This window comes from Lygodium microphyllum, chromosome 24 (assembly GCF_053477565.2).
Source record: "Lygodium microphyllum isolate KBCC chromosome 24, Lygodium_microphyllum_v1.1.10, whole genome shotgun sequence".
Lineage (NCBI taxonomy): Eukaryota > Viridiplantae > Streptophyta > Polypodiopsida > Schizaeales > Lygodiaceae > Lygodium > Lygodium microphyllum.
This window is the reverse complement of record NC_141158.1, coordinates 91,678,616-91,822,794: the sequence shown is the minus strand read 5'-3', so window position 1 is coordinate 91,822,794 and position 144,179 is coordinate 91,678,616. Positions and strand designations below refer to the sequence as shown.

At 40.6% G+C, this 144,179-nt stretch overlaps 1 pseudogene; it reads left to right on the top strand.

Moving 5' to 3' along the window:
• The first annotated feature begins 25,430 nt into the window (after positions 1-25,430).
• Positions 25,431-102,474, top strand: LOC148015361 (uncharacterized; annotated as a pseudogene).
• The last annotated feature ends 41,705 nt before the right edge of the window (positions 102,475-144,179 follow it).

The window sequence follows — 144,179 nt, the reverse complement described above, 5'->3', positions numbered from 1 at the left end:
TAGCTATTATTCATGGGTGGTGTACCAACTGCATCTGCAACTGACACGTTGGTGACATAAATGCACAACGGCCACCCTGGCATATCACGAGTAGAGCTCGATATCTCAACACACTCTTTGGGAGATGAGGATGCACTCTTTGAATGTTTCACGACCATAGCCTACCTGGATGAACTGAAATTGTAGAGCTTATTACACCAGGAGGTAGCTAAACACCGGATGAAGCAGTTGCACGACCTTAAAGAAAAGAAGTATAGCTTTAAAAAAGAGCAATTAGTTCTGTACTACGATGTGCATAGGGAGTTGTTTCCACGGAAGCTGGATCCTAGATGGGATGGCCCCTACAAGATTGTCAAGATAGGAAAAAATAGGTCTATGGCTCTGGAGTAGAATTTAAAAATAAGGTTAATATTAATAAGATTAAATCTTATATTTCTAAGTATGCTTACATGGAGAAATGCATTGCAGGTCCATGTTGGGGCTGATTTGAGACCTGTAAAAGAGCTTAAAGCTGGTTGATGGGGCGGTTAATTCCTTATTTGGAGCACCCATATCTGGAGCAAAGATACCATCAGGGAAAACTTATCTGGTGGAGCAAAGGATACAAAGTGATTGAGCAAGAAGACGGAACCTTTGTGTGGGAGATCAAAGTCTTCTGCTATCAGTGCTTACGAATGTTGGTAAGTATCCCTATTGAGTTTAATGAAGAAGGTGGGATGGAGCCGTCAGTTCATCCTCTAAACATGCTAAATTTTGACTATCATAATTACAAATAGCAGAGTTCGTGATGGCAAGCTGTGTAAACCCATCGTGGACGTACACATTATATTTTGACGGAGCGTTCAGGGGCCCTAATAAAAAAGGGAGTGTTGGAGTAGTAATCCGAGATCCTCGACGTAGAGTTACGATAAAGTTAGCTGCTTATCTCGGGGTAGGATTCACTAATAACATGGCGGAGTATAAAGCCTTGATTATGGGACTGTATATTGCCAAGGGTGGTATTCGGCAGTTGTTAGTAAAAGGGGATTCCTATTTGATCTTGAATCAGCTAGATGGGACATACACAGTGCGGAATTCCATCCTTTGTATGTATCATCGAACTGCCATGACCCTACTTGAGGAGTTTGAGAGAGTGTCTCTTCAGCTGATTCCACGTTACTGGAATCAGTTTGCGGATTCACTGGCAAACCTTGCTTATGAAGAAGACCTTTTCTTCAACTGTAGTCCTAGTTTGGATATTGCTATCAATAATGAGACAGGACCCGATCGCTTGTGGGGAATGTTATCAGAGTATGCAATATATGGCAGGCAATGGTTGATATGGGTGATACAAAGAGTATCTGAGACCCATCTACCATTGTTATCCTGGACCCATAGGTTGATTAGAAAACATGTTATGCGTACACCTCTTGCTATATATGCAAGAGGGATGGGTCATAATCTTATGCATTTAGCTCAGGGCTGCGAGCCCTATTTTTCCTCAATTGGAAAGGAGCATATTACTGTATATCTGTACTATTTTGGGGAGGGATGTGTAGGTGCTATTCTGTTTGATCTCATTAGGCCAAGAGGGCCAGTTTTGCGAGGTTTTAAATGTTTTATTTCATTAGGCCAAGAGGGCCGATCAATTTTTGTAGTGAAATGTTTTATTTCATTAGGCCAAGAGGGCCAGTCTCTGTTTAGTACGGGTGCGGTTAATGGTTTCTTGTTTTAGTCCTATACTAGATAGGTTCAAAGAAGAGCTTGGAAAAGGAGCCTTTGTCGCGTGGAAGCTTCTCGTGGCCCTATTCAGGTGATATCTCTCCTTTACAAGTACCGTGTTTTTTATGCTATATGTGTCTGTGTACTTGTAGGGGATTTTCTTTTCTTGTTGGGGACCGGCGTCCAAGGCATGAAGTCCTAGGTTTAGGTTAGGTATGTCTAAGGGAGGTATGAGTAGTTGTTGCCCCCTATAAAGACATTGCTAGGTATTGAAAGACCTGTTTTAGAAAGCAGTCCTAGTGACCCTGTTCTGCTAGCCTACTAGGCAGTCGTTCTAGGAGTTCTTGCTTAGTTGTGAGGCAGTTAGAGAAGCCTGCCGAAGGAAAATGATGATGATAGAGAGAAAAAAAAAACCATGAATATCTCAATGAAAAAAATATATACAAAGGTGTGTAAAAAGGGGTTCTAACCCCTATAAATTAGAAAAGAAAAGAAAGGAAAATTTATAAGCAGTTTCTCATCGCCTTGCAAAGGCCTGGTAGGTTCCTAGGGACGAGTTAGACCCGGGGTGGATGCCTTGTCTTCCTAGGGGTAGCATCTTGCTGGAAAAGAAGAAAGTAAGAAAGGTTGGAGCGAAAATAAAAGTGAGCGTTCGAAAAGTATCAAGTGTCGCCTCGCAAGGGCTTGGTAGGTTCTTGGATACCGAGACAGGACCCAAGGCCAATGCCATGTTCTCCTTGGGTCACTACGCTCATCTCCCTCCTTTTTACATGCCCGAGTATGGATTAATAAAAACCTAAAAGAAAAAATGTGCTAAAAGAAAATACTTCTTGACCAGGCTATAGGAGTCCTCACCTAGTAGGAGCTTTTGGGGTGTATTGTCCTTAGTTAGGTAGGTAGTTCAAACCACCACTTAGGGGGACTTCTTTGATAGTTCTTTTTAGTTTGGCCGTGTTGGAGCAGTCGGTTAGTGACTAGCTTCGGACCTTCTATCAGATTATGATAGGCCTGCTCCTTGTGGATTTCATGTCTTGGTTTTGTCAGGGGGTAGGGTGAGCATTGTGCTGTGTTTTAGTATGTATCTATTTTGTATCAGCTTGATGCTTCCTTTGGTTGTTTTGTGCAGATCTGTTGTGGAATTCGACGAGCTGAGTCGCCCTATCCCGTGGTCACCAATGAGAGCGGAGTTTTAAGCCTGGAATGTGCCTAAAATTTACCAAAAAATCTAAAATTTAGGGAAAAAATCTTCGACATCGAAGGCGGTGGCTGCAGCTAGGACGATTTTAAGCACCAAGTGAAAGATGGCTTTTAAAAGGTGCCCGAGCGACACTTGTGGATTTTTGATAATTTTTTTCGATTGCCGTGCGGGATGCCAGGAGTGTCTAGTCAATGCGGGACGCCGAGATGGACGCACAGGATTTTTCAGAGATCAAATCGGAGTCCGAACGCAAAAGTTGCCAGAAATTGGCCAAGAATGAAAAGGTGGACAAAAAGTAAGACCAAAAGGGGGTGCCCTTTGGGAGGCCCCTCCCCTCCCCTCCATTTTTTTCGTGGTATGGCGGCAGCATGGCGATGCCATCAACAGGCACGAAAAAATCACCCCCCCCCCCCCCCCCCCCCACAAATCGATTATGGAGCTTTCAAGCAATCTCTGCAATAGATCATAGCCGACAAATCCTCCTTTGATGCCAAGAGGCATATCTCACAGTGGATTCCGTGCCACGGTGGATTCCGTGAGGTTTTACGGTGGATTTCGTAAACTTTGTTGACCGGGGCTCATACACAAAGTGGATTCTTTGTGCAAGAAGTTGATGGGGATGCCTATCCTTTTCGGGCGTTTCATTAATTTAGTGTGTACATGGGTGATTCCATAGCGGGTGATTCCGCAAAATACATATTAAATTAATAAACATTTATGCGTTTAGAGTGCACACTCGTAATAAATTAAGGTTAGTATTGATTTCTAACCAGTTGATTTATTTATGTAGCTGAAGACTACTAGGTATTCACTTTTGTTGGTTTAATTGTATTATTTTACTAACGATTGTGAATGCTTCAGTTGATGTGTAGAGATAGCAGTAGTGGCGGAGGAAAGCATTGGAGGATAGCGAGTATTCGAGTTATCACTTATATTTTGATGGGCGCATACCTTAGGCATGGCGCCTATATTTTGTCGCTCCTATTTATTGAGGCATTGGATATTTATTTATTATTTTGTATGCGCATGGGCGCACGATTATGATATTTGTATTTGGACATTGTATTGGGTATGCCTGACTCTTTGGGTGCCCGCCCATTAGCTTTATTTCTATTTTGTGCTAAAGCAAACTCAAAAGCCAAAAGCATGCTATTTTGTAATTTGGGCTATTATTTGAGCTTGAAGATGATTAATACATAAAATACATGCTTTGTGGAGCGCTCACACAAGGCACGGGGGGTGATTGCACCCAATTGGTCTCTTGTTCATGTCGTGCATGCTTTTTACCTTGAGTTTTGTGCAAAAAGTAGAGTTCTTTTGTTCTTGGGAACCTTCCGGCATTCACTACGCGAGCATACAGCATCCGATCTACGCACCAGTGGTATCAGAGCGAAGCTGAGATCGAGAGCTTCCAATCGCTACCCATCTTGTGCGAAGGCGGAGCTCCTGGAACGATCGAGCTCTACGGTCAATCTCATCGCGAATGGGCGATACGGGTGGATTCCTGGCGGTCAAGAACCTCTGCTTCCAGCCTCTGATCGTGAAGGACCGGCCTACAACGGCGGAGGACCACTTCTACATCCTCTTCTACAAGTCATGGATACATAGAGATAAGCCATATCTTTCCTTAAGCTTCAAAGCTTAAGTCTTTAAGTTATAAAGCTTAGCTTAGCTTGAAGCTTTAAAAAAAAGCTTCAAATAAACAAAACGTTGATCAACGGTGGCAGGGCGGAATATTTGTGAAAAATCCGGCGTCAAAAAGAGCCCCCCCCACGATTCGACGTTTTTCTGATTACTAAAGCTTAGTAATATAAGTCCTAAATCACATAAAGCTTTACAAGCTCTACAAGTACAGCAAGTTTCATAAGATCTGCAACTTCCGAAGTCAGTCAAGTAATCTGAAGTCAAAACTGACTTGTATTCAAAACTCCTAGAAGGACTGTTCCTGCGCAGAAATACCGAACTGCAAAGTTGTTCCCTAGAAGGTACTATTCGCATACGGAAACTTGCTAAACTAGTTTCAGCACACGCAGAAAGTCAAAACAAAGATTTTTCAAAGATTACAAATTCTGCAATAGCCAAAGACGAAGATTGTGAAAGCCACACACAAAAATATATAAGCCTTATACACCCGATCTTGAGCTACGCTCATCCCACTAATTGGATTTTGAGAGTGTGAGGTCTTTTGAAGTTTTGCAGGATGACGGAACCACATATGGATGATTTAATGGCTGAAGGCGATCTTCCTGAACCTACGATGGAGCAAAAGCTGGATTTAATTATGATGCAGTTGGATGAAGAACGACGAGCTCGGCAAGCATTGCAAGTTCAATTGGCTAATTTACAAAGATCGACTACTGACAAAGGGGAACCACAATCTGAAGATCTTATCTGACGTACCATCGATGCAACTCTTGAAGCTCAATCCATCCGCAAAGAAACACAGATAAGTAAAAGAAATTTCAAATTCCGTACTTTCAATGGTACTTGAGAGGGAAAAACTATTATTGCATTCATCAGTCAATTTGATGATTACTTTCATGAGGAAACATACGTTGAAAAAGATAAAATCAAGTGTGGCACTAATCATTTAGTGGATAGAGCATCTCTTTGGTGGACCGTGGTTCGTAAGAGCATAGACTGTCCCACTACCTGGGAGACCTTCAAGAAGAAGTTTATGCAGAATTTCCTTCCTCCACAAGTCCATGAAAAAGCCATAAAGCAATGGGACCTTCTTCAGCAAAGAGATTGTGAGCCTATTCCTCAGTACACCGAACGCTTTTGGAATGCATTACTCCAGTTACGCATGCTTGAAGACGTACCTAAAGCGACTCACAAGTGCAAGTATATGTCTGGATTACTTGGGAATTACTATGCTGAAGTCAATATGTTCAAGCTTGCAACTCTTGAAGACGCAACTTCTTTAGCTCATGACACTGAAGACAAACTTCGAGGAAGAGACAAGCGTCCACAACAATTTCAAAACACAATATTAGTGAGTTTGGGAATCTCCTAATTCCCATTTTTTGAATACTAAAAAGGTGGCACACGGATAAGATGCCCATAAGTTTCTCAAAACCATATGATGCGACCTATCATTGGAAAGCGCTTGAAAAATGGAATCTATTGAGCTATAGAGCGCTCAATTTGGAGTTATAGTGTTCAAGTTATGACAAAGCCAAATATTTGACCACGTGTCCCAAACTTATGAGAAATTCCCATATTCCCCAATATGGTGTTTCAAGCCAATGGTAACTATGGATCTAAGCAATTCAATTCAAATTTTAGAAGATTTAATCAAGGTCGATTTCCTTCATCATCTTTCCGTAAGACTTGGGCAAAACCACCTGCTTTACCATCCAATACCAATCAAAATCCCAAGCCAACTTCACAGCCAAATCCTAATATTCCTAGACTTCCTGCCATTGCCAATAATGTATCTAAAGCCAAATCTATAGTGTGTTACAAATGCCACCAACCTGGACATCTAGCAGCCAATTGCCAATCGAAGAAGCCACCTGTCCATATCAACTATCTTGGAGCAATGGAAGATGAAGAACATGAAGAAATGCCTGACTTTACCGAAGATGAAGACGACATTGCTACTCCTTCGGATACTTTACCAGGTATGCCAACTCCACATTCTTTATTGACAATGAAATGTTTAGTGCATGGAAAAGAAAAGATTATTTTGCATGATGATGGTAGTAATCATGATTTTATTTCTGCAAAGTTAGTGAAAGAATTGAAATTACAAACTGTTCCTACGCATTATCGCATTAAAGCAGCATTCTTAGGCACAAGGTATAATGGAACACAAGAGGTGCATGATTTAGAAATTCAAATTGGTGAATACATTGAAAGAAGGAATTTTCTAGTTGTACCATTACAGTCCAGTGATATTATTTTAGGTATGCCTTGGTGTCATCAGCATAACCCTGATATAGATTATTCCACACATTCAATTAATATTCAATTTCAAGGAAAACATATTACATTGTATGGTATGCATGCATCTAATGCTTTTCCACTACTTTCTCATACTCAAGCTAAACGTACATTACGCAAAAGAAGTAAATATTATCTAATTTGGGTGAATGAACTGCAAGTTAAAGAAAAGCATATGCACCCTAGGCATAAAGAATTTCTTGCACAATTTAAAGACTGTTTTGCAGAAGATCTACCACCTGGTTTACCTCCTTCACGTCCTGAAGACCACAAAATAGATTTGATTCCCGGTACACAACCACCTTGTAAAACACCATATAGGCATAACCAGATAGAGCAAAAAGAAATTCAAAATCAAGTTGAGGAATTACTAAATAGAGGACTGATTAGACCTAGTAGTTCTCCATTTGGTGCACTTGTTTTGTTGGTAAAGAAGAAGAAGAATACTTATCATATGTGCATTGACTATCGTGCTTTAAATAAGATCACTGTAAAGAATAGATATCCAATTCCTAGAGTCGATGACCTTATGGATAAACTGCAAGGTTTTACCATATTTAGTAAAATAGATCTTAAATCTGGTTATCATCAGGTGAGATTAGATAAGTTTGACATATTCAAGACTGCATTTAGAACACAATTTGGTCATTATGAATTTTTAGTGTTACCTTTTGGATTGACTAATGCACCTGCTACATTTAGTAGAATGATGAATCATATATTTTTGAAATATCAGCATTGTATTTTTGTATTCTTTGATGATATCTTGGTGTTTAGTCAAAATGAGAAAGATCATTATGAACATCTGTCCTTGGTTTTCAAGTTGTTGAAAGATAATCAACTGTATGCTAATCCGGAAAAGAGTGAGTTCTTTCAAACAGAAATTGAATATTTAGGTCATATTGTGTCATCAAATGGTATTAAAGTTGACCCTAAGAAGATAGAAGCAACATTGAACTGGCCTATACCTAAAAATGTGCATGAGTTACGATCTTTTCTAGGTCTTGCTAGTTTTTACCAGAAATTTGTGCGAATTTTTTCATTACTTGCTTTGCCTTTGACTAAACTTTTAAAGAAAGGTATTGTTTATCATTGGTCTGCTAATCAACAGAAATCCTTTGACTTATTGAAATATGCATTAACCCATGCTCCTGTATTACAACTACCTGATTTTAATAGACCATTCTTTTTAGTAGTTACTGATGCTAGCGGATCTAGAATAGGAGCCGTACTTATGCAAGATAATCATCCCATAGCCTATTCTAGTTGTAAACTGAAACCCTCCGAACTTAAATATTCCACATATGATAAAGAATTATTAGTTGTGGTACAAGCTTTAAGACAATGGAAACATTACTTAATGGTTCTAAGTTTATGATTAAGATTGATCAACAAAGTATTAGACATTTACTTAGCCAACCCCAAATATCTGACCGACATATCAAATGGGCAGCCTTTATTCAAAGTTTTCATCCGATTATCCAATATCAACCAGGTAAAGAAAATGTAGTGGCCGATGCATTAAGTAGAAGACCCACCATTCATAATATTTCTGTTATATCATTTGATTCTCTAACTCCTATGAAAGATACGTATCATCAAGACATTACTTTTCATGCTGATTGGAATAAATTAGTTAAAAATAATTGGATTCCTATTGATTCACTGTCTTATAATGATAGATTCATGTTTTATGAAAAGAGATTATGTGTTACAGTTCCATTTAGATCTTTTATTTTAAATGAGATTCATTGTCCTCAATACCAAGGTCATAGAGGTATCATATCTAGTTTACATACATTAACTGAAGATTTTTATTGGCCACATATGGACACTGATGTATCTAACTTTGTTTCTAAATGTTTGATTTGTCAAAGAGTTAAGAGACATCATGGTAAACAGTATGGATTACTTATGCCTTTATCTATTCCATCAAGACCATGGGAACAAATTTCTATGGATTTTATTACTGGTTTACCTAATACTAAAGCTAACCATGACATGATTTGGACTGTAGTAGACATGTTTAGTAAACAAGCATATTTCATTCCATGTAAGAAAACTTTAACAGCATCTCAGGCAGCAAAATTGTTTTTGAAAATTGTTTTCACTAATCATGGATTACCAAAAGTTATTATTTCTGATCGTGATTCTAGATTTTGCAACAACTTTTGGATTACTTTGTTTGCTAACCTAGGAACAAAAATTGATTTTTCATCTATATTTCATCCTGAAACTAATGGACAAACAGAAGCCACTAACAGTACTATTCTAGATCTTTTACGTGCTTACACTATTTCTAAACCACAGACATGGGACACACATTTGCATTTACTACAGTTTGCATATAACAATAAACCACACATATCTACAAAGAAAGCACCGTTTGAAGTGATTTATGGTTATAGATTGTCTACACCTGTTGCATCTTTATCAAATAGAATTCAGAGTGCTAATGATATTACTACTATGCACGCTACTATTTTTGATGAGGTTAAAGACATGATTGCCAAAGCCCAGCAGTCATATACCAAACAAGCCAATAACAAAAGACAAGCAATGAATTTCAAAGTTGATGACTATGTTTGGTTGAGAATAGAAAAACGTAGATTACAAAGTGTAGATAAACATCGAGTTGTGAAATTAGCACCTAGATTTTATGGACCATTTAAGATTATTCACAAAATTAATGACAATGCATTCAAGTTAGAATTACCACCTCACTGGAAAATTCACAACACATTTCACATTAGTTTATTACGACACTTTAGAGGCCAATTACCTGTACACCCTGTTTATGAAAACCCACCTTTATTAGATGAAGAGACTGAAATACTTGAACCTGAAGCTATCATAGATACTGACTTTATGACCACTAGAACTGGCCGAAGATATTATAGATATTTAGTCAAATTTAAAAACCATCCTGTAGAAGAAGCCCAATGGATGCACGCTAGAGACTTAAATGCTTTCCCCACTCTGTTAGCTCCACATTGAGCTAATAGCAATTGAGGTCAATTGCTATCCCACCCCGGGGGTATGATGCCAGGAGGCATATCTCACGGTGGATTCCATGCCACGGTGGATTCCGTGAGGTTTTACGGTGGATTCCATAAACTTCGTTGACCGAGGCTCATACACAAAGTGGATTCTTTGTGCGAGAAGTTGATGGGGATGCCTATCCTTTTCGGGCGTTTCATTAATTTAGTGTGTACATGGGTGATTCCATAGCAGGTGATTCCGCAAAATACATATTAAATTAATAAATATTTATGAGTTTAGAGTGCGCACTCGTAATAAATTAAGGTTAGGATTGATTTCTAACCAGCTGATTTATTTATGTTGCTGAAGACGACTAGGTATTCACTTTTGTTGGTTTAATTGTATTATTTTACTAACAATTGTGAATGCTTTAGTTGATGTGTACAGATAGCAGTAGTGGCGGAGGAAAGCATTGGAGGATAGCGAGTATTCGAGTTATCACTTATATTTTGATGGGCGCATACCTTAGGCATGGCGCCTATATTTTGTCGCGCCTATTTATTGAGACGTTGGATATTTATTTATTATTTTGTATACGCATGGGCGCACGATTATGATATTTGAATTTGGACATTGTATTGGGTATGCCTGACTCTTTGGGTGCCCGCCCATTAGCTTTATTTCTATTTTGTGCTAAAGCAAACTCAAAAGCCAAAAGCGTACTATTTTGTAATTTGGGCTATTATTTGAGCTTGAAGATGATTAATACATAAAATACATGCTTTGTGGAGCGCTTACACAAGGCATGGGGGGAGATTGCACCCAATTGGTCTCTTGTTCATGTCGTGCATGCTTTTTACCTTGAGTTTTGTGCAAAAAGTAGAGTTCTTTTGTTCTTGGGGACCTTCCGGCATTCACTACGCGAGCATACGGCATCCGATCTGCGCACCATCCTTCTTCCCAGATCCTGTCGCCGCCCTTCGCGCGAGATATGACTGATTGAATGGAGAGATTAGAATCTAGTATTTCTCTCTCCTCCCTCTCTCTCCTCTCTATGGGCTGTTCATGCGCACTATCTTGAAGGAGGAATCGGAAAGGAGATTGAAGAAAACGGTGATGGAGATTGATGGAGATGTTGAAGATTGATGTGCAGCATTGGAGGCTCCGTCCGCTGGTCATGTAGTCATTTAATGCATCTCGGGTTTCGTAAAAACACGGTATGACCATTTTTATGAAGAAAATGAAGGGTTTTTGGTATTTTATGATGGTAATGATGTACTTATTGATGAAAATTTGTTTGAGTGTTGGTTGCATAATGATTAATTACTATTTATCAAAAAATTTTGATTTTGCAATGATTTACATGCACTATTTAATTCCTGTAAAATCCGAAATGCGGTTTTTAAGCGATAAAATGATAGTTTTGTCGTTTCGGGTGAGTGAAATGTATTCCTATGGGGGGAAAATGGAAAATAAATTAAGTGTTACTATGCTGAAGTGATTGGAATAAGAAAATTCAGAAAATAGCATATTTTATTGACAAATAAATCAAGAAAATAGAAAAATAAGGAGAAAAATAGAAATACGCTTCACAAAAATAAGAAAAAATATAATGATTGTTTGTGAATGTATGGTAGTGGCAAAGCATGAGGTTTAGCCTCAGTTTTTCCTATCTCCTTGTCAAAGTTTGTGATTTATCAAATTTCATACATTAAAACATGAAAAAATGAACCTCTACACCTATGCAATGAAAGCAATACCTAAACGTAGGGGGTGGGATGTTTGAATAGTGCGATTTGCGTGCTAATTATTGCTGATTTTCTGATGCATATCATGACATAGAGTTTGTTGTATTTTAATTAAGAGGATAGTAGCACGAGTGTTGTCTCGGTGCTATCCTTACATCGCCGCAATGAGTTAGTGAATGAGCATTGGAAAGCCTGGTTGTGCACTACATGTTTCTGATTGAAAATTATGTTTGAGAACTTTAGGATCATCCAATTTTGCATGTGCATGTCAACCATGGTATCAGAATACAAAGGACTGAATGCATAGCACCTGTTTTCGATGACAATGACCCACACTTGAGTGTGGAAAGACAACCTAAGCCGTAGGATAGACATTCGTTTCTTGGGAGATCATTTGGTAAGGAAACATGGTATCTCCTGGAATACTTTCAAAATGAAAGAGTGGATTTTGTTCGTTTGTTCTATATGTTGAGCAACACATCAAGGGGCCAATCCCTACGATGTAGAAGAGCTGCAATGGGGCCGCGGTGATTCCACCGAGAGGTTGCCTCCCATGTATGTGATTATCATGGCATTTATTGCCAATGTGTATTCTCCCTTTGTGGAGTTTATAGAAAGGGAAACGCTGGACTACAAAACTAAAAACGCATAGATTAGGCTTTAGGACAGTTCATCCTTTAGCAGCAGATAGACGCTCCTGGCCCGCGAGGCCGTGGTGGTGTGTTTGTCTGTTATGAGCATGAGGTCCGGCTAGTGCCATAGCCAGTCCCGGCCCATTTGAGGTCCCTTCATCCCTCCCACACACCCATTGTATGAGCCCCCAATGCCAACAACCCCTGTCCACATACAAGTAGCCACAATCATTGAAATGGACAGCGAGGATGAGGAAGTAGTAGAATGAGCTTACCTAAGCATCATGGTTACTCCTAAGCACACATGCACCATCCACGCATTGCTCAATGAGGGATTTGATTTTAATATCTTGACCCATTAGCATTGGACCCAAATGGGCAAGCCGCAATTGTAGCCCACTAATGCTAAGCTCAGCCCTTATGGAGGCCAACCCTATGCACTTTTAAGAAAGTGTAAGCTTGCAGTTTCTATCGAGTCTGAAAGCATGCTCATAATCTTCTATGTGTTGCCCAACACTAAAGATGCATGCACAAAGTCACTATTAGGATGAACCTTTAAGAAGCAAGCTTGTTGCAATGTCGAACGCATCCACCTAGCCGTGGGTAATGTCCTCGTAGTTACAATATTCAGCAAGAGTGATGTACCTCCTTCCAATTCTGTCTAGTAGAGAAACCCACCGTCAAGACTAAGGAGGGGGGTCGTGACTTGTCACAAATTGCCAAGCCTCCATGCCAGCAACCCGCCAAACCCAATGCAGAAGCCCATGACCCTCAATTCAAATGGTGGGTACCTAAGCAGAAAGCACCATCATCGAGGAATAGAAACCCACGTCCTGGCAAGACTAATGGCCCACACTCGAAACGTAGGAGGCCAAGAAGAACCTATAAAAAAAGATGCACAGTCAAGTCACGATGGATTCCCAAAATAGTTTTGCAAGTGCAAGGCTACTATGAGGGTAATCCCTGGATTTTGGCTACCTAAAGCCAAATCAATCCAAAATCTTGCTCAAACGCTACCCTCAAGCTTGACCACACAAAACAATAGGCTAGAGACACTCAAACCACAAGAGAATCAGGCAGCTAAGTCCATAAAACCTCCAAAACCTAGCTCAACAAGGCCTGAACCAATCTATTTCCCAAAAACACAGCCCGCCACTGAACAATTGCCCGAATCTAGCACCATTGGTGCCCCTCAAACCTCACACGCATCTAGTAGCACATCAACCACAACTCCAACTCAACCTGTTGAGCATGAAGCCAAGCTACAACCTACAGAGTAGACCATGCTACAATCATTAGCTCTATTAAACTCTCTAGTTTGGTCAACCCCAACCACCCACCAGGCTTAGGCACTCTTATGAGCAGCAATCAACCTTGGCTAAACTCTCTAGTTTGGTCAACCCCAACCACCCACCGTGCTTAGGCCCTCTTATGAGCGGCGATCAATTCTAACCTTGGCTGCAGATTTAGCTGAGAATATTGGAGACGACTTGGTTGCTTACCTCGGACGCTTGGATGCTACTTTCATGAAATTGACTAAAAGCTACGATCGACTAGACGAGACTCTAGGAAGAACCTATAGCAATGAAAGTATGAACACTCCCTTACTTTGGGAGGAGTCAGAATTCATATTCGTTAAAGCTTCTGAAGCAACTGCGGAGTTAATTGCAATCGAGATATCCAAGGAACAAAACTCCATATTCGGGATTTTGGGAATTTCCCATCAATATGGGAAAACCCAATCAAAATGGATTTCGTGAATTTTGGGAATTTCATTAATTTGGAACTTGGTGCAATGGAACATATTACTGCTTATGGTTGTTTCCAAGAGATTGAAAAAAACTCAAAAAGGTGGTGTTAATAAACACCTTAGTTTTAATATCCTTGAAAATATTCAAGGAAAATATTCAGTTGATGGATTCTTGTAGACTTTCTTTGGCCTTCAATACAACCTTTGGGGGAATTTTAAAAATTTTGGGAGATTTTGTACCTTTCTTCATCCAAGAGAAGACAATGCTATCTATTGTTTCCCATCCTTCAGGATCTTTTTTTTTGCACATCCAATATTTATCCCAACAATTAAAATACACCTCTACATCTATAGGATTTTGACGACTACAAATTGGTGCCCAATATTGTATATGTGCCTTCTTGTTGTAGTTTTTGGAATTTCTATTTATATCGACCTCACTTTGTGCAACACCAAGCCATATTGGATATTGGTGCACAGATCGGATGTTGTATACTCGCGTAGTGAGTGCCGGAAGGTCCCCAAGAACAAAAGAACTCTACTTTTTGCACAAAACTCAAGGTAGAAAGCATGCACGACATGAACAAGAAACCAATTGGGTGCAATATCCCCCCATGCCTTGTGTGAGCGCTCCACAAAGCATGTATTTTATGTATTAATCATCTTCAAGCTCAAATAATAGCCCAAATTACAAAATAGCACGCTTTTGTCTTTTGAGTTTGCTTTAGCACAAAATAGAAATAAAGCTAATGTGCGGGCACCCAAAGAGTCAGGCATACCCAATACAATGTCCAAATACAACTATCATAATCATGCGCCCATGCACATATAAAATAATAAATAAATATCCAATGCCTTAATAAATAGGCGCGACAAAATATAGGCGCCATGCCTAAGGTATGCGCCTGTCAAAATATAAGTGATAACTCGAATACATGCTATCCTCCAATGCTTTTCTCCGCAACTGCTGCTATCGCTACACATCAACTAAAGCATTCACAATCGTTAGTAAAATAATACAATTAAACCAACAAAAGTGAATACCTAGCAGTCTTCAGCTACATAAATAAGTCAACTGGTTAGAAATCAATCCTAACCTTAATTTATCATGAGTGCACACTCTAAACTCATAAACTTTATTAATTTAATATGTATTTTGCGGAATCACCTGCTATGGAATCACCCATGTACACACTAAATTAATGAAACGCCCGAAAAGGATAGGCATCCCCATCAACTTCTCGCACAAAGAATCCACTTTGTGTATGAGCCCCGATCAACAAAGTTTATGGAATCCACCTTAAAACCTCACAAAATCCACCATGGCACGGAATCCACCGTGAAATATGCCTCCTGGCATCATACCCCTGGGGTGGGATAGCAATTGTCCTCAATTGCTATTAGCTCAATGTGGAGCTAACAGAGTGGGGAAAGCATTTAAGTCTCTAGCGTGCATCCATTGGGCCTCTTCAACAAGATGGTTTTTAAACTTGACCAAATATCTAGAATATCTACAATCAGTTCTAGTGGTCATAAAGTTAGTATCTATGATAGCTTCAGGCTCAAGGATTTCAGTCTCTTCATCTAGTAAAGGTGGGTTTTCATAAACAGGGTGTACAGGTAATTGGCCTCTAAAGGGTCGTAATAAACTAATGTGAAAGGTGTCGTGAATTTTCCAATGTGGTGGTAGTTCTAACTTAAATGCATTTTCATTGATTTTGTGAATGATCTTAAATGGTCCATAGAATCTAGGTGCTAATTTCACAACTGGGTGTTTATCTACACTTTGTAATCTACGGTTTTCTATTCTTAACCAAACATAGTCATCAACTTTGAAATTCATGGCCTGTCTCTTCTTATGGGCTTGTTTTGTATATGATTGCTGGGCTTTGGCAATCATATCTTTAACCTCATAAAAAATAGTAGCGTGCATGTTAGCAATATCATCAGCACTCTGAATTCTATTTGATAAAGATACAACAGGTATAGACAATCTATAACCATAAATCACTTCAAACGGTGCTTTCTTTGTGGCTATGTGTGGTGTATTATTATATGCAAACTGCAGTAAATGTAAATGTGTATCCCATGTTTGTGGTTTAGAAATAGTGTAAGCACGTAAAAGATCTAAAATAGTATTGTTAGTGGCTTCTGTTTGTCCATTAGTTTCAGGATGAAATGCAGATGAGAAATCAATCTTTGTTCCTAGGTTAGCAAACAAAGTAATCCAAAAGTTATTACAAAATCTAGAATCACGGTCAGAAATAATAACTTTTGGTAATCCATGATTAGTGAAAACAGTTTTCAAAAAAAATTGTGCTGCCTAAGATGCTGTTAAAGTTTTCTTGAATGGAATGAAATATGCTTGTTTACTAAACCTGTCTACAACAGTCCAAATCATATCATGGTTAGCTTTAATATTAGGTAAACCAATAATAAAGTCCATAGAAATCTGTTCCCATGGTCTTGATGGAATAGATAAAGGCATAAGTAAACCATACTGTTTACCATGATGTCTCTTAACTCTTTGACAAACCAAACATTCAAAAACAAAGTTAGATACATCAGTGTCCATATGTGGCCAATAAAAATCTTCAGTCAATGTACGCAAAGTAGATATGATACCTCTATGACCTTGATATGGAGGGCAATGAATTTCATTAAAAACAAAAGATCTAAATGGAACTGTAACACATAATCTCTTTTCATAAAACATGAATCCATCATTGTAAGACAGTGAATCAATAGGAATCCAGTTATTTCCAACTAATTTATTTCAATCAGCATGAAAAGTAATGTCCTGATGATAAGTATCTTTCATAAGAGTTAGAGAATCAAATGATATAACAGATATATTATGAATAGTCGGTCTTCTACTTAAAGCATCGGCTACTACATTTTCTTTACCTGGTTGATATTGAATAAGGGGATGAAAACTCTGAATAAAAGCTGCCCATTTGATATGTCGGTCAGATATTTGGGGTTGACTAAGGAGATGTCTAATGCTTTGTTGGTCAGTCTGAATCATAAACTCAGAACCCATTAAGTAATGTTTCCATTGTCTTAAAGCTTGTACAACAGCTAACAATTCTTTATCATATGTGGAATATTTAAGTTCAGATGGTTTCAGTTTACAGCTAGAATAGGCTATGGGATGATTATCTTGCATAAGTACAGCTCCTATTCTAGATCCGCTAGCATCAGTAACTACTAAAAAGAATGGTCTATTAAAATCAGGTAGTTATAATACAGGAGCATGGGTTAATGCATGTTTCAATAAATCAAAAGATTTCTGTTGATTATCAGACCAATGATAAACAATACCTTTCTTTAAAAGTTTAGTCAAAGGCAAAGCAAGTAATGAAAAATTTTGCACAAACTTCCTGTAAAAACTAGCAAGGCCTAGAAAAGAACGTGACTCATGCACATTTTTAGGTATAGGCCAGTTCAATATTGCTTCTATCTTCTTAGGGTCAACCTTAATACCTTTTGATGATACAATATGACCTAAATATTCAATTTCTATTTGAAAGAACTCACTCTTTTTCGGATCAGTATACAATTGATTATCTTTCAACAACTTGAAAACCAAAGACAGATGTTCATAATGTTCTTTCTCATTTTTACTGAATACCAAGATATCATCAAAGAATACTATAACACAATGCTGATATTTCAAAAATATGCGATTCATCATTCTACTAAATGTAGTAGGTGCATTAGTCAATCCAAAAGGCATCACTAAAAATTCATAATGACCAAATTGTGTTCTAAATGCAGTTTTAAATATACCAGATTTATCTAATCTCACTTTATGATAACCATATTTAAGATCTATTTTACTAAATATGGCAGAACCTTGTAGTTTATCCATAAGATCATCTACCCTAGGAATTGGATATCTATTCTTTACAATAATATTATTTAGGGCACGATAATCAATGCACATGTGATAGGTATTATTCTTCTTCTTTACCAACAAAACATGTGTGCCAAATGGAGAACTACTAGGTCTAATTAATCCTCTGTTTAATAATTCCTCAACTTGATTTTGAATTTCTTTCTGTTCAATCTGGTTATGCCTATATGGTGCTTTACAGGGTGGTTGTGTACCAGGAATTAAATCTATTTTGTGGTCTTCAGGATGTGAAGGAGGTCGTCTAGGTGGTAAATCTTCAGCAAAACAATCTTTAAATTGTGCAAGGAATTCTTTATGCTTAGAGTGCATATGTTTTTCTTTAGCTTGAAGTTCATTCACCCAAATTAGATAAGATTTACTACTTTTGTGTAATGCACGTTTAGCTTGAGTATGAGTAAGCAGTGGAAAATTATTGGATGCGTGCATACCATACAATGTAATGTGTTTTCCTTGAAAATGAATTTTAATTGAATGGTGGAATAATCTATGTCAGGATTATGTTGATGACGCCAAGGCATACCTAAGATAATATCACTGGACTGTAATGGTACAACTAGAAAATTCCTTCTTTCAACGTATTCACCAATTTGAATTTCTAAATCATGCACCTCTTGTGTTCCATTATACCTTGTGCCTAAGAATGCTGCTTTAATTCGATAATGCGTAGGAACAGTTTGTAATTTCAATTCTTTCACTAACTTTGCAGAAATAAAATCATGTGTACTACCATCATCATGCAAAATAATCTTTTCTTTTCCATGCACTAAACATTTCATTGTCAAGAAAGAATGTGGAGTTGGCATACCTGGTAAAGTATCCGAAGGAGTAGTAATGTCATCCTCATCTTCCGTAAAGTCAGGCATTTCCTCATGTTCTTCATCTTCCATTGCTCCAAGATAGTTGATATGGACAGGTGGTGGAGCCCCAAGAGGAACAACAAGGAAAAGGGAATTCTCTTGCAAGAAAATCTATCTTGTAACATCAACAAGCTTGTTTATCATATTTCATATGATCACAATGAAGAAAAGAACACCAGGCACAACAAATCTTCATGCAGCATCATGTAGATCTCCCACGAATTTAATAGAATCAACCATATTCTTCAACATCTTCACAAAATCCATCAATAGAACAAAGGAAGCAAAGGAATACACCATCTTGGAATGGAAATACATCACATAGTATTCATCTTCAATATCTTCATAGTCTTCTCTCTCAATCTCTCATATACAATCACTCTGTTTGAGTAGAATTGGCTATCTCTGACTCTCTCTCTCTCTCTCCATCAATAATACATCATGTCCTCACTACAATCTCTCAAAAATACTCTCAATAATCCTTCTTAGGTCGTGGATACCCCTCCCAAGAGGTATGTCTGATATGAAGAGTCACCAGAGCCTCTACAGTGTCCTTTCATAGCTCACTACTGTCACTTCACTCTAGTATTTACTTGAGTCTTCAACAGCTACTTCTTCCACTTCTTCCAGCTCTTTTGCACTTGTATTCACCTCTTTCCAAGGCTAGAAAACTTTCCCAAAGTCACACATACATTCCACAGAACACATACAGAAGCATACAGAACAGTACCAGAATAGCTACAGTACAGAATAGAACAGAGACAGAAGCTCTACAGAAGACCTACAGAAGGTTACAGAAGGTCATCAAAACCACATAACTCACTCTCAAACCATTCCAAACTTTCACAAACCATTCAATAAGCTTTCACAATATCTCAATCTTCATCAATCAATACTCCATCCCTCCTTACAGAAGACAATCAGAACAAAACAGACCAAAATAGAGCAAAACAGAACAAAACAGAAGATATACAGAACCTATCAGAACCTATCAGAACATCACAGAACCACCAACAAACATCATGAACTTCCAAAACTCAATCATTATCATCCAAAACACTCTCAAACCACTTCCAAATCAATCAATCATCTCATAAAATCAACCATTCAGCTCTCAAAAACAACAAAAATTAGCCAAAAAACAAGTCATTTCAACACTCAACATATCCCCACACTTAATAAGGAAGCGTCCTCGCGACCCAGGAAAAAGGGAATACAAGTTCAGGGAAAAGCTCAACTTTGATCGTCAATATCTCCTCAAAAAGAATCCATCCACCACGACCCCAACTTATAACCTGCTTCTAAGATAAACATACAAAGAAAGGAAAACCCTTTATACATTAACACCTCTTATCAATACTAAAAATCACAACAAATTTGTAAAGGATATAAAAGTTTTCTTCTTCTGCATCAGCATCAACTTCAATTCTGCATCCACGAACCCAGCACCACAAATCTCCAAAATGTAGCTCGTACACGAAATCCAATAGGAAACCACCACGTTCGTATGACATAAATGAACTCACAACACAAACACTAATACACAACACAACCATCTGAATGACTCCTCCAAAAAGAGAGATTTTCATTAAAAAGCTTTCACCATACATTGGAAAGGTATCAATAAAGATGATCCCTCTTGAAAGATTGATGTTGTCGGAAACGATCCATAGATAAGGATTCATCTACAAAGTTTTTGGGAGGATTTTGAAAAAATTGGAGACAGCACATCCTTTCCAACAGGACCAGGTATCTGCTAGGCAAACAAAGGGCATGAAAATACAATATGTCCAGCTGTTGGGAATCAATGCTTACATTGACATTCATGCACAACTTTGGAATAGGCTTGGAATCATTATGAGAGTGCCTATGCATATATGCCAGGTACCAAGCAAAGTGAGCAGTTAATCTCACTGAGGGATCTGCAGACTGTGAATACTGCTGGGCAAAATGAACATAGTTCTGATAAGCTTGACTGGAAGCTGTCCATTCTCCTGGAATGACTGGCCAATTAATCTGCGGTCCTGTAAGGCAATCATCCGAACTCCATCCCCGTCTTCTGAAAATCTGATTATCAAACCCGTCACAGTCACTAACCAACTGAGGTGGATGAGATATGGAAGTGTTAGGAGAGGGTAATGGAATAAGGAAAAGTGGATGAAGGGAGGGATAGGAAAAATCATAAAAAGAAGAAAAGGTTAAAGAAGGAGTGGCAGAAATTTGTAGGGAATCACTAAGGAACGGTGTTAACTGATAAATAGGAAATGTGGAGGGTACATTAATGGGTGGAGAAGGACAGGGTGGAGAAGGGGAAAATACCCTATCCTCAATAAAGGAACAATATGTAAAAATGGGAGTTTGAGGGAAAGATGAAGGTTGGAAAAGAAGGGGTAAAATAATTGTGGAATTAGATTGACAAAGGGAAAGATATATAGCATAGCGGTGAGCCATTTGTTGGTAATAGAGGAGGGTAGGAACAGAAGGTCCTAAGAGAGATCGTCGATGATAGGCATCAAAGAAGGTAGCATCAAATGGATTATGCTTTGAAAGATAGGCTAAGAGATCCATCCTCAGTTGATTAGTACTCTGGGCAGAGGTAGGAGCTGTGTTTTGTCTTTGATTTAGGACCACAGAATCAATCATGGGATGCCACGAATTATCATGACAATCAGCCACTTTGGAGGAATAACTCTGGAACATGTCAGCTATGCGCAACTCCAAATGATTGACATACAAAACAGCCTGTAAGACCACATCCCCCACATACCATGCCATATCCACCTCATCTGGAATTAACAAGTCTCCTCGTAGATACATGTATGACATCAACATGGTATCTGTCGTGATATAATCTTCAAAGACCATCCTGACTACCTCTGTCAACAACTCAGTAGACCAAGCCCCACTCCAGCCATCCTCTGGAAGAGGTAAATCCATCGTGGAAAGCTTCATATAGAAGACCAACTTCTGTAAGTGGTAGTGGACAAAGAAAGAATGGTCTGCTGAGACATATTCCTGAAACTGCTCAAAGGTAGACCATAACAAGTCCATTCTGGACTGCAATCTTTCCACTTTATCTTGGAATAGAGGGCACAAAGTAGCCTGTCTCACTGAAGAGCAGCCAAGTCCTGCGGTGAAAGAGAAGGAATCAAGGGAACATTAGGGCTTGGAGGAATAGAGCGGGACTTTGCAAGTTGATCTTGCAACTGCTGAATTTGGGAGGCTTGGTTTGCCACTGTGTCATTAGCAGTCTGTAAAGCTGAAAGTTTGTCATCTACGATAACTTGGAATTCCTTCGCTTCTCTGGACATCCTCTCCTTCTCTGCTGAAAGGCTAGTAACCTGGGAGTGAGCCTCTAGTAACTGGGTCTGCAAAAAAGAAATCTCATCGCTTTGGGTGGCAACCAGTTGGGTTAGTTGTTCCATTTGCTTAAATAAATCTGCTAGGGTATCCTTAGCAGAAGCTAACTCAGATGTTGCCTTATGCAACTGGTCCTTAGACTGCATGAGCTCCTCATAAAAAGACGCGTACAGCTGTTGAACACAGGCTGTCACTGACAACTCAATGGAGCTCTGAATATCTTTACAGAGGAAAGGAATTGCATCTCCTGAAACTAGACTGTTCAGGGAGGGAACTGATATCTCCAATGATCCTTCGCGATGTGCTCGGAACATGTTATTACAAGTGAGATACTTAGGGAGTTCACTGCCAGAGGTAGCAGGGATAGGTACTGAAGGAAGTATGGAAGGAGCTTTATCCGCTACCCTCTTTAAGCATTTGTGCTGTATGACCAGGGGAGGCGGAGAATCATCATCCTCTATGTCAATGGGTTCGGACTCTTCTGAAGGTGGAGGAGGAGGTATGGGATCTGATGGAGGAGGTGGAGGCACAGTCTTCTGTAAACCTGAATAGGTCAAGAAGGCAGACAAATAGGATCCATATGTGACATTGGTAACATTACCCCTGGTGACTTTAACGAAATGTTGATCCATTTTAGTGAGGAGGTAAGTGCTCCAATCAATAGCAACTCCTTTCAACACCATCCTGGAAGCTGTGAAAAGCTCTTTGGACAAATACTGGGATGGCGTTTTGGCAGGCATAAACCTGTCCTGAAGGAACTGACAGATCGTCTTCCATACGGGATCAGTAATCATAGAAAAGGAAACTCCTGAAGAGTTTATCACCTTCTTAACATCGAGGATTTCCCTTGTCTGCTTTTGCAACAGCTTTAGAATCTCTTCATTAGAGAAGAGCTGACGAGTGGTCACAAAAGATTCACCTTTGAAGGGTAGAGACAGAGCCTTCCCTAAGCCTCGAGGTGTCAAAGTCATAGAAATGCCCTGGACGAGGCCTGTCTTCTTGCTGTAAGAGGCCAGAAACTCATCACATAACGACGGATCCTCTGGAAGCAATGGAAAAGGAGTGGCCACAAAAGCAGCAAGTCCCGCCTTCGTGAGAGGCTCAAAAGTAAGTAGGGAAGAGTAATCCCTACTAACGAAGGGGACGTACTGGATAGGGGGAGGAGCATGAGAAGGCGCCATTCAGATGGTTACACACATACCACAAACACAGACAATCAAGGAGAATGCCTGCAAAGCAACAGACAAAAAAAACCAAGGATAAGAGAACAACCAATAAAACGTGACACGACCAACTAACCCCAAGCAAACCACATCCTAGAAAAAATTCGACATGACCTTGAGACAAATGCGATCGAAAGCTTCATGCGATGCATCAGACAAATACCCTGAACCCTGTAGCAGGCAATAAAAGAAAAAAACTGCATACCGTACCCGTAACCGTAACAAAGATAGTAAACCAAAACAATACCACATCCGACACATATCAATACTACATCGGTGATAAACCAAGACTGGACCATGGAAAATAACGCTAATGACTGCGCATACCCATCCCACGAAACGGTTCATTAAAAAGGGGAATTAAGTGCAGTGAGGGGGAATTAATTTAATGAAGGGTTGATTTTAATAAATTATTAAAAATGGATGAATTTTTATTAGGTGATAAACCTTAGCAAGAAAACGGCGGTTCCTTATTATAAATTAAATTACCAATTATTAGGTGAAGCGGTGCATTAATTCGATTCCCGGACTTCGATACCCGACTGGGTCTCTAAATGCAAGTTCATTAATTACAAATTAAGGTGATGTGGAGCGCTTTTTTGCCAGCGCGTGCTCATGTGATGGCTGGTTCATTTTAATTAAAAATTAAAGTGCCTCTTTAGCGCACGTAGCGCGTGCTAAGTGAACGGCTGGTTTGAGTTTAATTAAAAAGTATGTGTGTGTTGAGCGCGAATGCGCGTGGAACTGTGGGTGAATAAAGAGTTCATTTGAACAATTAATTGGTGAGTAAGGGGGAAATGAAAATAAATAAAACACATAAAAATAAATACCTGGAAGGGGTGTGTATGTAATGCAGAAATGCGCACGGAAGAGTCTCCCAAAAGAAGTGAATCCAGTAAAGGAAAAGTAAAGAGCACTAATGAAACAACAACAACAACACCTTAGCGGATGTGTGGATTTGGTTTGTGTTGGTTTTTATATATATATATATATATATATATATATATATACATATGTGTATATATATATATATACACACATATGTATATATGTATATATATATGTATATATATATAACATATGTATATATGTATATATATATAACATATGTATATATATACATATGTATATATGTATATATATATATATATATTGGTGTTAAGTTGTGATTATTTATGGTTGAATAAATGGAAAATGAGCAAGGGAGGTGAGGGGAATTTTTTAGAATTTTTGAGAATTTTTTTAAGAATTTTTTACTATTTTAAATGAATTTTCTACATTTATTGGCAATTTAGGGGTAAAATTAGGAAATATTTAATTTTCAGAAATTGTAGGGTAGGTAATTTCCAGCGGACAAACTCCCAAAAATTGGCAAAAAGCAAAGGGAATTTTTAGAAATTTTTTCTGAATTATTTTGATGGAAAATTAATTTAGAAATTAATTAAATCATATAAATCATGTTAATCAGAGAAGTCAGTTAGAAATAAGTCAGTTAAGTCTGGTTAGTATGGGTAAGTCATGGTAGTCTGCCCAAGTCAAGTCAAGTTAGGTTAGTCAGGTTGGATAAGTCAGATAAGTCCAGTTAGTAGAAACTAACCTAAAGGGGTTAGGTAACCTAAGGTGGGTTAGGGTTAGGGTTAGGGTTAGGGTTAGGTTTAGTGGGATCCTAGTTAGGGTTAGGGTTAGGGGTAGTAGTCCTAGTTAGGGTTAGGGTTAGTGGGATCCTAGTTAGGGTTAGGGTTCCTAGTTAGGGTTAGGGTTAGGGGTAGTAGTCCTAGTTAGGGTTAGGGTTCCTAGTTAGGGTTAGGGTTAGCTAGCTAGGGTTAGTAACCAACTAACTAGGGTTAGTTAGTTATTAACTGGAGTTAAGTTAGAGGTTAACTAATGTTAAGTTAATTGTGATTACTAAGGTTAGTGATTAACTAAGCTTAGGTTAGTAACTAACCAAGGTTAGTGGCTAACCTGAGTATGGTTAATGGAGGAGGAGGTGGTTGTAGGTGGAGGTGGTGGAGATAGGTGGTGGGGGAGGAGGAGAGGGCGGAGGAGGGTGGTGGCAGCTTCCGGCGGCGAGTGGGCGGCTGCCGGCGGACTGGCGGGCGAGAGGCGGCCGACATGTGGCGCGTCTGGCAGACGTCGAGGAGAGCGAGGGGCAGGCGGCGACTGGAGGCAGGGCAAGCTCTGACGGCGGCGCGGTCCACACGGCGACGTCGGCGGTCCACACGGCGTGGCGGCGGCGCTGTGCAGGCGGCGAGTACCACAGGCGCGGGGCGCGGGCTGAACACCCGGCGGGCGCAGGCAGGGGCCTTGGGATCTGCGAGGGCACGACGGCGAGGGGCCAGGCTATCGATGCTGGAGCCGAGGCGGGGCATGCGTCGTCAGGCGCTACAGAGGAGGGCCGAGGAGCGGCGCTGGCTGCACGGCGAAGCGGTGGAGGGGCTGGCGCGGGCGACTGGCGTCGATGAGGAGGATGCGACAGTGGCGGCAGCGGGGCAGAGGAATGAGGAAGGGGGGAGGAGGAAGGAAGAAGGGGAGGAGAATGCAGGCGGGAGGAAGGGAAGGAGGAAGGGGAGGGAGAAGAGGAGGGACGCAAGGAGAGGGAGGCGGTTGGGGGAAGGGGTCGGGCGGTTGGGGGGAAGGGGTGGGCAGGGTGGGTGGGCAAGGGCCCAAGGGGGGTAGGGGGGAAAGGGTGGATGGGCAGGGGCCCAAGGGGAGTGGGGGGTGCCCAAGGAAAGGGTAGGGGTGGGAGAGGGTAGGGTAGGGTAAGGGGTGCCCAAAGAAAGGGACGCGTACCCCCGTCCCGCGCACGTGCGCGGGGCGGGGTAAAAAAATTTACGGTGACGGGATTGAAATGACGCTGGGATGACGGTACGGGTCATGCGGACACGACCGGGGCGCGTGGAGACGCGTAAAATCGAAAAAGGGCGCGTTCACGCGCAAAACAGGCACGCAAATACACGTAAAAATAAAGAAAAATTAATAACTCCCAATCCGGATATCAAAACGAAATAGCGTAAAAACAAAAAGTGGGCAGGGCGACAGGCGAAAGACAGGGAAAATAGACGACGGAGGGTTGGGGAAGGGTAAAGGGTGGTCACGTGCAAAAAACACAAAAAACGAACCAAAAAACGCAATTAAAAATTAATGTCGAAAAATCCGTGCATCGGAATGAGGTGGAGAAAAAAGGAAAACTGTGAAAAAAGATGTGCCCGACAATCCTATCTCATCAAAACATAATTCCGACTGAGATAAGACGCGTTCACGTGGGAAAAACCCAAAAAACAAACCCAAAAATGGGATCGGAAATTAATATCGGACAAACCGTGTGCCGGAATGATGCGGAGGAAAAAGGAAGAATGTCAACAGGAAGGAGTGGCACAGGGTTATTATGTTAAACCGCAGTTCCGGTGGAAATAGGAGGGGTTCACATGCAAAAAACACCTAAAATACTCCCGAAAACACATTTAAAAATTAATAATAAAAAATCCAGAAGTCGAAAGAGGGTGGAGAAAAAAGGAAAAAGGTGGGGGAAGGCACAGGGGACACGGCTGTCAAATCAAATTGGAATTTTGATGCAAATAGGGCAGGTTCACATGGAAAAATGTCAAAAAGACGCATGAAAAAGTCGTAAAAAACCGGAAAATTAATAATGGACAAACTGTGTACCGGAATGATGCGGAATAAAAAGGAAAAATGTCAGGGGAAAAGTAGTGGTCAGGGCTATGACAGCAGATCAGGGTGCCGAAGCAAGAAAAGCGCGTTCACATGGAAAAAGGGCTAAATTACGCAAAATGCTTCAAAAATTAATAACTCAAAAACCGTGCACCGGAACAGGGGTAGGTAAAAAGGAAAAATGGTCCGTTCAAAGGGAGGAACAGGGCTATAAGGTTGGATTGGGACTTTGGTGAACATAGGATGCATTCACATGGCAAGACCAAAAAATCAAGGAATGAAGGAAAACTGCAAGGGAACAGCCCCAAGGATGGGTGGAACATAACCGGGTGGATGGGAAGGGACCCCATTAGGGTAAAAGCAAGTCATGGCCTACATGCATGAACAGGGTAAGGCATATGCAAAGGGGTATGCATTGTAGACGCGTAGGGACACGTCCCCACACTTAAGACCTTAGCGGATAGGGTTAACCGAGCAACAGGGACCTAGGACCACGCCACGGACCATCCACTAACGTCCCCACACTTAAAACATGACCGTCACTGAGAAACCAAAGTGGGAGGGTTAGAAAAACTTGGCCCATTTTGCCAAGAAGCAAGGGTGAGTGTCGATGGCACGTCTAGTGTTGTTGTCGACTGTAGGAGGTACCAAGGCATCTTTACAGCACACGTCCTTCATGGCAGGGACCACGCGGCAGCACCCAGGGAGGTAGCTGATGGAAGGAATCACAGGAAATGCGTCGATGATGAGGGATATTTCACTCAACTCGCAGTCACTCAAATGAAATGAAAGAACAGTCACTTGCCCCATGACTAATATCACTCGAGGAATAATGATGGAAACCCATATCTCATACCCGGTTGAGGAATCAACAAGGAGGAATGGTGCAAAGGGAGTATGCCAGGGTGCACAGTTGATGGTGCATTAGTGCGTCCAACCCGTTTGGCATAAGTGCAAGGAGGAAGGCAAGGGAGCCTTACAGTGCAATGTACAGAACAGGGTGATGTGTCTTGTGATGACGGTAGAGACCCATCCCATGGGTGCATAGGGAAACGGGAACATACCTGACTCCAAGTGTCGTAACGTCCCTCAATCTCACCTCTCGGTAATTGATTGAAGAAACTCCAGTCACACTCAGCCCACCCTCTGTCTCACGCTCTGTTGATAAATACAGAAGGGCAGCCTTTTCCTGAAACCCATTGATGTAATCCTCACAGTCACTTGTGTAAAGGTTGTATGCCTTGTGCGCATTTGATGGTGCAACAGTGCATCCCGCCTTGTGCCGGCATACGGTGCGAGAAGGAAGGCCAGGGAGCCTTATAGTGCAGTGCACAGAAACAAATTGTGCTTTGTGCATTGAGGGGCCCATCCCGTGCGTGCAACACTTCATTCACACTTCTCACCTCTCATTTGATTTGAAGGGAAAAGACAGGTCTCTCGACCCACCCTCTGTCTCACTCTCTGTTGATAGATACAGAGGGCAACCTTACTCACTTCCCCATCCGGTTAGGATGAAAGCTCACATCACTCGATTGTTTGTCGATGAAGATCGCGTTGTCAGTTGTTGAAGAGGCTTACCCAGGGAGGTAGCCATCAAATCGAACGTTGTGTTGAATAGGACATGTCATCTGCTAGAGGACAGGTAGTCACTTTGCAAAGAGACCCAGGACACAGCGTACCAAGGGAGGCAGCTTCGGAATTGGATCCTGAAAATATCAATTAATGAATCCACTTTCTGGACTGCTGGGTGTTACCACCTTTTCCACAGCCAGCTTCTCGCCCAAGGGTGTTTATCACCTTTTCGTGGAATGAGGCCTGCTATGACAGGGAATTTCTTCCTTTTCTCTCATAACAGATATATATATATATATATATTTTTTTGCTTGTTTTCCCCTATTCCCGAGGGTGTTTCCACCTTTTCTCGAAGAATAGGTCGGCATGACAGGGACCTAAGTCATTTTCTCCCATAACCGATATGTTTTGTTTTTTTTTTTCAAATTGAGCAAGGGAATGGTAGAAAGACCATGTATCAAGACCAACCTCGCCACTGTCGCTGGTGGAAAATAGAGGATAAGAGATCAAGGCTAGAAGGGGGGTTTGAGGAGACAGAGGGTTGCATCCACTTCATCAGGAGTGATTGAAGAACGGCTATCAGAAGTATCATCATAAGAAGTACAGTACCGCGCCAACGAGGGAAAGGATCAAGTGCCCGTAATTGTCAAGATCCCCAAGGAGGGAAGTACTTCTTCAGGCGATATCCATTGATCAGAAAGGGATCATCAGAGGCATCAATGGTCTGCACTTGGACAGAACCATTAGGGTTGACGGCAAGTACCTTATAGGGGCCCATCCACCGCTGCTGGAGCTTTCCAGGAAACTTGCCAAATCGTGAATCATAGGCTAGGACCAAATCACCTTCTTTGAACTCCTTGTGCTTGATAAAGCTATCATGGTAAGCCTTACGTCGAGCTTGCGTGGCTTCCATGCACTGTAGAGCCATCCTACGAATTTCGTCCAAACATTCCAAGTGCAGGAGATGGCGTTGCAGTGAATTATCATCCCCCAAACGCTCTTTGATGGCCACTCTCAAAGAGGGTAGTTCCAATTCAACAGGAAAAACAGCTTCTGTACCATACACCAGCTGGAAGGGTGTCTGTCCTGTTGCTGCTTTATGGGAGGTTCTGTACGCCCAGAGGGCCTCTGTAAGTCGATCGTCCCAATCACGACGATGTGCGGCAATTGTTCTTGTCAGAATCGAGCAGAGGATGCGATTCGTGACTTCGACTTGGCCGTTGGCTCTGGGGTAATAAGGAGTGGACTTGCGATGGCGGATCTTATACAACTCTGTCAACTCTTCCATGACTTTATTAAGGAAATGAGTGCCTCTATCACTTACCAGCTCTAAGGGACTGCCAAAACGGGTGATGATATTCTCATACATGAACAGGGCCACGCTGTTACCATCGTCCCGCTTTAGGGCTTTAGCTTCACACCACTTTGTGACATAATCCGTACATACGAGGATGTATCTGTTCTGTTTCCTTCTGGTGGGAGGATCGATCGGACCTACGAAGTCGATGCCCTACTTCTCAAACGGCTTCAAAGGAAGGATAGGTTGCAGTGGCATGGCATTTGTCTTGGTGGGTTTCCCCATTCTCTGACAAGCATCACATCTTTTACAGTAATCATAGGCATCCTTGTGAATGGTAGGCCACCAGTAACCTGCTAGCAGAGCCTTCCTGGCTGTAGCTTCTCCTGCAAAGTGACCTCCACATGGTTTGTCATGGCAAGCCTTCAGCACAATCCCAATCTCATCTCCTGCAACACATCTTCTGAGCACTTCATCTTTGCCTTTCTTGTACAGTGCACCGCCTAGCAAGGTATAGGGGGCTGATTCTAGCATGAGCTTCTTCCTTTCCCGACTAGAGATACCAGGAGGGTACTGTTGGGTTGCCAGCAGATTGGCAATGTCTGCATACCAGGGAGTTACAGTTTCTACCAAGAATAGGGAAGCATCAAGGAGGTCTGGATCATCTTGCTCCTCGTCTGCAGTTTGTGGGATACGCGACAGATGATCAGCCAAAACATGGGAACGACCAGGCTTAGTAATCACCTCAAAGTCGAACTCTTGGAATAAAAGGAGCCATCTCATCATTCGTCCTTTCACATCTGCTTTGTTCATCAAGAAGGACAGGGCCTCATGATTCACATAAAATTTAAAGTGGGTGGATAGGAGGTAATGGCGGAACTTCTCTAGGGCAAACACCATTGCCAAGCACTCCAGCTCTGTCACTGTATAGTTCCGTTCCCTATCAGTGACTTTTCGGCTTGCGTAATAGATTGATTGATCCAACTTTGAGGAGCCCTTTTGGCATAGGACTGCGCCTAAGCCTTCAATAGATGCATCAGTGTGTACATGGAACTCTTTCATCCAATCAGGAGGTTGCAGAATGGGTGCCTCAATCAGACACTGCTTCAGAGTGTAGAAAGCTTTGTCACATTCTTCCGTCCAAGTAAACTCTGCATCTTTCCTCAGGAGCTTGTGCAAGGAGGTTGCCTTTGTTGCAAAATGAGCTATGAACCTTCTGTAGTAACCCACATGGCCTAGGAATCCCCTCAACTGTCAGAGCTGCAATCTTTTCAATCTTTGCAGGGTCTGTTGATATCCCTTGTGCAGAGACAATGTGGCCCAACAGAACTCCGGAAGAGACCCCAAAGATGCATTTGTCGGGGTTGAGGGAAATCCCATACTCCCGGCATCGGTCAAAGCATTGTTCCAGGTGTTCCCAGTGTTCACAGATCAAACTATAGACACAGAAGTCATCCAAATATACTTCAATGAAGTCGTGCAGATGATTTTGAAATGCAGCCATCATGACTCGTTGGAAAGTAGCAGGAGCATTGCAGAGCCCAAATGGCATCACTCGGTAAGCGTAGGTCCCCCATTCTATGGTGAAGGTTGTTTTGGATTGGTCTTCTTCTGCGATTTGGACTTGGTTATATCCACTGAATCCATCCAGAAGGGAATAAAGCTCATGTCCTGCCACTGTGTCCAACAGTTGGTCTGTGAAAGGGATAGGAAAGTGACCCTTCTTCGTCTTGGAATTGAGCTTTCGGAAATCCACACATATTCGCAATTTGCCATTCTTCTTGGGTACAACCACGATGGATGAAACCCATTCACTATTTGCCATTGGATAGATGAACTCGGCTTCTAGAAGCTTCAGCAGCTCCGCTTTCACCAATGTGGAATAATTCGGGTTCATTCGCCTCTGTCGTTGCCGTACTGGCTTAGCATCAGGCTCCAAGTCAATATGATGTTGACATATTGTGGGATCAATCCCCTTTAGGTCTTTGTAAGACCACGCAAACACGTCCAAATTCTCTTTCAACAAGTTGTACAAGGTTAACAACTCCTCTTCTGGGAGACTGTTACCCACCTTCAAGTGGCGTTCAGTGCCTTCTGCATCCACAAAGGTTAACTGCCTTTCACCTTCTACTTCACGGATGAAGGTCCCACGGACTGCTTCTGGATACAGATCCGACTCCTTCAAGGGAGTGGTGTCCTCTTCTGATGTCCCATTAGAACCAACTTCTTCTTTTGGTGGAGACCTAGGTTGCTCTTTAAGATGTTGGAATGGGATTAGAGCTGTTTCGGGTTTGGTTTCAAAACTAATTACCTCTTGGCTTGAAGACTCCTCTTCTGATGATACATCCAGAAACGTCACATAACAGGGACCCTCTGATGCCTGTTGGGTTAGTTGGACTGGTGCTTGTTGGCACGGTGCATCATTATCATCTTTCTTTGGCAAAGATGAGTTAAGACGGCATGAGCCACTGCTGAAAGATGGTTTGTTCTTCTTAATCCATTTCTTATAAAGGTTTTGCATATGAGAAGATCCATTTACCAGACCAAATGGTACCATCACCATGCTGTCCCATAGCATGAGCTCGTCGGCTTCTGATGCTTCTGGAACTTCTCCCTCAAATCTATCCTCTTCAAGTGGGATAGACTCTTCCATTTCACTTTCATAATCTTCTTCGTTCATATCATATTCATCCTCTTCTGTCTCTGTCTCTGCTTCTACCTCTGCTTCTGCTTCTGCTTCTGTTTCTGTAGGAGCTCTGTAACAGAAGAACAGATTCTCTGTTTCCTCTCCTGCCTCTGTCTCTGCTGTGGCCATGTAACAGGGAGAGTAGTACATCCATGCTTCTATCTCACCGTCAGAAGTGATTTCAGAAGTCATTCCTGGTTCAGGCAGGAAGTATTCACCCATTGATAATGGCTTGGCATCTTTTGGAAGTCGGCTTACAGTATCCACTGTTAAGGAATGTGCCACTGTTTTCTTGGGAAGGATCTGTTTGATAGCATCTTCGTCTGCTGATGTTCCATCTGTAGCCTCATTAGGGGAATCAGAAGATAATTCCAAGGAGGTGGATCCATGTCCTTTTTGAGAACCATACAGTTTCAGCACCACTTTATTGGGTCCTCTACCCAAGGTCAAAGTTCCTTTGAACCAATCCGTCCTTGCTCGGGCTTCAAAAAGCCATGGTCTGCCCAGTAACAGAGGATAGGATGTACCATAAGAGTTTGGCTTCACCACCAGATAGGTTAGCCAATAATCTTTTCCAGCCACTGTAGTCTTCACATATGGGAGAATGCCCAAAGGCTTGATTCTACTCTGATCCGCCAGTCTGATGAGCCATTGGGTTGGTTGCACTCCTTGTAAGCCTAGATCCTTCATTGTAACATCCGTCATAATGTTCACTGATGAACCACCATCAATCAGTGCATTTGCAATGAAGTAGCCTTCTATCCACACACCAGTCTCTGGGGTACCCGGATCTAGGAAAGCATTAGCCACATCCACTTCTTTTACAGGCTCTGGAGCCTTGTTGGGCTTTGTTGCTGTTGAGGAAGCAATCCTTAAGCCACGTCTTCTTGTCAGTATACTTTTGAACCTTTTCCGGCAACTGGGGGACAACATTAATAATTGTCGGAATGTGAGGTTTGGTTTAAAGGTATCTAGATCTCTGACCAGATCGTATTCCTTAATAGGATCCACTGGCTTCTCTAACCGATTAGGGAATGGGGCAACACCCATTTTCATTTTCCCTCTTTCTTCCAACAGAGGAATTACAGGAACTTCTTCTGTCACTTGTGGCACTTCCTCCTCTTCTGTCTCCTGGACCTCCGGTCCTATCTCTGTAACTCTCTGTGGCACTGTAGTGCTCTGTACGGCACTGTTAGGCTCTGTTCTGTTCTGTTCTTCTGGTGGAAGATTGAACTTCATTGTTCTGGCAGGAGGGTTATTTTCTTTCTGGACAGGTGGTTCCTTCTGCTTTGCACGCGTGATGGCAGCAACTTCCAATTCCACTAAATTGGAGGTAGGCTCTTGGGCCTTGGACGGACTATCAGTAGCACTGTTTTTCACTGGGGCTGGGCTTGGACAATCCTTTGCAGTGTGGCCTTCTCCTTTGCATCGACTGCATAAGGGCTTGTAATCCACTGACCTTCGAGGATTTGGACAATTTGGTGAGATGTGTCCCTTTTCTCCGCATCTGTAACATTCCACTTCTGATCTATGACCACCGCCAGACTGTCTTCCTCTATAACTTTGGGAAGGAAATCTTCTGGGTCCGAAATTAGGACCAAACTCTCTAGGCTTGGGTCCAATATCCTGTGTTGTCATTTTGGATTCTAGCAAGTTAAATCTTGCATCTTCTTCCTTTCTTCTCCTATCATGCATTTCCTTCAGAGAGCAAATGTCCTCTCTATGGTTCTTCCGCAAACAGTAGGAACAGAAGGCCCCAGGAATAGTTGGTTTTTGTGTACATTCAGTGGCTAAATGGCCTGCTTGATGACACTTACCACACCAAGTGTTTGACCGCATCACATCTCTTCCTGCTCCTGCAATGTTGGATATGCTGGCAGTATTCACTTTCAACGTCTGTAGTTGTTCTGTAATCACATCCATCAACTCCTTTTTGATGTTTGCAACTGAGTTGGATAAATAATCCTTCAAGCTTTCTCCTCCGGACGTACTGGTAGGAGGGTTTTGAGGAGTCTCGGTAATCACTGCATAAACGGGCTGGGTTGGTACAGAGGGGTCTCTGTTCTGGTTCTGATTCAGAGCTCCTGTTTGAACTGTTGGCTGTTGGCTCCAGTTGGTAGGATTCCACTGTTGCTGCTGATTTGGTATTGAGGAAATTGGTTGGGACCATTGTTGTTGAGGTTGAACCACCATTTGAGGCATGGATTGTGGCCACTGTGGATTTGGTGCACTGTACTGTGATACCGGGGGCATCTGTTGGTAGGGATAGGAAACAGTCCCTGGAACTGCATTTGGTGGGTACATCATTCCTGGCATCAGAGGAGCTAGGACTCCTCTTCCTGAATTCATCGCCAATCTAGCTTCCACTTCATCGTACAGCCTTGCACCTTCTGTTGCAGCTTGCAGGGTGGCTGGTCTTTGCAGCTCCACAAACTTACGGACTTCTGGTTGTAATCCTCTGAGAAACACTCCCTTCTGAATGCCATCATCTAGATTATGGTTAGTCCATCTCTTCAGGATGGATTCCATTCGTGAGACATAGGCTTCCACTCTTTCTCCAGAGGACCGACTTAGGTTCATAAATTCCTCTCGCATCCGCTCTTCAAAACCTTCACGCCTGAATTTAGTGAGGAAGGCCAACTTCAGGTCGTCCCATGTGCCAAAAGTTCCTGCTGCTTGTCTCTCATACCACTGAAACGCCGCGCCCTTGAAAGTGGCGGGGAATATTGCTAACCAATGCTCAGGGGTTTTGGCATTGTTAGCCACACATGCTACCATAAACTCTGCTACATGAAGATCGGGGTCTTCATTGTACTCTCCCTTAAAAACTGGCAATGGGACTACATTCGCTGGTCTGTCATCAATATTTCCAGGACGGATCTGGCTTGGAAGTGGACCTCCAGCATGAGGAGGAAGCGCTTGATGTGCCATTGGGACTTCTGTAAAGAGTTCCGCAAGGGCGTCAAAGGCGGCTTCTGCTGCGAGCTCGCTCTCGGCTCTGATTTTTGCTTTCTCTCTTCTCACGTACCTCTGGACTCGTTCTAACGCTTGCCTTTTTATTGCGTCATTCATCAGGGGTGTGGCTCCACTAGGTTATTAGTGCTCCACAGAGGGTTAACAGAAGGCTTCAGTCTCTAGAGGACTCTCTTGCCAACATTTCTTCTACTTCTTTCTTTTCAACGTCCCTGAATTCTGCTTTCATGCCACTGCACAGGGGAAGGTATTCGGTTCGCAAGGTGTCAAAATGCATACGTCTGAGCATTGTGGTGGTGCCATCATCATAGTAATGCCAGCTTCTGATGGTTTCAACAGTGTATGTTGTGAAAAACACTCTGTCTACCAACTTCCAATGGGTTGCTAATTGAACAAACAGAAGATTATCAGTATACCAAGCATCCCATGTATCTTGCTGTTGAGCGTCCACGAACAAATTCCAACTCTTTTCCTTCTTGTCTTTGTGAATCTCTACAGACCAAGACTCCTGAAGCTTCTTCACAATCTCCCACTTGATGTTGTCTGGAAACTTCTCAATGAATGCCAAATCTTCCATGGATGGTCATTCTCTCTGTTTCTGCTCTTCAATTTGTTCCCAAACAGTTTGCCACCAAGATGCAAGTTTCTGCTGCTTCAATAAGAAGAGGAAACTGTCCACCGCATAGAGCATGCATCATGATGGTGATGTGTTTCCGCCATTGTGGGATGAACTTCTTGTGGAAAGTGGCTTTGATTATGAGAAATTCCAACTCTTCAGTGGAAGAAGGAATTTTACAAACATCCATTGAATTCTTCTCTTCTTGGCAATGCCATTTCCTTCATTTTCAGCCTCTTCTGGTGCTTGTTGATGGCAAGCTTCCCCGGCTGCGCACCAAAAACATGGAGCCCCAAGAGGAACACCAAGGAAAATGGAATTCTCTTGCAAGAAAATCTATCTTGTAACATCAAAAAGCTTGTTTATCATATTTCATATGATCACAATGAAGAAAAGAACACCAGGCACAACAAATCTTCATGCAGGATCATGTAGATCTCCCACGAATTTAATAGAATCAGCCATATTCTTCAACATCTTCACAAAATCCATCAATAGAACAAAGGAAGCAAAGGAATACACCATCTTGGAATGGAAATACATCACATAGTATTCATCTTCAATATCTTCATAGTCTTCTCTCTCAATCTCTCATATACAATCACTCTGTTTGAGTAGAATTGGCTATCTCTGACTCTCTCTCTCTCTCTCCATCAATAATACATCATGTCCTCACTACAATCTCTCAAAAATACTCTCAATAATCCTTCTTAGGTCATGGATACCCCTCCCAAGAGGTATGTCTGATATGAAGAGTCACCAGAGCCTCTACAGTGTCCTTTCATAGCTCACTACTGTCACTTCACTCTAGTCTTTACTTGAGTCTTCAGCAGCTACTTCTTCCACTTCTTCCAGCTCTTTTGCACTTGTATTCACCTCTTTCCAAGGCTAGAAAAATTTCCCAAAGTCACACATACATTCCACAGAACACATATAGAAGCATACAGAACAGTCTACAAAACAGTACCAGAACAGCTACAGTACAGAACAGAACAGAGACAGAAGCTCTACAGAAGACCTACAGAAGGTTACAGAAGGTCATCAAAACCACATAACTCACTCTCAAACCATTCCAAACTTTCACAAACCATTCAATAAGCTTTCACAATATCTCAATCTTCATCAATCAATACTCCATCCCTCCTTTTTACAGAAGACAATCAGAACAAAACAGAGCAAAACAGAACAAAACAGAAGGTATACAGAACCTATCAGAACCTATCAGAACATCACAGAACCACCAACAAACATCATGAACTTCCAAAACTCAATCATTATCATCCAAGACACTCTCAAACCACTTCCAAATCAATCAATCATCTCATAAAATCAACCATTCAGCTCTTAAAAACAACAAAAATTAGCCAAAAAACAAGTCATTTCAACACTCAACAGGTGGCTTCTTCGATTGGCAATTGGCTGCTAGATGTCCAGGTTGATGGCATTTGTAACACACTATAAGTTTGGCTTTAGATACATTGTTTGCAATGGTAGGAAGTCTAGGAATATTAGGATTTGGCTGTGAAGATGGCTTAGGGTTTTGATTGGTATTTGATGGCAAAGCAGGTGGTTTTGTCCAAGACTTACGGAAAGATGATGAAGGAAATCGACTTTGATTGAATCTTCTAAAATTTGAATTGAATTGCTTAGAACCATAGTTACCATTTGCTTGAAATTGTTGTGGACACTTGTCTCTTCCTCGAATCTTTTCTTCAATGTCATGAGCTAAAGAAATTGCATCTTCAAGAGTTGCAAGCTTGAACATATTGACTTCAGCATAGTAATGCCCAAGTAATCCAGACATATACTTCCACTTATGAGTCACTTCAGGCATGTCTTCAAGCATGCGTAGTTGGAGTAAGGCATTCCAAAAGCGTTCGGTGTACTGGGAAATGGGCTCACGATCTCTTTGGTGAAGAAGTTCCCATTGCTTTATGGCTTTTTCATGCAATTGTGGAGGAAGGAAATTCTGCATAAACTTCTTTTTGAAACTCTCCCAGGTAGTGGGACAATCTATGCTCTTACGAACCACGGTCCACCAAAGAGATGCTCTATTCACTAAATGATTAGTGACACACTTGATTTTATCTTTTTCAGCGTATGTCTCTTCATGAAAGTAATCATCAAACTGACTGATGAATGCAAGAACAGTCTTTCCATCTCGAGTTCCATTGAAAGTATGGAATTTGAAATTTCTTTTACTTATCTTTGTTTCTTTGCAGATGGATTGAGCTTCGAGAGTCGCATCGATGGTTCGTCAAATAAGATCTTCGATTTGTGGTCCATCTTTGTCGGTAGTCGATCGTTGTAAATTGGCCAATTAAACTTGTAAGGCTTGCCGGGCTCTTCGTTCTTCATCCAACTGCATCATAATTAAATCCAATTTTTGTTCCATCGTAGGTTCAGGAAGATCGCCTTCAACCATTAAATCATCCATATTTTGTTCCGTCATCCTGTAAAAAATTCAAGAGACCTCACACTCTCAAAATCCAATTCGCAGGATGAGCGTAGCTCAAAGTCGAGTGTACAAGGCTTATAGATTTTTGTTTGGCTTTTATGGTCTTCGACTTTTGCGGTTGCGAGATTTAAAGTCTTCGTAAAATCTGTGTATGACCTTCTGCGTATGCTGAAATTGGTTCAGCAAGTCTGCATATGCGAACAGAGTCTTCCATGGAACAACTTTGCAGTTCAGTGCTTCTGTGCAGGAACAGTCCTTATGGGAGTTTTTGGCATAAGTCAGTTTTGACTTCTGGGAACTTGTTAGACCTTCATGACTTGCAAAGTAACAAAACTTGGAGGATTTAAGTGATTGAAGCTTGTAAAGCTTATATGACTTAAGCTTATGAATAGGATGAAAACTAACAACGAATTTTTAGGAGGGGGGCATTTTTCAGCCGCATGATGGGACCTAAAACGGGCCGGCACTGGCTCATGCACTAGCTGGACCTCTATCATGCACTCAACAACCCCACGGCCTCATCGCCAGGAGTGTGGATGACACATACATCATCTTCCTGAACATCTTGCGTTTGTATCATGTCTGGTAGTCCAACTCTAACCCAATTAACACTCCTTAGAGGGAGTCCCTAGCACATTGCCAAATAGCACGAAGTACAAACATAGGAGGTCCTCCCATGGCTGACTGTCGCTACTTCACTGTGACTCTCCTACACCTCGGGGATTGGCCCCTCGATGCGTCGCTAAACATATGATATAACACAATATCGCACACATTTCCAGCTTGATAACATTTAAATTAACGCATCAAACATCAAGGGAAGGACCCTCTCCACTAGTCAAATATCGTACCTAAAGCTTGCAATTGGACAAGAGCTAATTAAAATGAACTAGGTTACCCTTACCCTCACAAGAGGATTGAGCGAAAGATTTCCATCATGGAACCCTAGAGGAAAGAAACTCTTAATGAAAGTTGGAGTAGAATTGAAAAATTTGTAATAGAATATCAAGAGGGTGGAGCCACCCTCAAACCGTCCTTGAGGATCTTAGGTTGGATTATCTAAGATCGCGCTGAAAACCCAACCCATTAGCTATAGAACCTTGGAAAAAATTACCAACCAGAAACTAATGGTTGTTTCTGATTGGATGTAAGACCAATTGCATAAAATCTCATTCTTATTACATAAGAATAAGGGATGTAGCAAGAGTATTCCCTACCACTACAGAGGGTCATCACAGTTGACACGAAAGTAGGAAAAATTCTAAGGTTGAATGCTAAGCGTTCAAAGAGGAACTCCACCTTAGCAAATGTTCTGAGCACTCGCCCCCATTATTGTTTGTGCTTGTAATTTTAGGAGCAATGTCTGTGAAAGGATTATTTGACCCAAGCTCTCATAAGAAACTTGTATAATGAATCAAGTTAAATTCTTGAAGGGGCATGCTAAACCACCTGCAACAGCTGACCGCCAACCCTATCCAAGGGGGTTCTAAATAACCGTGATGGGAATATGGACTAAAACTACTAGGAGAGGTCTCTCCATGGATTGGTTTGAGTGTAGGTGGATGCTTGGATGGTGGGGGGGCTTTGGCTGTAAATCCTTTGGCTCCAGGTCCTACTTAAACGGTGATGGACCTAAAAACGGGCCGGCACTGGCTCATGCACTAGCCGGACCTCGTCACTATGCACAAGACAACCCCTCGGCCTCGCGGCCAGGAGCGTCTATCAAAATCTCTGCCTTCCTAAACATTGCGTTTGTAATACGTTGTAGTCCAACTGATCCTAACCCAATATTGCTCCTCAAAGGGAGTCCCTTTCACATAGCCAAAAGGCTCGAATCACATACACATGGGGTTCCTCCTACGGCTGAATGCCGACAACCCTCTGCGACTCTCCTACACCTTGGGGATTGGCCCCTCGATGCGCCGCTCAACATTTAGACATTTCGCACAAACGTCACTCAAGGTACCAAATAAACGTATCCAGGAATGTACCATTGTCCTTACTTAATTTCCCCTTTATGATCCCACGACTAGCCTACAGCATAGGAACCTCACACTCTCAACGTAGGTCATATCCCAAAAACAATTGCAATGCATATCCAGGAGCTAACTCTGATACTTTTAATTTCCTCTAAATGATCATGCAAAGAGGTGGATGCCTAGTGCTCAAACATCTTAAAAATCAGCAGCGTGCAAGTGCAAATCATCTCTTTCATGCTTTTCTTTCTAACCGCTTTGTGCTTCGTTGCAACACCTAGCACCGAAGTGATCTTCGTGCTACTAGGTTTTAATTTTTATCATTATTATTCCGTCCTAGTTGCAATGCATATAAAATCAGCAAATTATTCCTCATGCTCAGTGTCATTTAACCATTTTTCCACAACTCTACCCTTCCCCGTTGATAGTGCATCATTATATTCATTTCTTTTAGGGTTTCCTTGTCATTTTATGTGGAGAAAGGAATGAAACACGCACCAAAACATATAAACAAGGCTGAACTGAAGCATAACTTCATGCCCCAACCTTGCTATACATCAACAAACATAAATCCTATTTTTCTGTATTTTTCGTAGCCCCAAATGTATTTTTCCCCTATTTTTCATGGTGTTTTTATCATTTTTCCCCATTTTCTTCATTTTCTTGTATTTTTTAAATTGCTGAAAATGAAAACCAGTTTGTGGGCTGTGGCCCTTAGTTCATTTGCAACAAAATTGAAAGATTAGTTGATGTGTATCGACGGTTTTCCCCATTTATATGCCCAAAACCCTTGTTTTTCCCCATTTTTATGGTTTTTCGTGTCTCGGTTCCCTATTTTCTGCTATCCCACACATGTTTTCCTGATTTTTAAATGATGAACAGCTAGAAACCAACTCAAAGCACGACATACTCAAAACTCAATCCATATGAACACATTTTTATCAACCAAATTTGCATCAAAAGACCATTTTCCTTGAAAAAACAATTATTACCGTGTCTTGCGGGTTTTTTCATTAAATTTGGCACGTCCCACGATTGATTTCCAGCCATGAATTCTGCTTGGAATCAGCAATCTACAATGGTTTTGCATTGCTCTTTCATCCCGTCAAGAATCGGCATCCATCCGGCCGTCCATCTTCATCCTATTCCTTCAAGCACGAACGGGGGCTAAGAGGAGAGAGAGAGAGGAGAGAGAAAGACTGGTTTTCTCTCTCTTCAACCAGTCCACCATTGCGGGAGCGGAGACCGGCGAATTGATCGGCACATCATCTTCATCAGGCCTGGAGGTCCATAACCATGGCTTCTTTGTGAGCCAGCAATCGATTGTGGGGGGGGGGGGTCGCGTTTTTTTCGGCGGCTGTTTTCAGCCGCCGCCCCCCCTCCATATCCACGATTTTTTGAGGGGGGGGTGCCAAAGGTCACCCCCCCTCCTTCACACCTTTTCAAATTTCCATTTTGGACCCCCTCTTGGGCACCCCGGCCGGTTTCGGGCCATCTTCCGCACCCGGACTCGGAACTTCGATCTGAAAATTCCTATGAGCTCGTCTCAACATCCCGGACAGGCCTGCAGCTTCACTGACTGGCACAGGCGCACGGAAAAATTATGAAAATTCACGGAGTGTCGCACGGGCGCCCGTCAAGCACTTAATGCTTAAAATCGTCCTAGGTCGAGCTGCCGCCTTCGTGGTTGAGCATTTTCCCCCGCATTTCCATATTTTTCCCCTATTTTTAGGCATGTTCCGGGGCCTAAAATCCATCCTTCATTGGCGACCACGGGATAGGACGACTCAGTCCGTCGAACCCACGAACATATCTGCACATAAACAACCAAAGAAGCATCAAACTGATACAAAACAATTATCACCATAAAACTCAGCACAATGCTCCCCCTACCCCTGACAGAACCAAGGCATAACATCCACAAGGAGTAGGCCTAGCATCATCTAATAGAAGATCCGAAGTGAGTCACGAACCAGCTGCTCCAACACAGCCAAACTAAAAAGAACTGTCAAAGAGGTTGCCCTAAATGGTAGTCTGAACTACTTACCAACTAAAGACAACGCAACTAGGAGCTCCTACAAGGCGAGGACTCCTATAGCCTGAGCAAAGGATATTTTCTTTCAGTATATCTCTTCTTTGAGGGTTTTGATTGGATGAACATACTTGGCATGTAAAAAGGAGGGAGCTGAGCGTAGTGACCCAAGGAGAACAGGGCATCGGTCTCAGGACCTGTCTCGGCACCCAAGAACCTACCAAGCCCTCGCAAGGCGACACTTAATCCTTTTCTAACGCTCACTTTTATTTTCGCTCCAACCTTCCTTGTTTTGATATTATTTTTCCAGCAAGAAGCCACCCCTAGGAAGACAAGGTATCGGCCCCGGGTCTGACTCGTCCCCAGGAACCTACCAGGCCTTCGCAAGGCGATGATCAACTGCTTATATATTTTTATTTCTTTGCTTTTCTGTGATAGGGGTTAGAACCCCTTTTTACACACCTTCGTATTGATATTCATCTTTTGGGATGTTCAGGATTTCTTGGCATCATTATTATTATCTTCTAGCAGGCTTCTCTAACTGCCTCACTACTAACAAGAACGCCTAGAACGGCTGCCTAGCAGGCTGGCAGAACAGGGTCACTAGGACTTCTTTCTCAAACAGGTCTTTTAATGTCTAACAATGTCTTTACAGGAGGTAATGACTACTCCAACCTCCCTCAAACATACTTAGCCTAAACTTGGGACTTTATGCCTTGGTCGCCGGTCCCCAACAAAAAGTATCCCCTCAACAAGTACAAATACACATATAACAGGAAAGAAAGGTACTTGTAAAGGAGAAATATCACCTGGAGTGGCCACAAGAAGCTTCCATCGCAGCAAAGGCTCCTCCAGGCTCCACCAAATTCCACGAACCACGAAACCTGTCCAGCACAACACTCAACAAAAACCCAATTAAACGCACCCGCACTAGACAGGAAAATGGCCCTCTTGGCCTAATGAAATCAGACATGACTTTGCTACAAAACTGAATCGGCCCTCTTGGCCTAATGAAATAAACCAATATTATGCAGAACATCCACCTGGAAACAACCATGATAGACATCAAAGCATACCATTCCCAGGGAAACAAAGGCTCGTAGCCCTAAACTAGGTGCATTAAATTATGACCTATCCCTCCTGCGTATATCGCAAGAGGTGTTCGCATCACATGGCGTCGAATCAGTCTATGGGTCCCCGATAATAAAGGTAGATGAGTCTCGCTTACCCTCTGCATCACCCAAATCAACCATCGTCTGCCAAAGAGGGCATGTTCAGAAAGCATACCCCACAAACGACCAGGTCCTGTCTCACCATCAATAGATATATCGGGACAAGGGCCACAATTAAAGAAGAGGTCCTCTTCATACGCAAGATTAGCCAATGAATCGGCAAACTGATTCCAATTCCGTGGAATCAGCTGAAAAGACACTCTATCGAATTCGTCTAGCAGGGCTATGGCAGTATGATGGTACATACAAAGGATGGGGTTCCGTACCATGTACGTCCCATTGAGTTGATTTAAAACCAACTGAGAGTCCCCTTTCACCAACAACTGGCGGATACCACCCTTCTTTGCAATATTCAAACCCATAATCAGGGCTTTGTATTCTGCCATATTATTGGTAAAATTCGCCCCGAGATAAGCAGCTAACTTCATGACAATGCGTCGTCGGGGGTCTCGGATGACAACTCCTACACTTCCTTTTTTGCATGCACCCCTGGACGCCCCATCAAAGTACAAGGTGTACGTCCATAAAGGGTTTACATATCCCGCCATCCAGAACTCTACTCGTAATTATGGTAATCGAAATTCAGCATTTTCAACGGGTGGACTGTAGGCTCCATCCCTCCATCATCATTGAATTCAACAGGGATGCTCGTCAAAAGTTGTAGGCAGTGATGGCAGAAGACCTTGATTTCCCAAATGAATGTCCCGCCTTCTTGCTCAATCACCTTGTATCCTTTGCTCCACCAAATGAGCTTTCCCTGATGATATCTTTGTTCCAAATATGGGTGTTCTAAATAAGGGATCAGACGACCCATCAACCTCTATCACGATTTCCTTGCAGATGTTTGATCGATCTTGCCTAGACCTGCAAGGCAGTCATAGCATTAGTGCAATCAGAAATAATAAGGTTTAATCTTGTTAAGATTAACCTTATTTTTAAATTCTATCCCCTCAAGGTCAACTAACAACACTGTAGATTTATTCTTTCCTATCCTAACGATCTTATAAGGCCCATCCCATTTGGGTTCTAGCTTGCCTGGGAATAATTCACGTCGTGCGTCATAATACAGAACAAGCTGTCCTTTCTTGAAGGTGTATTTCTTGGCTTTGAGGTCGTGTAGCTGCTTCATTCGGCGCTTCGCCACTTCTTGGTGCAATAAGCTCTGCAGCTTAAGCTCATCTAAATGTGCCAGTGTCGTCAAGCGCTCAAAAAGAGCGTCTTCATCGCTCAAAGAATGATTGATGGCAAACCGAATAGTCGGCAGCTCAATTTCTAAAGGCAAGACACACTCCTCCCCATATACTAACTTGAACGGGGTATGGCCAGTGGCTCGTTTGAAAGTCGTATTATAGGCCCACACTGCCACGTATAACTTTTTATCCCAATCCCGTTTCTTTTCTGAAACAATTTTGGACAGGATGCCCACAAGCTGCTTGTTGGTGCTTTCAACCTGACCATTGGCTTGCGGATTATATGGGGTTGTCTTGTTATGCTTGATGTTCCACAACTCTGTCAAACCTTTGATCACCTTATTCAGGAAATGAGTTCCGCGGTCCGACACTAATTCTTTCGGTGGACCAAACCGGCATATTATCTGCTCTAAAAGGAAACTAGCAGTTTCTTTAGCATCATCTTTCCTTGTTGCACGTGCTTCTGACCACTTTGTGAAGTAGTCAGTTGCTACAATGATGTACCGTTTTTGCGTAGTCGATGACGGAGTAATAGGACCCACAAAGTCTATTCCCCACTTCTCAAATGGAAGTATCGCCATAATAGGGGTGAGTGGTCGTTTCCTATTCTCTCGATTATCATGTCGTTGGCAAATATCGCATCGCTTAACATACGCAAACGAATCCTGGAAGATGGCAGGCCACCAATAACCTGCTCTTAAAGCCTTTTGTGCTGTAAGCCGTCCAGCAAAATGGCCACCGCAAGCAGAATCATGGCACTCCTCCAAAATGAATGGCACCTCGTCAGGCATCACACATCGGCGATAGATATCATCAACCCCTTGCCGATATAATGTACCTGCGATCAAAGCAAACTTTAACGCTTGCTGCTTAATTTTCCTTTTCTCAGCCTTAGATAATTCGGATCCCGCCTCTCCTGTTGATAAATAATGTGTTATTGCAGCATACCAGGAGGGAATAGATGCCGTATCTATTTTAAATATCATCTCCATGTCACTACCTTCAGCCACAAATTCTTTCGGCTCCCCAAAGTCCACTAGACATTCCACGATGCCTTGCAACCTTGGTGGCTTACTCTTGATTTCATAATCAAATTCCTGCAAAGTGATTAACCACTTCGCTAAACGATCAGGCGGCTGTAACTTATTCATCAATAGTCGAAGTCCCTCCGCCTTCGTATAAAGCACGACTTTCTCATAGAGAATGTAATGCCTGAATTTCTTGGTCCCAAAGACCATCGCTAGACACAGCTTCTCCATGTAGGTGTAATTGATTTCGGATACCCCCAGCTTCCGACTAGCAAAAGCAATCGGGTGGTACCACTTCTCTTCCCAAATTTGGGCTAAACAGCAGCTGATACTATACATGGTGGCTGCTGAGAATATATAAAACGCCTCACCTCTTTTAGGTGCTTTTAAAACGGGCGCTCTTGCTAGCTCTTGTTTCACATCCTCGAATGCTACCTTACAAGGGTCACCCCATACAAACGAACAGCTAAAGGACAATAAATTTGTAAGTGGCAACGTTCTTTCTGCTAAGGCGTTAATGAATCTACGGTAGTAACCAACCGAAGACAGAAAGCTATGAACTTCTTTCGGAGTGCGTGGTGGACCCATGGCAACTATGACTTTCACCTTCTCGGGGTCTGTCGCAATTCCTACCGAACTGACCACATGGCCCAGCAATAGCCCATAAGGTACTCCAAAAGCACACTTCCGTGGGTTTAGGGCGATGCAAAATTGTCTACAGCGCTCAAAGCATTTTCTCAAAATGATCAACTGCCTTTCTCTCACGGTGGCGGCCCCTAAGTCATCAATAAACACCCTCAACTCTTCAGGGGATATGTCACCGAATGTCTTATCGGCTGTTCGTTGCCACGAACCAGGCGCATTGCATAAACCAAAAGCCATCACGTGGTAAGCAAAAGTGCCAAATACAGTGATAAAAGTTGTTTTCAACTTGTCCTCTTCTGCAATTGCCATTTGGTTGTATCCTGCAAAGCAATCCATAAACGAATATATCTCCCTACCCGCTAATTGATCCAAAATCTGGTCAATAAATGGTAATGGGTAGTAGTCCTTAACTGTCTGCTTATTCAGCTCCCTAAAGTCTACACATAAACGGATCTGATTATTCTTCTTCTTTCTAATCACAACTGGCGAACACCATTCCGTGTGTTGTACAGGGAAAATCAAACCCGCTTTTCGAAGCTTCTGTAACTCTTCAAACAACCCGTCCCTTAATTCGAAAGGCATACGCCTGACTTTCTGCCGTACAGGACGACTACCCTCTTTCAACGGAATTGTATGAACAGCAAGACTGGGAGGGATGCCTCTCAACTCATCATAACTCCAGGCAAAGATATCACGGAATTCCTGGATCAAGGCCACATAGTCCTCCCTTTCTGCTGAGCTGAGCATAGAGCCTAATTTGATTGGCCGCGAATCATCAAGCGTACCAAGGTCTAGCTCGATAACATCTGCATCTCTTATACGATCTTGGGCCTCTATCGGCTCGTTCAAAGTGATCTGATAGATGTCCTCCGTGGTGGATCCCTCTTTGGACTCATCACTCGATGATGCCTCACTAACAGATGAATCTTCTAATGTCTCCAATTCTGTAGAAGATAGAGGAGCCCTCTCACTCTGCGGGGACTCAGGATAAGCATCAACCACCACACGCTGGGCACCTCTGCCGAATAACAATCGACCGGCGGGTATATCCACTTGGCAATCCGCTTGCAAGATCCAAGGTCGTCCAAGTAATACTTGGTAACTTGGCCGCCCTGCAAAACGAATCACCCTAAAGTCCAACAGGCATTCTACATTTGCAACAGTGACATGGACCTTAGTAATGCAGCCTTCCGGCTGTCTCAAACTGTCATCTGCCATTCTGAGAATTGTGGAAGTATCTTTCTGAATCGCAAGACCCAACCTTTCCATCAGTTCAGAACTCATAATGTTAACAGATGATCCCGTGTCGACAATGGCATAATCTACTAATATCCCATCGACATAGGCTGCAACCCTTGGGCAATGCTTCTCAGCATGCTCGAACCAGTCATCACCAACTCGCGCAATACCCAAAGGTTCTACAATATACCCGGTACGTAGGATCTTTCTAAATTCCTTACGTACTCCTGGGGAAAGCTTAATAAGCTGCAAAAGGTTCACATCCGGCTTGACTTCGCAAAGAGAGCCCGCCAAATCGAATTCATGATAGTTCGATAGGGCTCGCTTTTCACGCCAAACCATCCGCTCTTTAGGTCGCTGAACTGGCTTCATTGCCTCTTTCCTAACTTTCACCTTCTTCTTTGGTGCTTCCTTATCGGCTTTACTCTCTACGGGCTTCAAAGGTCCCCCTTCTAGGGCAGGATCCAAAACTTGCGTTCCTTTGTCGCCTTGTTTAGGGTTTCCGTCGACAGGCTTATCCATGTCGGCTTCTCTACCCTTTTTACCTCTTGTAAGGACAGCTCGTAGATTAGAGGTTTCAGCATCATTAACGCGTACAGCCTCAATCAAACTAACCCCACTACCACTTGGTAGTTCTTCCACCGTCGTCTTTGGTCGTTGAAGTATTTGTTTAGGCCCATTTTCTGGCTGGGAATCATTTCCTTGGGCACGATGATTAACAGGCCCTGGTTGCCGACTACCCCGCTGGAGGGAACTGATCTTACTCCAGCAAGTAGCTGCTAGATGGCCGGATTTTCCACAAATGTCGCACTTAACATTTGGGCAATTTCTTGGATAGTGCTGCCCGCCACACCATTTGCAACTAAACCTCGACGGTGCACCCTCCTCCGGGTATCTACTTCCTATCAAATTTTGTTGTTTTTTAAGGAAGTTGACATCAACAGCTATTTGTCGATACTGCTCCGTAATCATGTCGGTATAATGCTTCATCATGTCCTTAACCTCGCCAAGAACATTGGAAGAACTCGACTCATAGCCTTGGTCATTACCATGTCGCTCCATCGGCCTAACAATTCGATTAGGCACTGGTTGTTGAACCACAGGCATGGGATTAGAATTGACCGCCTGGCCTCCACCACTTGGAGCCATTTGACTGCCCGTAGGCATCGACATGCTAGGGGGAGCTGGTAATAAAGGCACATTCTGCATCATGTTCCCTCTCCCATTAGGGTTAGCCATCGCTATCCCTTGGCCACTACTGCCATTGGCTATTGCCATATTGTTTCCCAATACTAAACCCATGTTCGAATTGCCTCTAGAAGCATAGGCTGCTTGTAGTCGGGATTCCACCTCTTGTGCTCGTGTAATGGCAGTATCTATATCCCCCAAGGGAACACTACTCAACTGCAATTGGATATTAAAGTCCAAACCATGTAGGAAATATTGCAATTGGGCAGCTGCGGGGATAGGAATAGAGGTGTCCAACTTACGGAAGACCTCTTTTATCTTCTTCGCATAAGCACGAATATCCTCGTGTGGATCTTGGCGGGTCACGTTGAGTACACGCAACCAATATTGCCCACCCCTTTCAGGGGCAAACTCCCTTCGAAAAGCTCCATAAAATGCATCAATGTTCAATATGGTTCCGGCTTCTAAACCATGATACCATATAGCGGCTCTTCCTTTGAGAGTCATGTTGAAGAACATCATTAAATGCCCTTCTTCTTGAATGCGACAGTTAAACATCAGCTTTTGAAACTCCCTAATGTGGAGTTCCGCATCTTCCTCAACTAGCCCATTAAAAATGGGCAGCGGGTAACCTAGAGCCGGCAAATCTGTCGTTCCTGCTGGAATTGCAATAGGCTGCGCCATGACGAGGATTGGATTTGCACTAGGAATAGGGAACGGTGGGGTTACACCTCCCGCAATTGACGTGGACTGACTTATGGCAGGAAGGGGAGCACTAGAGCTTCCACCTTCTCCTAACTTACTGCTTGTGGTCCTAAGACCACTAGATCCACTCCCTCGTAAGGGTTCAGCACCGCTACGCTTAGGGGAATATCTCCTAAAAATTTCAGCACGTCGCCTAGCTCTTTCGTCTCTTTCTTGCTTCTGGATTTCTGCTAGACGATGCTTATCACTAAATAACGGATCAAGCCCAGTATCCTCTGGCATAAACTGCTAGTTGGTCCTTAAACAACCAGGATTCGAGAACCGCCACTTTTAAGCAGCTCCCGGCAGACGCACCACTGATGGACCTAAAAACGGGCCGGCACTGGCTCATGCACTAGCCGGACCTCGTCACTATGCACAAGACAACCCCTCGGCCTCGCGGCCAGGAGCGTCTATCAAAATCTCTGCCTTCCTAAACATTGCGTTTGTAATACGTTGTAGTCCAACTGATCCTAACCCAATATTGCTCCTCAAAGGGAGTCCCTTTCACATAGCCAAAAGGCTCGAATCACATACACATGGGGTTCCTCCTACGGCTGAATGCCGACAACCCTCTGCGACTCTCCTACACCTTGGGGATTGGCCCCTCGATGCGCCGCTCAACATTTAGACATTTCGCACAAACGTCACTCAAGGTACCAAATAAACGTATCCAGGAATGTACCATTGTCCTTACTTAATTTCCCCTTTATGATCCCACGACTAGCCTACAGCATAGGAACCTCACACTCTCAACGTAGGTCATATCCCAAAAACAATTGCAATGCATATCCAGGAGCTAACTCTGATACTTTTAATTTCCTCTAAATGATCATGCAAAGAGGTGGATGCCTAGTGCTCAAACATCTTAAAAATCAGCAGCGTGCAAGTGCAAATCATCTCTTTCATGCTTTTCTTTCTAACCGCTTTGTGCTTCGTTGCAACACCTAGCACCGAAGTGATCTTCGTGCTACTAGGTTTTAATTTTTATCATTATTATTCCGTCCTAGTTGCAATGCATATAAAATCAGCAAATTATTCCTCATGCTCAGTGTCATTTAACCATTTTTCCACAACTCTACCCTTCCCCGTTGATAGTGCATCATTATATTCATTTCTTTTAGGGTTTCCTTGTCATTTTATGTGGAGAAAGGAATGAAACACGCACCAAAACATATAAACAAGGCTGAACTGAAGCATAACTTCATGCCCCAACCTTGCTATACATCAACAAACATAAATCCTATTTTTCTGTATTTTTCGTAGCCCCAAATGTATTTTTCCCCTATTTTTCATGGTGTTTTTATCATTTTTCCCCATTTTCTTCATTTTCTTGTATTTTTTAAATTGCTGAAAATGAAAACCAGTTTGTGGGCTGTGGCCCTTAGTTCATTTGCAACAAAATTGAAAGATTAGTTGATGTGTATCGACGGTTTTCCCCATTTATATGCCCAAAACCCTTGTTTTTCCCCATTTTTATGGTTTTTCGTGTCTCGGTTCCCTATTTTCTGCTATCCCACACATGTTTTCCTGATTTTTAAATGATGAACAGCTAGAAACCAACTCAAAGCACGACATACTCAAAACTCAATCCATATGAACACATTTTTATCAACCAAATTTGCATCAAAAGACCATTTTCCTTGAAAAAACAATTATTACCGTGTCTTGCGGGTTTTTTCATTAAATTTGGCACGTCCCACGATTGATTTCCAGCCATGAATTCTGCTTGGAATCAGCAATCTACAATGGTTTTGCATTGCTCTTTCATCCCGTCAAGAATCGGCATCCATCCGGCCGTCCATCTTCATCCTATTCCTTCAAGCACGAACGGGGGCTAAGAGGAGAGAGAGAGAGGAGAGAGAAAGACTGGTTTTCTCTCTCTTCAACCAGTCCACCATTGCGGGAGCGGAGACCGGCGAATTGATCGGCACATCATCTTCATCAGGCCTGGAGGTCCATAACCATGGCTTCTTTGTGAGCCAGCAATCGATTGTGGGGGGGGGGGGTCGCGTTTTTTTCGGCGGCTGTTTTCAGCCGCCGCCCCCCCTCCATATCCACGATTTTTTGAGGGGGGGGTGCCAAAGGTCACCCCCCCTCCTTCACACCTTTTCAAATTTCCATTTTGGACCCCCTCTTGGGCACCCCGGCCGGTTTCGGGCCATCTTCCGCACCCGGACTCGGAACTTCGATCTGAAAATTCCTATGAGCTCGTCTCAACATCCCGGACAGGCCTGCAGCTTCACTGACTGGCACAGGCGCACGGAAAAATTATGAAAATTCACGGAGTGTCGCACGGGCGCCCGTCAAGCACTTAATGCTTAAAATCGTCCTAGGTCGAGCTGCCGCCTTCGTGGTTGAGCATTTTCCCCCGCATTTCCATATTTTTCCCCTATTTTTAGGCATGTTCCGGGGCCTAAAATCCATCCTTCAAACGGTGTATGTGAGTTAAGATAGATTCTCAAGGCCTTGTTACTATTGCAAGGGCGGAAACTTGGAGGATAATAATAAGCATCCTTATGAATTGCGAGAATCATCCTATGGACGGGATTTGTATCTCAGTTGAAATTTTAATATAGAGTTTACTTTTCAAGAAATTTTCTTGAGAACTGTTTTTGTGGCAGTGCAAAAATTACGTAAAGGAACCTGTGCGTAACGGGTTAATTAAGGAAGCAACTTGAATGTGTTTCCAGTAATGTGCCCTTAGGTAAGTAGAAAACTAAAGCTATCAAGGGAAGCGGGTGGATGCAGAACCTTGACAGGCTCGTCCTACGGCAAGGTGGTCCCAGAGAACTAGGAGGCTTCTCAACATTCAAACCACAATGATGTATTGACCTTAGTTAATGTAGGGTAGAACCCTAGCTCGTATCATTTTAGGGAACCGGAATGGGATTTTACCCTATGGATAGACAGGCTGAGCGATGCAATCCTCTCGTTTCCCATTCTCTTTGAACCAAGTGTGATATCAGTCCGCCTATCCAGAAATGTACCATTCCTCACTTTCTTTCCCCTAGACCCAATGCCTAGCCTATAGCTTAGACAACCTTACTCACTCAACGTTGGTCATATCTCTAGAAAGCAATTGCCATGCATCTAGGGGGTATTACATGATACCTTTTATCATTCATGCTTCATGCAAATTGTGAATGTCCACGTGCTCAAACAATTAAGAAAATCAGCATTGGTGCACATGTGGAAAACATTTCTTTCAATGATTTTGACTATCGCTCGTATGCGGCGTTGCATGAACCTAGCACCGAGAAGCCCTCGTGCTACTAGGTTCTTAATTTAAATTAACGACCGACCTAAATGGTATGCATAAAAACCAGCAAGATTTTCATAATTTCATTCAGCATTTAAACACCTTTCATAGACTCTACCCCCCTCACCCATTTAGGTTGTGCATCGTTGATCGGTTTAGGGTTCATTTTTCACATTTTTATTGTATAAAAAGCCATAAAAACTCACTAAAACATAAAGGTAGGGCTGAACTAAGGCTAAACCTCATACTTCAGACCCCCCATACATCCACAAACATGAATCTTATTTTTCCTTAATTTTCGACACTCAAAATCCATTTTTTCCCTATTTTTCCCCCATTTTTTCTATTTTTCTTGTATTTTTTACAATATTAAATAACTGAAAATTCAAAATGAGTTATGGGCTATGGCCCTTAGGTTTTTTTGTAGCAAAACACAATTTTAGTTGGTGTGTCTTATTATAATTTCCATTGATATCTCAAAAACACCCAATTTCCCCATATTTTGTGTATTTTACGGGTTTTACACTATTAATTTCATCCACAACACTTATGATTTTCTGATTTTCTGAGCATAAACTGATCAGACTCGTAGCAAACAACAACATAATGCATAATCATCCCATGGGAACAAGTATTCATGAAGCAAATTACATAAAACATCAATTTCCTTTGTAACAATGAGATTACTGTTCTTTGCGGGTTGCGGGTTTTTATTTGCCATATCTCGGGACTGATTTCCAGCCACCATTAATGCTCATGATAGTCCACAATCAGCAATCTTCCTTCTTCTTGCACCACGGAGCAATCCGGTCTTCATTGGACAAGCATCCCTCATCCATTCCTCTTCTTCTTCTTCACCACATGAATCTGCCTTTAGGGGAGAGAGAGGGAGGAGAGAGAAAGACTGAAATCAGAATTCTTCACAGAGACTGTCAATGGAGGAGCGAAGCACGGTGATAGAGTCAGCATCCAGGAGGGATTCAAGCCCCATAATCGATTGGGGGGGTTATTCACAGCCAGCCATCACCCTCTCCATGCCATGAAGTGCAAATTTCGGGCGCCATCTTCCTCCACGTTTTTTCATCCCTCATTCTCTCTCTATGTTTTTTCCTTCATAAGGTGCATACTTTTTTTTTTTTGGGGGGGGGGGGTGTCCAAACTCAAAAGGCATGCTCAATTTTGGCCTCCCAAGTGTCCACCTTTTCATATCTTGACCATTTTGTGGCCATTTCCCCGTCCAGACTCAGAATTGAGCTTTGAAAAATCTTGGGTGTCCGGCTCGGTATCTCGCATTGGCCGGTAACTCTTGTCAACCCGCACGACAGTCTAAAAAATTATGAAAAATCAACAAGTGTCGCTCGGGCGCCTTTAAAGCACTTTGGCGCTTAAAATCGTCCTAGATCGAGCCGTCGGCTTCGACGTTGAGTATTTTTCCCTTGATATTCGTAAATTTTAGCTATTTTTAAGCACTTCTCGGTACCAAAATTCCGCTCTCACTGCAAAATTCATGCTGAGATGCCGCCTTCAGAAATCGTCGATTTCATTAACTTAAGCTTTATAATAAGCTTTTTAAGCCTTAAGCTAAAGCTTCTAAACTTCTTGGCTATGGAGATGAAGCTTACTGTCACTGTATAGAAACATCTTGATAGAAGAGATGTAGGAGTGGTCCTCCGCTTCCTCAGGCCGATCCTTTGCAATCAGAGGTTGTAGACAGAGGTTCTTGACCACCAGGAATCCACCCATATCGACCGTTCGTGATGAGACTGACTGAAGAGCTCAATCATTCCAAGAGCTCTGCCTTCGCACAAGATGGGTAGCGATTGGAAGCTCTCAATCTCAGCTTCGCTCTGATACCACTGGTGCACAGATCGGATGTTGTATGCTCGCATAATGAGCGTCGGAAGGTCCCCAAGAACAAAATAACTCTACTTTTTGCACAAAACTCAAGGTAGAAAGCATGCATGACATGAACAAGAGACCAATTGGATGCAATCTCCCCCCATGCCTTGTGTGAGCGCTCCACAAAGCATGTATTTTATGTATTAATCATCTTCAAGCTCAAATAATAGCGCAAATTACAAAATAGCACGCTTTTGGCTTTTGAGTTTGCTTTAGCACAAAATAGAAATAAAGCTAATGTGCGGGCGCCCAAAGAGTCAGGCATACCCAATAGAATGTCCAAATACAAATATCATAATCGTGCGCCCATGCGCATACAAAATAATAAATAAATATCCAATGCCTTAATAAATAGGCGCAACAAAATATAGGCACCATGCCTAAGGTATGCACCTATCAAAATATAAGTGATAACTCAAATACATGCTATCCTCCGCCACTGCTGCTATCTCTATACATCAACTGAAGCATTCACAATTGTTAGTAAAATAATACAATTAAACTAACAAAAGTGAATACCTAGCAGTCTTAAGCTATATAAATAAATCAACTGGTTAGAAATCAATCCTAACCTTAATTTATCACGAGTGCGCACTCTAAACTCATAAACGTTTATTAATTTAAAATGTATTTTGCGGAATCACCCGCTATGGAATCACCCATGTACACACTAAATTAATGAAATGCCCGAAAAGGATAGGCGTCCCCATCAACTTCTCGCACAAAGAATCCACTTTGTGTATGATCCCCGGTCAACAAAGTTTACGGAATCCACCGTAAAACCTCACGGAATCCACCGTGAAATATGCCTCCTAGTAGTAGATATACTGGATCTGAAGGTCTAACAATGACAAAGTCATCTTTCTTAACATCAAGAATTGGTTCAAATGCATGTTTGGGTCGTTTGCTTAGAGGACCACAATAGTGATCATTCAACTCTTCCAATCCAATAAAGTCATCTGCATTATCTACATCTATATTGGTTACATCACTTTGTGTTCTTGGCCAAAAATCTATGAAAAATAAATCTTCTTGGACATTTAGAGCTTGAAGAGCGTAGATCATATGTTTTTAATAATCAATAAAAGGTGTTATAAACTTTGTGAATTGTGCTTTAGGTACTTGTACATTTGACCATCTTTCCCAATACTCTAAATAATTTTTAAATCCACTTACTACTTCTTGATGATCCTTAATGTACTCAAACATGGGCAACAACATTGGAACACCCTTTGGAAGAGTACGCTTTCTTGCAAGGTCTCTCTTTCATAATTCAATGCCACCTTCTCTTGGTAACCAGTCTGCATCTTGTATTGCATGACAGGTGTATCTCCTTGCATATAAAACCAAAATTGAAGAGGTTTTGAGTGACCAACAAGTGTATCTTTGGAATCACACAAGTATCCCTCAATGTATCTCTTAAAGTCAGGCACATGTGTCAATAAGAAAGGTGTAGGACTTGTCATCTAGCATGATGGAAAATGTTGCATAAGATGAGGAAAAGTGAAGGTCATGCTCGTCCTTAGCTTCTCTGAAAATTTACTAAACATTGCATCGATGTCTTCATGTGTATGACCCACCATGAGAAACCCAAGCTGGATCATCTTGAATGTTCCTCGTGCAACAAGAAATGATAGATATGCAAAGAGAGCAATTTTTGTTTTCTGATCCACAACTATCAAGTTGAAGTAGTAAGTTCTCTGGAAATCATTTGAAATGATGATGGTCATCCTGTGGTGTATTATCTTCCATGCATGATTTATTTTGTGCAACACCTTGATGGTAGTCTAGTACTTTTTTCGAGTTGAGGGCATTTAGTAGCACAGAGGTTGATCTCGGCATTCCATCTACTTGTAGATCACCATTTGCATGCTTGTGTAGTCACTCCAAGTTCCTAAAGCACAATGACAATGAGACAATTGTGAAGTTAGGATCATGAGGCCATAGATCGAGTGAGAAATGTCCATATCTACCTTCTCCATGTCCATGTGTAATCATGCATGTTAAAGAAATTGGTAGTTGAGTAGATCTTTCAGTCTCTTTTGATCGAAGTCTTAACCTAGGGATAGCTATCTTTTACTAGTCCATTTTATCATGTATGATGCACAAGTTTTTATCTGGATCTAATGCTGAGGCCAAGTGCAACTATAGTATATGTTCCGACAACTTTGTTGATGTAGCATGTGACATTGATGCTTCTTTAGAAGCTTATTTCGATCTTGAAGACACTTTGTTGCTACAAGTTGCTCTTTGATCTCTGAGAAAATACTACATTTGTGGAGAATTCACTTGTCTTTGTTAAGGTTACATGCTTGAACTTTGTGTTCCAAATACGGTTGAAGGTGGAAAATGACATTTGCTTACATCCAATACCACTCAATGTTGTATTTACTTTTGCCCATATATCTACCTACTTGTAAACATCTAGGATGACCAATTGTGTCTCCCTTGATTCATCTTGCATTGTTCTACTCTTGTGTGGCATTTTCTCTGCATTCTTCTTAACAAAGTCTCTAAGGATGGATCTTCCCATCTTTGTGTGATCCCAAGCTACTATTATTACCCCCTTGTTTCCATGCATTGCCCTCCTCACGCCATGCTCAAATTGTGTTTTGTACCTATAAAAAGATGTCTTTGGGATTCCATGAATCTCATACCATGCCCTTCCACATATCACTTATCCATTGAAGATGAATTTGTACTTCCTTGTTCCCAAGTAATCAATCCTGCATGATAATTCAAACTTGTCATAAATATAGTTTGTGCGGTCTTCAAATTGCAATCCCCAAAATTATTTATGATGCCAGGAGGCATATTCCATGGTGGATTCCATGAGGTTTTGCGGTGGATTCCGTAAAATTGTATTTATTTGTCGGGGCTCATACACAAGGTGGATTCCTTATGCAAAAAGTTAATGGGGGCACCTATCCTTTTTTGGGCGTCACGTTAATTTAATGTGCAAGTGGGTGATTCCGCAAAATACATATTTAAATTAATGGACGTTTATGAGTTTAGAGTGTGCACTCGTATTAAATTAAGGTTAGGACAAAGTTCCAACATATTTATTTATTTTGTAGGTGAAGACTGCTAGGTATTCACTTTTTTTTGTTTAATTTTATTATTTTCTAACAATTGTGAATGCTTCAGTTGATGTGTAGAGCATGCGTTGGTGACGCTGGGAAGTACGTCTTAGGTGTGGCACCAATATTTATTTTGACATGCTTATTTATTGAAGCGCTTGACATATATTTATTATTTTGTATGCGTATGGGCACATGATTTAAATATTCATTATTGGTCATTGTATTTGGACATATCCTGACTCTTGGGGTGTGCAGCCGCTTTATTCTTTATTTGGACAAAAGCAAACACAAAAGCTAAAGTATGCTAATTGTAAATTTGGGCTATTTTTTAGCTTGGAGATGAATAAAATATTAAATACATGCTTTGTGAAGTGCTCACACAAGGCATGGGGGGAGATTGTATCCAATTGGTCTTTTTGCTTCATGTTGTGCAAGTCTATTCTCTTGGATTTTGAGCAAAAAGTAGAGTTCTTTGTTCTCGGGGACCTTCCATTGCTCGCTATGTACGCATACGTCATCTGATTTGCACACCAGTGGTATGAGAGTGAAACTGAGATCGAAGGCTTCCAATCGCTCACCATCTCACACGAAGGCGAAGCTCCTAGAACGAATGGGCTCTATAGTTAACCTCGGGACAATCCTTCAATACCAGCGCGTTCCTAGCAGTGAAGAAACCCCTGCTACACAGTCGGATCGCGAAGGACAAGCCTCTATTGACGAAGGACCACATGGGAAGCTCCCTTATTGAGACTTTTTTTTTTCAGTTAGCAAAGAGAAGAAGCTTCATCAAGTTTAAAATTGATTAAGCTTAAAAACCTTAAAAGAAAGCTTAAGCTCCATAAATCAGTCGTCTGCGGTAGCATGTACTGACCGTTGCCAAATCCGTCGACGACATCTTTTTGTCTTGGTCGACAACAAAACGATTGATTAAAGATTTTTAATTAAAGCTTAACTTCCTTCTAAGATATTAAGGTTTAAAACCTTAAAATTTCAATCTCCTCTTAGCGGGCATTCACACTTAGTCTAAACCGAATTTCTTTCAACCTCCCTGCAAGCCCTTGTTCACACCTGCGTTGTGACAAAGACGAATTCTAGCAAGCAGAGAATCACACTCAGATTATACGGAAGACATATCCGCTTGGAAGAAGTCAGACATCAATTTTCATAACTGTGAAGGAGAAAGATTGCTAAAAAGCCACTTTTTTTTAAAAAAAGCAAGACTTCTTGTAAACCCCATCTTGAGCTATGCTCATCCCACTAATAGGATTTTAAGTGTGTAAGGTTGTTTGAAATTTTGTAGGATGACCGATCAAAATATGGAAGATTTTATAGCTGAAGGTGATTTACCAAAACCAACAATGGAGCAAAAATTGGACCTAATTATGATGCAGCTTCAAGAAGAACAAAGAGCATGTCAAACTTTGCAGCTCAATTGGCTAGTCTTTAACGATCTACTACCGATCAAGATGGATTGTAACCTGAAGATATTATACGACGTACGATCGATGTGACACTTGAAGCACAATCTATTCGGAAAGAAGCCAAGATAAGTAAAAGAAATTTCAAATTTTGTACTTTCAATGGGTTACGCGATGGAAAGACTGTACTTGCTTTTATCATTCGGTTTGATGATTATTTCCATGAAGAACAGTATGTCGAAAAAGACAAAATTAAGTGTATCACTAATCATTTAGTGGACAGAGCATCGCTATGGTGGACTATTGTCCGCAAAAGCATTGATTGTCCTACTACTTGGGAGACTTTTCAAAAGAATTTTTTGTAGAATTTTCTTCCACCTCAATTCCATGAAAAAGCAATCAAACCCTAAGATCTTCTACAACAAAGAGATTGCGAGCCTATTTCACAATATACCGAGCGTTTCTGGAATGCTTTATTGCAATTTTGAATGCTCGAAGATGTACCTGAGAGGCGACCCATAAGCGCAAGTTTATGTCTAGTTTGCTTGGTCACTTTTATGCGGAAGTGAACATGTTCAAGCCAACGACTCTCGAGGATGCGATTTCCTTGGCCCATGATGCTAAAGACAAAATTCAAGGATGAAGAACCAACCACAACAATTCTCAAACAATGGTAACTTCAGTACAAAGTAATTCAATTCTAACTTTTGAAGATTTAATCAAAATCGCTTTGTTCCATCTTTATTCTGTAAATCTTGGACACGACCCCCTGCTTTACCATCAAACACAAAACCAAATCTTAAGCCATCTCTTCAGTCAAATCCCAACATTCCTAAACTTCCCACTATTACCAATACTGTTTCTAAAGCCAAATCCATTGTAATATACCAAACACTACCAATCACGCGTGAACTACTTCTAGTAGGGCATAGGGATAATTTTTTTATATAAAAGAAAAAATTTTAAATTTCCCCTCTCCTTTAGCCAACTGTCTCTAGAGGAAGAGGGGATTAGTAAGGTGGGCAAGCTCCATGCTGGAGCTTGCCTAAGCTCTTGGCCATGCCTGTCGACATGCAAGGGAGGGAGCATCCCCCTCCCCTCCCCTATTTAAACCGTGAGGGCGGCCAAAGATAGGGACGACGGAGTGCTACCACCTATCACAAAGAAGGAGGAGGGGCTGCCATTATAAGTGTTTCCGCCTGCTGTTGCAAGAAGGGAGAGGCTAAGAAGGAGTGGAGGCGCCGAGTGTCGCCAGGCCATCATCAACCTCTGCTATCGCAGTCCGTGCCCCATTTCGTCAGCACACCGTCAAATTCGTTTATTTTTTTCCCCTTCTTGCCCACGTGTAGAAGCTTCTAAAGGGCTTCATAAGCCCCCTTTCACCCCTCTCCCCCCCCCCCCCCCCCCCCCCCCCCAGGTCCTTGTTATTCCCGTGTTTTTAAAACCCCCCTAAGGACCCGTTAGACCCCCTTTATCATAGCCTTTAAGGCTACCCCCTTTTTTTCCTAGAATTTCCCCCCCCTAAGGGCCCCCCCCTAGCCCTTTTTCCTTCCCCCCTCAATTTCCCCTTGAAGCTTTATAAAGTCCTTCTTCCACCAAAAGATGTTACCTTAAAGTCTCTTCCTTCCCGGATCTTAAATCCCTTTAAGGGCCCCCTTAGGCCATGCAAAAATAACCCATCTAGCTCTCCCATACCTTGTTTTTCTTTCCCCACACGTAAAAGAAAGGAGAATGTTGAGGGTCGTTTGACACCTTCCTTTCCCACTCAAAAGCCCTCGTAAGGGATTCCACACCTTTTATTCCCTGTTCGTGCGAGTCTTTACAAAGGCCATTAAGCCTTCCCCATGGCTTTAATGGGTCTTAGTCGTGAAAGATTTTGAAACACCCCCTTTTGAATTCCCTATTTCAAGGAGGAAGCCTTCTAAAACTGCTTTCGACGGACGGTGCAAGTTATTGCAAAAGGGAGCCATGGTGGAATTTCAAAAAGGAGTTGTAAAGTTGCTTCCACGAATGGAAAGACTACAATTGCAATGCCTCCTAAGAAAGTCCAAGGAGCAGCCAACGGGAGGGTCGTCTCCTAGCATCCACGTGGACATCTCACCCCAAGCCCTGGTTTTCCTTCCTAATTTTTATTTGGTATTGTTGTAATTCAATCATGCAAGGTTAATTGTTGGAAATAGGATATATTTTTGTCCTAAATGCTCACGACGAAGGAACTTAGTCATTAATACTTTCAATAAAACAAGAAAAATAAAGGAAGTATAAATGCATTTCTAACAAATAGCTTTATACATTCAAATGAATTAAAAATTAGATTAATGTCCATTAAAATAGTATACTTCATTTAAGCCTAGAAGTATAAACTGCATATCACACTACTGACCCATATCCTCTTCGCAAGGAATCATCATGGAAAGTGCAAGGCATGAAATGATTCTTACAATGCATAACTCTAGGAAATTATCATTTGTCAACTGCATAAATTATCAAGAAAAATGTTACTTGTTTAGCATGAATTTTGTTCGCAAAGTTATAGGAAGTTTAGTTGGAATTATCCTAACCTATGCCTGACCTTAATCGATAAGTTAAGGTTGAAAAATCAATTTAGCATAGACAACGAGTCATGTGATAACGAAATGTTAATGTAACTATCTCCAAGAGATAAACAAATTGGCACAAACCTAAACACCTAAATCCCGGAGTAGTCATTTAGAATGAGTTAAATTTCATGAAATTCACTAGGAATTAATGCGTAACCTAATCATTACGTATTGCTAAAACTGAAATCCTATACCCTAAATACTTGCCCACTTTCACCGAAATGTAGGGACAATGAAATGTAATTGAAAAGTGAACTAGGGTTTGTCCCTAAGAATCTTACGAGATGGAACTTGGAACTCTAGGACTAACGACGTCAGCCTAACGTAATGAGGAACAGATTGTTTCGTGACTCCGTTTAGTGAGTAGAATAAGTCTCATAGTTCGATGTGACACTTGCGCAGCAAGTGTGGAGTCCTATGATCTTGTGATTGAATCACAAGGGAATGGCCAAATTCTCGCAATGAGGTTGGCAAGTCCTTACGCAAGTTATCTTGCAAGAAGATGAGTAATCATCCTAATTTAGTATCTTTCTTGAGTAAAGATAATTGCTTGGATCAAAGGACAAACCAATAAATTGGTATAACATATGAACTTAAGGTATTGACCAAGTTGGGTTAATAGGGTATGCCCTAACCCAGAATATAGGGGATCTTTCCAAGTCGCAAGTCATCCCGGATCGAGTGCTGGACACATTCAAAAGGAAGGATTCATTCCTTAGCAGTTTGCCAACAAAAACGACCAATGGATATTTTTGTGCTTGTTAAAGATTTAAGAGCACTGTTTGGCTTTGTTTGATCAATGAATTAAAAGATAAATGGATATCTAATACTTCAGGTTGAAGGCCTGAAGGGAGAGGCAGCTTCAGTTACCCCCGAGTGCCTACCTGACCCTAACCAAGGGGGTTGTTAACCGTGCCAGGAAAGTGGACTGAACCCCTCGTGAGAGGTCTCTCCGTTAAGCGCTACTTGGAGTAGAAGGATGCTTGGGTGCCAGGGGGGTCTGGCTGTAAATCTCTCACCTTTCGGGCCTTGCACAAGAGGCTAATGTGACTCGGGATTGGATCTCGAGGCCCGCATACTAGTCTACGGGTGGAAACTTGGATTAGTGATCCTTGTGAATTGCAAGATAGCCTTCGGGTGGATTGTGGATAAGCCTACGGGCTGGACTTTTTGTATTTCAAAGATAAATATGATAACTTAAGAATAAGGAACTTGTTTGACTTTGTTTTTCTATGTCAAGTGATATGATTTTGTAAAAGAACCAGTGCCTAATGGGCTAATTAAAGAAGCTGATTGATACATGTCCAACTAATGTGTTAGGTCCGTCCTATGGATGGGTGGTCCCAGTTGGCCAGGAACTTTTCTCAAATCATGATGGACAGAGCAGGAAGATCGTCAAAGAACACGAACAACAAAAGCGTTGACCTAGAGTTATGATTGATCCCGATTTACGTTGTTTTAGGGGAACGGAATGGGACTATGCCTTAGGGCAAAGAGGTTGAGCCTTGCATCCCTCTCGTTTCCCATTCTCCTTGAACCAAGTGCAGCGTGAATCCGCTTCGGACCTGTGTTTCTGCGTAAAATAGTTTACTTGGGTCCGACGCTAGTTGCCGTTAGGAAATGACCAATAAGAAAAACCCTAATTCAGGTCGATCCTAAGTGGGAATGGCCGAAATACTTCCGCTACATGGCAGACACGGAAAGCCCTAGATCGCAAATCCTATAACATTCCATGGGAGTGCCGGGCGAAGCTTTCTAGACACCCTTTCCGATGGACTGCTAAGACGTGTCCTGAAGATACAAGTGGACACGTTACAGTTGGTATTAGAGCCAACCAACAATGGAATTGTTTTTATGAAATCTTAATAGGAAGAAGTAAAGCAAATGTTGATGTTCCAAACATTTCCTTACCTTCAATGCTGTCTTGCAGAATTACAAAGCGTGGAGCAAGTTCTTAGTATTTCGAATCATGTTTATGACTGCAATGCATTCTCCGCATTATCAACAAAGGGTTGAGATGATGAACATCCTGGAGCAAATCTATAATCCATCACCTTTGTATATGGAACAAAGATGAACGGGTGCCTCAGGAATCTACTATATAGCCGCCCATCAGTTTGCTTATCTACAAACCAACCTAAAGGGGATCAAGTGGTTGGAAGACCTGAAAGTCGTGAAGCTATTCATTTTTGTGGAAGCTCACGTAAACTCAACTTTACATATTCGAGGTCGAAGGGTTGAGATGAACTCATATGTATATGAGAAAGTAACCCATGTGATCCCTATCGATAGAATTAAAGTGTTGCGGCGCCAGGAGAAGAATGGGTTCCAAAGGAAATGATACCCTGAACATCCAATGACTTACCGATTCTTGAAGATCCATGACCCAAAACCATACTATTATACAGTTCTTGTAGATAAATGTAATACGACGTTATCCTCCCCAAACTAAATGTAACATTTGGCTTATCATCGCAAGAAATGTTGTATTCTGAAAGGACTATGCCCATATAAACATAAATAAGACTTCTTTTTATCAATGTCTGATTGTGCATGAGAATTGATAAAAAGTTAAGTGGTTAGATTGCTTGGGTGATATCGGAATTAAAAATATAATATAAATCAATAACGATTATCGTGTAATAACATTAAGACACCTTTATCCAGGCACAACCCCAGGTACAGGTTCCTAGTTCGCCTCCTACATCAAGTACTGCTGTAATCCAGGAGAAGAAGTTTCTTCTCAAGCAGATCAAGCCGCCCGAGTTTGACGGGAGAGGCAGGTCCATCCAAGATGATGCTAAAATTTGGATTGAATCCATGGAGGATTACTTCGAAGCAGCCGATACTGCACCCGGTACTGCACCCGCCAATCAAGCTATTCTCGCCAAGCTGAAGTTCATCGGCAAAGCCAGGCTTTGGTGGACGCAATGGTGCAGGGATCAAGGTATCGCAAAAGGATCCGTTACCTGGGAGAAGCTGAAGGAAGCCGTGCAAGGAAGATACCTACCACCTGCATATTGCACGCAGAAAATGAATGAGTTCTACAAGCTAAAACAGTTGGGACTCACTCTTGACACCTACTATTCTAAATTTGTCTCACTTCTTAAGTATGCGCCACAGATGGACATGACATAGCAGGTGTCCAAATTTTGTGATGGTTTAAATCCATCAGTAAACACCTGTCTCAAATCTATGCGTCCATCAGATCTTCAGGACGCTGTCGTATTGCTGTGCATTCGAGATGTGAAAACCACCCGAAAGTTGTGTGTGCGATTTAATACTTTATGCACACTTAGTTGTTGTGATTACATTTATTCTCTGCGTATGAGTATAGTAGCGAGTATGAAGGGTTGCTTTCAGTCTATGTTGAACAGGATCAAGGAGACAAGACATTACAATTATTCAAACAAATGCATGAGGAGGATATCTTTTTGGATAGTATCACACTTGTCTGCACCTTAAAAGCTTGTGGCATGGCTAGAGCTATAAACAAGGGCCAAGAAATACATGCTGAGATTGATAGGATAGGGCTATTGAAGACAAATGTGGATGTGGGCATTGCATTAGTTGATATGTATGCTAAATGTGGCTGGTAGAGGCACAAGCAGTGTTTGATATGCTTCCTTATCGAGATCTAGGCACATGGAATGTCCTAATCACAGGATATGCACAACTTGGAAAGGCTAAAGATGCATTTTATATATTCGACAAAATGAGGGCACAAGGCATAAAACCAAACTTGATAACATTCAGTAGTGTGCTTAAAGCATGCAATCACACAGGTCAACTGGGCCTATTAGGCAAGGCAGTAGCAGTTATAAAGAAGATGCCATATTCAGCTAACCTTGTGTTGTGGCTTACTGTTTTGGGTGCTTGTCAGAAATGGGGCAATGTGGAACTCGGAAGGCAGGCCTTCGAACATGCATTGCAATTGAATAAGAAGAATCCAGTGGCTTATGTCTGTATATCTAATATATACTCGGATGCTGAAAGGGAAAAGGACCCGTGCTTTTTGGGGGAAAAAGAGAAGCTTTTGTTTTTGAAAAGTGTTTTGGAGGGAGAGAAGGAGGATAATACGGACGCTAATTTGGGAGGAAAAACAAACACTCAAAACAAACGCTCTACAATTGAAGAGATGGGGGGTGCAGAATTCGGGAGAAAAAGGAGTCGACACGCAGGGGAAAGGGGCTCGCAAAATTTGCCTGGCACGAGAGAGGAATAGGGAATCGAAGAGTCGACCTGCACAGAGGAAGAGCTCTTTACCTTGCTTACTTTTGAAAGGCCACGTTATAATTCTGTAGTGATCTTTTGCTTCATCATGTCGAATGCATGAATCATGCGATGACATAGATTTTCCGAGTCAGGAATCGTATCTTTGCTGCCAGAATAACGATGATGACCTTTCCCATGTAGCTTGGAATGTGGTTTAATTTGAAAAAGGGGAATCACAAACAGGGCGGATCTCTGTAACTAGGAAATAGAGCTACGGAGGCAAAAAGAGGGGAAATTGAAGACGATTGATGGGAGGAAAATCTCAGCAACTTCAAAGGGAAATTCAGGACATGAAGATTAGGGGGGGGGGAAGGCAATCTTGATTGAGGGAAAAACTACTGCTATGATAGAGGAGGAGAAGAGGGCCGTCAACAGTGCTGGGGTCGTTTGACGAAGAGATGCCACACGGACTAACACAGCGACGCTCAGACATCCTGTTCACCAGACATCAGTCCATCAGACTTCTCCATCGCAATTTTGACAGGCCCATCCGGGAGCATACAGAAGAACATCGTGAGGGATCAGCAGACTATATCACAAGCAAAAGAAGGTTGCCAGCAGACTGAGAAAAGAAGTCTCAATTCAAAACTCTGTGCAATGCCACATATCCATATATCTCGAGAGACGAATAATAACTTGGGCAGCAATAGTTTGGCAGCTTAGTGCATGATCTTTTCCATATTCAAGTCAGTATTCCTATTGTCAGGGTGGATCAACATCCACGTTCATGAATTAATAAGAAGGAAAGGTATCTCCTGTGGCAAAATCAGAGCTTTATTTGATCAGTACATGCTGAAGCTCATCTGAATAGCAAACCGACTGTGACATACGCTGCTCAAACTTCTTCACCGTCATCATTGTTGTAGGCATCCTGTATCATCATCTTCTTCAAATTGAGATACCTTGCAGCAGCATATGTTGACTCCTGTCTTTGCCTCACGTTGTGACAAGAGTATAGCTCTGATGTTTGACAACAACAACTACACATGCTACTCAATTCAATGTATCTAAGAGAAGGATTGCAACGATGTGCTCACTGACAATTCTGTTTTGATCACTATGCAAGGGAGAGTGCTAAAAGGAGGATTTTCGAAGCTGCATTGATCTCACTCATTGTTTGCTTAATGATCTCATCATCTCATCCGGAATAATGTCAACAATCAATGTCTGAACTATTTCAAAACCATAGTTGTACAAAGCTTTCTCAAGCTCATCAGCTACAGATTTTTGCCACTTCATTCTTCTGCTCAAATACATCATCCAGATTCATCTTTGGAATAGTAGTCATCACAACATCGAATACATAGGCTTGAATCTGTTTGCGTGGATTAGTTAGCATGGATAAGGTTCCAACAACATAGCTCCTAAAACACCAGTCCACGCAATGACACCCAGGTTTAAGAATTGATTCAAACTGTACCCATCGTTCCTTGACACCAAGAGTGGCCTGATCAACCTCCATACATCCACATATTTTACCCATATAAAGAATTCCTGGTACTGTTTGTATTGGCAGCACAAATAGACAGAAACAGAGAGAGAGAAAGAGAATCTGACAGAAGATTTCAAATTGGCAAACTAGTTTACACCCTGACTTATGCATTCAGTTGCTTGAATAGAGTTCTACCATAGGAGACTACAGAGAAGGTTAAGGGCATGTCTATTACATTTGAAGGACTGAATACAAGTGTTCTTCTGGACATGAAGATTGAGTTCAAAATTCTCAAAAACTATGTGATTCTTCTGAAGAGTTGTTGGAATGCAAATATGATCCTTTGTGGAGCCCGTCACTATTGACCAACTATCCTGAAATTATTTAAAGTCCTCTGCGGTCGCGACTTTGCTTTCGAAAACCCTTCGACATCTTTGGTGAACCCGACGTGAAAGCGTCGCAGAAATTTCAGGATGGGAGACACTTTAGCCTCTATTTCAGCTTCTTCTTCAACTCCAGCTGCGTCTACTTCAGCTCCATCTATGACTGCTGCGTCAAGTACTTCAACGGAGGATCTAAAACAGATTTTGTAGAATATGTCCATGTATATGCAGCTCCAAAATCAGCAAACACGAATGTATATGCAGCAGCAACAACAATTGCATCAACAGCAGTTGTCTCAACAAAGGCAACTCTATTCGGAGCAGGAGAATGCAAACAGTGCGACTAAGGCTATTGAAGCAGTTGAGAGTGAGAAGAAGCTATTTGACGGGTGTAATGTTTCAGCATATTTGAAGACATATGAGATCAAGATGGGATTTTTTGGAGTTCCTGCTGGACTTATGAGTAAGTACTTCCTTCGTCTTGTCACACCTGCTTTGAGGACAAAAGTGACTGATCTTTTTATTCAAAATACACATTGGCAAGATTTTAAGAAGGCTCTAAAAGAAGAATACTTCCTTGAGGACTTTGGTATGGCTACTCGGCGGTCATTCTGAGAGTGGGTCTACATGCCAAACAAGGGTCTTGCTGCTTCGGAGTTGATTCGAGAATTCGAAGAGAGGTATAGTCAGCTTGATGCTATTGAACAAAGAGCATTGGATGTTGAAAAAGTTGAGCTTTTCTTGCAAGCTGCAGATCCTGCTCTTCAAGAAGAATTGGGTGAGCTTCTTGAAGATCGCACGAAGCCTATGGGTCTTAAAACTGATTGGCAGGATGCTCAGGATGCAGTTTTGACTTTGACCAAGAGGAGGATATGGAAGACTCGCCTACAGAATGGTTCCATGACACCTACATCATCATCTGCTCCTATGCCTACTTCAATCCCTGTTATTTCTTCTCCTCCTCAGCCAGTTTCTTGGCCTATGCCAGTGCCTACTGTTTCTACTCCACCTATTCCTCCTGTTCCACGACCGATGCCTACACCTTCTGCTCCAAAACCATCCGCTCCATCGGTGCCTACTTCCCTTGATGACATAATCAAAGGTATCACAGATTTGACACTTGAGTCAGTCAAAGCGGAGTTGGTGGGTAAGTTGAAGGAGCAGTTTGCTTCGACTGTGCCTACTACTTCTTCCAGTGCTCCTACTGCACCTAGGAGTGCTCCTAGTGCTCCTAGGAGAGATCGGAGATGTATTTGGTGTGATAGTACGGAGCATCAGCATTGCAGGGATTGTGACTCTTTCCAGGATGCAAGGAGGCAGAATTTGGTATATTGGGGGCAAGATGGTAAGATTTGGTTGACTGAGACGGGAGCTCCACTTGCTACCAACTTTGGTAAAGGTGGAATGAAGAAGTTAGTGGAGGACATGACTGCGCGTACTTCTTATGTGATAGCTAGAGGTGATGCTTCTGCATATGGAGTACAGATTGAGAAGGGATCAGAGACTCAGTCCGCACTATGGACTTATGCTATGGAGACTGCAAACAAGGGGAAAATTCAGCAAACTGTTTTGACTAGTGCAGGCTCTAGCATCAGATCAGAGACAGGTTGGGATTCACCTGTTGACAGGTATTCTATTTATGCTTATTTGGCTAAATCTCATGGTGCAGATGTATTTGTTGAGGAGAAACGTAAGAGGGATGAAGAAAATCCAAGTGCAGCTAAGAAGACTAGAGGGGGTGAGTTTGTTTCCCCACCTACTGCAGGACCGTCTTCAAGATCAGGGCCAGATCGACAGATGGAGGATGCTCAAAAGAGAGAAAAGAGGCAAGAGCCTAGAGAGAGAAAGCAGCCAGGATTCAGATTGATGTCCGATATTGAGACATCTATAGACATGAAGAAAATCTTTAATGATAAGATACTTGGCAGTGAGGTGACTTTCACTATTTCTGAGATTTTGGGCATCTCAAAAAGAGAGTTTCAGGATCAGTTTCAGGAGGTCCTGAAGAGGAAAAGAGATGCATTGTCTACCACTGATACACAGGGAGTTTTGATTGGAGAGTTGGATGAGGATGATGATGAGGTTATGGTTGATAATGCTTCTGTTTTGCCGCAGGTAGAGAAGAGGGTTCAGCCTATGCATTATGCTGAAATTGATGAGCCTGTTTTGATACCGCGTAGTCACTTTTCGCGGAGCCATTGGGCTAGGGAAACTACAGAGACGATGGTAAAGGTTGGTGAGAAACATGTGCCTTATGTTGCATTGGTTGATCATGGTTCAGAGATTAATCTCATAGTACATGGAGTTTTTGAGAGTAACAGATGGCCTATGGATGTAGAGCATGGGTGGCGTATGAGAGCCGCCAATAACACTGCAGGTGATTTATATGCTGCTTGCCCTAGTGTCAGGGTTTCTATTGGTGATGTAGAGGAGGATTTTCATTTCTTTGTGCATGATTCATGCTCTTATCCCATAATTCTTGGTCAGCCATTCATTACAGAGATGCGCATGGAGACAAAGGTTATGGATGATGGATCTGCTTATGCACGGATTCGCAGTAAAGATGGTATGAGAGCAGTTCAGTTTATGACTGTATGTGTGAACCATGTTAGAAACAGGGATACTCTCAGAGATGCACCCTTGCCCACTGTGAGGGATTCGGGTTTTCATTAGGTACCGCCGTTTCGCGAGACGACGGTGGTACAGAGGAGAGGAGATTGGAGTTCTCGCCTCATGGCAGCAGCAGTGTTTTCTCCTCTGGTTATGTTGGGATTTCAGCAAACAGTTCAATGAGTTATCAGAAGACTTCTAGGTTGCCTAGAGCTGCCAGGCAGTATATATGCAGGAAGGAGAAAAATTTGAAAAATGCAGGAATTTTGAAGGATGATGAGCACATAGATGGAATGTATGACAGTGTGATTTGTGCAGATACGATGGCAGAGATGGGAGATATGCTGAAAACTGATATGCTGAATTGTCATGGTAATGTATTAGTGCAGTCCCTGGACATGTTTCATGAAATTGCAGATTTTGTGTCACAGATTGAGTCAGAGGCTGAGGTAACTCAGCAAAGAGTATTGAGTGCTGAAGAAATTCAGCAAACAGAGTTTCCAGCTGGTTATGATCAGCTTTCAGAGAGACAGAGGGCTGAAAATTTTCAGCCAACAGAGTTTATTGCTGAAATATTTCAGCATTCAGAGTTTGGGGCTGTTCCTATGCAGTCCATAGAGCAGAGGGCTGAGAATATTCAGCCATTGGAGTGCAGAATTACTGATTTACAGCAAGGTTTATGTAATGCAGAAGAGCATAATGAAGCCAGGGTTGACACGAAATACAAAACTGTGGATAAGAAGGTGAAGCCGGTTGCTGTACCGCTTCCACCTGACAGTGATCAGCAAATAGAGAGGGCTGCTAAACAGCAAATTTTGAGGAATCCGGAGCATATTGGTCATAAATTTTCAGCAGAGACACTTGCTGAATTGAAAATTGGAAATGGTGATTTCTTGTTACCCATAGAGAAGCAATGCTTTCAGGAGATGCTTGAGCGTCATGGAAGGGGATTTGCTTTTGTCCCACATGAGATTGGAAGTGTGAATCCTGATATTGTTGCTCCTATGGTTATTTTTACTATTCCTCATATTCCATGGAATCTCCGACCTATTCCAGTGCCTAAAGCACACTTGCCAAAGCTGATTGATTTATTGAATGAGAAAATCAGGATGGGAATCCTTGAGCCTTCATCTGCACCGTACTCAAACAGGTGGTTTACAGTTCCAAAGAAGAATGGTACTCTTCGATTTATTCAGGACATGCAGCCAGTGAACAGAGTTACTATCAGGAATGTTGGTATAGGTCCAGTTGTGGATGAGTTTGCAGAGGCATTTGCTGGACGTGCCATCTATTCTTTGGGTGATTTGTATTCAGGTTATGATCAGTTTCAGCTAGCTTTGGAAAGCAGGGACATAACCACCATGAGAACTCCTATTGGGCTTGTGAGGATGTGTACCTTGCCTCAAGGTGCCACTAATTCTGTTGCGCATATGATGAATGCCATGCATAAGGTCCTTCGTGATTACATACCTCAGCTTACTATGCCTTTCTTGGATGATGTGCCCATTAAGGGGTGTGCAGAAGAAGAGAAGAATGAGAGCCTAAATGAGCAGGGATGCAGATACTTTGTGGCTGATCATATTTCAGCATGTGAGAAGATTTTGGCCAGGTTAGAAGAAGTGAACTTGACACTTTCAGGGCAAAAATCTGTTTTTGGAGTGAATGAGGTTGTCATTGTTGGGCATATGTGTGGATATTATGGCAGGAAACCCTCACCTGATAAGGTGAATGCTATAGGCAAGATTGCAGAGTATTTTTCTACCACTTCTGAGGTACGGAGATTCATTGGTGCTTGTGTGTTTTATATGATTTGGATACCTCATTTTGCACACATTGTAGATTGTTTGTATCAGCTGCTTCGAAAGGGGAAAAAATTCTATTGGGATGAGAGCCACACTAGAGCCATGCGAAAATTGAAGAAGTTATTGCAGAATGCTCCTACTCTCAAGAAAGCGGATTATAATTGTGATAGGCCTATTGTATTGACAGTTGACACTAGTCCAATTGGCATACGTTGGGCTGTGGGTCAAGATGATGCAGATGGAAATAGGTATGCTATTCGGTTTGGGGCAAAAGTCCTAAACGAGAGACAGAGGAGATATCCGCAAATCAAGAGGGAGTTATTGGGGATTATCACGGCTCTCAAATGTGATAAGGAGTACTTTATTGGAGCTTCAGGTGTGGTAGAGACAGATTGCTTGCCATTGATTGGTATGATCACGAGTTGCTCTACTCCGGATATAGCCATGTTGAGATGGATTGCATACATCAAGTCATTAAATCCGGAATTTAAACACATAGCAGGGAAGGATAATCCAGTGGCAGATATGTTGTCTAGAGCCAGGTATGATGATGAGGAGACTCTACTTGCAGAAGAGGATGATGCAGAAATTTCAGCCACTATGGTTGATCATGTTTGTCATGTCTTTGATATTATGGCTTTTACAGAAGAACTTTATGTTGGAGATTGGTTGCAGATTGGCAGGTACCTTAGTACACTAAGCAAAAGAGATGAATGGACAGATGAAGAGTTCAAGAAGATCAGAAGGAAAGCCTATGGTTATTTTCTCAAGGATGGATTTCTTTGGAAGCATCCGAAGAAAAGAGGCGGATTACCTTTGCGGGTTGTCTGTGATAGAGAGACACAGTTACAGGTGATGAGGGAGTTTCATGAGAGTCCTTGGGCTGGTCATAGAGGAGTATGGGCTACTTATGAGAAAATCAGGGAGAAATATTGGTGGAAAGGCATGTACAGAGATGTTTCTCACTTTGTTGAGACTTGCAGAGACTGCCAGATGTATTCAGTAGTGCGTCATAGAGATGAGCTTCATCCGACCTATCCGCTATGCATTCATTATAAGTGGGTAGTTGATTTGGTTACCATGCCTATGGGTCTATGGCAGATGAGATACATTGTTTTGGCTAGAGAGGATCTTTCTAATCATGTTGAGGGCAGATCTTTGAGAACGAAGACCACTAGTGTAGTGTGTAAGTTCTTATTGGAGGAAATTTTCTGCAGGTATGGTTGTGTGGGTAAGATCACTGCGGATCGTGGTGAATTGGATGCAGATGAGGCTAGGGAGTTTTTCTCTCAGCTAGGAATCAAATTGGCTCTAACCACAGCATACAATCCAGAGGGAAATGGAAAGAGTGAAAGAAGGCATCCGCCGATAGTGAAAGCATTAGCCAAAGCATGCAGAGGACGGATTGGAGAATGGCCGAGACTTCTACCATTTGCTTTATGGGCTGATCGTACGACTCATAGTGTTACCACAGGATATATGCCTGCAGAGTTGATGTATGGTCAGAAACCTGTTATGCCGATTGAGACTTGTGCTTTGACTTGGTCAGTTTTACCTTGGCAGGAGGATTTGTCGAGAGAAGAGCCCTTAGCTCTTCGGATTCGACAGTTGGAGAGGAGACCTGAGGATATTCAGCTAGCTATTGACAGGTTGAAGGTTGCTAGACTAAGGAACAAGGACAGGTTTGATAGCAGGCATCGCTTGCGGCCTAGAGCAATAGAAGAGGGAGATTGGGTATTGGTCTTTGATAGCAGCCTTGAAAATCAGCATACTGCACTTCGGAAGATGGTGAAAAGATGGTTTGGGCCATACATAGTCAGACATGTTTTTGATAATGCAACATATGAGCTGACTGAATTGGATGGGACAGTGCTTAGAGTGCCTATTGCTGGAAAAAGAATCAAGATTTTCAAGAGAAGAGATGATGAGGATTATGCATTGGAGGAATTTTCAAGAGAAGAGCAACGACAAGAAACTCCAATGGAAGAGACAGATGATATGGCTGAAAATCTTGTTGATCTACCGGAAATGCATAACGAAGAGATTGATTTGTTTGTGGATCTTGATGATAATGATCATGGGTAGTTGGCCCATCCAGAGGATGCGCAGGATTAGAGGGGGTGGATGTCGTATTGCTGCGCATTCGAGATGTGAAAACCACCCGAAAGTTGTGTGTGCGATTTAATACTTTATGCACACTTAGTTGTTGTGATTACATTTATTCTCTGCGTATGAGTATAGTAGCGAGTATGAAGGGTTGCTTTCAGTCTATGTTGAACAGGATCAAGGAGACAAGACATTACAATTATTCAAACAAATGCATGAGGAGGATATCTTTTTGGATAGTATCACACTTGTCTGCACCTTAAAAGCTTGTGGCATGGCTGGAGCTATAAACAAGGGCCAAGAAATACATGCTGAGATTGATAGGATAGGGCTATTGAAGACAAATGTGGATGTGGGCATTGCATTAGTTGATATGTATGCTAAATGTGGCTGGCAGAGGCACAAGCAGTGTTTGATATGCTTCCTTATCGAGATCTAGGCACATGGAATGTCCTAATCACAGGATATGCACAACTTGGAAAGGCTGAAGATGTATTTTATATATTCGACAAAATGAGGGCACAAGGCATAAAACCAAACTTGATAACATTCAGTAGTGTGCTTAAAGCATGCAGTCACACAGGTCAACTGGGCCTATTAGGCGAGGCAGTAGCAGTTATAAAGAAGATGCCATATTCAGCTAACCTTGTGTTGTGGCTTACTGTTTTGGGTGCTTGTCAGAAATGGGGCAATGTGGAACTCGGAAGGCAGGCCTTCGAACATGCATTGCAATTGAATAAGAAGAATCCAGTGGCTTATGTCTGTATATCTAATATATACTCGGATGCTGAAAGGGAAAAGGAGCCGTGCTTTTTGGGGGAAAAAGAGAAGCTTTTGTTTTTGAAAAGTGTTTTGGAGGGAGAGAAGGAGGATAATACGGACGCTAATTTGGGAGGAAAAACAAACGCTCAAAACAAACGCTCTGCAATTGAAGAGATGGGGGGCGCAGAATTCGGGAGAAAAAGGAGTCGACACGCAGGGGAAAGGGGCTCGCAAAATTTGCCTGGCACGAGAGAGGAATAGGGAATCGAAGAGTCGACCTGCACAGAGGAAGAGCTCTTTACCTTGCTTACTTTTGAAAGGCCACCTTATAATTCTGTAGTGATCTTTTGCTTCATCATGTCGAATGCATGAATCATGCGATGACATAGATTTTCCGAGTCAGGAATCGTATCTTTGCTGCCAGAATAACGATGATGACCTTTCCCATGTAGCTTGGAATGTGGTTTAATTTGAAAAAGGGGAATCACAAATAGGGCGGATCTCTGTAACTAGGAAATAGAGCTACGGAGGCAAAAAGAGGGGAAATTGAAGACGATTGATGGGAGGAAAATCTCAGCAACTTCAAAGGGAAATTCAGGACATGAAGATTGGGGGGGGGGGGGAAGGCAATCTTGATTGAGGGAAAAACTACCGCTATGATAGAGGAGGAGAAGAGGGCCGTCAACAGTGCTGGGGTCGTTTGACGAAGAGATGCCACACGGACTAACACAGCGACGCTCAGACATCCTGTTCACCAGACATCAGTCCATCAGACTTCTCCATCGCAATTTTGACAGGCCCATCTGGGAGCATACAGAAGAACATCGTGAGGGATCAGCGGACTATATCACAAGCAAAAGAAGGTTGCCAGCAGACTGAGAAAAGAAGTCTCAATTCAAAACTCTGTGCAATGTCACATATCCATATATCTCGAGAGACGAATAATAACTTGGGCAGCAATAGTTTGGCAGCTTAGTGCATGATCTTTTCCATATTCAAGTCAGTATTCCTATTGTCAGGGTGGATCAACATCCACGTTCATGAATTAATAAGAAGGAAAGGTATCTCCTGTGGCAAAATCAGAGCTTTATTTGATCAGTACATGCTGAAGCTCATCTGAATAGCAAACCGACTGTGACATACGCTGCTCAAACTTCTTCACCGTCATCATTGTTGTAGGCATCCTGTATCATCATCTTCTTCAAATTGAGATACCTTGCAGCAGCATATGTTGACTCCTGTCTTTGCCTCACGTTGTGACAAGAGTATAGCTCTGATGTTTGACAACAGCAACTACACATGCTACTCAATTCAATGTATCTAAGAGAAGGATTGCAACGATGTGCTCACTGACAATTCTGTTTTGATCACTATGCAAGGGAGAGTGCTAAAAGGAGGATTTTCGAAGCTGCATTGATCTCACTCATTGTTTGCTTAATGATCTCATCATCTCATCCGGAATAATGTCAACAATCAATGTCTGAACTATTTCAAAACCATAGTTGTACAAAGCTTTCTCAAGCTCATCAGCTACAGATTTTTGCCACTTCATTCTTCTGCTCAAATACATCATCCAGATTCATCTTTGGAATAGTAGTCATCACAACATCGAATACATAGGCTTGAATCTGTTTGCGTGGATTAGTTAGCATGGATAAGGTTCCAACAACATAGCTCCTAAAACACCAGTCCACGCAATGACACCCAGGTATAAGAATTGATTCAAACTGTACCCATCGTTCCTTGACACCAAGAGTGGCCTGATCAACCTCCATACATCCACATATTTTACCCATATAAAGAATTCCTGGTACTGTTTGTATTGGCAGCACAAATAGACAGAAACAGAGAGAGAGAAAGAGAATCTGACAGAAGATTTCAAATTGGCAAACTAGTTTACACCCTGACTTATGCATTCAGTTGCTTGAATAGAGTTCTACCACAGGAGACTACAGAGAAGGTTAAGGGCATGTCTATTACATTTGAAGGACTCAATACAAGTGTTCTTCTGGACATGAAGATTGAGTTCAAAATTCTCAAAAACTATGTGATTCTTCTGAAGAGTTGTTGGAATGCAAATATGATCCTTTGTGGAGGCCGTCACTATTGACCAACTATCCTAAAATTAATTAAAGTCCTCTGCGGTCGCGACTTTGCTTTCGAAAACCCTTCGACAACGCACTCATTTGAGCTATGCCTATAATTTAGGAGGTGCAGTCTAGACCAAGGGATAGCAAAACTTGGTCTTATAATGACCCGAACAGAGGAGCATTTAGACCTCAAATGAAGAGAGTTCAAGGTCATAATCAGGGACACATAAAGAAAGCAAGGACTAACAATGTCAACAACTTTGTTCCTACTCAAAGCAATGGTTGAAACATCCGTTGTTTCCACTGCATTGAGTCTGGTCACTTCAAGAGACAATGTCCCAAACTTGGAGGAGGACATCGCCAAGCACCTTACCAAGAAACGGGCCGTGGTCAAGGAGCCGCTACTCGAGGCAGAGGAAGAACCATATGTGTTGCCAATAGGCGAATGTGCAAAGAAGAAGAAGAAGAAGAAGAAGAAGTAGAAGAAGATCCAACCATGGAAGCAAAGTTTGAAAGGGCGACAGTCCATGCCACTCTACACAAGAAAGGGCCGAATCGCCAATTCTCAATGATTCAGACACCGTCGGACTATCAAGGTAAAAGTTTCAAGACCTTGATTGACTCTGGCAGTACACATTCCTTTATCTCACCAGCATGTGCAAAAAGATTAGGAATAGCCACAGTAGAAGCACCTATCTTGCTTGTGGAATTGGCAAATGGTCGTGAGGTTACTTGTACCAGGCAAACTGCTAAGGTGGAATTCTTTCTGGGAAGAAAGAAGACTTCAGTCAAATTTAGAGTCATGAATTTAGGTATCCATGAGTGTCTACTCGGAATGGATTGGCTTAAGCCTAATGATGCCCACATTCATTGTGGAAAGGGTCAAGTTTCCTTTCGAAACTTTGAAAGGGAAATAGTCACAACTCAAGGTGAGGCTGGAGTGCCAAAAATTCAATTGGCCAAAGCATCTCGGATCATAAAAGGAGTTAGAAAAGGATTACCCGTCTACTTAATTAAGCTCATCAAGTTAGATCAAAAGCAAGAGTCTAGTGAAGGACCTTCTTGGCTAAAGGAATATGCAGACGTATTCCCTGAAGAGTTGACAGAACTCCCGCCTCAAAGAGAAGTGGATCATGAGATTAAGTTAGTACCAGGAGCTGCGCCAGTTGCAAAGAGACCTTATAGAATGTCCATACCAGAAGCAATTGAGCTGAAGGAACAACTCAAGCAACTACTAGATCAGGGCTACATCCGGCCTAGCAGTTCACCATGGGGAGCTCTAGTATTGTTCCAGAAAAAGAAAGATGGAACACTTCGACTGTGTATTGATTACCGTGGATTGAATCAATCAATGGTTAAGAACAAGTACCCTATTCCCAAAATAGATGAGCTTCTTGATCGTCTTCAGGGTGCAAAGATCTTCTCCAAGATTGATCTCAGGTCGGGTTACTATCAAATAAGGATCAAGGAAGAAGATATCCCAAAGACAGCCTTCAACACAAGATATGGGCACTTTGAATTCCTAGTTATGTCACTCAGACTTACGAATGCCCTTGCCACCTTCAACAGGTTAATGTAGGATATTTTTAGGCCGTATCTTGATGATTTTGTGCTTGTCTTCTTCGACAACACTTTAGTCTATTCCAAACAGGAAGAAGATCATGACCCCCAACTTCAGATTGTCCTTGAGACAATGAGGTCACATAAGCTGTATGCTAAAATGAAGAAGCGTGCATTCTTCAAACGTCAGATTGAATATTTGGGATTCATAGTATCAGCGGAAGGAATCTCAGTGGACCCAACCAAGGTCAGAGATGTGCTAGAATGGCCAATACCAACATCTGTCAAAGAAATACGCAGCTTTCTTGGATTGATAGGATGGTATAGGGTCTTCATCAAAAACTATGCTTTGATTGCAGCACCTCTGACGGACTTACTGAAGAAGCAAACATCCATTGCATGATCAACTCCCGAACAAAATAGCTTCGACAGATTGAAGCAAAGTTTGGTATCAGCACCTATCCTAAAACTTCCAGACCTCAATAAGGAGTTCGAGGTAGTAACTGATGCTAGCATACTTGCATTGGGGTGTGTACTCATGCAGGAAGGTCATCCTGTAGCATACTCTTCAAGGAAATTAAAGAGTCATGAGAAGAATTATACTACACATGATCTGGAATTGCTAGTTGTCATCCACGCTCTAAAGCTTTGGAGACACTACTTGTTGGGTAACAAGTTTACTCTAGTAACTGACCATAAGAGTCTCAAATGGATCTTTACCCAAAATGAGCTCAACATGAGGCAACGTCGGTGGATTGAAGTGTTGGAGGAGTATGAATTTGAAATCAAGTACCGACCAGGAAAAGAGAATGTAGTTGCCGATGCACTTAGTCGTAAGGCATTCCTTAATTCCCTAATCTTGCAGAATCAAATCTCTAGCTACAAAAGTATCTATGCCAAACAACCCAATACTTGAGTTAGCTAGAGAGGATGCATGCCATGATCCAGCCTATCAAAAGATGCTAAGGGAAATCTCTATCAAAGATTAGGATCAAAAGCTATAGGCTAAGTATCATGAATTCTCTATTAATAGTGGACTTGTCTACTATAGAACGAGGCTGTGTAAACCGGCAAGTCAGTCACTTAAGCAGAAGATATTGCGGGAATCTCATGATTCCCCTTTCTCAGGACATCCTGGCTATGTCAAGACTCTTAATGCAGTTAGCAAGAGCTACCATTGGGAGAGACTTAAAGGTGACATTCTCAAATATGTCACCGAGTGTTTGTCTTTTCAACGTATCAAAGCAGAACATGTCAAGATGCCAGGGAAGCTGCAACCGCTTGACATTCCCCAAATGAAATGGGAATTCATCTCAGTATGGATTTTGTTGTAGGCCTACCCAAAGTCGAGGGAGGATACAACTCCATCATGGTTGTGGTTGACATGCTAACTAAGATTGCACACCTTATTCCAGTAAAGAAAAACTATAAGGCCTCAGACATTGCACGATTGTTTATCAAGGAGATATTCAAGATACATGGGTTACCCAGAAGAATCATTAGTGATCGTGATTCTCTCTTCGTATCACACTTCTGGAGAGCTATCTTTGAAGCCATTGGGACTCAACTTTGCTTTAGCACCGCTTACCATCCCCAAATGGATGGCCAAACAGAGCAAGTAAATCAAGTCATCGAGGATATGCTTAGGGCATACTGCTGTCATGAGCCGAAGAGATGGATTCAGTACTTACCTTTGGTTGAATTTTCCTACAATGCTTCTTACCAAAAGAGCATTCAGATGACCCCTTTTCAAGCATTGTATGGTCATGACTGTCGAAGTCCCCTTAACTTCTCAGATCCAACCTTGAGGGTTGAAGCTTCAAGGTAGATGTTGGAAGAGATGGATGACCAAATAAAGTCAATAAGATAGGACATCCAAGCTGCCAAGGATAGACAGAAGGCCTACACAGATTTTAAGCATCAAGCTAGAGTCTTCGAAGAAGGAGGCATGGTCTTCATTCGCGTATGCCCTAAGAAGAGTTCCCTATCCTTAGGAGATTGCAAGAAGCTAAGTCCAAGGTATTGTGGACCGTACAAAGTCCTCAAATGCCTAGGACCTAATGCTTATAGATTGCAACTCCCTGAGAACCTAAAGATTCATAATGTATTCCATATCAGCCTATTGAAAAAGTATGTACTTAATCCTAACCATGTACTTGATGACCAACAAGTTGTAATGCCTAGTCAAGGAGTCCTTGAACTAAGGCCTAACAGGATCTTAGATGTTAGGGAGAGACAATTGAGATCCAGAACCTTGAGAGAATGCCTCGTCCAGTGGAAAGATTATCCTGAAGAGGATGCCACTTGGATACATGAAGGCACTCTCAACCATCAATATCCCCAGTTTATCTCGAGATGAGGACATCTCGATTCCTCCAAGGGGGAGAGAATGTAATATACCAAACACTACCAATCACGCGTGAACTACTTCTAATAGGGCATAGGGATAATTTTTTTTATATAAAAGCAAATTTTTTTAATTTCCCCTCTCCTCCAACCGACTGTCTAGCTGGAGGAAGAGGGGACTAGTAAGGTGGGCAAGTTCCTTGCTGGAGCTTGCCTAAGCTCTTGGCCATGCGTGTCAACACACAAGGGAGGGAGCATCCCCCTCCCCTCCCCTATTTAAACCGTGGGGGCGGCCAGAGATAGGGATGACAGAGTGTTGCCGCCTATCACAAAGAAGGAGAAGGGGTTGCCATTATCAGTGTTGCCGCCTGCTGTTGCAAGAAGGGAGAGGCTAAGAAGGAGTGGAGGCGCCGAGTGTCGCCAAGCCATCATCAACCTCTGCCATCACAGTCTGCGCCCCACTTCGTCAGCACGCCGTCAAATTCATCTGTTTTTTTTCCCTCCCTGCCCATGTGTAGAAGCTTCTAGAAGCTTCTAAAGGGCTTCATAAGCTCCCTTTCACCCCCCCCCCCCCCCCCCCCCCCCCCCCAAGGTCCTTGTTATTCCTGTGTTTTTAAAACCCCCCTAAGGACCCCTTAGACCCCCTTTATCATAGCCTTTAAGGCTACCTCTTTTTTTTCCTAGAATTCCCCCCCCCCCCTAAGGGCCCCCCCCTTAGCCCTTTTTCCTTCCCCCCTCAATTTCCCCTTGAAGCTTTATAAAGTCCTCCTTCCACCAAAAGATGTTATCTTAAAGTCTCTTCCTTCCTGGATCTTAAATCCCTTTAAGGCCCCCCTTAGGTCATGCAAAAATAACCCATCTAGCTCTCCCATACCTTGTTTTTCTTTCCCCACACGTAAAAGAAAGGAGAATGTTGAGGGTCATTTGACACCTTCCTTTCCCACTCAAAAGCCCTCGTAAGGAATTCCACACCTTTTATTCCCCGTTCGTGCGAGTCTTTGCAAAGGCCATTAAGCCTTCCCCATGGCTTTAATGGGTCTTAGTCGTGAAAGATTTTGAAACACCCCCTTTCGAATTCCCTACTTCAAGGAGAAAGCCTTCTAAAACTGCTTTTGACGGATGGTGCAAGTTATTGCAAAAGGGAGCCACGGTGGAATTTCAAAAAGGAGTTGTAAAGCTGCTTCCATGATGGAAAGACTACAATTGCAATGCCTCCTAAGAAAGTCCAAGGCGCAGCCGCGGGAGGGTCGTCTCCTGGCATCCACGTGGACATCTCACCCCAAGCCTAGGTTTTCCTTCCTAATTTTTATTTGGTATTGTTGTAATTAAATCATGCAAGGTTAATTGTTGGAAATACGATATATTTTTGTCCTAAATGCTCACGACGGAGGAACTTAGTCATTAATACTTTCAATAAAACAAGAAAAATAAAGGAAGCATAAATGCATTTCTAGCAAATAGCTTTATACATTGAAATGAATTAAAAATTAGATTAATATCCATTAAAATCGTATACTTCATTTAAGCCTGAAAGTATAAACTGCATATCGCACTATTGACCCATATCCTCTTCGCAAGGAATCATCATGGAAAGTGCAAGGCATGAAATGATTCTTACGATGCATAACTCTAGGAAATTATCGTTTGTCAACTGCATAAATTATCAAGAAAAAGGTTGCTTGTTTAGCATGAATTTTATTCGCAAAGTTATAGGAAGATTAGTTGGAATTAACCTAACCTATGCCTGACCTTAATCGATAAATTAAGGTTGAAAAATCAATTTACGCGTAGACAACGAGTCATGTGATAACGAAATGTTAATGTAACTATCTCCAAGAGATAAACAAATTGGCACAAACCTAAACACCTCAACCCCGGAGTACTCATTTAGAATGAGTTAAATTCCATGAAATTCACTAGGAATTAATACGTAACCTAATCACGTATTGCTAAAACTGAAACTCCTATACCCTAAATACTTGCCCACTTTCACCGAAATGTAGGGACAGTGAAATGTAATTGGAAAGTGAACTAGGGTTTGTCCCTAAGAATCTTACAAGATGGAACTTGGAACTCTAGGACTAACGACGTCAGCCTAACCTAATGAGGAACAGATTGTTTTGTGACTTCGTTCAATGAGTAGAATAAGTCTCATAGTTTGATGCGACACTTGCGCAACAAGTGCGGAGTCATATGATATTGTGATTGAATCACAAGGGAATGGCCAAATTCTCGTAATGAGGTTGGCAGGTCCTTACACAAGTTATCTTGCAAGAAGATGAGTAATCATCCTAATTTAGTATCTTTCTTGAGTAAAGATAATTGCTTGGAGCAAAGGACAAACCAATAAATTGATATAACATATGAACTTAAGGTATTGACCAAGTTGGGTTAATAGGATATGCCCTAACCCAGGATATAGGGGATCTTGCCAAGTCGCAAGTCATCCCAGATTGAGTGCTGGACACATTCGAAAGGAAGGATTCATTCCTTAGCAGTTTGCCAACAAAAATGACCAATGGATATGTTTGTGCTTGTTACAGATTTAAGAGCACTGTTTGGCTTTGTTTGATCAATGAATTAAAAGATAAATGGATATCTATTACTTCAGGTTGAAGGCCTGAAGGGAGGGGCAGCTTTAGTTACCCTTGACTGCCTACTTGACCCTAACCAAGGGGGTTGTTAACCATGCCGAGAAAGTGGACCGAACCTGCAATGACAGGTCTGTCCCTTGAGCGCTATTTGGAGCAGGAGGATGCTTGGGTGCCAGGGGGGCTCTAGCCGTAAATCCCTTGCTTTCCGGGCCCTGCACAAGAGGCTAACGTGACTCGGGATTGGATCTCGAGGCCCGCATACTAGTCTATGGGTGGAAACTTGGATTAGTGATCCCTGTGGATTGCTGGATAGCCTTTGGCTGGATTGTGGATAAGCCTACGGGATGGACTTTTTGTATTTCAAAGATAAATATGATAACCTATTAATAAGGAACCTATTTGACATTGTTTTTCTATGTCAAGTGATATGATTACGTAAAAGAACTAGTACCTAATGGGCTAATTAAAGAAGTTGATTATTACATGTCCAACTAATGTGTTAGGTAATTAAATAACTAAAACAACCTAAGGAAAGTGCGGAGGATGGGCCATAGGTCAGTCCTACGGATGGGTGGTCCCGGTTGCCCAGAAACTTTTCTCAAATCACAATGGACAACAGGAAGATCGTCAAAGAATACGAACAACAAAAGTGTTGACATAGAGTTATGATTGATTCCGATTTACGCTGTTTTAGGGGAACGGAATGGGACTATGCCTTAGGGCAAAGAGGTGGAGCCTTGCATCCCTCTCGTTTCCCATTCTCCTTGAACCAAGTGTAGCGTGAATCCGCTTCGGACCTGGCATTTGTGCGTAAAGTAGTTCGCTTGGGTTCGACGCTAGTTGCCGTTAGGAAATGACCAATAAGGAAAACCCTAATTTAGGTTGATCCTAAGTGGGAATGGCTGGAATACTTCCGCTACGTGGCAGATACGGAAAGCCCTAGATCGCAAACCCCGTAACATTCCATGGGAGTGTCGGGCAGAGCTTTCTAGACATCCTTTCCGATGGACTGCTAAGACGTGTCCTGAAGATACAAGTGGACACGTTACATCCATAGTCTGTTATAAATGTCATCAACCTGGACATCTCATAGTGAATTGTCAATCCAAAAAGCCAACTATTCACATCAACTACTTGGGAGCAACTGAAGATAAAGACCATGAAGAAATGGCAGATTTTATGGAAGACGATGACGATAATGACACTACTTCAGATACTTTACCAGGTATACCGAATCCCCAATCTTTATTAATGATGTAATGTCTTGTGCATGCTAAAGAAAATATTGTTTTACATGATGATGGAAGCACACATGATTTTATTTCTACAAAATTGGTCAAAGAATTGAATTTGCATACTGTTTCCACTCATTATCGCATCAAGACTGCATTCTTAGGCACTAGATACAGTGGAACACAAGAAGTGCATGACTTAGAAATTAAAATTGGTGATTATATTGAACATAGAAATTTCTTAGTTGTGCCTTTGCTATCTAGTGACATTATCTTAGGAATGCCTTGGCGTCATCAGTATAATCCCGATATAGATTATTTTCCTCATCAATGAAGATTCATTCTAATGGAAAACAAATCACATTACATGGTATGCACACTTTCGATAATTTTCCATTGCTTAGTCATACACATGCTAAATGTGTATTAAGAAAAGGTAGCAAATCCTACTTAATTTGGGTGAACGAAATTGAAGTTAAGGAAAATAAGATGCATCCTAGGCATACACAATTTCTATCACAATTTAAAGATTGTTTTGTTGCTGACTTACCACCTGGTTTACCACCCACACATCCTGAAGATCATAAAATAGACTTAATTCTAGGTTCTCAACTACCATGTAAAGCACCTTATCGACATAATCAAATTAAATAGAAAGAAATTCAAGCTCAAGTTGAAGAATTGTTAACCCGAGGACTCATTAGGCCCATTAAATCTCCATTTGGTGCACATGTCCTTTTAGTTAAAAAGAAAAAAAACACCTATAAAATGTGCATTGATTATCATGCCCTAAATAAGATCACTGTCAAGGATAGACATTCGATCCCTAGGGTAGAGGACCTCATGGATAAACTACAAGGAACTGCAATATTTAGCAAAATAGATCTTAAATCTGGATACCATCAAGTATGACTAGACACATCTAACATTTTCAAAATTTCATTTAGAACTCAATTTGGACATTATGAACTCCTTGTTATGCCTTTTGGTTTAACTAATGCACCAACCACATTCAGTCGTATGATGAATCACATATTTTTGAAGCATCAGCATTGTGTCATTGTTTTCTTTGATGACATATTGGTTTTCAGTAAGAATGAGAATGAGCATTATGAACATTTATCTTTGGTTTTTAAAATATTGAAAGACAATCAATTATATGCAAACCCTAAAAAGAGTGAATTTTTCCAAACCCAAATTGAATACTTAGGACATATTGTTTCATGTGAAGATATTAAACTTGAGCCTAAAAAGATAGAAGCAATTTTGAATTGGCCGATACCTAAAAATGTGCATGAATTACATTCTTTCTGAGGTCTTGCTAGCTTTTATAGAAATTTGTGAGAAATTTTTCATTGCTTGCATTACCTTTGACAAAATTATTAAAGAAAGGTATTGTATATCATTGGTCTGAAAATTGGCAAATGTCTTTTGATTTATTATAACAAACCCTAACACATGCTTCTATATTGCAACTCCCTGACTTTAATAAACCATTTTTCCTAGTAGTCAGTGATGCTAGTGGATCTAGAATAGGAGCTGTCCTTATGCAAGATTCCCATCACATAGCCTACTCTAGCTACAATCTTAAACCCTCTGAACTTAAGTATTCTATCTATGATAAGGAATTGCTAGTTTTAGTACAAGCTTTATGTCAATGAAAGCACTATTTAATGGGATTTGAATTCATGATTAAAACTGACAAACAAAGTATCAAACATCTCCTTAGTCAAAGTGGGCTGCTTTTATTCCAAGTTTTCATCCACTTATTCAATATCAACCCAGAAAAGAAAATGTTGTTGCCGATGCCTTGAGTAGAAGACCAATTATTCATAATATCTCTGTGATCTCTTTTGATTCCCTTATCCCTATAAAAGATACGTATGATCAAGACCCCAGTTTTCAAGCTGATTGGAATAAACTAATTGCCAAAACTGGATTCCAATTGATTCATTGTCTTATCCTGATGGATTTATGTTTTATGAGAAAAGGTTATGTGTATCTGTTCCATTTAGATCATTTGTGTTTACATGAAATTCATTGTCTCCCATATGAAGGCCATAGAGGTATTATTTCCACTTTACGTACATTAAATGAAGATTTCTACTGGCCACAGATGGAATCTAATGTTTCTAACTTTGTATCTGAGTGTTTAATTTGTCAAAGAGTTAAGTGACACCATGGTAAGCAGTATGGTTTGTTAATGACTTTACTAATTCCTGAAAGTCCATGGGAATATATTTCAATGGATTTTATTACTGGTTTGCCTAACACTCAAGCTAATCATGATATGATTTGGACTATTGTAGATCAATTTAGCAAACAAGCATATTTCATTCCATGCAAGAAAACATTAATTGCATCTCAAGTTGTTCAATTGTTTTTGAAAACTATTTTCATTAACCATGGTTTGCCAAAAGTTATTATTTGTGATCGTGATTCTAGATTCTGCAATAATTTTTGGACTACTTTGTTTGCTAATTTAGGAATAAATATTGATTTTTCATCTGTATTTCATCTTGAAACAAATGGGCAAACAAAAGCTACAAACAGTACAATCTTGGATCTTTTACGTGCATACACAATTTCAAAATCATAAACATGGGATACACACTTGCATTTACTTCAGTTTGCATACAATAACACTCCATATACAGCTCACAAAAAGCACCTTTTGAAATCATTTATGGATATAGATTACCTACACCTATTACTTCATTATCAAACAAAGTTAAAGCTGCTGATGATATTGTCAATATGCATGCTACAATTTTTTATGAAGTTAAAGATATGATTGCGAAAGCCCAGCAATCATATACTAAACAAGCAAACAAGAAAAGAAAAGCTATGAATTTCAGAGTTGATGATTATGTTTGGTTACGCATTAAAAAGTGAAGACTACAAAGTATTGAGAAACACCCTGTTGTAAAGTTAGCTTCTAGATTTTATGGACCTTTCAAAATCATTTACAACATCAATAACAATGCCTTTAAATTAGAACTACCCCAACACTAGAAAATCCACAATACTTTTCATATAAGTTTGTTACGACCTTTCAAAGGCCAATTACCTGTCCACCCTGTCTATGAAAATCCTCCTTTGTTAGAAGAAGAAACTGAAATCCTTGAACTTGAGACTATTTTAGATAACGACTTTATGACCACTAGCTGAATTGGCCATAAATATTTCAGATATTTGGTGAAATTTAAAAATCATCATGTTGAAGAGGCCCAATGGATGCACGCTCATGACCTAAGTGCTTACCCCTCACTGCTCACTCCACATTGAGCTAATAGCAATTGAGGACAATTGCTATCCCACCCCGGGGGTATGATGCCAGGAGGCATATTCCACGATGGATTTCGTGAGGTTTTGCGGTGGATTCTGTAAAATTGTATTTATTTGTCAGGGGGCTTGTACACAAGGTGGATTCCTTGTGCAAAAAGTTGATGGGGACGCTTGTCTTTTTCAAGCATCACATTAATTTAATGTACAAGTGGGTGATTCCATAGCAGGTGATCTCGTGAAATACATATTTAAATTAATGGACTTTTATGAGTTTAGAGTGCGCACTCATATTAAATTAAGGTTAGGATAGAGTTCCAACCTATTTATTTATTTTGTAGCTGAAGATTGCTAGGTATTCACTTTTATCGATTTAATTTTATTATTTTCTAACAATTGTGAATGCTTCAGTTGATGTGTAGAGCAAGCGAGGTGGCACTGGGAAGCACTGGGTGATAGCGTGTATTCAAGTTATTTAGAAGAAATTATCATTTTTGATGGGTGCGCGTCTTAGGCATGGCACCAATATTTATTTTGATGCGTTTATTTATTGAAGCGCTTGACATATATTTATTATTTTGTATGCGCATGGACGCACGATTTAAATATTCATTATTGGTCATTGTATTTGGAAACAACCCGACTCTTGGGGTGACCAATCGCTTTATTCTTTATTTGGACAAAAGTAAACATAAAAGCTAAAGCATATTAATTGTGAATTTGGGCTATTTTTGAGCTTGGAGATGAATAAAATATTAAATATATGCTTTGTGGTGCTCACACAAGGCATGGGGGAAGATTGCACCTAATTGGTCTTTTTGATTCATATCGTGCAAGTCTATTCTCTTGGATTTTGAGCAAAAAGTAGAGTTCTTTGTTCTTGGGGACCTTTCGGTGCTCGCTACGTATGCAAATGACATCCAATTTGCGCACCAATTTAGGTAATCGTTGCATTGCTTCTCCATCAGCAAACTGACAACACTTTTCTTGACAACAATCAATCATGGAAACTTGTGAAATGGAGTCCATAGAAGTCCTCAAGTTTGCACCTTTAGGGGCAATAATTTGAGGCTTTCTATTGACCATACAATATGATCTCTTCTGAACAAAAATTGATTTTTTTACAGAAACATAATCTTCATTGGTATCTTCCATGTTTTTGGCACAAGCATTTGTAGAGACAAATCGCATGTATGATTGTTGTTGTAGCAGCGATGTTCCATCATCAAAGGTGACTTGTTTAATAATAGGCCATATTTCCAAAGTGACACAGTGGAGGTTGTCATCTATGTATATTCTTGTGGTTTGATCAAGGGCTTTATCTACCACCACACCAACATCCTCTTCTCCTAGCAATTCAAATTTTATCATATCATATGGAAAAGCCAATAATATAATCCCTATCCCAACACACACAGTGTTGCCTTCTGTCCATAGCATCACTCTACGTTCTCTCCAACTTTCACAAATGCTAATAATATAACCCATGTTCCAACACACATAGTATTGCCTTTTTTCCATAGCATCACTCTATGTTCTCTCCAACTTTCACAAATGCTAAGCACATCAATATCCTCGAAAGGTAGGACATGGTTTGATTCGTAATCATCTCCTTTGTCATGAATTGTTATTGAGTTTGAAACAACCACCACATCTTTCTTTCCCCATTTTGCAAAACCGCCTACAGCTTCATGAACCTTCATTACATCAATTGTTGGGAATGGAAAATATGCTGCTACATTTAAACATTTATCAATAGCCACTGAAATATATCCATCTTCAAGTGTTTCTCCATGGCATGTCTCATTTGGATGTATTGCATGCACTCTCCCAAGTGCAACAATCTCATGATCAACTAGCAAATTCATAGTTTCTCCAAAATAAAATTTGTTATTCATGATACGTATACAAGTGAGAAAATGGAGATTTTATCATTTGTATGTTGTCACCTCTTAGAAAGAAGAAAATAGTAATGAAATTGCTAAATACAATGAAGTATCAAATTTCATTGAAACGAAAAAAGCACTTACACATTAGATAGAATGAGTCCAACTTCCATAATAGAAAGTATTAATGGAAACATCTTACAGAAAGGTGATAGATTTGACCATATGGCCAAAAACAAACTTTCTCATGAACTATGCCGCCCTAAAGTAAATAAGAAAAGTTTCTTCTATTATTTTTAATTGCCCTTGATTTTACTATATTTTATTAGCTACTCTTTGAGTAAGCAAAAACTTCCTTGTGTGTTCTCATTGGAAAAAGATATAGCAGATGTTCAAAACTTGTACTATATCTATTCAACACGAGAATAATGATTAAATTTATTTATAAGGTGCATAGGAAAAGATTTAGCCACTTGGTCAAAAATCTATTGCATGTATTCCATACCATAAATATAAAAATTACTTGTGATCCCCATAAGAGAAAACATAGTCAAATGATTGAAACCTTTGTTGTATGTATTTCACATGACAAAAAGGATAAAATTTCATTGTGGTCTCCATAGAAAAATATTTAGCCAAATGGTCAAAACTCAAGCAAAATACATACAACAAGGATAAAATTTCATTGTGATCTTTATGGAAAAAGATTTAGCCAGATGATCAAAACCTCTATTGCAACTATTTTAACAAGACTTAGGATTAAAATTCTTTGTGAAATCCACAAGAAAAGATTTAGCCATATGGTCAAAACATGTATTTAACCTAGATAATAGCAAGGATAATAATTGTTTGTGATGTCCATAGAACAAGATTTAGCCAAACGGTCAAAGCCTTTATGGTATGTCAACAAGGATAAATAATCTCTATGATCTCCATTAGAAAATATTTAATCAAATGATCAAAACCTTTATTTCATGTATTCCACATAACAACAAGGATAAAGATATTTCATGAGAAACTTTGACCTCGTGCTTAAATGTTGAAACCACAATGACCTCTAAAGAATAGGAGATTTCATTCCCTATGACACAAAGTTATAAAGGTTAAGGAAATTTTAGCAACAATTAGAAGCTATTTGAGAAGGAAAGATAATTTTTATCATGGTTAAATATTTATAAATCTCATACTACCTACTTGTTGATAATAGTAAAATGTATCATATTACATTTTATTTTTAAGTTATACTATTTTAGTCTAAATCATGTTAGATTAGTATATCATACTATGTGCATATTATGGAATATATTATCAAAATATATTTTAAAATTATATATATTAAATTACTTTATTAATAATTAATAGATATAATTTAAATATATTAAATCATATTTTGTAAGATTATGTATATTTAATGTATCTAATATGTAATGTGTAATATCATTGAGGATTTTGAAGCCACCTTAGTGATAGTTCAAGAGTAGAATCTCTAGCACGGTAAGATAGAGAGTATGTATGCAAAATCTCTAGTTGTGGAAATAGGGGCAATATCCCGATGGTGGGTTCTTAAGGAGGGGCGAGGGGGAAGGAGCGGGTCTAGGAGAAATTCCCCTGGTGAGAGTTTGAGGGCAACGTCCTCCTCGGTGGAGGTTTGGGAGCAATGCCCCTAGTTGGGGTTTGGGAATAGCGCCCCTTGTAGGGATTTGGGGGCAATGCTCCCAATGGATAGCGCCCCTTGGTGGGGGTCTGCAGGCAACACCCCTAATAGGGGGTTGGGGGTAGAGTTCCTAATGGGGGTTTGGGAGCAACACCCCCAACAAGGGGTCCAGGGGGCAAGGCCCCCTTGTGGGGGTTCGGCGGCAATGCCCCCAATAGTGGGGGTTCGAAGGTAGCGCCCTTAGTGGGGGTTTGGGGGCAACGCCCCCAACGTGGGGTCTAAGGGGTAGCGCCCCCTTGTAGGGGTCTGGGGGCAACGCCCCCAACAAGGGTTCAGGGGCAACGCCCCTGGTGGGGGTTTGGGAGCAACGCCCCCAATGGCGGGGTTTAAGGGCTACCAGTAGACCCCGAGCGACGGGCGACGGTATAGCCATTACGTGATTTTTGAAAAAATCGCGGCTTGAAGTATTTAATAAATGTAAAAATTAGATACAAAAATAAGATCTAAATCTACTCGTATTCTATAACGAGTTATGGTTATTTGAATAGCGTAATACATTAAATGATTACTTTCATGAGTCAGTCTGTACAACTAATAATGACGTTTTTCAAAATGGGTTTCTCTTCCCCTCCCTCTCTCTTCCACGCAACTCTCTAACCTTAGTGTTTTGTCTATTGTGTTTTTACAGTTGCAGGTTTCGCATCTCTGATCCTCTGCGTTTTTATCTCTGCTCCTGTCACCCCTCTCTTATTGCAGGTGTTGTGGCCCCAATCTTTGGCGGTTCTATCCCCCTCCTCTTCTTTGACTACTCTCCACTGTTTCATTTTCTCAAACTGAAACAGGTTGTACATTGCAAATTCTGGTTCGAATCACGATATTATGACCAAAACCACCTGCATCTTCAAATCAGAAATCTTGCTCCAAGGCTTCAGCAATAATGATTGCCACTCCACACCGTGTCTGCTCTACTTCACGGGTGATTTTTGTTATGTTGGTGCACATTTTTGACACAACAGGTTTTCAACTTTTTCCTACTTAATTTCTAATTTTGAGTTAAACTACATTGATTATGACTATTTCAATCCATATAATTACTACAAATCACAGTACTACTCTTTTATATGATTAGTATTGAATAATATTAAGATTGAACACCAAAAGCATTTTCTAAATAAGAATCATGTATGAAAATTAAATGTAATATCTATTCTATAGCAATGAGATTAGGCACTCACTATTGAGAATTCAATGTCTTCTTTTTCTTCTCGATTGCTTGATTGATCTCTTGGAGCACCTGTTTTTTTTGTTATCCAACCACTACCTTGCAAATGATAGCTTCTTTGCTATGAATACGAAAAACATGATTTCTTGCACTGTTAAAAATGCTCTTTTTGCTGTGAACATGAAATATATGATTTGTGTAATGTTGAAAAAAATCTCTTAGATGTGAATATGGAATAAATGGTTTGTGCAATGCTTTTATCAATGAGTGCTTTCAAAATACTAACCTTTCTTTCTATTTTGTGATGCTATATTCCTTAATATTTCGCCTCAAGGCTAAACCTAGCCTTATATTTCTTATATCCTTCCATAATATTAGAGCATTTTATCAAGTTCTTATACATCGTATTATAATTTACTATATAGAACTTTCCATTATATTGTATTTTCATAGTAAAAGCATTACCATCAGATTTTATGGTTACATTCTTTATAATGTTGCAATAAGCATATGGCTATACAATACTTACAAATACTTAATATGATTTTTCCATAGGATGTAATTTGATCTTCTAACAACACATATCATGATCTTTCATCAATCTATAGATTAGACTATATGGTTAAAAAATTTCTTGCAATATAAGAATTACTTTTTGTTATTTTATTCAATACAATTTGAGATTTGGCCATGAGGTCAAATCTTTTCTTATAGTATAATATGTAATTTATGTTATTTTTTCCAATATTTTGTGAGATTTTGCCGTGCGGCCAAATCTTCTCCTTAAGCTATCTCTTGGCCAAAATAAGGACTCTTGTAGTATCACAATATGTTGCAAAAAATCAACCACTTTGTTCATTTTACTATAAGAATGGCATTTCACCATTTGGTCAAATGCTTCTTATATTATCAACCCTTACTTACTTCCAAAAGGAAAGGCTAGTTTCTACTTAGAATTCCTTACTTTCTATAATTTGGCCATGTGGTCAAATCTTGTCTTGCAACAAACAAGCCACTTTTTTGGAAATTGATCCTAAAAATTTAAGACTAAATCTATGGTGGGTTCGATTACACAAATTTTGGGTATGCTAGATTTAGATGTATGGCAAAGTGTTCTAAGAAAAAAATCTTCTATGTTATCCCCAAAAAGGAAGACCATGTTCTACTTGGAATTCCTTGATTACCTACTATATTTATAGGAAGTTTCACCATGTCGTCAAACCTTGTCATGCAACAAACAAACCACTTTGTTTCCATAAACCATTTCTTTCATTTCAATTTTTCATAACTTCCTATCTATATGTTCATATATAAATATCATATCATTTTGCCACAAATTAGCCACTTTTTCTATTCCACTACAAAATAAAAATTAGCGATATGGTCAAATATTTCATTTTGTTATCAATGCTAGCATCCAAGAATCCCCCATTCTTGTTTCCTTCGGCCATATGATCAAATCTAATCTCATACATCTTGCAAACCATGAGACCACCTTTTCATTCCACTATAAAAAAATATTTGGCTATACAATCAAATCCAATTTCACAGCATGTTGCAACAACTGAATCACTTTCTTCATATGGTTATGAAACTAGATTTGGCCATATGGTTAAAACAAGTTTATAGAGATTGTCTTATCTTGTAGGTTTCACCATGAGATCAAATCTCCACCTTTAAAGTGTTTTTCACTTTACCTTATATTGATATCTATGGGATTTGCTACATAGTGAGAGCGGAGTTTTGAGCTCGGGATGTGCCTAAAATTTGCCAAAAAATTCGGAATTTAGGGGAAAAATATTCAACATCGAAGGCGGCGGCTCCAGCTAGGACGATTTTAAGCACCAAGTGAAATACGACTCTTAAAAGGCGCCCGAGCGACACTTGTTGATTTTTGATAATTTTTCAGACTGCCGTGTGGGTTTTCAGGAGTTGCAGCCAATGCAAGATGTCAATCCGGATGCCCAAGATTTTTCAGAGCTCGAATTGGAGCCAGGACAGAGAAATGGCCACAAAATGGTCAAGATATGAAAAGGTGGACACTTGGAAGACCAAAATTGGGCATGCCTTTTGAGTTTGGACCCCTCCCCTTCAAAATTTTAAGCATACAAGCATGAAAAAATGTGGAAGAGAATGAGGCATGAAGGCGCCATCTTCACGCCATTTTTTTGCGCCTCCATGGATGGAGATGGAGATGACAGGCTGTGAGTACCCCATACAACCGATCTTGGGGCTGATCTTCTCCTTCTTGGCCAATCTTATCGCCTGTCTTCACCCGCCCAATGGTGGCCTGAATGAAGAGATGGAAATCTAGTCTTTCTCTCTCCTCCCTCTCTCTCCCTTAAGGGGCTGTTCTTGTGTGGAAGAAAACAATGAAGAATGATGGAGGAAAGCTTGTCTGGATGAGACCGGATTGCTTTCGGATGAATGAAGACGTGAAGAGTGATGTTCTTGAAGATGTTGAGCATTAAATGCATGCTGAAAATCAGTCCCATAATCAAGACCAAGAAACCGAGACCTGAAAATAAGCGGTAATGCTATTTTTATGAAGAAAAATGATCTTTTTATGCTATTTGCTTTATGAAACCTTGTTCATATGGGATGAAAGTTCATTATAATATTTTTTGCCATGATTTTAAATTGTTTGCAGCCTGAAAATCAGAAAATATAAGGCTACATGGCCAGAATTAGTGTTAAAATACATGAAAACACACGTTTTAAGGGTAAAATTGGAGTTTTTGCTACATAAATGAGAAATATGATATGCCACACCAACTAAATCTGAGTTTTTGCTATCAATGAACCTAAGGGCCACATCCCACAATCAAATTTCATTTTTAGTCATTATTTATTAAAGAAAAGTAGGGAAAAATGCCAAAAAATGGAAAAAATAGGTTTAAAATTAGAGAAAAATGAAAAACGGGCTGAGGAAAATTAAGAAAAATTATATCTATGTTTGTGCAGTGTATAACGACGGCAAAGCACGAGGTTGACCTCAGTTTGTCCCTGTTTCTATGTTTTATGCGTATTTAGCAGGTTTTTAAAAGAGAGAAATGCATAAAAACCCTATCTAACTGATCAATAATGCAAAATGCTAAGAGTTGGATGAAGAGGGACTGAAACACTGAAAGATAAAGAAAATATTTGATTTATGCATTGCACTTGGTATATAGGAAACATTTGAATAAAGAGGATGGTAGCATGAGCACATGGCTTGGTGCCTCCTTTCAACGCAACACACGTTAGTGAAATTCATGGAAGGAATGCTTTATGCACCATGCACGATGCTGATTTTTCTTTTGTCTGAGCACATAGCCATACACAATTTACATAAAGCATAATAATTAAAAGGTATCAGAAAAACCTCCTGGATGCATGGCACCTGTCTTCCTTAGGTTGTGACCAACAATGAGTGTGAGAGGATGTCCTAAGCTGTAGGTTAGTCACTGGGTCCTAAGGGGAAAGTGTAGTGAGGAATGGTACATATTGGAACGTAAAATATTGGTACCTTGAGAGGAGTTTGTGCTCGTTTGTGTTATATGTTTAGCAGCGCATCAAAGGGCCAATCCCTACGTTGTAGGAGAGCTACAGTGGGGCTCCGACTATTAGTCGGTGGAGTACCTCCTATATGTGTGTGACGAGGCGTTATGCCTAAGTACTTTGGGATCTCCCTCTAAGGAGTCTAAGGGAATGTTGGACTATAAACTATAAACGCATGAATTAAGCTTTAGAGCAGTTTGTCCTTTAGCATTAGATTGTCGCTCCTGGTCCACGAGGCCGTGAGGGTGTTTGTGTGTCATGAGCATGAGGCCTGGCTAGTGCCATAGCCAGTGCCGGCCCATTTCAGGTCCCATCAGCTTTTCTCTAAGGCTAAAACGAATTGTTAAGGGAAAAAAGTTAGAGCCTGTAACCTTTCAAATAGCATTATAGGCTTTTTGAGCGTAAGTAGCCATTATTGCATGTTTTAAACACTGCTTTCCCTGCTTTGGTATTCATCGTCATCCTCGCGTGTTACACGACGCCATCCTGCTCATCATGCATGCATGTTTCGTCATCAGAATATGCGACCTCCTGCCTCATCAACGACATCAGCCGTTTCATCTTCTTGAATGATCTCTCGTTCTTCAGAACGCCGCCACCTTGCGATGACCGTTGCGTTTTGAATGTCGTCGTTTCGCCTGTACATAAGGTCATCACGGCCTATCCTTCATGACTAAATATGCCGTCATCCTAACCCGTCAACTCTGCGTTGGGATCATTGGGATCCACACGAACTTCACTGCCAGTTTTCAACACAGCACCCCATCTTCCTCAGCCACCAGCATCTGCGTCAACCGATGTTGCTTTCCTGCAAACCATGCCATTATCATAGTTAAGGCCATTATTACGCCGTCAAATCCTTTTCTAATGATCTTCATCACATGTGGTGTCCCTTTTAATCATGTTACAAAAGCTCGAGTTCATCATCCTTCATTAATTCTCCAACCTCCACTTTGTTGCCCACATCTTCAGGATCTTTAATAACACTGATAGAAGCTTCAGAACTTCAATAGTGTTAAGGAAGATATCTATCATCTCCATCTCAGTTTCTTTCTAAACAATCATGTTTCATTTTTTATAATGTGAATCAATTCCATTCCCCTCGCAATCCTTCTCATTCCCGAGTCTTCTAGAATCTTCTTCATTTAACTATTGGACCTCATCAATCACTGTAGTTTCTATCTCCAAAACTGCAAGCCCTTATCAGGAATATCAGCCTCATATGTTTCTCTTAGCAGTGGAAAATTTTGCAAGTTTGACTCTCTATAGATGAATACCCAGAAATGGCAATTTCTGCAACACTCTATATCCTCTTAAAATGATTGCCTTCCATTAGCTTGTCATTGATACTTCCTTCAAATTTTCTTCCTCATAGCACTGTCAATGTTCTTTTGAAAATAGTCTCCATTTTTCCTCCTGCTGACAGTTCATGCAATGTGTCCTAGCAACAAAATATGCATTGAAATAGAACTTCTGTTGATCCACTCATGATTTAAGATAAAATGCAATGTCAAATCCATGATATGAAACCAATCAATCAATCCTTCACACAATAATAATGGATGCACTTGAAGCAATTGTGCCTAGCTTATCTACATGTGCTTGTGCATCATGCAAAATGCAAACACAATTCCTTGTTAACTTTAACCTCACCTCTCAACACTCATCAAGAAGAAATATCAAGCTCTGCTCTACCAACCCAAATTCTCACTATCGCTCAAGATAATGATGGTCCTCAAGATGTTGACCAAAATAACAACCCATCTGATAATTGGTGGCATCCTTCACAACCCTCAAACTCACCTAACTACCTTACCCACTCAACCGAGGGTTTCTAACTTACTGATAAACATCTCAAATATCGTGCATGCAAGAAATGTGCGTGCTCAATGAAGTTGCTCTCTCAAGTGCGCGTGCGACTAAGATTTACTGCATATAGCTGTGGTGGTCCTCATGCCGTGTAAGTGCTCAACGATTGTATGAAATGTGCATGAACCCAACCCATAGCATGGAGGTATTTGAGAAAATCAAGAGACGACTCCCAAGTATAGTGCATCAACGAGTGCAATGTGAAGTATTCGTGAACCCATCATTCCTATGATGTGCAAGAGTCTCAACAAGAAAACAAACTTGTTCCACAATGTTTAGCAGATAATAGCAAACTCGAGCTTCAACCTAATGTTTCTCTATGTCTTTGTCAACCTGCATCAATGCTTGCAAAACTTCACTATCAAACTATCTTTTTTATTTCAGTATATCAATGATTGTATCATTGCGATTTCAAAAACTTCGCCAAGTGTGAATTCCACTCTATTACCAAGAATGCGATCTTCCAAGACTTTTTTAAGGTTTGTGGCAATCTCAAGATCTGATTGTAACCTGTAACTGGGTTGCTTGCCCCTTTTCTTCCCTTCTTATTTCTTCTCTTGAGATGCATCCTCCATAACATGCTTAGGTATGGCTTTGTGAGCCTCTTTCTGCTGTCCCATTTTACTTCATGTTATGCATTTAGATGGACCTGAAGAGGAAGGACCTGCAGTATCCTCATCAATTATTCTCTTCCACAAGAGCTTCTTGATTATGAACCTCAGCAAAATAAGCATAGGCTGAAAATGAATCCACTAGTGCACCTGTTCTCCCTCGTATACTTTGACTTGCATAAGCCAATTCAGACTTTGCTATTTTGCATTTTTCTATGCAATCTAATACTTGCATCCAAACGCAAGATTTTTCTTAAGCCATGCCTCCTTTACGAGCTTCACCAGTCCTTTCAATTCTCAATCCATATGTGGCTACATCTATGGCAACAAATGTTGTCCTTGTAGCCATCTCTTCCAACCTCTTTTGCATGCCACCATTTCCCAAATTTGGCTCTATTGAAAGACCAGTTTCTATTGCATGTATTTTTCCATCTTTCCAAATGACTAATCTTTTTGCTTCTGCTTTATGGTAGGTTGTACAATCTCACTTTTCATGCTGTAAACTGCCACATCAAATGCATCTCCTTTTGTATCCTTCTCTATACGGCCTTTGGGATGTTTCCTATGGGCTATTGCTTAACCCTTCTCTTCTACCTTGACATCCAACTTTTCGACCTTTACATAGATTTCCTTTAAATTCAATCTCAAATCATGCATGCCTTTGATTAATTCATCCATAGCATCACTTTTAAGAGCGGACCAACAGGTATAATCAGTTGTATTGTCATAGCTACAAGTGCCTTGACTACAATTTCAGCCCCCTTCTAAGCACTGGCAGGTGTGGTGCATGTACCCCATCTTAATTTCATCCACTCTCTCTTTACCAACATATGCACTGCCTCAATTACATTAGCCCAATCTGACTTTAGTCCCATTTTAAAAGAGGCATCTTTTAAATGATCAATCAATTTCTCCTGCAAGACAGGATCTGCCGCCTTAAAAAACAAATCAATTTTTTGACTCTCCAATAATTTTTGCTCGTCAATATCCAAATGCGCATACCGACTTTCAAATTCACGGAGCAAAGTTGGCAGTCAACCCTTTAATGGGCTTTTCAATCCAATCTATAAATGTCTTTTTAATTACCAATCCTGCATCTTCCAAGAAAAACTCTTCTCTCAAAGCTTTCTTGAAAGCTACCCAATCAATATATCTTCTATGTAACTCATCAATTCGATCATGCAAAGCATGCATGGCCAAATTTAGGGAGAAATACCAACTCCATGCATATTGTGGTACCCTATGAAACAACATCGTTTCTTCATACAATCGGAGGAAGGCCAAAACATTTTGACCTTTAAGCTGCATCAATTCTTGTCCCACTACCTGCAATGCATTCACAGCTAAGAAATCAATTATTTCTGCTCCTGCTGAGTTTGCATCTATTGTTGTAACAACAACTGATGTTGCTGTTTTTGTTGCTACAACAAAGCAATCATCTGTTGTAAAGCATCACCACCACTTGAGCTTGCAAAATCCCCCATCTTTACACACTTGCTGTCAACTTTCACGCCGCGTTCACCACTATCAGAGCATTTGGGATCAAAAGTATACCACAAGGGTAAGAGACAATAGGATGAAGGGAGATTCAGGGAGAGGAGTAGGCGGAAGAGAAGGGGTTGAAAGAAATAGGAGATGTAGAAGAATACTCACATAAAGAAATAGAAGATGTAGAAGAATACTCACAAAGATGAAGCATGTCAGTTTATTTTTGCATTATGAGAATATAAAACTCTTGTAGAAAAAAACGTACATAAAATAATACCTTCCTCTATGCTGCTCAGATCACCAATCTAAAGCTTCCATTGGCTTTGAAAGGGGGATAATATACCAACACACCTAGCCAGAATATTCTGAGATCACTCCTTCTTCATCTCCCACTTCGGAGTGTTGTTCACTACCTGAAAACCGTGATCCCGTGTTGCGCAATTTCACCAATCCCTCTTTTTACATAAAATCCTCTCAAAATGGCTAAAAGCTACATGCTTTCTTTTACATGTCATCCTAATCTAGAAGTTATCTATAGTTTTCTTTTTTATTTTTACAAGAGATAATATCTAAAATATCAAAAATTAGCTAAAGTTGTCAAAAAATCTAATATTTTTGAACCATTCACACTACAAACACTAACATTAATATGGCATTGGCTCTCTAGATCAATAAGAAAGTCACACTCTAGAGTTTTTCACATAGTGTGTGCGTAATGGCATGACAACGCATGGTTGTGGCCTTCTTTGCCGTTTGGACAAGCAGAGTTTCCTTGTCATAGAGGCACTTTCTTGTGGCCTTCTTTGTGTTTTGGATCGTCTTCCAATAGGCCCAGGTTTCCTATCATCACAGACACACGTCACCGTGGCCTTTGCATCATCTTCCGATAAGCCGAGGGTCTCCTGACACAAGCACGCATTGATGGTTGTTGCTACTTCACTTTGACAGAGATGAAGGGGATCTCTTTGTTTTTTGTTTTCTTGTTTTCTTGTTTTCAAGTGTCTCCACCATATCTAGCAACTATTTTGATATCACCATGCAAGGTGTATTCTTTGCATGCGAGAGCTAGAGGCTGAATGTAGAGATTGGCAATATCAGCTGGGCTATCATCCCCCTGAATTGTGAGGATTATGTGAGCAACTACATGCTTGGGGAGCATTACACCACAGATATAGATCTCATGGCTCAAGAGGCCATGTCATATGCAAAATGTGTCACGTGCAATGATGATGGAAAAGATGCCTAGGTTCTTGTATTGATGATACAGTCCTAAGTCACATATTGTAATACTCAAGAAATTATTTTGGTGATATTCCGTTCAACAGGTCTACATGGGTGATATGGGAAACACAAGCAGTGGCTCCTCCAATTCAATCCATCCCGGCTTTATATAACTAGTTAATAGATTATCAGTGGAGTGTATTCTTCTTAACATGCAGGGATGAGATACAAAGAAATGTCACGAAAGAGAACCTTGAGTGCTCGAGTTATTCAAGATGGTCAGGTCTGATCCTCAGGTAGGAAGCCAGTAGAACCCTTCCAACCAAGGCATAGAAATTAGCAAAGAGAGCTTGTCAAGTTAAAGCAATCATAAAAGCATGAAGCAAAAAGAATATGTCAAGAAGACTAAAAGAGAATTAGCGTGCATCAACAAAAGGGACGAGGGCATGAAAACCAAGAAGGAGTCAAAGAATATCAAAGACACCAAGAAAATCACGATCACCAAAGGTTGCCAAAGAAGCAAGAAGAAGATAAAGAAAATTTTGCCGCTGACAAACAAAGAAATTTCCATAATGGATCTCAAATTCCCTTAGTGTATCTGATTCCCATAGTGGATGTAACAAACCCTATCGAAAATGTAAAGTTTCAAGCTTGACGTGACTAAGGCTGCCAAAGAGCTAGTCTCTTAGTCCATGTCCACATGTAGGGGGGCAAATGCCAGCAGGTGTAGGAAATCATCATTTGAGGGGGAATGTTGGGAATAGAAAATGATGCCTAATATAGAGGCTTGTTCATAAGTGGCTTTGTATGAGAGATATGACAAATATGTATGCTCTAGATGCTCTAGGAAGAGATGAACATTATCCCATAAGCACAGTGAGGTAGAGTGGTACTATCCAAATGCTATATAAGCATGTACTTGACATTCATTTCAATATAATGATACAATGAGTTCGAGTCAGCCAAGATTGTGTTTATGAGTCCAAGCTAATCTATCTTGGAACCTAATTCACTTGAGTTACAATTTCTCATTCTAATCATTTATCATGTGTTTGATTTGTATTCACCATAGCTCATCTAGTTCTAGGTCCATGATTCTCAACAGTATGCAGTCGACTGATTCATTTGGCTACTTGTCAAGAGCCAATTAAGCTTTATTGAATATTCATTTTGATTTCTTAACTATTGGTGGATGGTGGCATTGGGATGATTATTTAATGCTTTCTCTCTCTCCAAGCATCAAAAAGTCATGTATTTTGGCCTACTTTTTCAAATATGTATTTTTCTTTTCAAAACGACTTCTTATTGTGGTTTTTGGCCTAATTACTTTATGACTTATCTAGTATATAAAGGCATGTCATTCTCTTTGATACTTAACTTACTCAATATCATGCTTGTTCTTGTGCGTTCTTCGTCTACCGATTGAGGCTTTTGTGAATTGTCTTGCGGTTACAAAATCAATGTGATCATCAATGCATTAAATGAAATTGGGAATGCCAATCAAATATAATGCAAGAAAATTTATATGATCAAGCCATCATAATATTATTTAGGAGGTGTCTTTGCTTTTTGTTGGTTGGGAACATTGAGGTCATGTCGCATTGCGAAGTTTTTTTAATGTGAGACTCGATATCAAGAAAATTATGTGTGGTCACTTATGTGATAGCTCGACGAGTGCTTTTTAAAATGCCTCAAGCCCGAATTCATTTCTTGATATGAAGCACAGTGGTGGGAATATTACACATCCTAAAGCCAGAAATCTTAGATATACCTTTGCAATGAGTACAAGAAATTTTGTGAATGGTCACCCATTATTTGAAATACGTGGATAGTCAATGTGATGAAAGAAACCATCTATTTGAAAGCATGTATTTCCATCATCTAGATTTGCCCTAGTAAAAGGCTCTAAAAACCAAAGCTTGCCACTACATTGATCATCTAATAAAGATTTCACATTGATACTCTTCTTGTTTACCTCAATTCTGTGACTCCATAAACCCCAACATAACAAGTTTAAACTTACCAATGAATTTTCATTATCTTCATGGTCATTTAGAGATGAGACCAATGGATCACCCTAAACTGAATTTCTAGCCTTAGTAGAGACCATGAACTTGCTAAGAGATATTTTCTTTGGATCATGCATCATACCCTTTCGAGGACATCCACATAATCCTGTAAGTAATGGCTTCAATTTTTCCTCCTCCTTCAAAAATCACTTTGTGTGCAAGATTGATTTTGTATGTTCTATCAAAATTATATATAAATCAAACCTTGGAGGAAACAAATGTAGCCATGTGTCATCGTACTTGTACTTTACATGTTGAGTACTAAAAGGACTATATTTTAAGATATTTTGATAGATTTTTTGTGATATTTGTCTAATTTTGTGGTTGATTAATTGCTTTTTGGATGGTTTGGAAGAATTTTGAATTATGTTGGAATGGTTTGAGTAGATTTGAGAACTTCATAATGATTTTTAGTTTAGTTATGATGTATTGATTGGTTTTGTCGTGTATCTATTTGGTTTTGATATGTCTATTTTTGTTTCTGTTTTGATATGTTTTCATTTTGTTTGAGAGGTTACGATTGTAGATTAGTGGCTTGAAAAATTATTGAGAGTGTGTTGGATGGTTTTTGATGGTTTAAATTGGTTTTCGTTTGAGATCTATAGTCTTTATGTCTTCTATAGACCTTCTATAGTATACTATTGAGCTTCTATATATCTTCTATTGTCTTCTATATGCTTCTATAATGTTTTGATGGATGGTTGTTTAGCTTGGGCATATTTTCTAATCTTAGAAAGAGAATAATGGAATCTCTTAGTAGCTTGAAAAAGTAGAAGTTGCTGATGAAGACTTGAACTGAAGACTAAAGTGATAGTGACATTGATGAGCTCTCAAGGATCACTATAGTAACTCTGGTGTCCCTTCATATCAAGCATACCTCTTGGGAGGTGTATCAGCTATATCAAGAGAGGATTATTAAGGGTGATTTTTTATTATTCTCAAGTAATATTGAGAGAGAGCATATGTGAGAGAGATAATATATGAGAGATAGCCGATTTCTATGAATAAACATTGCATCTACATGAAAAACATTGAAAGAAAGACTATGAAGATGATGAAATATGAATAATATATGATAAATTCCATTCAAAGTTTAGCAATATTTTTTGTTTTTAAGGTTCTTTGGTGATTTCTATGAAGAATATGAAGAAGTTTTGTTGTGATAAATGTGTGGGAGACTCGCTATGTGTGATGATGTATGAAGATTGTTTGTTCTTGGTGTTCTTTTATTTCTTGTGGTTGATTAAATTATGAAGAACATGCTTATTGGTGTAACAATATTCTTAAATTATTTTTCCCATTTCCTTGGTATTTCTCTTGGGGCTCCATGTTTCTGGTGTGTAGCTAGGGAAACTGCCATCAATAAGCACCAACAAAGGTTCAAAATGGAAGAAGTGAACTGTTGAACAAGAAATAAAGCAATGAAAGATTGTAGAATTCTTCCTATTGTTGAAGAATTGGAGATCTTCATTGAAAAATCCACTTTCTACAAGAAGTGCATTCCTCAATGGTGGAAACATGTCACTATCTTGACGAGGGCTCTATGTGGCAGAGTGATCCCACTGTCTTCTAAAGCTACAAAAAGCTGTATCACTATAGCCAAGTGCTTTTCACAAAACTGAAGAGTAAAACAAATTATCAATGGAATATTTGGCCTTTATTGAATAATTTTTAGACATCATCAAACAAGTGGGAGATTGTGAAGAAGCTTCAAGAGTCATGGTAGGTGGAGGTTCACAAGAATAAGAAGAAAAAGAGCTAGGATTTATTTGTGGACACACAACGGTAAGATAAGTGGGAAGCTTAGTGTGTTGATGATGCTCTATTTGTTCAATTGGCAACCCACTAGAAGCTAGTAGATAGAGTGTTCTTCATATCTTATGCTATTGAAACCCTCCGAAGTTGGTACTATCAGGACAACAATCCTTAGAAGAATGAATTTGGATGCCTTTAGAATTGAATATCTTCCCTCTATAGTGGAATGAAAGTCGAGTTCAAAGACATTGAAAAGAAGGCAATAGAAGAAATATTGGCAAGAGGACCCTCTAAAGACTAAAGCTCCTTTGATTTCCTTTTATTGAGTACAGATAAACTAGGTAGAGCCAACTCCCTGATGAATGAAAAAATCAAGAGGAAAGCACTAGAATAAATCAAAACATACGTGAGAAGAGAGAAGGTAAAAATCAAAGCCAAGAACAAGCTAACAATAGAAACCTCCTCAAGAAATCCCTAAAAGAGGAGTATTTCATAGAGGATGTAGATAGAGTAACCAAGCAGCATTTTCTAGAGTGGGTTCATAAACATTCAAAGGGCCTCTCCACTCCAAATCCATAAAGAGAGTTTGAGATGAATTTTGATCAATTAGAAAGTATAAAGAAACTATCCTTGCTGATAGAAAAAGTTCTTTTATTTTTATAAGTTGCAAACCCTTCACTCTAGCTAGCGATAGAGAGGTTGTTAGAGGATGAAACTACAAAGTAAGACATAAGGACTAAATGGGAAGATGTGCAAGATGTTGTATCAAAACTAGTGAAGAGACAAATAAGAAGAGAGATATTGACCATCCCTAGCTAAACAGTCAATATGGGTGATTAGGTAGCGACCTCCCATGCCTTTTTGCAAATTGTTTAAAAGATAGTGCCATGATGAGCTTAGATTTAGAGACCAAGTTTGCTAATCTTAGAGAGTCAAGGAAATCTTCTACTTCAAAGACCCCACCTAGGAAAGATTTTTTGGAAACTTTACCATATACTATACAAAATATAAAGTGGATTTACTAGTGAGATTCAAGAGTCATTATTCCAAGAACCATTAGGTTGATGCTACCACAAAGATTATAGAGAAGGTTGGAGAGCTAGAAAATCCATGTGTTACACTAATAGACCATAGCTTAGAGAGAAATATCATGGTGAGGAGTATGTTTGAGAATGGAAGATGGCCTATAGATGTCAACCACAGATGGAGGATATATGAGTCAACAACTCCATAGGAGACCTAGATATTGCGAAAGAATCAAGAGCAAAGATAATAGAAAAGCAATGTAGTTTATGATCATTTATGTCAATTTTTGTAAGGAATAGGTTTACATTGAGGGATTATCCACTGCTTTCCAATGGCAAAGAACTTTGAGAGCCAAATTTTTGGTAAGTAGTGCTATAATTGGGATTATGATAGTATTGAAGGATAAATATCTTGCGTATTACTACAAGTGAAGATGCTTTTGCATTGGGCTTCATAGGATTCCCAGCAAAGTTCCATGAAATTTTGGAGGATTGAAGAAATGATCAAAGCTTCCAGATAGTATGTTTATATGGTAGAAATTAGTATAAAAGATCAAGGTTTATTGCAAGATAATGAGAGGATTATAGGATTTTATGATGGGAGTCATGATGTGGGAAAATAGGGCTAAAGCTACAGTTGAAACAAAGTACAAGATAGTGGATAAAAAGTTGAATCCGATTGCAATATTGTTGACTCTAAAGAGTCGAGATTTAATTAAGTTGGCTTCCAAACAACAAAACCTAAGAGATCCTAGGAAATTTGACCATAAATCTATAGAGGAGTCTTTTTTAGAATTGAAGATTGGCAATAAAGAGTTTCTCTTACCAACAAAGAGATAGAGTTTCATAGAGATGTTATGTAGGCATGGTAGGAAATTCACGTTTCAACCATGCAAAATAAGTTGTGTGGATCCAAAAGTTGTAGCACCCATATTGATTTTTACCATACCACACATATCCTAAAAATTGTTGCCTATACTAGTGCCCACAACTTGCTTTTCCAAACTCATGGATCTATTAAATGAAAGATAAGAATGGGTATTCTAAAGCCTTCAGGTGCACCATACTCTAACAAGTGGTTCAGAGTGTATAAAAATAATGGTACACACAGGTTGTTATAGAATCTCTAACTAGTGAACAATGTGTCCATCGAGAAAATGGTATAGGATTAGTGGTGCATGAATTTATAGAAGCATTCACTGGTAGATCTATTTATTGTTTGGGATATCTATACTTAGGATATGAGCAATTCCAACGTGTATTTGAGAGTAGAGACTTGATTACAATCAATACTCTACTTGGCTTGGTTTATTTGTGTACATTGCTACATGAAGTTACAAACTATGTGGCTATGATGAATGCCATGAAGAAGAATGAGATACTTAAGAATTATATTTTAAGTTTGTTACAGTGCCTAATCTATGAAGAATGCATAACAATATTGTAATGCCTCATATAGAAACATAGCATACTGCTATAGATAGTGCCGTAAATACATCATACCATATCAAGAAACTAATAGACAAACCCAAAAATAATGACATAGGAGCATGAGAATACATCCACAACATTCATAATAGCAAATCAGAGACATAAATCAAAGGATATACTAAAAATAGATTAGAAACATGAAGAAATATATGGCACCAATTGTCAAATCTCATAGATAATAGAAAATCTCTATCATACATCTAGTCACTGTGATCTCATGAATAATGACCAAAATATGAAAGACACTAATGATACCTCTTCAAATCATACCTAAAAACTACCTACATAACTACACTTCATGAGGCATCTAACATCACGATGTATCTAAAGACTACTCACATATGAAAGTATTAAGACTAAGGTAATGAATGGCTAGAACAACCATGACTTGAACTCTTATATGTCACGGTATCAAATACCTTATCAAACATAGACATACCTAATGGGATAAATTATGTCTTACTTAAAGCCTTGCGCAATGAAGTAAGCCACATAGAGAAACTATGAGTAGAGCCTCTCTAGTAGGATACCCATAACCCTCAATTACCATTATATAATCCACGCAGAAGAGTGTAATACAACCTAGGCATATAATGATAAGGATAATGGAAAATACAAAGTCTAAGAGTGATACCAAAAAAACTTTATGAGCAGTGAGGAACATCAATATCATGAGAATTAGTGATGGATTCTTCCTATGCATGCTGCTCATGTGATACAAAAGGTATAACATCAACATCATGAATATTATCAGATGGGAGTTTCCTTATCTTGAATTGCTTATTAATATTTTGTAGCACTTCATCAATATCAACCTTCAAAGCATCATGATCGGACAACTCAATTTCATCTTTATCTTGTTGCTTCATCCCTTGCAACCTAGATAACATAACCAACAATTTATCATATTCACTTTATAATCCATCAAGCTTCTCTTTAAGAGTATCATTCTCATGTATCAAGGCCTCCAATTTTTTTGAATTAAAAGCATATTGCAAAACTCCACATAGCCAAGATATCACTTGAAACATTCTCCCTGCAATGGCAACCCACTAATCACACATAGTCTTTATCAAAGCATTATTTATCATGGTAACATTAAATTGCATAAACACTAATCTATCAAGATCTATGTACAAAACCTATAATATTTGAATCTTTTTAAAAATATCTTGACTTTGTTGCATAGTATTAATGATTAGTGCTCCAAATAGCTACTTTCTTGCATTAGGTCACCACTTTCCTACATCGGGTTACCATTTTTCTATATTTTTTCATTGTTTTCCTATATCAGTGAACCTCCTACTCGTAGCGGTGAACCTCCTGCCTACAATGGTAATGACATCTATTTTGCCCAGTCATGAAGTATATCCTAAAGTAAGTGAATGAAATGTTGTTAAATTTTGAAAGCTATTCATCCCATAAACCTATCAAATTACGTAATATCCATAAAATTTTTCACTACTGCTTCAAGTACTCCAACAGTGACTTGCATAAAATTGATTCCCACTACTTGCTAAATCTGTGAATTCTTTTGTGGCTCATCATAATCAAGTTAAATTAGTATTTTGAGCCTAAACCCATTAAGTGCAAGTTTCATAGGTTTAACAATATCTCCTTGCATTATAGCTAGAAGTGTCTTGAGCTTTTGATGGTAATGAGCCATAGTTCTATAATACAGCCATTTTAAGGAAATATGTGAGGGATAAGGACTCATCACATACAATGGCATTCATAATATATCATAGAGAATAAAGATATACAGCCATTAAAAATTAAGTAGATCACTGCTCCAATAGCAATGAATAAAATATGTCAATGATGCTCTAGCATTTTCATCATAATAAGTGTATAGAAATCTACCACATAATTAGGGTCTTGAATAAGACAGTACATCCTGAAAGAAATATATAAGATAATCCATAATAACTTGCATTTGCTGATTTTCAAGTTCTTGGAATGAGTGATCTTCATGTTCTTGTTGTATTTTATTTTCGAGTTTGCTATAGCACTTCTTGCTATTTTTCAACTTGTTGTAGTTCTTTTTGCTGATGTAGTAACTGCAAAAATTCAGCTTGTTATTGTAGGAATTTTGGTTGATGTTGTAGTAATTGCAACAATGTAAATTGTTGTTGCAAGAATTCAAGGGCTTACAGCAAGAACTGCTGAATTTTAGATTCTTGTAGGCCATTCTCTAACTTTCTTCATACAAAAAACTATAATATACTCTTACTACAAGCATACACCTCATATAGAATCATCACTTTCATGCTCAAAAATCAATCAAGATGAATACCATCAACCATTATTATTGCAATATGAACAAGATAAAGATCCACTATAAGTACCCCAGGGAATTCACTATATATATACCTTCTATATAACCCTTTTCTATTCAATTTGTAAGTAACCCCTTTATATGGGACCCTTCTATATGTAAAAAATGGTATTTTAAGAATTCCTTATGTTGAACCCACATGATATATACATATATTATGACTGAACTCCCCAACTTGCATGATTCCATTTGCCTCAACTTCATTGAAAAACTAATTAGATTCATCAAAGAGTTCAAAAATATTAGTATGAATTGAAACTTGATCATTCAATGCATAAAGATCCTCAAAAATAACATCTTAACTTGAAGCATGAGAAAATGCCAATTGAGTATGCAAATCAGAAATTTCATTATCCTTCTATAGAACAACTTCCTTGAGAGCATTAATAACTTCAAAACAATGAGAAACTTGTAAATCCATTGCATTCTTCACTTTAGAAACCTCGCAGTGCAATAATGCTTTCTCTTTTTGAAGGCTAACTAATAACAAATAAAGCTTCAATTGCTCCATTTCTCTCATTTGTAAGCTCAATAGAAAGCCAATAAATCATCTTAGTTTTGTAGATTGAATCATAGAATGTACCTCATACAAAACTTGAGAGAAAACATACAAATTGACTACATTCTACAATTCTCGATATCCAACTAACTCATGCAAAGGAAATGTAATATCAATCCTACAATCTTTCTCTTCTTGTAGAGGAATTACAATGCTAATCTTGCAATCCCATAATTCTTGTAGCAAAACACTGACTTGTTCTTCAAATTGAGTAATGCAATGATGTGAAACATTATCTTGCATGCTGAAAACATGGATGTCTTGAGTAAATACATCCAAAGATGGTGCATTTTGCACTATGACTAATTGCACTTCAAGTTCTTGCAAATTTCCTTTACTAAAATCCAACTTAGTAGCCACATTATCTTCCTTAACACTAATAAGAGAACTAAGAAAATCATTCACAAGGACATATTTTATTGCAAAAAACATGATTCTCAAACTTATCATTTGTAACAACATCATCTTCTTGAATACATTTTGATCTTGTTGATCACCAATCTGATTTTTTTCTTCTCACTTAAAGCTAATTCAAGATTAATTATGGTAGCTTGTAAAATACCAAAAAATCCCTAAATTCCTAAATTCCTTAATATTATTGATACAAAGTGTGTGATGATCCACTCTCCCATAAGCAAGCTTCTATGTCGGGTTTGGGGCACTCGAGGATTCTTGGCTTCTTTGGATCTTGTCCTTTCTCGCTCCTTTTGTCTCAATATTTGGCAAATCTATGGGTAAAGAGCACCAATCATCGTCATCATCATTACTTGAAATTTTTTAACATGAATCTAAATCTAGAACATCATAATACTTCTCCTTGAGAGTTTTCAAGGCACTAAGCAATCCGCCAATGCACTTCAAATTTGAGCAAGATTTGAGTTTCTTGCCTTCATAGTCATCATGCAACTCATAAGCATCATGAACAACATTCTCAAAAGAATCCAACTTATTCGATGCTTTATTCATCTTTGAACTTGAAATTTCTTTGCTTATTACTAATGAAAATTTCTTGCGGACCCATAAACATAAGAACAATTGCACGATTTTTCTTCTTCATAGGACCCATAAACATAAGAACAATTCTTTGAAGTATATCCAAACTCAAAAGAAACTTGGCCCCTCTTTTTCTTCTTCTTTGGTTTACCCATTGCAATTAATTAGATTGAAATTTTAAACTTCAAATTTGAAAATGAAACCAAAATGCTCTCTTATTTATCCTAGCTAGGCTTCTCCTAGCAAGCAAAAGATATTGCTTCATCTTTCTCACTAGATTTAGCTAGACTTTGTTACAGAGAGAATGCTTTTTTGCAATAATTCTTGCATTTTGAAAGTTCTCCGTGAAAATTTTGTCTCTATTTTCATCTAGCATTGAAAATCTTCATGCTTCTTCTCTTGCATTCTTCTAAACTCCTACTCTTGTTGCTTTGCTAATGGGTTCATGAATTCTTGAGACTTTCTTCTAGACAAAATAAGAGAGTAATTGTCTATCATACAATCAGAAATGTGAAATTAACCCTATGAAATATATCATCCTACTTCGACTAAAATATGTCATCACTTTAGGCAATTGTCATTACTTCAAGTTTTGATAAAAATTTTCATATTTCTAGCATCAAACAAAGATATTTTTTGGTTAATCTTTAAAAATCAAAGATGCAGGGCAGCAATAGTAAAATTACATCATCTTGCTTTAGAAAATGTATTACTAGTTCATATAGAAAGTTTGGATTTCTACCATCAAGCATTATCACTTTTGCTGGTTTTTAAAACCAAAGATACAAGAAAACAATGGTAGGATATACACACAAAAACCCTTTGAATCGCACACAAGAAATTTCATTTTCTTCCATTTAAAAAAGTCATTTTTAACAAAGCTTCAAACTATAAGTTCATGAAAGCAATGTCTGGATCGCCAAAGTATTTCAATCTCTAATCTATGCGGAATGCATAATAGAACCACAATGTCTCATATAAGAACATAGCACACTATTGTAGGCAATGTGCTAAATACATCATAGTGTATCACAAAACTAATAGAAAAACCAAAAAATAATGGCATAGGAGATTGAGAATACATCCTACAACACTCATAACAACATAACTAAATGCACACTGCTTTAGTTTTTGGTTGAGTTGGCTGAGCCTAAAAGGCAATGCCCTGGTGGCTCTGGTGAAGTCAAACCCTTTATTACTAGGATCTCAACTACCTATATACATAAATCAGAGAATATGATGAAAACATATTAGAAACACAGAGAAATGCATGGCGCTAACTATCAAATCTCACGGATAATCGGAAATCTTCATCATACATCCAGTCGTGATCATGAACAATGACCAAAATGTGAAGGATACCAATGATACCTCTTTATGTCATACCTCAAAACTGCCTACATAACTACACTTCATGAGGCATTTTAAGACTACTTGGAGCCCCAAAAGGAAAACCAAGGAAACGGGGTTTTTTTACTACAAGATAATCTATCTTTTACTATCAGCAACCATCTTTTTCATATTTGATATGATTTCAACAAAGAAAACAACACAAAGAACAAGAAATATTCACGCAGCTTCATAGAAACAATTCTCCCACAGCTTTAACTTTGACAAAATCCATCATTCTCTTCATATTCTTCATAGAATTCTTTGATAGACATTAAAAACACAAAATAATACTCCACTTTGAATGGAAAAATATCACATATGATTCATCTTCAAAGTTTTCATAGCTTTCTCTCACAATCTTTCATAGGTAATTACGTTGGTTGGCATAGAATTGGTTCTCTCTCTCTCTCTCTCTCTCTCTCTCTCTCTCAATAGTACATCATCTCCTCACTACAATACTCAATAATCACTCACAATAACCCTTCTTTGGTCGTGGATATCCCTCCCAAGAGGTGTGTCTGATATGAAAGGTCACCAGAGCCACTATAATGACTTTTCACATTTCATCACTGTCACTTCACTCTAGTATTCACTTGAGTTTTCAACAACTACTTCTTCCACTTCCTTGAGCTATTTTGAACTTGAATTCACCTCTTTCCAAGGCTAGAAAACTTTCCCATACTACACCCTCATCCAACAAAACACTTACAGAGGCATGCAGAACATAATAGAACAGGAACAAAGGCTCTACAAAAGCTCAATAGACGATTACAGAAGGTCATCAAAAAGCATCCAGCTCAACTAAAACCAATCAAATCCATAAAAAACTATTCAATGAGCTTTCAAAAAACCTCAAATTTTATCAACCATTACTCCATGCTTCCATATAGAAGAAAAACATAACAAAATAGAAGCTATCAAATCCAAATAGAACATCATAGAACTTCATATCTCTACTAAAAAACATCATGAACTTATCAAAACCATTCGTTCCTTTTCAAAACACTCTCAAACCACTTCCAAAACAACTAAACATCACACAAAATCCATCAAAAATCAATCATTCATCCCTCAAAAACAAGAAAAATCAACCAAAAAAACATAGGTCATTTCAGCATTCAACATATCCCCACACTTAATAAGGGAGTGTCCTTGCGACCTACGAAAATGAGAGTACAAGTTTATCAAATATCTCAATTGGATCTTCTTTAGCATCTTCAATAAACTATCTAACCACGACCCCAACTTATAACATGCATCTAATAAAGAATACAACGAAAGGAAAACCCTTTATCCATTAACACATCTTATAAACAACAGAAAATCCTGACAAAGTTGTAAAGGATATAAGAGGTTTCTTCCATCCATTTATCAGATAGAATCACAAACCACCATCCATTAGCCTCTCAATTAGGTCCATCTTCATCTTCAACTCTACGTTAGAGGATAATACACCATACATACATCACAGAACCTACACAAAACTCATTCAGACACAATACCAAGTAGTCTGAATGGCACATGCCCCCAAAAAAATGGAGAGCAAAGAAAAATTCTTTCCATTTAAAGAAATATCAACAACGAAGAAAAGGCTTCACTTCGAAGTAGGACAAAGATATTTCTTTTTAAACTGCATGCTAATCTTAAGACGCTCTAGAGCTTTACTCCCATCTACAAAATACGGAGGTACATTCTATAAGAACTATAAACAACACATCCTTTCTAGCAAGATAATGAACCTGGTAGGGAAATCCTGTGCAAAATAATACATGACTTCCATTTGAGCAACATTCACATCCACATTTGGACTTATGATCAACTATGGGATACTCTTCCGATTATTCAAATGAGATTGCTGATGCATGAAAGCAAGATACCAACAAAAGTGAGTAGCAAGGCATACAGAAGTATCCTTAGATTCAACATGCACCCGATCAAAATGAAGATAAGAAGTCGAACATGTAGCAGATGTCTCCCATGACCCTAGAATAAAATATTAGTTAAACACCGCCAGTCCTGTCAAAGAATCATGCAATGTCCATTTCCTTCGACGGAGAATGTCACTGTCATATCCATGTACAAGACAAATCATAAAATGAAGGGATAAGGAAGATGGAAAAGATGGAGAACTCATCAAAAATGTTTGAAGGGATTCCACTAGGAAAACAAAAGGAATAGGAGAAACTATAGGAGAAGGTTCAAAAGGGGTAGGAGACGATGTAGGATCAGTAATAAAAGAACAAATAGTAAAAACAAGAATATGAGGGAATCTAGAAGGAGTAAAGGATAAAAGAGGAATAGCATTAGAGCTAGAAGAAAGAAGAGAAACATACAACGTAAAGTGATAGACATGAGAGAATAGGAAAGAAGATCATAGGATCCAACGGGTAAATAGAACAACAAAAATTAAGAGCCTGGAAAAAGGAATCAATAAACAATGGATGATCATAAATATAGCTCAACAATTGAGTTTGCAATGGCCGGATATTAGATTAATGAAAGACACTCCGTAATCAATGAGGTTCTAAAGCATCATCCTCCAAAGAGGCGGATGCCAAGCATGCCCTCTACACTAGGATGTCTGCTGATGATAAGTCTTCAAGCTTTCTGCTAACAAGAGCTCCACTGAATGAACATACATGACTGCTTGAAAAATCACATCCCCCACATAAACATTTAGATCCTCCTTATCAGGAATTTTTAGATGTCTTGTGAGATACATGAACGACAATAACTGGGTTTCATGTGAAACTAGGTCATCCACAAATCTATCAAAGACAGCTCTCACTAAATCTGCAGACCATAGATTTGATCACCCATCCTCTAGAGGTTTCGAATCCACATTGCTTAAGGAAATGTACAAGGAAAACCTCTGCTGATTATACTTAATCCAAAAGGAGAGGGGAGGCAACACCAACATAACTAATAAAGTCATCCTACACACAGTTCATGAGTTGTTGAAGGTGTTCGATCTTAGTAGAAAAACCATCACATAGCTTAGCCTTCTGCTACAAGTGGTCAAGCTCCTCTTTAGATGATAAGACAGAAGAAACTACACGAGATGGAGGAGGAATAGAGAGAGTAGAAATTTCCCGGTTAAGCTCATCAATAAGCTTTTTTTGGGATTCAACAATGTCTTGGGAATGCTACAATTAACCCTCACAAGTACCCAACTTACGAGTTAACTCTATCATGTCCTCAAGAGCTACATTCTTTGCTTGAGTTAAAGATACATTCTTAGCTTCCAAGGTAGCTACTTTAGTTTCTAACTCTTTGATTTGGGCTTGTTGGGAATCCATCAAAGCATTAGCTTCAGTTATCTATTTATAAATGTCACTTAGGGTAGCTTTTTCAAATGCCAAGTCCTCCAAAGCTTTTCTCAACTAACTAGTTAGGGAATCAACCTTGTCTTGTAATGAATTATAAACCCTTGTGTAAATATACTGAAGACAGAAAGTAAGGGAAGTCTCCAATGTAGAGTGGACACCAAAAATCAACTCGGAAAGCATAGGTCTAGCTAGGATCATTTGTAAAGAAGAGGGAATCTGCTAATCTAGCTATCCATCCCTTTGAGCAACAAATAAGTTAGGACAAGACATGAATGAAGGGAGGGAACTGCTAGAAACATGAGGGGTAGTGTGTAGCAACTGAAGCTAAAGAGGAACTAGGAAACCCTGTGGTACGTCTACGTTTAGTTTGAAAAAACCTAGGAGGGGGCTCATCCTCCTTATTTGAATTTGACTGTAATGGAGGAAGAGATGGAACAGAGGGTGGATGCTACTTTGGAAGAGGAGCAGGGTCAGCCACCACAATAAACATTACTACCTTGACCCTTTTTGACTCTCTGAAAATGTTGATCCATCTTGGCTAGCATGAAGGTGGCCCAATTAAACTTGGCTCCCTCAAGGATCTGAATAGACACAATAAAAAGCTCCTTGAATAAACATTTGGAAGTAGGATTTCTAGACATGAATCTATCTTGGAGGAACTGGTAGAGTTACTTCCACACCAAAGAGGAGATATGAGCAACAGAATCCCCAGTAAGTGCTACAAATGAATGGAGACCCGCACAACAATGAATACAATCCACCTCCAAGAGAAGGAAATAGTCATGCACCGGCAATGGCACATGCTAGATCACAATCAGAGTAGAAGAAGATGCCATTCAGACTACACACACACAGAACTAAGAAAAATAGGAAAATTTGTGCAAAACCCAAACAAGCCACCACTGAGAAAAATATCAAGAAAAAGAAATAGAAATTTGAGAGAGATTGTCGATGTCGTGTGATGTGTCACAGTCGGCTACAAGAGGTACTAAAGTGTTGTCACAACATAGTGTTCAGCATGGCAAGGACCACACAATAACACCCACAGAGGCATCATTATTGAGAAAGTCACTTACAATCAATCAAATTGGAATGAAAGAGCAGTCACTTGCCCCACAACGGACATCACTTGATTGAATAATGATGGAAGCCAGGCTCACATCCGACTTAGAAATCAACAAGGGAGATGGTTCAGAGGGAGTATGCCAATGTGCACAGTTGATGGTGCATTAGTGCATCCAACCTCGTTTGGAATAGGTGCAAGTAGGAAGGCCATGGAGCCTTGTAGAGGAGTGTACAGAACAAGGTGACATGTCATGTGGTGATGGTAGAGACCCATCCTATGTGTGTATAGGGAAACGAAAACGTATCGAGCACTAAGTGTCATAACGTCCCTCAAACACACCTCTCAATAATTGTTTGAGGAAACATCAGTCACGCTCAGCCCCTCCTTTTTCTCCCACTCTATTAATAAATACAGGAGGGCAACCGAGTTCTTCACATCCCATTGATTGAATCCTCATGGCCACTTGTGCAAAGTTTGTATGCCTTGTGCACAATTGATGGTGCAGCAATGTACCCCGTCCTATGCCGGCATATGCTGCGAGAAAGGAAGGTCATGGAGCCTTATAGTGCCGTGCACAGGAAAAATTTTGTGCTTTGTGCATTGAGAGGCCCATCTCGTGTATACAGATCTCCAATCACACATCTCACCTCTGTTGAATATAAAGGGCAAGGGCTGGTCACTCACCACCCCACCCTCTATCTCACTCTCATTTGATAGATACAGAGGGAAGCCCATACTCGCTTTCCTATCTGGTTAGAATGAAAGCTCACATTTCTCTAGGCTTGTTGATGAAGATCAGCTTTGTCTAGTTGATGATGTCAACGTAGATTGGGTGATGAAGAGGCATACCTAGGGAGGTAGCCAACACGTCCAATGCTCAGATTATATAAGAAAAACAACATGTGTTGGAGAAATCAAAAGCGCTTGATGAGGTTACAGGATTCAGTGCACCAAGGGAGGTAGATTAGAAAATTCTATTGCAAGAGTTTTGCTCAAGATTCAGCTATCCTGGAATGTGAGGTGTTACCATATTTTCCACAACCAGCTTCCCATCCAAGGGTGTGTGCTACCTTTTCTTGGAATGAGGCCTACTATGACATGGAATCCCTTCCTTTTCTCCCATAACAATTTTGTATTTTTTATTATTATTTAATTTATTTTCTTTTCTTTCATTTTTCTCTACTCTCGAGGGTGTTTTCACATTTTCTCGAAGAATAGGTCGGCATGATAGGAACCTAAGTCCTTTTCTCCCATGACCGATATATTTATTTATTTTATTTATTTATTTTTATTTTTTGAAGAGGAGAATGGAAAGCATGCCATGTATCAAAACCATCCTCGCCACCTCTAGTGCATTAGATGGAAAGGAAGCCAAGGAGGAGGGGAAGGTGGCTATGAGGGGCTATCAGAACAAAGCCACATCATTAGGATCAGCAAGAAGGCTATCAAGAGTATTGGGTAGAATCATATTGATCATCGTGCAAGGAATGAGGAATCTATCAATGGTGATTGTTAGGATCCCCAGGGAGGGTAATACTTCTTGAGGCAATAGCCATTAATCAAGAAGGGATCATCAGAGGCATCGACTGTCTAGATTTGGACAAAGCCATTAGGATCGACGACAAGTACCTTATAGGGACCCATCCATTTTTGTTGAATCTTGCCTTGAAACTTTTAAAATCGTGAATCATAGGCTAGGACTAAGTTTCCTTCCTTGAACTTGTGCTTGTTGATGAAGTTGTCATGATAGGCCTTTCTATGAGCTTGTGTGGCTTCCATGCACTGAACAGCCATCCTACGAGTCTCATCTAGGCATTCCAAATGCAAGAGATGGCATTGTAGGGATCCATCATCTCCCAAGAACTCTTTGTTAGCCACGTGCAAAGAGGGTAGCTCAAGTTCAATAGGAAAGATGGCTTATGTTCCATACACCGACTAGAAAGGAGTTTATCCTATAGTAGCCTTATGGGAGGTTCTATACACCTAAGGGGCCTCCATAAGTGTCCGTATACTATGGGTAATAGTTTTGATTAGAAACAAGGAAGCATTAGGAAAGTCTAGATCATCTTGCTCCTCTTTGTCATCGCTCTGAGGGATCCACGAAAGATGATCAGCCAGGACATGGGAGCAATTGGGTTTGGTGACCACTTCAACTCCTCAAACAGAAGGAGCCATCTCATCATTCTTCCCTTCACATCAACCTTGTTCATCAGAAGGATAGGGCTTCATGGTCCACGTAGAATTTGAAGTGCATCGATAGTAGATAGTGTCGGAACTTCTCCAAGACAAACACCATTGCTAGGCATACTCAAGCTCACTGTGTAGTTTCATTCTGTATCGGTTACTTTCTGACTTGCATAATAAATAGGTTGATCTAACTTAGAGGGGGCCCTTTTTGCATAAGATTGCACCTAGGCCTTCAAATGATGCATCAGTATGCACATGGAACTCTTTCGTCCAATTAGGAGGCTGCAAGATGGGTGCTTCAATCAGACACTATTTCAAGGTATTGAATGCCTCATCACAATCAGTGGTCCACGTGAACTCTGCATCTTTTCTAAGGAGTTTATGCAGAGGGGCTGCCTTTATCGCAGAAAGCACAATGAATCTTCTATAATAGCCCACATGACCAAGGAATCCCCTCAATTTTTTGATGTTGCTTGGCGCTGTTAAAGCTGCAATCTTCTCGATTTTTACAGGGTCAGTTTCTATCCCTTGTGCAAAGACAATGTGGCCCATAAGAACTCTTGAAAAGACACCAAAGATGCATTTGTCAAGGTTGAGAGAAATCCCATACTCTTGACACCTGTCAAAGCACTGCTCCAAGTGTCCCCAATGCTCACGGATTAGGCTATAGATACAGAAGTCATCTAGGTACACCTCAATGAAGTCATGCAAATGGTTTTGGAATGTGGCCATCATCACTCGTTGGAAAGTAGAAAGGGCATTACAGAGCCCAAATGGCATTACTTTGTAAGCATAGTTCCCCATTTTGTTGTAAATGTTATTTTGGATTGATCTTCTTTTACAATGTGGACTTGATTATATCTGCTAAATCCATCCAAGAGGGAATAGAGATCATGCATGCCATTGTGTCCAATAGTTGGGTCTGTGAAAGGGAAATTAAAATTATCCTTCTTGGTCTTGCACTTCAACTTTCGGAAGTCCACACATATTCGCAGCTTTCCATTCTTCTTGGATACTACCACAATGGGAAAAACATTATTGGCCATTGGATAGATAAACTCAGCTTCAAGGAGCTTTAATAATTTGGCTTCACTAGGCAGAGTAATTTGGATTCATGCACCTCTGTCTTTACCTCATAGGTTTGGCATCAACATCTAGATCAATGTGATGTTGACATACAATGGGATCAATCCCCTTCAGATCTTTGTATAACCATGCAAACATGTCCAAGTTCTCCTTCAATAGGTCTTGTAAGACCAATATTTCTTCTTCTAGCAGATTAATTCCCACCTTTAGGTGACATTTAGTACCTTCAGCATCCATGAATGTCAATTTCTTTTCACCTTCCACTTCACAGATGAATGTCCCATGGACTACTTCTAGGTAGGGATCTGACTCCTTTAAGGGAGTGGTCTCCTCTTCTGCTGGTTCACTAGAACTGATGTCCTCGGTCACTCTTTGGGAAGCTAGAATGGTATCATTGGGGTTTCAGGTTTGGTTTGAGGATGAGTTACTTCTTGGCATAAAGACTCATCTTCTAAGGATGTCTCCAAGAACGTCACATAACAGGAACCTTCTGTGTTCCGTTTAAGCTGCCGAACTGGTGGTTGTTGGCAAGGTGCATCGTCATCATCTTCTCTTAGAAAGGGTAACTTTGGGTGACAAGAGGCACTTATGAAGGAATGCCTATTCTTCTTAATCTATTTCTTATAGAGGATTTTCTTATTATGTAACTCATTAATCAGTTCAAAGGGAACCATAGTCATTCTGTCGAGAACCGTAAGGGATCTTCGACTTCTGAGGCTTCTGGAACTTTGTCCTCATCTCTACCTTCTGGGAGGATATAGACTCTTCTAGCTCTGTGGGGGCTCTCTAGTAAGAGAAGAATAGACTCTCTGTTATTTCCTCTGCTTTTGCTTCTATCTCTATCTTTGTTTATGGCTCTATCTCTACTACTGCCATGTAAATGGGGAACAGTACATCCATGCTTCTATCTCGTTGTTAGAGGTGATTTCAGAAGTCAATTCGGGTTCAAACACAGGAGGTATTCACCCATTGATAAGTACTTTGCTTTTTTTGGTAGTTGGCTTACAGTATCCACTCAAACTGTGCCTCTGTTTTCTTGGGAAATATCTGTTTGACAGCTTCTTTGTCTCCTAATGTACGCTTTGTTACTTCAGTGGAGGAGTCTACTACGACTTTGATGGACATGGATCCATTGCCTTTTTGCAATCCATATAACTTCAACACCACTTTATTGGGTCCTGTGCCTAGGGTGGGATCCACAGGCTTCTCCAACCAGATAGGGAATGGGACCACACCCACTTTTATCTTTCCTTTTTTATCTAGGAGCGGAAACATTTGCATCTCTTCCCCTTCAGGAGATACTTCGACATCCTCTATCTCCTGGGTCTCTAGTCCTGTCTCTGCAATTGTCTTTGTGGCTCCATGTGGCTCTGTAGTGCTTTGTATTGCATTGTTCTGTGTTGCACTATTCTATTTCTCTCTAAGAAGGTTAAACTTCACGGTCTTGGCAGAGGGAACATTCTCTTTTAGAACTATAGATTCTCCTTTCTTTTCACACATTATTGTGGCAACTTCCAATTCCACCAATTTGGAAACAAGTTCTTGGGTCCTTTTTTGAGTATTAGGAGTAGCTTTCACAGGAGCAAGACTTGGATAGTCTTTTGGAGTGTGGCCTTCTCCTTTGCATTGACTACATAAGGGCTTGTAGTCCATGGACCTTCTAGGGTTTGGAAATTCGGTGAGATATGTCCCTTTTCTCCACATATATAACACTCCACCTTTGATCTTTGGCCACCGCCAGATTGTCATCCTCTATAACTGTGAGAGGAAAATCTCCTTAGACCAAAATTAGAACCGAACTCCCTAGGCTTTGGTCTAATGTCCTGGGTGGTCATCTTGGATTCTAGCAAGTTGAATCTTGTTTCTTCATCTTTCTTTCTTCTATCATACATCTCCTTTAGAAAAAGCAGATATCCTCTATTTGGTTCTTCCTCAAATAGTATGAATAGAAGGCTCCAGGAATGGTTGGTTCGGGTACAATCAGTGTGGCTAGATGTCCCGCTTGATGGCACTTTCCACACCATGTATTAGAATGCATAACAAATTCTCTCCTACCTCCCATAGGAGTGGATCGATTGGTGGTATTCACCTTCACCATCTATAGCTATTCTGTAATCACATCCATATGCTCCTTTTTTGTGCTTGCAAACAACTAAATTGGATAGGTAATCCTTTAGATTTTCACTTCATGGGGGGTACTTGCATTAGGGTTTTGGGAAGCTTCTGTGATTACTACATACACTAATTCGGTTGATCCAGAGGGTCCTTTGTTCTGGTTCTGATTCAAAACTCCTATTGAAACTAGGGGTTGTTGATTCCAATTGGTAGGATTCCATTGTTTTTGAGTCACCATTGGGGGAACTGTCTGAGGCCACTACTATTGTGGTTGAATCATCATTTGAGGCACTATTGTCTATGGCCACAGTGGATTCAGTGCACTGTACTGTGGCACTATTTGCATTTGAGGATACAGATAGGGAACTATCACGAGGACTACATTTGGTGGGTATGTCATTCTTGGCATGGGAGGAGGTAGGACTCCTCTTCCTGAGGTCATCAACAACCTTGCTTCAACTTCATCATACATTCTTGCACCTTCCACTACATCTTGTAGGTTACCTAGTCTTCTCAATTCCACAAACTTACCAACTTCTGGTTGTAGGCCTCTAAGGAAAACTCCCTTTTGGATGACTTCATCCCAATGATGGTTGGTCCATCTCTTCAGATTGGATTCCATTCGTGAGACATGGACTTCTACTTCTTTACCAGAGGACTCTAGACTCCTGTAACATGCCAGCCCCTCAAATTGTGGGACACGTCTTAGTACCCCATCGAGAGATCAATCTAGAAGACGCCGCCCGACACTCCCAAGGAATGACACGGGGTTTGCCAGCTAGGGTCTCTCAAGTCTACCCCGCAACGGAACTTATTTGGCCATTTCCACTAGGATCGACCTGAAGTCCGGGTTCCTAGCAGTCGAGTCTTCCTAACAACAATCTAGCATCGGTCTACAGCTACTCCACTTTGCGTAGATACAACTGGACCCAAGCAAACTCATACTGCACTTGGTTCAAAGATAATGGGAAACGAGAGGGATGCATCGCTCGACCTCTCTACCCGTAGGGCATAGTCCCATTCCGGTCCCCTAAAACGGTATGAATCGGGATTCTAACCAACATTATCTAAGGTCATCGTCCGAATTTTTCTAACATTTCTCGTTAACATTTCCTTTGAGGAAAGCTCTCGGCTAACTGAGACCACCCTTCCGTAGGATAGACCCATTGGTCACATCCACCACGCTTCCCACGGGGGTTGTTTTAGTCATCTATTTACCTCCACGTTATGCTTGACACATAAAAGCAGCTTCTTTAATTAACCCGTTAGTCTCATAGGTTCCTTTACGTAATTTAGGCCACAGACACAAAGACAAGATAAAACAGGATAAAACACTTTCTTAACTTATCTTCAGATTAATGTGTGTCTCCTGCCCATACAGGAGAATTAAGTGCTCCTTTCTGCCTCCGCAGAAAAATCCTTCCATCTTCTGGCAATAATACCTGAAGGTTTATCCTTCCAAGATTCCACCTTGTAACTAGTATCAAGGCCTCGAGATCCCATCCCAAGTCACGTAGAACACTTGTCTAGGGCCCGGAGGCATTGAGATTTATGGCCAGAGTCCCCACTGGCACCCAAGCATCCTCCTATGCCAAGTGAATGCATTGAGAGACCTCTTGCGATGGGTTCGGTCCACATTCCCGGCATGGATTCACAACCCCCTTGGTTAGGGTTTGGCGGTTCACGGGGGGTAGCTAGCGCCATCCTTCCTTAATTATTCCTTTAGGAAATCAACCACAGCTGAAGCAACCGGTATAGTAACAATTTCTAGGGAAAACATCCCTTTCATTTCCAATCAAGAAAATATCATTTTCTACATCAAGCAATCACTTTGCTTATAAACCATTTGTCCTTAGTAGGATCTCCTCTTACCAAGGCAACCAGCCAATTCACTTGGAAATATCCTTTTCAAAACAACCAAGCATAAGCCTTGATCAACATTCCATTTAGAGTCAGCTTACTAGCCTAGCTTAAACTAGGAGGATATTCACTTCCAGTAATCTGAGACAAGATCATTAAAAACAACTCACAAGCATGTGTGTTTAATCACTCAACTTCTTTCGAATCTTTCTTCCCCTTGGGTTTTATCCTAGGGTTCCAAGTTGGGAATCCTTGATTTCTTGCTCGTCTTTTAACATACTTGGTAATCTTTAAAACACATGAAATATATTGCAAGACTTGTCATACATTCTTTCCATCCTCTCTTAGTGCAATGCTATGCAGAATTTTGCTAACAAACTCATCTCCCGTGCACAAGGATCATTTAATAAACTGACACAATCTATGAACCTTAACTCCCTTCACATTTAGTCGATGACTTTTTAATCCTAATATGCATGTATTTGTGTGGCTTATGTACATGAAAGCCTAAATTTCCATGCATCTCTACATTTGCATGCTAAAAATGGGAGCTATCATTTCATGTGTTTATTGTAATCACGGGTGCGAATCCATGAATCCTAGATAACCGTTCATGTACTAGATTGAGTGGAAGCCTATTATTTTAGGTGAATTATTGTAGAAACCCTATCATTTCATGTGTGTAAACATGGGCTTGATTTGTGTGTGCTGCGTTGGTCGTTCCACTCATCCCTCCAACATTACCAGTGGCTTGGACGCCTACGTCTTCCGCGACTTTCTTCTTGGGAGCCATTTGCCTCGTGGGGATTGGGCAGTCCGGACCTTATCGGGTTTCGGGTTGACAGGTTCGGAAGAAGGACTGTTGGATGGGGTCCTTTTCCGAGAGAGGGGTTTGGGCATGGCTCTTTGCAGTTACTAACTCTCACTTCTTTCTTTCTCCCTCCCTCTCTTCTTCTTCTTTTCACTTAATCTCCTACTCTCTCATTCTCTCTCCTTCTCTTCTTTCTCCACTTATTCTCCTACTTTCTCTCTCTCTCTCTCCCTCCCTTCATCTCCTCTTACTAACTCTTCTCCTTCTTCTTCTTCTTCTTCTCTTGCTCCTCTTCTCTCCCTCTTCTCTCTCTTCCCTCTTCTTCCCTTTCCTCTTCTTCTCCTTCCCTCTTCTCTCTCTTCTCCCCCTCTTCTCTCTTTCCTCCCTCTTCTCTTCCCCTTCTTTTCTTCTCCTTCCCTTCTTTTATCCCTCTTCTCTCTCTTCTCTCTCTCCCTTCTTCTTCCCCTTCTCTCCTTCTCCTTCTCTCCCTCTTCTTCCCTTCTCTTCCTTCTCTTCTCCTCCTCTTCTCCCTCTTCTCCTTTCCTTCTTTCCCTCTTTCTTCTTCTCCTTCTCCTCTCCTTCCCTTCTTTTCTACCTCTTCTCTCTCTCCCTCCTAGTTCATTGCAGTGGAAACATCGGCAGTTGGGACATCTCTTATGGATATGTCCTATCTCACCATGCTTGTGGCACCTCTTGTCTTGATCCCATGAGTTATCTTCATCATAGTTGCCTGATTTAAGTTCTTAGACGATTGGACTCGCTCGGAGTAATGCGTCTTGCAAGTCAGTTGGGTGCATCGATTCCAATCGAGTGTTTATGGGTGGATTCAATCCAGCATAGAACTTTGACACCTGTTGTGTCATATCCATTTGGGGTGCATACTCTAGGAGTGAAATGAACTTTGAATAATATGCTTCAAGGGATAATCCTAGCTGCTTCAAGTCATAGAATTTATTCATCTTTTGTGTGCGGTAGGCACGTGGCAGATACCTCCCTCACACAGCTTCCTTAAGCTTATTCCAGGTGATGGTCCCCTCCGAGTCGCTTGGTCTCTGCACCACTGTTTCCACAAAATCCTCGCTTTGCTTGTAAGCTTAAGTTTGGCGAGCATGGCTTGGTTAGCAGGTGCAGTTCCTGCTGCCTCAAAATAGTCCTCCATGGACTCAAACCAGATCTCGGCGTTAGCTTGAATAGTCATTCCCTTGCCATCAAACTCGGGTGGCTTAATTTACTTGAGAAGGAACTTCTTCTCTTGCATGTCAGCATTCATGGGTGCAGAAGGTACCTGACAAGCAAGCCATACCACTTAGATTATTTAGGTTATGTCTATCATCCGAACATTAATCAATCATGAATCATTAAGAAGTTTTTCTCTGATACCAACTGTAACGTGCCCGCCCCTCAAATTGCGGGACATGTCTTAGCAGCCCATCGAGAGATCAATCTAGAAGACGCCGCCCGACACTCCCAAGGAATGACACGGGGTTTGCTAGCTAGGGTCTCTCGTGTTGAGAAATCAAATGATGTATGCCTAGAAAAGGCTTTGTATAAGAGAGATGACAAAAGTTGTATGCTCCAGAAGAGATGTCCAAAATCCCATAAGCATAGAGAGGAAGAGTGGTACTATCCCAAAAGGCTGTATAAGCATGTACTTGACAATCATTTCAAGGAATGGCATTATCAATTTGATTCACTCAAGATTGTGTTTACGAGTCCAAGCTAATCTATCTTGGAACCTAATTCACTTGAGTTACAAATCTCTCATTCTTGATAATGTATCGTGTGTTTGATTTACACCCACCATAGTTAACTAGCTCTAGATCCGTGTTTATCAACATGGTATCAGAGCCATGGCTAAGCTAGATAGCTAGTGGGTATAACTTCTTAACATTTTCTTCTTTCTTGAATATTCTAAATCAGCTCATTCTTCTCCTTGTACAAGCCTACTTCCCATCTCAAATACCTCAAGCTTAAAAAATTCTTAGAGGCCTTCCCTTTAGCACTCTTCTTTGTCTCATTAGCGTGCGCCCCCACCTCAAGAAGAAGATTGTCTGCTACTGTTTAAAGTGGTTTTTTGGTCTGTTTTTTTAAAACATTGACCTTGTTATGAGGCGGAACTAGAAGCTGTAACAGGAAGAGATAGAGAAGAAGTGATAGAGCTTTAAGCTCTAAAGCTTGGCAATGATTTGAGCCTTGCTTCTCTGAAATTACAAGTAATTGAAGAAGCGCGTGAACGTGGTCAGAGGGAGATCAATGAGGCAAGAGGATGAAGTGTGGCTGGATTAGTGGAAACACGTGAGCTCGTTGGACAGAGGGGCGGCAGCCGCCAGGGGAGCAGGCCAGAGGAGGACGAAGACTGGCTGGAGGGTGCGTCTGTTGCGCAGAAGGCACGCACGGGCTGGACAACAGGCACAAGTGCCAGGGGGACTCCTGTATTGAATGGGAGGAGGGACACGATTCTAAGCAAGGCCGCTATTGTGGGAGAGGCTCTGTGGAGCAGGGCTCTGCTGAGCCTGATACTCCTCCTGTGTGCAAAGCAAGCGCACGAAATTTGAGAGGTAGCCATGCTGGGTGGACTTCCAGCAACTCACGATTAAATTCTTAAAGAGCCTTATCTCTAAGGCCTCAATAAGTTGTTTTAAAATACCCTTGTTCACACTCTCACACTCTAAGCTATTCACGGTGATCATATCGATTTTCTACTCCATCAAGTTTTTTTTTAGACACTAGAATTTGGTGCCATTTCTTCAAAATCCGAAGCACTTGTACGGGATTAGACACTGCCATTGAGCAAGATTGCCAATTGGTAAGACCTTCCCGCATAAAATTATTTGCTTGCACAATTATCGAATCCCTTATCTTCTTGTAAAAAGGATAGACACTGCCCGAGAGTTCTCGTGGTAAGACCTCCTACTAAAAATGACTGAAGTGGAACATATAGCAAAATTTAATGGTGAAGGCTTCCATGCCTGGAAGGAGAAGACCATGTACCATCTTATGCGGAAAGACTTATGGGACTTATTTGAAGAAGATGCAGATAACAAGAAGGAAGATGATGAAGACGGGTTCGTTGAAGAAGACCAGTTCAAATCCAAAGAATGGAAGAAGATGAATAATAAGGCACTAGGCATCATTGCTTGGGGATTAAGTGATGATGTGCTACATCATATATCTGGCATTAGAAATGCTAAAATCGCCTGGGAGGAACTTGATAAAATGTTTGGTACTCAAGCAAAGAATTCAAAGGTAAAACTTCTTATGCAGTTTTATAAACTGGATATCAAAGACAGTGCTTCTATGACCATACACATTAATAAGTTTAAGAGTTTAAAAACTCAACTTGCATCTCTGAAAAAGAATATTGAGGAAGATGAAGCAATAGCCGTACTGCTTGCAAGTGTAAACAAGGATCCATATGAAAATCTTGTGTCCACTTTGAGTAATGTTCCAAGCCTCACACTTAAAGATATTGAGCACTCACTACTTGACAAAGAAGGCAAAGTAAAAACCAAGAATGCAAAAGACAATGTCTCATCATCTAGGGAAAATCTTTTGTACACCAAAGGAGCTGCTGGACCTAAAGGAAGAGGTCGAGGATTCATCAACAACAATAACAAGGATCGGATTACATGTCACTATTGTGGTAAGACTGGCCATGTAGCCAGTGAATGTTTCCACAAGAAGAGAGCCCAACAATTGCAAAGTAATCATCACCAGAACCAATACATGGAGGAAAAAGAAGAAGAAGAATATGCTTCCACTACCATCAACAACTCTGACAGATTGTTTTGAAGAACTTTCATTGTATCTCTCATATGTTAGTGAATTTGATTTATATAACCCTTGCCAAGATGTAAAGTCTCAAGCTTTAACTTGACTAGGCTGCCTATGAGCTAGTCTTCCGGGCCATGTCATCATGAAGGGGGGGCAAAAGCCAGCAAGTGTAGGGACTCATCATTTGAGGGGGGGTGTTGAGAAATCAAATGATGTATGCCTAGAAAAGGCTTTGTATAAGAGAGATGACAAAAGTTGTATGCTCCAGAAGAGATGTCCAAAATCCCATAAGCATAGAGAGGAAGAGTGGTACTATCCCAAAAGGCTATATAAGCATGTACTTGACAATCATTTCAAGGAATGGCATTATCAATTTGATTCACTCAAGATTGTGTTTACGAGTCCAAGCTAATCTATCTTGGAACCTAATTCACTTGAGTTACAAATCTCTCATTCTTGATAATGTATCGTGTGTTCGATTTACACCCACCATGGTTAACTAGCTCTAGATCCGTGTTTATCAACATCTCGAGTGTGCCCCGCAACGGAACTTATTCCGTCGTTTCCACTAGGATCGACCTGAAGTTTGGGTTCCTAGTAGTTGAGTTTTCCTAACAGCCTTCTAGCGTCGGTCTACAGCTGCTCCACTTTGCGTAGATACAACTGGACCCAAGCAGACTCATACCACACTTGGTTCAAAGATAATGGGAAATGAGAGGGATGCATCGCTCAACCTCTCTACTCGTAGGGCATAGTCACATTCCGGCTCCCTAAAACGGTATGAATCAGCAGGATTCTAGCCAACACTGTCTAAGGTCATCATCTGACTTTTCCTAACATTTCTTGTTAACATTTCCTTTGAGGAAAGCTCTCGGCTAACTGACACCACTCTTCCGTAGGATAGACCCATTGGTCACATCCACCATGCTTCCCTCGAGGGTTGTTTTAGTTATCTATTTACCTACCATGTTATGCTTGACCCGTTAGTCACAAGTTCCTTTACGTAATTTAGGCCACAGACATGACGACAAGATAAAACAAGATCAAACACTTTCTTAACTTATCTTCGCATTAATGTGTGTCTCTTGCCCATACAAGAGAATTAAGTGCTCCTTTCTGCCTCCGCAGAAAAATCCTTCCGTCTTCCGGCAATAATACCTGAAGGTTTATTCTTCCAAGATTCCACCTTGTAACTAGTATCAAGGCCTCGAGATCCCATCCCGAGTCACGTAGTGGATGGGACAAGTCCCCACCTTGGTCATCATGCAGCAAGAAGCCAAGGGTGGTGGTAGACAAGCTAGAGAAAGGGAGCTAGATTACAAGAGATGGCTGCCTAAAGCACATTATTATAATATATTTACAAGAAGGCTAAATTGGGAAGTTGATGTGATAAGGGTGAAAGAGAGAAGAAAATTGCTTGCAACCAGTAGTATGCGCCTTCGTAACTTCAAATCAATGAAGAATCTTAAAAAATGTTATTCTACAACTTTGTAGACTAGGTCAAAACCAGTCGGGCAACCCAAAATTTTTCTTAAATTTTGATTTTTCTTGGGATTTATTAAAATTATTAAAAATAGATCCATGCTTGTAAGCTTTTATGTAAGATCCAAATGACACCATAATATGGACATTGACTTGTGTACAAGGGTGAGGTGTCCTCTAATGATGGTGATAGATCCCAAATCTTGGTGATGTAGATGGAACCCGAGTGTAGTTGGAGGCTAGTCCTTTAAAAAAATCTATGCGCTCACTCAACCCCTAGGTGTAATCCATTTCCATCTTCACTAAGATAACCCATCCCTTTTACCCTTTACATTGACATCCCTCCTAAGAACTTGTTTTCCCACTTGCTAGAGTTATCATAACCAAAAAGCAATGTAGTATACCTAGTGCTTCAAGAGTAAACCCAAAGTGATAAGATGTAGGATTTAAGCTATGGGTAAGGCTATTGATAGGGGTTTTGGCAAAATTTTGTAGTAGAAATCCAGTTTTTAAAAAAGTCGGATCATTAGCCCTCCCTTAGGCTAGAGGCATTCATGCCTCTAGCTTACTAATGATAGTCCAATAGAGCAAGGAGGATTTCTCCCTCTCATTGGTGGATCTTTGTCTAATGACTACTCTAAAGTGTCCCTAATTCTTTGAAAATAAGACTTGAGTCACCATCCATTTATCTTTGTCTTGTGAACCCTCCCATTCGTGTCACCTAGCTTATAGCTGCCATTTGGATATCTCCTTATGACCATGAATGGTCCTTTTCACTTGAACACAAGTTTAGCATTCTTTCTATTATTAAAGCGGTTATCATAGTGTAGCAGAAGTGATCCTTCCCTTATTTGCTTGCTAGCTAGCTTCTTATTAAATGTCTTCCTTCTTTCTTTAGCCTGCATAGAATAGTATTGGACTGCTGCTTCTCTGTCTAACTCCAACCTCTCTAGATCCAAGATCCTTTCCCTCTAACTTCTTATCTTGATTCTTCTCTCAATTGGCTACTAAAACATGGAAGATGGCAAGTTCTACCTCTATAGGAAGCAAAGCCTCTTGGGCATAAATGAGGTGTGATGGGACCTGAAATGGGCCGTCACTGGCTACAGCACTAGCCGGACCTCATGCTCATGACACACAAACACCCTCACGGCCTCGCGGACCAGGAGTGTCAATCAAATGCTAAAGGACAAACTGCCCTAAAGCTTAATTCATGCGTTTATAGTTCATAGTCCAACATTTCCCTTTAACTCCTCAAAGGGAGAACCCTTATAAATTGGCAATGCCACGATCACACACATATGGAGGCACTCCACCGACTAATAGTCGGAACCCCACTGCAACTCTCCTACATCGCATGGATTGGCCCTTTGATGTGCTACTAAACATATATCACAAACGAACACAAACTCCTCTCTTTTATATTTCTTGTATTTCCACGAGATATACCATGCTTCCTCACTTCACAGTCCCTTAGGAAACTAACCCTCTACCCTACAACAAGGGATAACCTCACACTCTCAATCGTGGGTCAAAGTCCTAAGAAAACAATTGCTATGCAGTCCAGGAGATTTTCCTTCGATACCATGAACCATGCATAGTGCATAATGTGAATGGTTCAGTGCACAAACAATAGAAAATCAGCATTGTGCGTCGTGCGAAACCAATCTTTTCATGATTTCCATAATAACATTTATGTATTGAAACTAGGAGAGACACCGAGTCTTACGCTCATGCTGCCTTTTCCTTTATTTTAAAACAACGTCCTATAACCATGATGCAACACATAAATCAGGTTTAAGATTGTACTTTGATGCTCAAACTCCCCTCTCACCTTACCGTTTAATGTTTTGCAATCGTTGATAGTTGTAAGAGTCATTTTATGTGTATTTCTTTGTAGAGAAAGTGATAAATACGGACAAAAACATAGAAATGAGGGTAAACCGAGGCTAACCTCATGCTCTACCTTCATTATACATTGCACAAACAATTATGTAATTTTTTGAAATTTTCTTTTTATCGTTTCCTAATTTTCTCCCATTTAAAATCCAATTTTCACCATTTTTGGTATTTTTTCTCTATTATTTTCAATAAAAATGACTAAAAATTGAAATTGATTATGGGTTGTGGCCCTTAGGTTCTTTGACAGCAAAATTTCAGGTTTTATTGATATTATATCTCATGTTTTCTCTTTATTTTGCAAAAAATCTCCATTTTGCCTCTTAAACGCGTGTTTTACGGGCTTTATACCATTAATTTCAGTCATAACACTTATGATTTTTTGATTTTCTGAGCATAAACTGATCAAAATCATGGCAAACAACAACATAATGCATAATCAGCCCATGGGAACAATATTTCATCACCCACATAGCATAAAAACTAATTTTTCCTTTATAAAAATTAAATTACTGCTTAGGCTTTATGTCTCGTGATCTCGATTTACTATGGGACTGCGTGTTAGCCCTCATTCAATGTCCAGCATCTTCAAGAACAGCATTCTTCATATCTTCATCCACCCGGAAGCAATCCGGTCTCATCCAGACAAGCTTTCCTTCATCATTCTTCATTTTCTTCTTCCACACAAGAACAGCCCCTTAAGGGAGAGAGAGGGAGGAGAGAGAAAGACTAGAATCAGAGATTTCCATCCAGGCCACCATTTGACGGGAAAGAGGCGGCGATATGATCAGTAGGGAGAATGTAGGCAAGCCTCATGATCAAATGGGTAGGTTGTTTGCAAGCAGGGATCACCCTCATCCATCAACATGGCGCAATTTTCGACCGCTTCCTGGCGTCGTGCTCCTCCATCTCTCCACGATTTTTTTCATCCTAAAATGTTAAGTGGCATCAAATGTCCCAACTTCCCAAAGGTCATGACCACTTGACCAAAGTTTGGTCCACCTTTTCAAATCTTGCCCGGTTTCTTGGCTCCTTTCCCGTCCGGACTCCGAATTGAGCTCTGAAAAATCCTGGGTGTTCGGCTTGACATCTCGCATTAGCCGGTAACTCCTGACAACCTGCACGGCAGTCTAAAAAATTATCAAAAATCAACAAGTGTCGCTCAGGCGCCCTTAAAGCACTTTGACGCTTAAAATCGTCCTAGGTCAAGCCGCCGCCTTCGACGTTGAATATTTTTCCCTTGATATTCGTAATTTTTAGCTATTTTTAAGCACTTCTCGGCATCAAAATTCCGCTCTCAAGGTGAAATGGAGTATAGCCAGGTGAGGTTCTGAATGAAGTCATGTAAGCCCAAAGAGCTGCACTCAAGTTTTTATCCCAGTGCTTGGAATGTATGTGTACTTGCTCGGTAATTATCTTACAAATCAATCCGTTCACCTTTTTTACCAAACCATTACACTGTGGGTAGCAAGGAGTAGAGTGCATGCACTTGATTTTTAGCCTTTCCATTAGCTCCCCTACTAGACTAGCCCTAAAACCAGGATCCCGGTCAAAGATAATTTCTAAAGGTGTGCCAAACCTACAACAAATGTTTTCAAATACAAATTTTCCCACTCTTTGGGCTGTGATCCTACTAGTTGTTGAAGCCTCATCCCACCTCCTCATGTAGTCCACACCCATTATGATGTATTCCTTACTAGACTGAGTTCGTGGGAGTGGCCCTATTGCATCAATCCCCCATTTCTCAAATGGGCCATATGTAGTTATGGGATTTTGTTCCTCATGCACTAGCTTCCTTGATCAGGCCTTTTGGCAAGCATCACAAGTGCAACACCAATGTTGCATATCTCGATGCAGACTAGGCCACATAAAACTGGCTTGGAAAATCTTTCTGCGGGTTATTTCTTGAGCCAAATGTCTGCCACAAACCCCCTCATGGCAGCTCTTAATCACATCCATAATCTCCTTTGTTATTTGCACTCTTCTAAGAATTGCATCCTTTCCTTTGCAATACAACACATCATTTATCAAGCGGTATTTAGTGGCCTTAGTAGCCAACCACCTTTTCTCACTCTTATTCATATGTATAGGTGCCTCACCATGCTCAAGAAAATAAAGCACAGCTTGTAGTTGAAACTTACCCTGAAACAAGGGGAGCTTTACTGTAATGATGCCCAGCATTACCTCTTTCAATTTTTCAGCTAGAGCATCTGCGTCGTCATTTTGTGCACCTTGGCACAAAATAGATTTAGGCTTTTTGTAGCTTCCTCATGAGATTTTTAGCTTCTCTCATTTTCATAGCTAAGTTATCATTTTTACAAGCCATATTCCTTTCATTTGCTTAACAATTAGCATAGAATCCCCAAAAACATTAAGTCGAGTGACACCATGTGAGAGACACCACCTCAAACCTAAAAGCAAGGCTTGATATTCTGCCTCATTGTTAGAATGGACATCCTCCAAGCTAATACTTTCTCCATAAAGTGTGTCACCGTCAAGACTGAATACCACTATTCCTGTTGCCGCTCTGTCTTTAGTATGCTTGTAGACCCCATCAAAGTAGAGGGCATGGGCATTCTCCACCCATGTTGGGTCCTCAAGAGGAGGTGTCTCCTCTTTTACCTTTCCCTTCTCTTTTTCCTTCGTTTGATGGTATCTATGGGTCAACAAATCAGCAAAGCAAGCCCAAGTAGAGTCCTCCACCTTGAAGGTGTAGTTAAACTCTTGGAGTTGTATCACCCACATTCCCCTACTAGATAGATGAAGCCTACCTTCAAAAGTCATTGCACCTCAATGAGTAGAGCGTTTTGTTGAACTACTTCCAACCATCGTAGCCGTTGCACCACTAGGCTTGCTCCATCTTTTAGATTAACGTGATGTTGTACTATTGTCACACTTGTGATGTGTTCATAATTAGAAATAAAAAGTGTAGAGTGTTTTATCACCACTTCCATGTAGGCTGCCTTCTCCTTAGCTGATAGATCCTCAGCCAACATTTTTTCTAACCCCTCCTTCTCAACCTTTGAAAGCTGCTACGAAATTTCACTACTAGAAGGCCCTTTGAATGTAATTCCCATCACTTCTAGAGAGCTTTCTTTCTCCTCATTAGAAGAATTGCCCTCTGTTGGAGATGACCAATCCTCATTGGAACTCCATTCATCAGCAGTGGTCTCTAACACAAGATCCTCTTGTCGACCCTCCTTCATGTTCTAGATAGTGCTCTTCCATTTTTTCTATGGTCCCTTCTGTGGCCTTAGCTCTAAAGCCCCTGTCTCTCCCAATCTTGTATGGATTTTGTCCCATTAGCCATGGTCACCCAAAAATGATTGGATAGATGTCCCCCTTCACAAGCATCACATATATATCAAGCTCCAATCGCACTCCACACATCTTTACCTTGACTTTCTTTATAGCTCCCAAACAATTTACTAATACATTGTTAGCCATTTTGGCCCCAAATTTAGTAGTTTCACTTATCTCTAATCTCAAATGATGCATCAACTTTTTTGACATGACACAAATTTATACACCTCCATCCACATATGTCTTTGATACTCTCTGCCCATTGATTTCGGCTTCCACTGGAGGCATAATATCTTTCGTCTTTCTAGCCTTGATTGCATTCACGCGTCTATTCTTGATGGGTCTAATGCTTACCATCTTTGACCATTGTCGCCGCACTGTTGGAGATAGATGTAGTAATTGTGGCCATGAAATTTTTGGCCCTTAATCCCTCACATCAACAAGCAAATCATAAGCTCTAGTACCTTTACCCATGGAAAAATCATCTAGCTCAATGCATCGGCGTGAGTGAGCCCTCCACTTTTTTTGTCAAGAATCGCGTGGTGGGGGGACTTGCTTGAGCTGATGTGCCAAACACACACTATATACACAAGAGGAAGCTCACTCAAGAACACAAGAAGAGAGATGAAGCCAAAACGTTTTCTTGCTGATTTTTCTTATTCTTCCACACATTATACAATGTACAAAGTATAGATAAGATACAACATAAAGGAAAGTGGCCTTCTAAGTCAAACAGTGCATAACCGACTACACTAATCGACTGCCACTATATCTTTGTCAATTGTAGATAGGTGTAATAAACTAAATATAATAAGTGATGAGTCAGTGGCCATGTGAGTATCATAATGACCACCAATGTGCTAAGTGTAGACGTGCAAACTCATCTAGCAAGGCGGTCCATCATCAATGTCCGCACATGTGTTGAGCTTGTCATCTCAATACTCCCCCTCAAGCTCAACTCTATCTCTGCAACTCCGAGTAAGATTTGGAACTTTTGAAGCTTCTTTGCACCCAATGCCTTTGTGAAAATGTCAGCTATCTGATCCTGTGTGCTAACATATAACAAGTTAATCTCTCCTGTAAGTACCTTCTCTCTCACAAAGTGGTAGTGCACCTCAATGTGTTTTGTTCTAGCATGGAACACTGGATTCCTAGCTAACTATATGTTGCTCATGTTGTCACAATGAATGACAACTGGACCATCTCCCTTCATGTCCAAATCACCTAATAACTTTTGCAGCCATACCACCTCACATGCTGCCATAGCAGCACCTCTATGCTCAACCTTTATACTCGATAAAGCAACTATAGGTTGCTTTTTGCTGCTCCATGTAACTGCTGCACTACCAAGGGAAAACATGAATCCACTTGTAGATCTTCTATCTCACATGCTACCAGCCCAATCTGCATATGTGTATCCAAAGACCTGTACATCCTTACCTGCCTCATAAAAAAGTCCATGATGTAAAGTGGACTTCACATACCTCAATATACATCTAACTGCATCCAAATGAGGCTTTCTAAGCATCTGTATAAACTGACTAACAAGGCCAACAGCATAGCTCAAGTCTAGCCTTGTGATAGTCATGTAAATCAAACTCTCTACTATCCTCCTGAACATAGTAGGGTCTTCTATCTCATCCCCAATGCTGGCACTCAACTTCACATTTTGCTCCAATGGTATTGAAAGAGGCTTACATGTTGTCATACCATACTTGGATAACATATCCAAGCTATACTGCCTTTGGGATAGCCATATACCATCATCACATCTGATCACCTCAATACCAAGAAAGTATCTTAGCTCACCCAAATCTTTCATCCCAAACTTCTTCTTTAAGAAGTCCTTAACTTTAGTAATCCCATTGTCACTGTCACCTGTAATAATCAAGGCATCCACATAGATGACTATGATGACCAAACCTGCATCTCCCTTTCTCACATAAAGTGAGTGATTAACATCAGAAATACAAATTCCAATATTGACAAGATACTCTCCAATCTTATCAGGCCATGCTTTAGGTGCTTGCTTCAGCCCATAGAGTGCCTTCTTTAACCTGCACACATATGTGGGATGCTCTAAATCCTCATAACCTACTAGCTACTCCATATACACTTCTTCTTGCAATTCACCATGCAAGAAGGCATTCTTAACATCCATTTGCTGCAAACTCCAACCTTTGGCTATTGCCAAGGCAATCACACACCTAATAGTTGCCATCCTAGCAACTGGACTGAATGTCTCTTCATAATCTATGCCATATATTTGAGCATAGCCTTTTGCAACCAACCTAGCCTTATACCTGCTAACTAAACCATCTGCATTATGCTTCACTTTGTAAACCCACTTACAGCCAATAGCTTTATTACCCTTAGGTAAGGGTACCAAATCCCAAGTCTTATTGGCTTCTAATGTAGCCATCTCCTCATCCATTGCTACATCCCAATAAGCATGACCAATAGAATCCTCAAAACAAGTGGGCTCAACATCCTCAACTAGTTTCACCATATAAGCATAATGGTGAGATGCATAACCTTCAAAACCAAATCTTTAAACATGATATTTGACCCTGCTAGATCTGCGTGCCACCGGATCACTCAGTGGATCCTTTACGTTACTATGAGCTCTCTGTACACTTGATGTCTTGACTGAAGGAATGCCAAGCTCATCATCCAAACTCTCCGAACCACTAGAATCTCCATCAAATCCCAAATGACTAGTAGATGCATCATTACCATCCAACACTTTCTTCTTTCCTTTGTCCTTCCCTACAACACTTATAGATCCACCTGAAGATGTGGGGCTACTCCTTAGTCTCCCCTCAGACCAAGGGCTCACTATAGGTGTAGTACCAGATGATGTTTCTGGTCCACTAAGACTCCATGATTCTTGTTTATCTTTTTGCACATAGCTGTCATGATCATTATCATCATCTAATACATCACCAGTAGGTGCATACCAGCTACCCATCTCATCAAAGATAACATCCCTACTCACTCTGAACTCACATGTGACAAGGTTATAACATCGATACCCTTTCTCCTCTAAAGAGTAACCAATAAAAATACATTTTTTAGCCTTTGTATCAAGCTTATTCCATAGCTCATCTGGCACATGAACATATGCAACACATCCAAATACCTTCAAGTGCGATACATCGAGCTTCTTGCCAGTAAAGCACTCTTCAGGAGTCATCCCATGAGCTGCAGCTCTAGGAGTTCTGTTCATAATGTAGACAGCAGTATGGACAGCCTTAGATATCATAAATTTTTGGGCATATTCTTTTCATCCATTAATGCACGTGCGACTTCTGCAATATGCCTATTTTTTCTTTCTGTAACCCCATTTTGCTGTGGGGTATACCTGCAAGTAAATTGCCTCTTTATCCCATGAGTCCTCAAGAAGCTAGTAAACTCATTAGAGAGGTACTCTCCCCCTCCATTTGATCTCAAGTACTTCACTTTTAAGCCTATTTTTGTTTGAATAGCTGCCTTAAAAGATTTGAAGTGCTCAAACACATCACTCTTTTCCTTCATGAAGTATACCCATAACTTCCTTGAACAGTCATCAATAAATGTGACAAAGTATTTGCTGCCACCAAGATATGCATTTTGTGTAGGCCCCCAAACATCTATATGTACTACATCAAGTATTTTTTTACTCACTTCTCTGTCATGCGAGAAGGGTTGTCTTGCATGCTTACCAAACTGGCATGCTTCACAGACTTTATGCAATTCTGCAACCCTAAAAGAAGGCAACCTTGTAACCAATCCTCTGGACTGCATTAATTTTAGCCCTTGCACATTTGCATGTCCAATACGTTTATGCCATATTTCAATATCTGCAACTACTCCTTTTCCTTTAGCATACATATAGTAGCATCCATTGCAAGAATTCTAGCATCTAAAGTGAACATTCGGCCAACTCTACTTCCTTGTGCGACCAATCTACACTTATCATTAAAGTCTTCTACAAAACAACCTTTTGTATTGAATCGGACCTGCAACCCCTGCTCTACCATTTGGCCAATAGACACTAGATTCGTTGTAATTGATGGCACATGTAATACATCTGTCAGACTCTTTGTCTGGCCATCATACAAGGACAAGGGAACCTTTCCAATGTGTGAAATTGGGTGGCATGAATCATCACCTGTCTGCATATAACCTGGATTTTGTAAGTCCTACATCTCTCCAAACCATTCAACATGACTGGTCATATGATTAGATGCACCTAAATTGACATACCATACATCATCATGTGTCCCCTTTCTTGTAACTGCATTCAGCATATGCTACATAACAAACAGACGCTCATTTTTTTATTCATTCTGTCATGAAGACGATGCATAGTTTCCTTGCTGTAATTTAGCACTACGAATATCATCCTTCTTTGCATAGCAATGGGCTGCAATATGGCTGTTTTACCACAATAATGGCAAACATTAGCAAAATTTCCAGAACCTCTATTCTTCCATCCACCTCTTCCTCTAGAGCTCCCCTTGCCTCTAAAGTTTCCTCTGCCTCTAGAAACCTGCATTTCACCAAACTATTGATTGAACCTGTTTTGCTGATTATCGCCAGCACATCCAATACTACAGCCTCTCGAAGAGGATCTACCACATCCCCTTCTTGAACTCGAGTAAAATGCTTGGACCTATTCACCATTTCCTTCAAACGAATCACCCTGCATATTGATCTCTTCAGTTTTTATGAGAGAGATCAGGTCATCAAAATCTGAAAATGGCTTCCGTACATATACTGAAGTAACAAATGATTTCCATGCCTTCTCATTTTTAAGGCCACTTAGAGTGGATGAAACCAAATCATCATCATCCAACATTGCATCAATCGCTGTTAAAGCATCTGCAATGCTCCTCACCTTCAACACATACTCATTGACATACATTTTCCCTTTCTTCAAGGCATTCAACTCTTGCTTGAGTTGAATCTTTCGTGCCTTTGTATTTGCTAATTGTAAAACATTACACGACGCAGTGAACAAAATCTAAGAAAGAGATAGAGAGTACACAACAGATAAGAGGAGAATCAGTAAATTCTTTAACTCCAAACAACTGATACAAAGATGGCTCTTTCCACCCGTGCGCTTCCACTGTGTGAAGCTTAGATGGCGATCTAGACAGAAGATAGGTGAAGATCTTAAGGCTAGCTGGAACAACAACTCTGACTGGGTGAAAGATGAGTGATCGATGGCTGTGAAGGGGTTTAGCTTTTATAGCATGCAAAGGCTATGAGGTTGGCTTGACCGACCTACCATATAAGCCTCCAATAGTCGGCCAGGGAATATTCCAAGGAATATTCCCTTTACCATCGGGCTTAGGGGCCCCTTTTAACTCCCTTACCCCGCAACTCGATGCAATGCGCCTCGAGTTGCTGCCAGCTTAACCACTCCATCTAACCCAAAGATTAGACCCACAACGGTCACCTTTTTGCTATCAAGTCACATTGACCTCATCTAATATACAAGTCAGGACTCAACCAATGTGAGGGCTCACATTTGGCTTCTCCTTATAATGGGGGCCTTACAACTTTGAGCACCATGGATCATTGGTAGCACCTAATGAGGGTGGGGCATTGATTATATCTAACACCCCCCCTCAATGTCCACCCATAGGTGAACTATCTCCTCGGCCCAAGGCTGAGTCTCTGAAGATGAACTTGAAGCAGATCCTTCGTAAGTGCTTTGGTGAAGATATCTGCTCCATTCTCCTCTATTGGACAGTAGACCAGTTCCACTATCCCATCCTCCATCAAATCACGCACATAGTGATACTGGATCTCTATATGTTTGGTGCATGTATGAAACATTGGATTTTTGGCAATGGCGATGCAACTCTGATTGTCACATCTCAGCACAGTTGGTTCTTCATCCTGCACTCCCATATGCCATAGAATCCTTCTCAACCATACTGCTTCACATGCAGCAAAACAAGCTGCCTTGTACTCTGCTTCGGTAGAAGACAATGCCACTTTTGGCTGCTTCTTACTAATCCAGGAGAAATTTCTTGAACCCAAAGAGAAACAATAACCAGAAACTAACTTCTTGGAATCACTGTCTCCTGCCCAATTTGAGTCACAGTTCCCCACAAGAGAAGTTCCAAAACTATATGTGATACCATAGTCAAGAGTTTTCTTCAAGTATCTGAGCACCCGCATCCCAGTCTTCCAATGACTCTCATGAGGTTTGTTTGAGAACCTGCTCAAAATACCAACGTAAAACTGATATTTGGTCTGGTGCTACACAAGTAGATCAGACTGCCGACCAACCTCCTATACCTCCTAATGTCTGCTAGTGCTGATGTATCCTCCTATACCTCCCAATATCTGGTCTGGTGTTACACAAGTAGATCAGACTGTCGACCAACCTCCTATACCTCCCAATATCTGGTCTAGTGTTACACAAGTAGATCAGACTGCCGACCAACCTCCTATACCTCCCAATGTCTGCTAGTGCTGATGTATCCTCGACGGATAACTTTGCATTCACCTCCATAGGTGTAGCTATCTCCTTGCACTCGATCATGCCAAATGCCTTCAAGATCTCCCATGCATACTTCTTCTAAGAGATGAAGATCTTTCCTGGCTCTTTCCAGACTTCAATCCCCAAACAATAGTGTAGCAAGCCCAAGTTTGTCATTTCAAACTTAGAACTCAAAGCCTTTCGAGTTTGGTTGATCATATATTCATAGTCACCTGTAATAAGAAGGTCATCCACATATAGGACAATCATTACAGACTTTTTACCATCCCTGTAAACATACAAGTTAGCATCTGAGGCACATCTTTTGAAGTTTAGGTTTAAAAAGAACTTATCTATCTGTTGATACCATGCTCTTGGGGCTTGTTTCAGCCCATACAATGCCTTCTTCAGCTTATACACTTTGTTCTTAGAATGGGGGGCCTCAAACCCTGGTGGCTGAGCCACGTACACCTCCTCCTTGAGGTCACCATTTAAGAACGTTGACTTAACATCCATTTGATACACTGGCCACTTCTTGTGGGCAGCCACTGCAAGTACTGTGCGAATAGTGGTCATTCTGGCAGTTGGGGCAAATGACTCTTGAAAATCAAACCCTTCAACTTGTGAAAATCCTTGGGCAACCAGTCTAGCTTTGTACTTTTCTAAGGTACCATCAGCCTTGTACTTTACCTTCCAGATCCACTTGGTGCCAATAACCTTCCCCTTTGCTGGTTGATCCACTAGCTCCCAAGTGTCATTCTTCATTATGCTATCATACTCTACCTGCGTAGCAGCCTTCCATGATGGATCTGCAAGTGCTTCTTCTAAGTCAGTTGGCTCCTTTACTTCTCTCATAATATCAACCATCAAGGCCATATTGACTATGTGAGCAGAAGCCCTCCTTTGCTCCTCTATTCTCTGAGACCTCCTTGGTCCCGTCTGCCTTCTCCTCAACAGATGTAGGCATAGAATTATTGTGGTCATAAAGCTGCTTCACCCAGCGCGGAAATGGCTTTTCCGGTGGGGTGATGTCAGGTTGGTGAACTTTTTCCTCATCATCTGAAGATGATG